At 39.8% G+C, this 144,179-nt stretch overlaps 2 protein-coding genes across 2 annotated transcripts in view; both read left to right on the forward strand.

Moving 5' to 3' along the window:
- Positions 1-26,242: 26,242 nt before the first annotated feature.
- On the forward strand, positions 26,243-110,831 carry LOC310944308 (transcription factor 4-like; the record flags this gene model as incomplete). Its single annotated transcript, XM_083910049.1, has 7 exons — positions 26,243-26,344; positions 29,536-29,608; positions 62,111-62,166; positions 62,270-62,345; positions 90,980-91,038; positions 109,463-109,589; positions 110,749-110,831. The coding sequence occupies exons 1-7, from the start codon at positions 26,270-26,272 to the stop codon at positions 110,829-110,831; spliced, it is 549 nt and encodes a 182-aa protein (XP_083766175.1). The 5' UTR covers positions 26,243-26,269.
- A 16,032-nt stretch (positions 110,832-126,863) lies between these two features.
- LOC310944315 (transcription factor 4-like) overlaps positions 126,864-144,179 on the forward strand; it is a 73,080-nt gene continuing 55,764 nt past the window's right edge. The window contains exon 1 of the mRNA XM_083910062.1: positions 126,864-126,990. Coding sequence (XP_083766188.1) covers positions 126,922-126,990 — 69 coding nt within the window. The 5' untranslated portion in view covers positions 126,864-126,921. The remainder of the gene's footprint in view (positions 126,991-144,179) is intronic.

Here is a 144,179-nt window from a genome sequence, read left to right on the forward strand (position 1 = left end):
TTCATTCATTCACCTGTCCTCATCATTCATTCACCTCTCCTCTTCATTCATTCACCTGTCCTCATCATTCATTCACCTGTCCTCTTCATTCATTCACCTTTTCTCTTCATTCGTTCACCTCTTCATTCATTCATTCACCTGTCCTCCTGATTCATCTGTCCTCATCGTTCACCTGTCCTCATTTACCTGTCCTCATTCATTAATTCATTCACTCACTTGTCCTCATCGTTCACCTGTCCTCATTGTTCACTTGTCCTCCTCATTCACCTGTCTTCATCATTCACCTGTCCTTATCGTTCACGTGTCCTCCTCATTCATTAATCTGTCCTCATCGTTCACCTGTCCTCATTGTTCACCTGTCCTCATCGTTCACCTGTCCTCCTCATTCGTTCACCTGTCTTCATCGTTCACCTGTCCTCCTCATTCGTTCACCTGTCCTCATTGTTCACCTGTCCTCATCGTTCACCTGTCCTCCTCATTCGTTCACCTGTCCTCATCATTCACCTGTCCTCCTCATTCGTTTACCTGTCCTCATCGTTCACCTGTCCTCATCGGTCACCTGTCCTCCTCATTTATTCACCTGTCCTTCTTATTCATCTGTCCTCATCGTTCACCTGTCCTCATCATTCATTCACCTGTCCTCCTCATTCATTCACCTTTTCTCTTCATTCATTCACCTCTCCTCTTCATTCACCTGTCCTCATCATTCATTCACCTGTCCTCCTGATTCATTCACCTGTCCTCATCATTCATTCACCTCTCCTCTTCATTCATTCACCTGTCCTCATCATTCATTCACCTCTCCTCTTCATTCATTCACCTGTCCTCATCATTCATTCACCTCTCCTCTTCATTCATTCACCTGTCCTCATCATTCATTCACCTGTCCTCTTCATTCATTCACCTTTTCTCTTCATTCGTTCACCTCTTCATTCATTCATTCACCTGTCCTCCTGATTCATTCACCTGTCCTCATCATTCATTCACCTGTCCTCATCATTAATTCACCTGTCCTCCTGATGGTAAGTTAATTCATTATTTTCCACCTCTGAATAATAATAATGCACATTAAGGATTTACTCAAAACGACGGATGTTCCATTGTGTTCATCATCACACTGAGAACAGATGTACACACACACACACACACACGCACACACACACACACACACACGATACCTTTCATTATCACTAATTTCATGTGTTAAAAACATAAAACACACTCTGTCGTTGCCAAGAGCAAATCAATAGGTGGTGAAACGTGGATTTTTCTTCATGCGACTAAAATATGGTTTTACGTTCAGCTGTGAGGAAAGAAACTGTGTGTGTGTGTGTGTGTGTGTGATAATGACTGGGTCTGTGTGATATGTCATAGAAATATCTGTATATTTGTTTAATCTATATATCCTCCGATATATCGGAGATAAATCTGCACACAGGTTTGTTTCTCTTGATTAAAAATCTCTCAAATAAAATGTAATCCACTGTTTATCATCCATATCACGTGATCTTATTAATACACTTTAATTTCCCGCTGTATTTCTTTAAATGAAGGATATTTACGTACGTTCGAAACATTAATGGCTTAAAATGACGGATGTTTTTATTAAGTTTACATATCATTTTGTCGATTCCATGTATTTTTGTACTACAGGACTTAAATAAGAATGAAGAAGAAAAGGCGAGAGTTGAGTGAAAGTTGTGTTGTTGTGTTTTCTTGTGTTTGTGGATCAGACTTTGCTCCAGTTTCTCTGGTGTTGTTTGGTTTGCGTTGAATAATTACAGAGTGAGGTAATGGCTGGTGATTACGACAGACTGCTTACGGCTGCAGCACTAATTAACCTTTCAACTATTAGTCCTGTGTAAACACACAGAGCTACGCTAATGTAGCACACGCTCTGTGGTCACTGTGTGTTTGTGTGTGTGACCTAAAATTGTTGATGTTATGAGTTTTACTGGATTATTTTATTGATGTTTCAAAAAAAAATGTCAAAGCTCGGCAGCCATCTTGGAATCGTCTTTTGTCCAAGATGTAACTTTGCTTGTAAATGGTGGACAGGACATTTGTTTTCTGTGTCTGTATTCAAGTTACGCATGCTAGCGGTGACCTAGCAATGGCATTTTTGCGTTTTTATTTATTTATTAAAGAAATGTAGTAAAAATGCACAATTTATTTAAGCAATGGAGTAAAAGTACACAATTTATTTAAGAATTGTAGTTTAAGTACACAATTTATTTAAGAAATCTAGTAAAAGTACACAATTTATTTAAGAAATTTAGTAGAAGTATACAATTTAGTTCAGAAATAGAGTAAAAGTATACAATTTAGTTCAGAAATTGAGTAAAAGTACACAATTTATTTAAGAAATGGAGTAAAAGTACACCATTTAGTTAAGAAATCTAGTAAAAGTACACAATTGATTTAAGAAATGGAGTAAAAGTATTCAATTTAGTTAAGAAATTTAGTAGAAGTACACAACTTAGTTCAGAAATCGAGTAAAAGTACAATTTTTTTTAAAGAAATGTAGTTAATGTACACAATGTATTTAAGAAATCTAGTAAAAGTACACAATTTAGTTCAGAAATAGAGTAAAAGTACACCAGAACCAGACTCAAAGGCGCGCATCAAAATCTGCCTAGACAGGTTGTGGTGAAAGGAAAAAACTTTTTATAAAAATCGGATTGAATTTGTTGAATTTTGGAAATCGGTCAGAGTTCAACGTTCACTCGGCTCGTTTAAAAAAAAAAAAAAAAATGTAAGAAAAATGGTCGATTTTGTGGCTTTTGCACGATTAGTGGGCGTGTTCCGTTTGCTCCGCCTCCTCGTCCTCGTCCCGTGAATCGTCCACAAACATGTCGTCGTACGTGTGGTGGTGTTTCTTTCCTCCAGGTTGCTGTTCACAGCATTTCGTCGGTGTGGATGCTTTTGTGCGAGTGTTAATTGGCACAAAGCTATTAATAAATGACTGGGAGATGAGAGAAAGGTGCATTTCTCTTCTTTTATGATGGAAGACGCTCGTTCACACGTTTACACGGAGCTGTAATAACCTGCAGGTGATTACGTTTTCACTTAGCACTTCCTACATGTTTGTTTCCTGTCATTCTGCTCTCATATCACCACTAAGATATATATATATATTATATATAAATGTATAGTCGTGTATAAAATACCTCGTGAAGATGCTTGAATAAAAGTACAAGTATGTCCCAGATTTAAGTATTTCCCAGAAAGTTACTTTGGCAAAGACACTTAATGAATGAATGGGCGAAATCTGTTGTTTAAACCAGCTTCATACAGACCATAATACCAACTCTTCTTCTTCTTCTGATTTTATTTAGTAGTAACAAGTACATATTTATTCCAGAAATGTTGTAAAGGTAAACAATTTATTTCAGAAATGGAGTAAAAGTACACAATTTCTTTAAGAAATGTAGTAAAAATACACCATTTCTTTAAGAAATGTAGTAAAAATACACCATTTCTTTAAGAAATGTAGTAAAAGTACACAATTTAGTTAAGAAATGGAGTAAAAGTACACATTTCATTTAAAAAAATGCAGTTAAAATACGCAATTTATTCAAGAAATGGAGTAAAGGTACACCATTTATGTAAGAAATGTACTAAAAGTACACCATTTATCAAGGAAATGTAGTAAAAGTACACAATTTATTAAGGAATGGAGTAAAAGTACACAATTTATTCAAGAAATGGAGTAAAAGTACACAGTTTATTCCAGAAATGGAGTAAACGTACACAATTTATCCCAGAAATGGAGTAAACGTACACAATTTAGTTAAGAAATGGAGTAAATGTACACAATTCATTCAAGAAATTAAGTAAAAGTACACAATTTATTTAAGAAATGTCCTGATATGAGCAGCTGTGTGTGAACCTGCGTGTGTAACCTGTGTGTGTGTGTGTGTGAGTTGTTAGCGGTGTGGCGTGTGTTTTTAGTGTGTGTGTGTGTGTGAGTTGTTAGATGTGTGGCGTGTGTTTTTAGTGTGTGTGTGTGTGAGTTGTTAGCTGCGTGGCGTGTGCGTCTGTGTTTAATTTGTGTGTGACAGCAGGTCTGAGGCCGTAAAGCACCAATAAACCCAAACCTGAGATCATGAAAACGAGGACCACACTGGGACAGACGGACAGAGACAGACACTGAGACACTGAGACACTGAGAGACGACAGCAGGACCAGACTCTGTTTTTTTACCTCGTCATTAAAACAGTCACAGTCACCATCGTGTCCCCACGTCCCCGAGGACGACACATGGCCGGGCAGTGACGCCACCAACTACAGCTATATATAGCTGCTACAAACTTCAGAAGACGGTATATTAAAAAAAGTATAATTTTCAGATTATTATCAGTCATTATTAGTGTTTACCTCTTATTCCTGCCGTCTGAAAGCCTTGTCCAACCAGAAAACCAAAGTTTTTCTTTCTCCGTAAAACTCCCTGCACCAAACCCCATTGAGAAAATCATCGATTTTTCCAATCACGGCTCACAGGAGTTGTTGATCCACTTCAGCCTCCATCGGTGAGTTCACGTGTTATTCTGTCACTTCGGGGTTAGATATAGTTTGTTTGGATTTAAATAAATGAAAATAAACTTAAAATCTTCCATCAAATGAGGCTGCAGTGGACCAGCAGCTACTGTGTTCCTGTGGGCTAAAATCGCTGATTTTCTCTATGGGATTTGGTGCAGGAGAGTCAGCGGAGTTTGTGTGCAGAAAAGACTGATTTTTGACTGAATTTGAACATTCAGAGCCCGCAAACCACCTGCTGGTTAAAGTGTGAACTGCACGTTTGACGCGGTCAAAATACGATATCATCACGATACTTAAGACATGATGCGATATCACTATATTTAAGTCACAATCCGATATTATCACGATATTTAAGTCACGCCATTTTTCACCGTACAATATTATCACAGTATTTAAGTCACAATGTGACATTATCATGATGTTTAAGTCACGATATTTCGATAACAGTACGATATCGTCACGATATTTAAGTCATTATGCGATTTTTATCATATTTAAGTCGCATATTACGGTCACAGTACGATATCACAATATTTAAGTCATGATGCGATTTTATCATGATATTTAAGTCACGATATTTAGGTCACAGTACGATATCACGTTTAAGTCATGATGCGATATCACGATTTAAGTCACGATTCCTTTTTATCACGATATTTAAGTTGCAGTACGATATTGTCACGATATTAAAGTCACAATATTTAAGTCCCTTTATGATATTATCACACTATTTAAGTCGCAATATTTGTCACAGTACGATATTATCACAGTATTTAAGTCACAATATGACATTATCGCGATATTCAAGTTACAAACCGTATTACGATATTAAAGTCGCAATACAATATTATCATGATATTTAAGTCACGATATTTCTGTCACAGTACGATATTATCACAACGTTTAAGTCATGATGCGATTCTGTCGTGATATTTAAGTCACAATATTTAGGTCACAGTACGATATCATCACGATATTTAAGTCATGATGCGATTTTATCATGATATTTAAGTCACGAAATTTCGGTCACAGTACGATATCACAATGTTTAAGTCATGATGCGATATCACGATTTAAGTCACGATTCCTTTTTATCACGATATTTAAGTCACAGTACGATATTGTCACGATATTAAAGTCACAATATTTAAGTCCCTTTATGACATTATCGCGATATTTAAGTCACGATATTCCTGTCACAGTACGATATCATCACAACGTTTAAGTCATGATGCAATTTTGTCACAATATTTCGGTCAAAGTATGAAATTATCACAGTATTTAAGTCACAATATGACATTATCGCGATATTCAAGTTACAAAACATATTATCACGATATTTAAGTCACAATATTATCGCAGTATTTAAGTCATGATAAGCTATTATCAGGATATTGAAAAATACTACGCCATCTAGTGGACTGAAACATGACTTTTTTTCATATCCAGATAGAAATCTTTGTGAATAACGTTCTTGACTGAGTTTGAACATTCAGATCCCCAAACCACCTGCTGGTTAGAGTGTGAACTGCACCTTTGACGCAGCACGAGCTACATTAGAGCCTCTTTCATCATAAAACAGCGGTAATTTAACGTCGTGTGGTTTCACCTTTTGTAAACAAAAAGCCCTGCTGTGAAGTTTTAAAAACCTGTCTTTTTTTTTTCCTTTGAACGAACGCGTGGACTTTCAGCCTCGCTTTAATTAGAGATTTCCTCGGAGAAGAGCGTCGGTGAATCATTAAGTCGGAAATCCATTTGCGTTGCCAGTTCTTCACCCAGGAGGTGCGGCAGCCCTCGCGTTACCTGTGCCTTCATTTAATTCTACTTTTCTCTCGTCTTTTTTTCCCTCCTCTCAGAACACAAATCCCCAGACTGAGTGGGAGTAAAGACGGCTCCTAATTGGTGGAATATTAGAAACTATTATTCCTAATTAAACATCACAGAGACGCGGCGTCAGAGTTGGAGCAGCGGAGTGATTTAAGACGCGCTGAACCGCTGGCATCGTAACAAAGTCTATTAGCGGAGACAGACGAGGAAGTCTTCAAACTGGCAAGCACACGATAACGGAACTCTGCCAGGGTTTGACGAGCAGGTGTGATTCTCCGTGTGTGTGTGTGTGTGTGTGTGTGTGTGCGCGCAGTATAAGCAGACATGCAGTGATTTAGTATCAAATATCAACACTGGGACAAAATATCAGAATGAAAAGGATACATTTATCAGCGTTCTGGTGCCAAATCTCAGTGATTAATGTTGAAAATATTACACTGTCACTGTTTCATGAGTAATCGTGGTTTTGATCATCGTCATCATCATCTAGTAACAGTACGATACTATCCCTATATCACAATACGATATTGTTACGATATTTAAATCAAGATATATTATCACGATATTTAAGTCATGATGCACTATTATTATGATATTTTAATCAAAAATGATATTATCACAATATTTAAGTAAAGGTACAATATTATCCCAATGTCACAATATGATATTATCACGATATTTAAGTCACAGTATAATATTATTCTGATATTTAAGTCACAGTATAATATCATGATACGATATTATCATATTTAAGTCACGATTCGATATTATTCGATATTTAAATCAACAGATAATATCATCACGATATTTAAGTAAGGGTACGATATTATCCTAATGTCATAATATGATATTATCACGATATTTAAGTCATGATACGATATTATCACGGTATTTCATTAACAGTATAATATTATCACGATATTTAAGCCATGATACGATATCATGATATTTAAGTCACTATATATTTAAGTCATGATGCGATATCACACTATTTAAGACACAATCCAATATTATCACGATATTTAAGTTAAGGTACAATATTATCCCAATGTCGCAATATGATATTATAATCACGATATTTAAGTCACGGTATAATATCACAATATTTAAGTCATGATACGATATCATCATGATATTTAAGTCACGATGCGATATCGCAATATTTAAGTCACGATGCGATATTGCAAAATACTCATGAGAGTGAGCACTTGGCGCCATCTTGTGGACTAAAACATCACCTTTTTTCATATTGATATAGAAATCTGTGAGAGTATAGTTTGGGAAAAACGGTTTTCACGCTGTTTCCGTTTGTTGGTGTAAACAGGGTGTGGAGATAAAAGCAGCAATACACAATATAACGCTCTGATTTCTCTTCCCCTTATTGGGTCAGTGAAGGCTTTTATCCTGTAAATAGGACCGAGTGCACACACACACACACACACACACACACACACACACACAGACACACACACACTGTTGTCTAAACAGAGCAACAAACAGGAATAATAAAAAAAAAAGAATCACCCCCGAACGGATTTATCAACCACAGCGAGAGAAAGAGGATGTTGTGTTTTAGGATGTCCATTAAAGTAGGTCACACAACAGTGACCAACACACACACACACACACAGGATGTGTACATGTAGGTTATTTTTGAGTGTATTTGCAACAAAAGTACTTCTGGAAAACTTTAAAGCCATAGTTTGTGTGTGTGTGTGTGTGGTTGTTCCAGGCGCAGACGCATAGTCAGCGCTGACTGTGCTGACGATATTTAAGTCACAGTATGATATTATCCTGATATTTAAGGCACAGTATGATCTTATACTGATATTTAAGTCACAGTACGATATTATCTTGACATTTAAGTCACAGTACGATATTATCCTGATATTTAAGTCACAGTACGATATTATCTTGATATTTAAGTCACAGTATGATATTATCCCGATATTTATGTCACAGTATGATTTTATCCCGAAAATCACTGTACAATATTATCCCAAATTTTACATCACAGTATGATATTGTCACGATATTTAAGTCACAGTACGATATTATCACGATATTTAAGTCAAAGTACGATATTGTCACGATATTTAAGTCACAGTTATAATATTATCACGATATTTAGGTCACAGTATATTATCCTGATAATTAAGTCACAGTATGATATTATCATGATATTTAAGTCACAGTACGATATTAACCCAATTTTTAAGTCACAGTATGATATCACAATATTTAAGTCACAGTACGATATTGTCACGATATTTAAGTCACGGTACGATATTGTCACGATATTTAAGTCACGGTACGATATTGTCACGATATTTAAGTCACAGTATGATATCATCGCACACACAGGATGTGTAAGTAAAGCGGACCCGTGACCCAAATTTAACAGGAAGGCACAGGAAGGCGGCCATTTTGGATCAAACTGCCATTTTGTGGCGAATTTCAATTCTTTTTTTTATCGGTTTTGTGTTTTCATGGACGTCCGTCGCAAAATCACTGGATTGTAAAATGTTTTTTTTTAAGCGTTATCACGTGATCTCCTCCTATAATAATAATAAGAACAAACAAACAAACAAACAAACAAAGAAAGGCAGTGAAAAAACTGCACAGCAACAGAACAGCAGCCGTTTCCAGGACGCGCTTGATTAATGTTTTTATTTTTCTTTAGCAGCGTCTTGTAAAAGGTTCTCAAACCATCTGTTCCTCTTTCCCCCGATGCCTCGCCCCGAGCCTCCATCCATCCATCCATCCATCCATCCATCCATCCATCCATCCTCTGTCCCCGTCTTTTCCCCTCCCTCCTCGTAGCCTCTCCGTCCTTCCTTTCCTTCTCCCCTTCCTCTACTCTCATTTCCTATTTCCTCCTTTCAACCCTTTCTTCTCCTTCTCAACCTTTTAACCTTCCTCACCTCACTCCCATCCTCTCTTCTTCATCCATCCATCCTCTGTCCTCCCGTCTTTCCCCTCCCTCCTCGTAGCCTCTACTTCCTTCCTCTCCTTTCCCTCTTCCGTCTCCTCACCTCTTCCCTTCTTCCTCTTTCCTTCTTTCAACCCTTTCTTCTCAACCTTTTAACCTTCCTCACCTCATTCCCATCCTCTCTCTCCTCTCATTTTATCTTCCCTTCTCCTCCCAGTTTTCCACGTTCCCTCCGTCCTCTTTTGTCATTCCTTCCTCCCTCCCTCCCTCTTTCCTTCCTTTTCTCTCTCCTCCTCCTCTTTCTCCCCTTATCTCGTATCTCTCTCTCTCTTTTTTTTTCCTCCTCCCTTCATTTAAATCTCGCTGGCCGTGTTATGCATATTCATAAACCTGCACGAATTCCCATCCAGTATTTAATCCCTCCCTGTATTAGGGTGTGCAAGTCTTTTTTTTTTCTTTCACTTTAACCCTTCTCTCTCACACACACACACACACACACACACACACACACACACACACACACACACACACACACACACACACTCTCCTAAACATCTAGCAGCTGGCCGACAGATGGGGCCTGCAGCCAAAAAAGCAGCAGCGGCAGCGCCACAAAAATAAAAATTTACAAGACGCCAGTGGAATTTATTTAAGGGCATGAGCAGTGAGGGGGGGGGGGGCCCACACTCCCTCTTGCACCTCCTCTTTCCGGTCTTCATCACCTCTCCTCCCGTCATACGTCGCTCTCTGTCTCTGTTGTTTCCTAAAATTCCTTTAAAACAAACTGACGACACCAGTGGTTCCCTCACTGGGTTTGTGGGATTCTTGTAAACCCAGTAAAGTAGGAAAAAATATACTCTAAACTCTAAATCTAAACTTAAATTTGAATTTCTGCCCAGAAAATGACTTAAAAAACGTCAACAAAAACTGTTTGTTTTCACCAGGTGTGTCTGTACGCAGATGATATTCAGATTTTTCTATAAGAACCCATAAAAAAACACACGTTAGTAACGTTCATGTTTTAATTTACGCCAAAGATGAGTGGTTAAAAACACTTATAATAATAATAATGCAATTTTGTGTGTGTTTAAGAAAACATGTTGCCCTTAAAATATTATATATAAGTAGATATTTCTGTGCATGTCGTTTATGGAAGGAACAAATTATGAGGCGTTTTATAGTCGTTCAGGATCTTTTATAAACCAGTTGTTAAACTTTTGACAGACTCAAATATATACAAATATACGCAAAAATACAAATATTCACAGAGGATAACACATGTAGTATACGAGACAAATAGCCGACGACAACAAAGACAAATAAAATACCGCTAAAGTATGAAAAACGACACGAGCAGAGTCGCGCAATTCTGGCAATTAAGGGGGAATAATAAACCGTACATTTTCACTAAAACTTAAATAAAGTTGCTAAATAATATAATGTATTGTGTAATATTTGGCTAAAACGATCAAATGCAGTTGAATATCGATATTGTCCCTCACACTTGTCATAATTTCAGTCTCTTTGTAACAACACACGTGAACAGCGCAGCCTCGTGGAGGTTAGTGCTCTCTGAGTGCTTTCTCTAGTTTTTTAAAAGCCGATAAACGGTGAACAATATCTCACGTTTCATCTTCATTTTTCAGACAAATGTGTCAACAAAAGGGAACCAGAGAAAACAGGTTGTCCTCACTTCCTACTATTACCACACACACACACACACACACACACACACACACACACACACACACTAGCTGAGAAGGTCAGAGGTCAAAGGTGAAGGAAACGAGTTGGAAAATTCAAGTTTATTTGGGGAAAAAAAGGAGCGATAACCAAAAAATAACTCTCTCCTCGTCCTAGCAATGACATGAAGGAAAGGAGAAAGGGGTGAATGAGTGAGGGGGAAAAGAAAGAGAGAAAGAAAGATAGAAGGAAAAACAAAAATTAGGAGAGGAGACGAGGAGGAGACTCATCCCCAGGGGGCACTGTTTGTCCTTGTAGGAAAACCACACACACACACACACACACAACATTCTGACTGGCAGATGAGGATGAAGATGTCCATACATGGTCTGACACTGGAATAAGTTTAAGTTTATTATCATTATACTATTCTTATCTATTAATGTAAGATGACATCTATTGATAATTAATTATCTGCTTAAAAATACACCTTTAAAATAATTTATTCATACATAAATACACATTTACATGTACATTCCTTCTCTTTTTTTTACACTTTTACATTAACGCTCACTTGTATAACTTATATGAAGTATAATAAGTAAACAAATATATTGATTATAAGTTATTTATTTCATGCTTCATACACACTGAAAAAAAAAAATTAGATCTCCATCTTGTATGGGAGCCGTTTTTAGGTCCTTCAAGCCTGTAGGGGGCGCTAACAGCACTTTACAATGTCACAGTGAAGCTAAAAAAAAAAACAAAAAAAAAAGGATTTGACAGTTTTCTGTGTGTGTTTTTATTTCTGTGTGAATAAACAAAAAAAAATTCCACGCCGCGACCGCAGTCGTCCGTACGTTTCTGCCGAGTCCAGCGAGATCAGGTGCGTTTGTTTTCTCAGACCTTTTTCATCCGCGGCTGCCTTCAAACCCACCTGTGCTGCACCTGACACACACACACACACACCCCCACGCACACACACACAGACACACACACACACACACACCAGGACTAACAAGCAGGCGTTTAAGTACGATGTCAAAACACCGCAGAGCTCGTGCGTCACGGCCGCGTCGTCGGCATCATCATCATTTCTGTCCTCCATTTGAATTCTTTTCAAAGCGATTTTTGTCTTCAAAACACACACACACACACACACACACACACACACACACTCGTCTGTCCCCATCTGGTCACCATGCAGCCGTGTGTGTTCCCTCTCTCTGTAGCCGTTTGTCGAAGCGAACGCTCGTCAGCCTCGTTCACGTCCTTTAAAGGTTCACACGTTGACCTTTGGTGACCTCTGTTGTGTGTATGTGTGTTTGTGTGTGACACACAATTTTACATTTACACTCATTAGACCTCTTATTTAATATGGTGTAAACGGTATTAACAGTATAAGCTGAAAATACGGTGTCGCCTTGGAATCGACTCGCTCGCTTTAACATCACAGCACAGCAGGAGTTGTCATTCATTGACCTCTGACCTCCGTCGGTGAATTCAGACACACAGAGGTGTTATTTTGTCAATTCGGCTTTTGAAAATCTTTGCTCGGATTCATCTAAGTGACAGAAAGTGACCACACGAGGCAGCAGCGCACCAGCAGCGCCTGTGTCCACGTGAGCTAAAAGAAACGCTGATTTTCTCAATGGGGTTTGGTGCAGGCAGAAAACTTCAGTTTCCTGGTGGAAAACAGTGTCTAACAGCAAGATAAGATTGCAAACATATTCTGGAGATGTTGCAGACTTATGCCGCAATATGTTTTAGTCCTTGAGTCGTTTGAAAAGTTGCTATAATTTAGATTTTCACTTGTCCATATGAGCACACTTTTAGAAAAGTGAACTGTACCTTTAATTGCTCATGTTTAATGTTCGAGGTGAGGTTTTTGGTTCGAGAGTTGAACCCGAAAATCTCCAAATTATAAAATAAATGTTCCATTAATTTAGGCCCCTTTAAACGCCTGCTCTATGTGATGTGGATCTATGAGTTAATGGTGTGTATTTCTATGTGTCAGTGTGTGGTCACATGATGATGAAGTACAGTATATTAATAATATTTTTATAATTTAAAAAAAAAAAAAAAAAATAGCATCATCCACCACACAGATCAGTGCACCGCTGAGTCAGAGTGTGTCGTACAAAACTTTATTAAACCACAGACAGATTACAGGCTACGGACTCCACCATGTGTGTGTGTGTGTGTGTGTGAGGCTCTAATAGAGTAGAGTGAGGGATCAAAGGGCTTCACAGCTGCCGTGGTCGACTTCACCATCTATACTGAGGGGGGGGGGGGGGTCAAGACAGGTGACAAACATCTGGTCACTTTAATAAAAACGTACATAATCAGCGAGTAGTATCCCATAATGTCTGCGCGTTTGTTGACGTACAAAGAATTTAAATGTAATTTAATGCGAATAAAACGCGTTCGTCTTCTAAGAAATGCCTTCATTAACCACCACAAAAAAAAGTCAAATAATACTGTCGTGTGTATGTCAGGCCTGTAGGTGGCGCTCTAGCTCTGCTACATAAATGCACTGGAAACAGAAGAAGATGTGGATTGGAGCATGTGTTAGAGATTAGAGATTAACTGGTTATGGTTAGCGTAAGGGCTTTGTTTAAATGAATGGAAGTCGATGCAGGGTCCTCAGAAGGATAGCTGTGTGAACGTGTGTGTGTGTGTGTGTGTGTGTTTAGCAGGTTGAGGAAATCTGTATTTCATTAACTGGTTTAAGCTTCAGACTCCGCCCTCGTTTCACCCTGTTTTTGGTTTGCTGATGCTTACAACCTGCCGCACTGCCACATCTGGATGTTCAAAGGCCCTGGTGTGTGTGTGTGTGTGTGTGTGCACGTGCACGTGCATGTGCACGGAGGTATTTTCCCAACAGCTGCCTGCAATCTCTGCAAAGTGCTTTGGTCTCTCTCTCTCACTAAACACACACACACACCAGTTCATTCAAACAGACATTATTGAAACCATTACTTGACGTAAAACATGAACCACAGCAGTGTGTGTGTGTGTGTGTGTGTGTGTGTGTGTGTGTGTGTGTGTGTGTGTGTGTGTGTGTGTGTGTGTTTGGACAAGAATGCAGCACATGCTAACTTATAAAAGCTAACGGTGACAGAGAAGCAGACACTGTTTTTGTTTTTTTTATTCAAAACGCACACATTTATTAAAAAAATTTTTAAATACTAATGCTAATTATAAAGTTCCATTTCTGTCACCTCTGTGCTGCTAATGAAGAGTTAGCATAGCTAAGCAGCCACTCCCAGTGCGTATTCCAGCAGGAAGTCAGTGTATTGTCTAGGAAAGTCTTTCAGACATGAATGTTAGCTTCAGCACGTATTTATTTACTTCTTTGGAGATAAACATCTGAGAGAAACTCACATTTTGTTCATTTATTTACACTAAAAGGTGAAGGAAAAACCCCAGTGTTCCAACAGGAAGTCGCTGTAGCTTCTAGAAAAGTCTTGTCACTCCGAAGTTATTTTGAGCAGGTTTCAGACATAAATGTTAGGATTAGCCACCATGTTGTTTACCACTTTTGGGGGAAAAAACATGTAGATAAAATCAAAATGTGTTCCTTTATTTATACTAAAAGTTGAATCCATTAGTGGAAAGCAACATTCGCAAAGAAATCCTTTTTTAAATTTAAATGATTTCACCCACTGTGTTCCTACTGAAGAGTTAGCGTGCTAAAGCTAGGCCCAGTGTATCTATCTGTCTTGTCATGTTCTTAAAGTAGCTTCCTAGCAACTCTTGTCACTTGGATGTGAGCAGGTTTCAGGACATAAATGTTAGCATTAGTCATTAGCTTACCAACTGTGTGAGGTAAACGTCAAATGTTGTCCGTCTGTTTACAATAAGTGGGGAATCTAGTCGTAGAAACGAACGTTAGCATAGAAGATTTTTCTTCAATATAAGTTATTTCACCTCATTGGTTCATAAATGAAGAGATTAGCCGTTAGCTTACCAACTTTGAAGAACAACTTTTGAGGTTTACATACTTTATTATTATTAAATAGTGTATCCTGTGTTTTAAAACATCATTATTTAAATGATTTCTCCTCTTTGCTTCTACTGAACCGTTAGCTCGCTAAGCAGCTAGCCCCAGTGCTGCCCCCGTCTTAACATCCGGAAGCTATTTTGAGGAGATTTCAGTACATTAATTTCAGATAATCTCCTTCTTAAAGTGGCGTCTTATAGCAGTTTAGGTTAATTTTGGGCTAATGAGACGCGGCTATCTAAATGACAATGTAGCAAGCTACGTTTTGTCAGTCAAATCTGATTTAAACACTTAAAAAGTCTTAAAAATTATGTTTTTTGTCGTCTTCTGCACATGTAAGGTTACTGTGTGTCTGACTGGACAGACAGAACCTTCTGGAAGATGATGGATGTGTTTTTAATCCCACAAATCTGTGTATGTGTGTTGCCATGTGCCTCGTGTCCTTGTGAGGACCGTTTACTGTTCCCTACCTTGAAAGTGAGGGACATTTTAAGCCGAGCAGAACGTCTTTAAAGCGATGAACCCTCGCTTCTTCAATAGAAGTTGTTCCAGCACCATGAACCGTTAGATTTGACCAGATTAAATATTCTTTCAGCGATACACGTGAGTCGCACTCGGTTCATGGAAACTTGTAATCCAGACGTAATGTTATGAGGACACGAATATTCAGGAGTAAAATGCCAGTGTGAATGTTTTCAACGTGATGAAAAAACGGATTATAATTAATGTAATTAATGAGGAATTATTATTATTAACGGTCAGAGGGGGGAAAAAAAGGATCAACAGGAGATTAAACTGCAATCTGCCGGACATTTACACACACACTGGAATTCAGGGCCTAGACTTTCCAACAATAAACGACCTTTTGTTTAAATACCAGCACACAGAAGGTGTTCAGGCGCGTTGCCAAAAAAAAAATCTGAATGCTCTCTCATTAGGATGTGTGTTCATTATTTCATCATTACAGAGATGAGCCTTTAATAGATTTCCCCCTCCAAACTCAACACAATATGGCACTTTGTAAACCAGGGTTGCCTAAACTGGGGCCTGGGGGTCAAATCTGGCCCACAGAAGGGTTTAATTTGGGCCCTCAGACTAGACAAGAAAACAATGTATAAATAAATGTGCATTTTACACAAAATATCGTTTAATATTTCTGCCCTTTTGGTCCCTCGAAACCAGAAATGACCATAATATTGTAATTTTAAGACTTCCGTAAAGATCAGTATTTTTCCTTCATAGCATCACATCATCTGCATAAAGACACACCACAGACTCTCAGTGTCTTCCTTTACTGTTTATTGCATTTCTGTCTCATTTGTTTCACAGTTAATCCGTCGTACAACTAAAGTACTGTTCCGTTTCTTTTATTCGTGGACACGTTGCTACGCTATTTATGTGCAAAATACTGTATAGAGTGTTTTTATGAACCATTGTTGCTAACAGTGGCTAAAAAGGGTGGAATATATAAAAGTGCAACAATAGGAAATTAAAATGACTTTCAAGCTAGCATCTAGCATTTCAAGCTAAATATTTGGGTGGAAAGGGATCTTTAGCGGCATAGCTACAAAGATATCAAGCTAGCTGTAATTAGATAACTAGATAGTTTGTGTGTAGTGTGTGGAGGGAATGTTAAGCTAGCTAGCTTCATAACTAGCTGCGATAGATAGATATGAAGCTAGCGATAGATAGATAGATAGATAGATAGATAGATAGATAGATAGATAGATAGATAGATAGATAGATAGATAGATGGGAAGTCTACATTAAAATTTTTAGCTACCTAGCATCATAGCTACCTGCCGTAGGTAGAGAAATATAGAGATAGATGGATGGAGATTGATTTATAGTTGTTGCTAACAGTGGCTAACCCGATATGTTTACATCTGTGTTTTTCCAGATTTCTCATCTTTTCTTTACTGAATGACGTGATGTGCAAAAATACTTTGCTTTAAAAGTGATATGAAAGTGTAACAATAGGAGTTATTTTTGTGGTAACTTCCCCTGTTGGCGATTTTTAAAGGTTGGTTGCGAACATCACATTCGTGACATCAAAACTCCTTTTCTGGCAACGACAGAGGTTTGAATCCCTATTTTTTTTTTTTTTTTTTCTTAAAGCAGGTTCATGGGGGATTTAAAATAAACTGCATATACTTGCTAATTTGTGTGGAAAAAGACACCTGAGTGACAGTCTGACTCGTGTCGGATCAGTTTAGGAAATGCTACATCCCCAAAATCCTCCAGGTCGAGACGGTGCGCCACCGCTCCGAGTTCACCGAAGTTCAGGAAAGATTAGTGCGGATTTTATTTGAGGACGACGACGACGACAACGTCGCCCACACACACACACACACTTGCACACACACACACACAGTCCAATAAATACTCATATTTACATCACTGCTGACAGCTGTGTTTTCACAGGATGGAGTGAACATCATCAGAAAGGTTGGAGTTCAAAGCAGCGAGTGCACTCAGAAGGGAGTTCTGTGTGTGTGTGTGTGTGTGCATGTGTGTGTGTGTGCATGTGCGCTTGCGTGTCTAACAAACACACTCCTTGCATCAACTGAAGAGGCTGGGGGCACAAGCTTTGCGACTGAAGTGGTTCTGTTATGTTTTTTTATAGCATCTGAGCTCTCACACACACACACACACATACACACACACACCGACCACAAAGAGCAGACCTCAGCGGCAGCCGTGGCCAGGTTGCATGTGGTGGCAAAATGGAACAGCCTCTCTTTCAAGTATATGTGTGTGTGTATATAAGTGTGTGTATTTTTGCATGCTTTGACTTGAATTTGGTAGAAACCAACAAATCCCTGGTTTACCCCCCCCACCCCCCCTCCTCCTCCTCCTCCCCCTTTTCCATCCTCTCTCTCTCTTTTCCCAGAATATCTTTCAACTTTCTCTCTGTTTGCTGACTCTGCCTTCCCTAAAAAACCTTTCAACACACACTCTCAAACACTCCTCGTACACCTCTATCTCTGCGGGGGCCGCTGATTGACACGAGACACACTCCGTCATAACTGAATCCCCCACCGAAAAACCACAGCCCAGCCTCTTCAAAGTCGCCCGGTTCCCCCCCGCAAAACTCGTCAGACCCCACAAAGGAAACCAATAGTCGGTCCTCACTGATGCAGCAAAACGAGAACACACACACACACACACACACACACTGCACTTAAGCACAATAGTTATATCCGTATGTGCTCGCGCTGCGAGGCGTCCACGTCCAGTCAGCAGAAGTCGCAGTCGAACACAGCAACCTACATACCGGGTTAATAAATCACACGCAGGTAAAAATAATCAGCTGCTGTTTCATTTTCGTTTTATTTTATTTCATTTTATTTCATTTATTTATTTATTTCATTAAAGATCGAGCTGAGAGACGGGACCACGACGACGACGCTGCTGCTGATGATGATGACGGTGATGAACGCGAGGTCGTCACGACGAAGATGCCGTTGTTTCAGGTACCCACACCAACACCAGTTTAAAAGACTGTGACACAAAGTGCAATGAGCCAAATGTGCCACTAGGAGTCGCATGTGAGCACCAGCATGTCCGCTCAAAACAAGATATTATTCTTATAATATTACATATGAAAGTAACGGTGCGTTAACGTTTTTTACAGGTCTATCGTAGAAATGCGAGACTAAATCTCTCGCTCTTACTCGTCTGAAGCCGTGTTAGCCAAAACGCAAACTTTACTTTCGACTAAATCCAGAGATTCACCTTTCTGCTACTGTTTTCCTGTTTGTTGCTAACTCTGTTAACTAAACTGAAATGACTTTCAAGCTAGCCTTGCTACTAGCAAGAGAGATGGATAAATATTTGCGTGGCAAGGGAACTTTAGCTGCCAAGCTATGAAGATATCAAGCTAGCTGTCGATAGATCGCTAGATGGTTGTGTGTGGAGGGAATGTTTAGCTAGCTAACTTCATAACTAGCTTAGATAGATAGATAGATAGATAGATAGATAGATAGATAGATAGATAGATAGATAGATAGATAGATATGAAGCTAACGATAGATAGATAGATATGAAGCTAACGATAGATAGATAGATATGAAGCTAACGATAGATAGATAGATATGAAGCTAACGATAGATAGATAGATAGATAGATAGATAGATAGATAGATAGATAGATAGATAGATAGATAGATAGATAGATAGATAGATATGAAGCTAACGATAGATAGATAGATAGATAGATAGATAGATAGATAGATAGATAGATAGATAGATAGATAGATATGAAGCTAACTATAGATAGATAGATAGATAGATAGATAGATAGATAGATAGATAGATAGATAGATAGATAGATAGATAGATAGATAGATAGATATGAAGCTAACTATAGATAGATAGATATGAAGCTAGCCATAGATGGATAGATATGAAGCTAACACACGACAGATAGAATTTTAGCTATAGTGCAGCTATCAAGGCAGTTCTAAATAGTTGTGTGTGAAGGATATACACCGGTATATAAAGTAAAATAATACATAATAAACTGTATATAAAAGCACTATGTGTGCATATTTCTTCGGATACTTTAAAGCAAACGAAGTCTGGGAGAAAATCAAGCGCGTGAACACGGGTTAGTTTAGTGTGGAAGTGCAGTTTTTGTGATGTCGTGGTTGTTTCATATTCACACAGTAAACTTTGCAGTGTTTACATCCAACGCATCGTTGTCAACATTGGCAGAGCGACGCTCATTTAGAGAAGAGGCTTTTACTTTACAAACGGAAGAAAGTGACCTGAACTTGACCCCAGCTGTTTCATTCTGGCCCCGCCCCCTTCTCCCACTCTGTCACACACACACACACACACACACACATATACTGGAGGCACCTGTGTAAACCACTGCTACCATCTGCTTGGCACCCGCTTCCTTATCCAGGCTGGCCAGGACACACACACACACACACACACACACACACACACACACACACACACACACACACACACACACACACACACACACACACAGACCTGGAATTCTGAAGCACATGACACGTGACACCTGCCCAGTTTTCTCTTTAACAATCATCACTTTTACCTGAGCGAGCAGGTGGAGACGCTCACTGGCATTCCTCTCCAGGTCATATGTGTGTGTGAGTGTGTGTGTGTGTGTGTGTGTGCGTGCGTGTGAACCCCAAATCTTTACTTATACAACATATGGAAGAACTATTGCTCATTTTCTCTGCTCATTCTTTCCAGCACCAAAGCCCATGGAGAAAATCAGCGATTTTTTTACCTCTCGGGGATTCAGGAGCTTCTGGTCTTCTGCTTCCTCATTAGATAAGTCTGCAGCACTTGGTTTAATCCGAACAAAGAACATTTAAACACTGAAGTCAGAAAATAACACATTTGAACTTAAAAAAGAAGGCAGAAGTGGATCAACAACTATGGTTTTGTCATGATGCAAAATTGACGATTTTCTCTATGGACTTTGGTATGGGAGAGTGAGACTAACAAACTACAAACTAACACAAATTGATGAAAAAGGGGGTGTGTAGTGTTTAGATTAAGTACAACTATTAATAAAATAGTTTCTTCTAGTTTTCAGGAAGACGTTTTCTCCAAAAACGAGATCCTGACGTTGATAACTTCGTATATAAATCTGACATTTGGAATATAGTAGTTTCTGTAAAACAACAACAACAACAATAACAATAACGGCTTCTTCTTCTGTGTTTGCAAACGCCTGAGTGTTGTTGTTTTTTTGTTTTTTTTTTAAGGAAGAGGGCGCTTGATGAGTTCAGCTGGAGGAGGAGGAAGAAGAGGACGGATGGAGGAATGTTCCAGAATGCTGATACTGGGGGGACAGATCACACACACACACACACACGCACACACACACACACACACACACACACACACACACGGAGTCAGTCAGTGATCCGGGTGGAATCAAAGGGTATTAGCTGTGCAGTGTTCAGTTCCCCCGCTCTTTTCCCAGCATTCTCCACAGCTGTACGATTACACAGGTGTTTGGCAAAAACACACTGTTAGAGACCGCGGAGGGGCTGAGCCCAGTGTGTGTGTGTGTGTGTCACTCAGTGTGTGTGTGTGTGAGAGATGAATATGTATGTGTGGTTGCATGCATTTACTGTGTGTGTGTGTGTATACCACGTCCCTTCAGGAATGTGTGTGTGTTTATACTATTAATTCCTCTCAGTGACTCAGCCCTGCTATTTCCTTGACCCACCACCACCATCATCATATTTTAAATTTGCTCATGTCGTCTTCTTCATTCACATCTGCTCTCTCTCTCTCTCTCTCTCTCTCTTAATCATCTCATATAGTTTGTTCCAGTTGTTGCCTCGGACGTCTGAAGTCTGAAGTCAGACGTGGAAATGACGTCACGTTCGCTGCTTCAGTTTCCTGCAGCGGCGGCTAAATAATTAGGCTATTCTGTGGTTAGCGGGGTTTGCTAACTAGCGAAATCTAGTCCATTTAATGAGAACCTGCACGTCACATGGTGTTTCCAACACAACTGTGAGACATAAATGTTGAAACGTTAAAACAAACAAAAAAAGACTAAAGTAAGTAAATAACAGTTTAAAACGTCTGCTTTTACACTGTTGATGTCAGAGGCCATCTTAATTTGTGAACTTTGTGAGTTTGGGTTTTTCGGAGTTTGAATAAGTTCAAAAGTGAAACTTTCTACTTTCAACAACTGGAAGGATCTTTTAAGTTGCCACCTCGAGGCTAGTTTAGCGCACATGTGCTATAGGGAGCTATTAGCATGTTCCAGTCGCCTTAGAAGTTGGATATCACAGCTGAGATTAGCCTTCCCGTTTCCACAGAACTTCAAAAAAGTCAAATAACGGGGTTAATGGTATGCTCTGTAGCTAGGGTTGCTAACTAGCAAGCTAATCCAGTCCTTTTGATGAACACGTGGACAGGACTACATGGCGTTTCCTTCACGTAATCACTGTCTCAACATGTCCACAGACATAACTGTGTATAAAACATAAAAAAGACACTGTTGAAGTCCTTAGTTTAGCTAGTAGGGAGCTACTAGCATGTTCCTGTCTTCCCAGTGACTTGTCTCAGTGTCGGCGATGTTTGTCGTTCCACTAACACCCACCCACCCACGCCGCGTCCTCCCTCCACCTCCACCTCCACCTTCACCTCCACTCAGGATGTAATAACTTATATCTTTCAAGGATGAGGTTTTGATTCCAGTGTCAGAGCGTAACTTTGTGTTCCTGCTCCGTTTCAAGGTGAACGCTCTCAGACTAAACCAGGATGTGTTTGCTCGTGCGTTATGTAACGGGTTTTTGTTTTTTTCCCTTTCCCTGAGTTCACAGAGTGATAATGAGGAGGAGGAGGAGGAGGAGAAGAACGAGGAGGAGGAGGAGGAGGATGACAGGTACGGACACTCTGGACACATCACCTTCTTTAGGTCAAATGGACTAATTATGACTGTTTTTTCTGCCCGTTATGACACGTGTGAGAGTATCAGCAGCAGTTAAATATGTAGGAAATCAATCAATAGGAAATTTAGATGATTTTTCAATATAATAAAAGGGATTATGTGTTTTTTTTTTTAGGCGTGGTTGTTTTAGGCACTAAAAAGTACACATAATACACAAATAAAACAGATTTTAGCCACTTGACATAATGAAGTATGTCTGTGATATCTTAAAAATATGTTTATCTCACTATTTGACAGTGTTTTCCCAACAGAAAACTGAAGTTTGTGTCACTTTGTGTCCCCGCTCACTCTCCCACACCAAGGTCCGTAGAGAAATTCAACGATTTTTAGCTAATTTTAGCTCACAGTGACGCAGGAGTCGTCGATCCGCTGCCGCCTCCGTCACCGACTTCGCAGGTATAATTCTGTCAATTCTGTGTTTGAAATCCTTTGTTCGGATTTACTTCAGTGACACAAAGTGACCACACGAGGCAGCAAAGTAGAGCAGCAGCTGCTGTGTCCGGGTGGGCTTAAATCGCTGATTTTCTCAATGGGGTTTGGTGTGGTGAGAGTGAGTGGTTTGTTTATTTATAAGTTTAATGGCTGAAATGTCACTTTAAAGTTTAGTCTAACCTCATTTGGGTATGGTTCTTAGGTAGAGTTAATTTCTTAGTAGGCTCAGTTTTTGTGTCAGAGTGACTCATCACACTTTATGATGTCACGCATGTTGTATTTCCTGCTCTGCTGTCTTTATGTCTTAAAATCACTCAGGTTATACATGAAAACAAGACCTTTACGTGTGTGTGTGTGTGTTTCTGTTAAAACAATGAGTGGATTTTGTGTCTCTGGATGTTTTTATTTATGTTTATTTACTTTTCTACGAGCTGCTGCTGCTCTTTTTTTTTTTTCACTGAGTTTCAGAGTAAAGGTCTGTGGAGAGGACGACTGCACCGCTTCATACAGCAACAAATAAGCCTTTATGTCGTGCCTGCACCTGTGTGTGTGAGTGCATGTGTGTGTGTGTGTGCATGTGTCTGCGTGTGTGTGTGTTTTGCAAGCTTTTTTTTTTTTTCTCCTTGTGAAAAAAACCCGCACATGCAGGGTGTAATTTGCAGAAATAGGCCAGTCATTTCATACCTGCAGGCTGTGGGGCTACACACACACACACACACACACATGCACGCACGCACACACACACACACACACAGGCAGCAAAGTATTGCAAAGTATTTCCAGAGAGGAGGGTTTTTTGGTGCTGTTGTGGTTTAAGTGGTGACCTGTGTGTGTGTGTGTGTGTTTCAGGTATTCCTCATGTTGTGGGGACCTTCATCATCTGTTTGCACAGTCTCATTATGGGGACGTGTCTTCCTTAAAAAGTCCCCTTAACACAAATTATTATTATTTTAAGGCAAAGACATGTTGAATGTATTAGGTTAGAGTTAGGGTTAAAGTTAGACCAGAACTAGTTAGGGTTAAGTTTAGAGTAAGTCCAAACCTGGTCCCTAATGAGCCAGAACCTCATTTCTTAGTGAAACAGAGCAGAGTTTTGATGAGATATTAGCTAATGATGGTTAAGGTTATTAATAACAGTTTGTTTAGTCTGTCCAAATGAATGGAAGTCAATGAGAGTCCTCATAAGGACACATTATGATGACCGTATGTTTCAGGTGTCACTCATGTTATGGGGACCATTAATTTTTGTCCTCCTTATAGAGGGCAGTATATTTTATAATGTAAAAATATAACATTATAAGGTGAAGACAATGTTGTATGATCAGGTTAAAGTTAGGTTAGTACTAGTTCTGGTTAATGTTATTAATAACAGGACTGTGTGTTTCAGGTATTTATCATGTTGTGGGGACCTTAATCTGTCTCATTATGGGTTAAGGTTAAACCGGTACTAGTTGGAGTTGAGGTTCGACATTTACTAGTTATAGTTAAGGTTAGACCAGTAGTTAGAGTTAAAGTTAGACCAGTGCTAGTTAGAGATAAGGTTAGACCAGTACTAGTTAGAGTTAAAGTTAGACCAGTACTAGTTAGAGTTAAAGTTAGACCAGTACTAGTCAGAGTTAAAGTTAGACCAGTAGTTAGAGTTAAGGTTAGACCATTAGTTAGAGTTAAGGTTCAACCAGTACTAGTTAGAGTTAAGTTTAGAGTGAAGGTCTCCAGGAAATGAATGTTAAAGTCAATGTGATGTCCTGTGAAGTGAGGGAAACCAGACTGTGTGTGTATAGTCCTCATTAGAGACCAAAACCTGGTCCCTGATGAGTCAGAACCCCCTTTTTTTGTGTGAAAGTGGTTAAGTTTAGATTATAGTTAGTTAGTCATGAACTAATTATGGTTAATGTTATTAACCACAGTTTTGTTTAGTCTGTGCAAAGGAATGGAAGTCGATGACAGTCCTCATGAGGACGCCTGCACAAACGTGTGTGTGTGTGCACTTAGCAAAACAAAGTCAAACAAACCTGAATAATCACAGGATTTAGTCACTGAAGTTGGGTTTTATCTTTTTTAATGTAGTTTTATTGCATGACTTGTTCATTTGTGTAGTTTTTATACTTTCTACACTATTTTGTTTCAGCTGCTGTTGCTTTATAAATAAAGTTGTATTGAATCGGACACGTAAAAAAAAAAAGTTGTATTTGTCTCCAAAAACAGTTTTGTTTTTCCTCCCCAGGAAAGAAAAAAAAAAAGTCACCTTCCTTTTCCAATTAGGCTAATTAAGTCAAATCAGAGCAGCCAATCAGCGCCGCAATCAGCCAATCAATCACAGCAACAGCAGCTTTCACGTTCTAGCTTATGACGGCTCTGTGTGTGTGTTTGTGTGTGTGTGTGTGTGGCTCGTGCAGCTCGTGCAGGAGCAGCAGCAGGGTGAAGAAGCTAGGTGGCCGCAGCAGCACATGAATGTGAGCGCAGACGCACGCGCTCTGATCCTGGTTCCTGCGTAAAAAAAGAAAGGAAAAAAGCACGCGCGGGGAGAGAAGAACCGGAGAGCTGCAGCCGAGAGGAGAGCACCGAGAGCCGGGTGAGGAGCAGCAGCAGCTCAGCCTCTTCCTCACACACACACACACACACACACACACACTGGAGAGCAGCTGACACACATTTCTGACGCTCTCTCTCTGTCGGAGACGCGCGCGCTGTGCTCTCTCTCTCTCTCTCTCTCTCTGTGTGTGTGTGCGCGCGTGTGCGTGTTCTTACGCGGTGTGTGCGTCTTAGCGCGCACGGCTCGGGACTTGTTTGGCCCGGACTTTCGGGGGAAGCACGCGCCAGGAGGAAAAAGAAGAAGAAGAAGAAAAGAAAGCAGGAAAGAATAAGGGAGGAAAAGAAGGAGTGTGGTCCCGTCCTTCACTCCTCACCACCTTCCGTCTCCTCTTTTTTTTATTTCCTGTCATATTTTTTTTTTCTTCTTTTCTCTTTTTTTTTTTTTTTTTTTTTTTTTTTTCTGTGTTGTTGCGCGAGTCAGGAACCAGGAACCCAGGGAGGGAGCGCGAGGCAGCAGCAGCGGCAGCAACGGCAGCGCGCGCGCGCCAGAGGCTCCGAGGATGAACGCGAACTAGATGTGACTGAGCTCGGAGAGATTCTTAATCTGGATTAATTTCGCTTTGGAGGGGAAAAAAAAGAAAAAGAAGAAGAAGAAGCAGGAGAAGGAGAGAGATCCGGGAGCGGCGCGTAAAAGAGCCGAGGTGTTCCTCCTCTCCTCTTTCCTCCTCTCCTCTCCTCCTCTCCTTCCCTCTCTCTCTCTCTCTCTTTGCCTCTGCCTCTCTTTCCTCCTCTTGTCTCCATGTTTTAGGTGCGTGTGTTTGTTTCTTTTCTTGGATTTTTCTGTTGTTGCTAAAATGCATCATCACCAGCAGCGGATGGCAGCTCTGGGAACGGACAAGGAGCTCAGTGACTTACTGGATTTCAGCGCGGTAAGAAGCAGTGTGTGTGTGTGCGTGTGCGTGTGTGTGTGTTTGTGATGATGATGATGATGATGATGATGACAGCAGCACTGTTTACATGCTTTAACATAAACCTAATGATTGTGATAAGACGAGAAGAAGCTGCTGCAGTTTCCTGCTGCTCATTATCAGCCACTTTGCGCACAAGTTTGCGCGTTAAAAACGTGGAGTAAGCGACGAAGAAAAGTCAGTCAGTGCAATAATGTTGTTGTTTTTGTTGTTTTATTTTATTTTCTCTCTGCGTGTGTGTGTGTGTGTGTGGAGAATTGTGATGCTGCATTAGTAATTTTGTTGTCTTATAGATGCGAAACAGCGATTTGAAAATGTTCCCAACATCCATGGTAGTATATCCTTCTTTGTTTTGATTTAAAAAGTCTGATTTTCATGTTGACAAATAATGTTTATATATCAATGAAGACATGTTTCTGTTTATATGAGTGTGTGTGTGTGTGTGTGTGTGTGTGGCTGCTGCTGCTCCGCGTCTCTCACACACTCGCTGTTTGAATCGTGAACCTGTCTGTCTGTCTGTCTACATGTCTGTGTGTCAGACAGACATGCGGCCGAAAACACCGTCATGTGTCCCTCTCTCTCCCCACACTCTCACTCTTCCTGCATCGGCACCTTAAATCCCCCGAACACGTGGTTTCAATGTAAAGTGAGTGTTTTTTTAAAGGGGATTCTGTGAGAGCTGAACTTGAACTGGACAGGAAGTGGTGTGTGTGTGTCTGTGTGTCTATGTGTGTGTGTGTGTGTCCCCTCCCTCATATGTTCTCTCCTCCTCCTCTCTGGGAGCAACTTTGGCCTCAAGAGGAGAATAAATAGATAAATAAATATATATATATATATATATATATATATATATTTTAAAAATAGAAACAATCCTTTATCTCCTGATACTTTTATTTTATATAATAGTAGTACAGACAATTCAAATCTTATTAAATGAACGTTAAACGAGGACTGTTGTGATTCATTGATGACAAATAAATAACCAGAATAATTCAATTATAACAGCATTTTATTAAAAAACTGCCAATACAGTGACTTTCAATATTATAGCACAGGTTATTATTGTTATTGTTATTATTAGACACAAGTGTTTAATTTGACAAATTTGCCTAAAGATAAATGTGTGAGTCCCACTCACATATCGTTTATATTATATGTGAATTAAATCGATTATTCAATGGGGGAAAAAAACGTGTGATTAAAATACACACAGGATTTTCCAATAATGCGACTCAAACACCTGTAGATAAAAAAATAATAATTATTCGCCATTTAAAACAATAGTTTATTGGAAAATATACACGTATAGATGCATATGCTCACTTTATATATCACGTTTTTGAAGATTTTATTTTGAAAGGTACCAAAACACACACAATAAAAGCACAAAGTGTGTGTATAATATGCTTATAACGCTTAGTGCAGCAGCAGGAACGCGATTTAATGTCACAGGAAATGTTATAAATCAACATTGTTAATCAAAAACCTTGTGCACCAACTCACTTTTATTATTGACACAATAATCAGGAACATCAGTGTATTATTGACAAATAACACGCAGTAAACAAAACCACTGCTGATCTTAAATTTAGTGACACACGTTTACTTTAAAGTCACTTTAACACAGTTTAAGGGACATTTATGCTAAAGAAACATGCAAATGTACAGAAGTTATGCTACACAAAGCGCTGTAGTCATACTTAAGGTCCATTTTATGAGTTTAAAGCCTAAAATAGTCACAATTTATTCAAATAATTAGCGACGGAATCCTATTAAAAGGCCTGTGTGTGTGTGAATGACACCATAGATGACGTTATTTCAGTATAAAATCACATTTTCTGCCGCTAGGAACAAATTAGTCAGTTTTTTTTTTTTAGGAAATGAACTCTTAAGGGTTGAACACACAATAACAACAATAATGTGGATTAATCGTTAAAACCCTCTTAAAAACTGGAGGGTGAGCACATCAATCTCTGACATATATCGTTCACTTTTCCTTTTAAAGTGGATTTTAAGCGAGTGTTTGTCGGCGACGCGAACGCGTGAGCGTGTGAACGTGCGAGATGACGATCACAGACGCGGTGTTTGCTTATGAATCGGGGTCAGACAGACGTGTCACTTTGATACTGACGCCGTACAGCAGGAGGCCTCGCTCTCCTCACTCTCTCTGTGTGTGTGTGTGTGTGTGTGTCTCTGACTTTATTTATTTATATATTTATGTGTTTATCTCCTCTTCCTGTAGATGTTGTAGAGCAGATGGCAACTGTAGAGACCTGATGACTCTCCTCCTCCTCCTGTGTTATATAGATTATATATAGATGTGATGAAGTAGATAGGAAGTGTTCTCCCTCCACAATAAAACCAACGTTTGGCCACAGGGTTTTGACCCTTCAGAATAAAACAACACACATACACATATAAAAAAAAATTCTCTACGCTTTTTCTGTCGTGTTATAGAAAACAAACTGTCAAAAAAAAAAAAAATCTCACTGTAAAACGGGTCATTTTTTCAAAGAAAACTAAAGTTTGTGTCACCGCACCAAACTCCATAGAGAAAACCGTCGTTTTTTTGCAAACTGCGACACAGGAGTTGGGTTAGGGGTTAGATCCACAGCTGCCTCCATTACTCAGTTCAGATGTTTCGTTCTGCATCATTCGGCATCGTTGGGATTATTGGGATTAAGCGCAGTGACAAAAAACGAGGCGGCAGTTACTGTGTCGATGTGAGCTAAAATCGACGATTTTCTCCATAGGGTTTGGCTTTTCTGTTGGGAAAAGTCTGTCAAACGGTGAAATAAAGTGACAAACGTGTGTTTTTAACACGTCGTAGACTTAAGCAAGAGTTTGTTTTATGAGATGAGCCTTTGTTTTTATTGTTTTGGTCCCCATTGGCAGCCATGTTTTCACTCACTGAGCCTTACATCCTCACTTTACAATTCAATTTAGTCACAAATCTCAGTAACTTAACTATTTCTTGTAAAACACGGCGTTTACGTTTGTAAAAACACACGCATTTCTTCACACAAACGTCGCGGTGGTATTTTGGAGTGAAGCTCTTCTGTGTGTAGCTGCAGTGATGATGACAATGATGATGATGATGGTTGTGTGTCTGTCTGCTCTCAGAGGTAATGTGTGCTCTGTTTGTCTCGTAGATGTTTTCCCCTCCCGTTAGCAGTGGAAAGAACGGACCGACCTCCCTGGGGAGCGGACATTTCTCCGGCTCAAGTACGTCAGCCTTCCTCCTCTTCCTCCTCCTCCTCCTCCTCTCACACCTGCTCGCTGCTGTGTGTTTTTTTTTTTTTTTTTTAATGCTTGCGGTTTGAATTTTCTTCATGTGGACACACACACACACACACAGATGCAGCTCTGTGGTTTTTTTTTTAAAGCTGTGTTGATCTTATTCATTTGCAGGACTTTGTGGTCGTTATTTCACTTTATTTGAAATGCGTGACTGCAAAAAAAAAAAAAAAACAAGGTTCACGTGATAAACATCACACCTTCTTAACTCTACAGTACGATTAAGGCTGTGTTTATAGTTTTATTTTCACCGTCGGACAAGGTTTTTGTCCGTTTCTGCCACTCTCTAAACCCGCTCGAGCTCCCACACCAAACCCCATGGAGAAAACCGGCGATTTTTAACCTCACGGCTCACAGCAGCTGTTGATCCGCTGCTGCAAAGTGACCACACGAGGCAGCAGCGGACCAGCAGCAGACCAGCAGCTCCTGTGTAACCGCGAGCTAAAAACGACGGTTTTCTCAATGGGGTTTGGCGCGGTGGCGTTTCCACTGTTTGTTGTTGGGACTGTTTTCTTTGGTGGAGTGAGACGCACTTTGTTGTTTTTTAAAGAAGACGACGACGTGTTTGTTTTTTCTGCTCCTGCGACGACTCGTTCCTGAAGGAGACGTCCTGTTTTTGTGATGGAGCTGCTTATTCTTTTCCTGTGTGTGTGTTGTCGTCTAACATGCAACATTTTGCCTTCACGTGTCGTCGGAGTCAGAATTTCTGTTATTTTTTGTGCGTCTTCATTGATTCAGTCATTCTGCTGACTCATCAGTCTGTGTCTCATTCATTCCTTCAGGTCATCAAAACATGACTCAGCCGGTTTTGTTGTTGTCGGTTGTTGTTGTTGTTGAGTGATGATCTGATCACATGGCGTTCAATCTCAACAAACATTTCGGAGTTTAAAAATAATCTCAATAATCTGCTTCCTGTGGGGCTTTTTACATGTTTAAATATAGCAGTATAGTGTGTGACGCCTCTGAGGGCAGTGAAACTCAGCCGGGCTTTTATTTTGAATGTAAAAGGAAGTGAATCAGTGAAGGTTTCAGGTTTCATTTTCACTGGGTTTTTCTTTTTAGTTATTTTTAACTTTTAAATAGAAAGTGATTTGCATGTTGCACATTGAAGATGGTTTCAATAATAGTTATTTCTTTAAAACCTGTCCATCTATAATCTCTATAATAATCTCTATATCTATAATACAATCTCTTTTATTATTTAACTTCTGTGCAATTAAAACAAACTTCTCCTCCTTCCTAATTTGGTTTCCTCTCCTTCCTCCCTTCCCTTCACCAGTTTCCCACTTCCTCCTTCCCTTTATTTCCTCCTTCAGTTCCTCCCTTGTTCTTTCCTCACCTTATTTCCTCCATCTTCCCTTTATTTCCTTTCCATCTTTGCTTCCTTCTTTTGTTTCCTCTCCTTCTTCCCTTTCTTACCGTACCTTTCCTTCTTTCTTCCCTCATCTCCTTTCTTTCCTTTCACCCCTATCCCACACTTCTTTCTTCCCTTCATTTCCTCTCTCCTCCTTTGGTTTCCCCTCTTTCCTCACCTCATTTCCTCCGTCTTTCCTTTCCCTTTCATCTTTGCTTCCTTCTTGTGTTTCCTCTCCTTCTTCCCGTACCTTTCCTTCTTTTTCCCCTCATCTCCTTCTTTCCTTCCTTTCAACCCATCCCACACTTCCTTCTTCCCTTCATTTCCTCTATCCTACTTCGGTTTTCCTTCTTTCCTCACCTTATTTCCGGTATCGTCATTCCTTTGTTCTTTCCATCTTTGCTTCCTTCTTTTGTTTCCTTTCCTTCTTCCCTTTCTTACCCATAATGTACCATTTGTTTCCTACTTTTTTCCCCTTATCTCATTTCCTTGCTTTCACCACTATCCCACACTTCCTCCTTCAGTTTCCCGTCTTTCCTCACCTCATTTCCTCCATCTTTCCTTCCTTTCCCTTCTATCTTTGCTTCCTTCTTTTGTTTCCTTGTCTCCTTTACTGAGGACACACACATACACACACAGTTTCTTCTTCGTTTCTTCCTCTAAACGACGTTTGGACGCCATTTTGTTCGTTGGCCGGGAAACAGAGAAGATGCAGAGTCATCGTCTTCTGTTTCATTGGTTTTTTGTTGTTGTTGTTGTTGTTGTTGTTTTTTGTTGTTTTTTGTTGTTGTTTTTTGGCGATGATGATGATGCCATGAATTTAAACCTTGAGACTGGCGAAGCTGGTGTTGAGCCTGTGACGGTCGTTTGCTACTCTGAACTCTGAGAATCTGCATTTTTGGAATTGTTTTGTCTTTTGACAGCGACGCACACACACACACACACTCTCACACACACACACACACACCCCGCTGTGGCGCTCTGCAGACCTCTGTGTTCTGATGAGCTCGGCGCTCGTTTGTGTGAATGCAGCTCATTAGAAAAGAAGCAGAGGAGCAGCAGGTTTCTAAAGAGAGGGGCGAGGACTCAGGAGTGTACGGTCGTGAGGTCATGTGGCTTTAAAAGCAATCGTGGAGACTTTTATTTTGAAGCAAGTGTCCGCGTGCCTCAAAATGTGTTTTTTATTTTGCTTATTTTAACCATAAAAGCACCAGAAAATGTAATTTTCCCAGAATAACTTTCGATATCTGGCAGTTATTTACAATTTACTGCACGTTAAAACAGTGTATTAACCATTTCAAGTGAAGGAAAACACGGTAGCTGCACATAAACACCAGATTTTGTGTGTTAAATTTGTAATTCCAACAGTATAATATTGTCTCTCTGCTGACAAAGTCGCAGATTCTCCGACTTCTTCCTGCAAAAGCGCGAGTGAAATTACCGTTACAACCACAACACGTTGACTTTGACGTGCAGAAACTGTTAGGATTTGTCCGATAGCGCAAATCGTTGCGTATTTACGACGATGCTAACGTGTCGTCTGGGCAAAGGGTTAAAACTATGCTATTAACGCGGAGCTTTTTGCGTCATTTCAATAGAAAACGACGGCTAGCTGCGTCGTCCCACATCGGCCGTGTACGGTCTTGCCTTCAAAATAAAAGCCTAGACATTTACACGTCGCGCCGCTGCCTTTTTTTTTACGTAACTGAAGCGTGAAAAGGTAAACTCGATGTTAGCGACGTCGGTCAAATTAACCGATCGAGAGATTATCGATCGTACGTCGTACAGTGGGTGAAGTTGTCGTACAAATACGACAGTTATCGTACGTCTGGTAGCACCGATTTGAACGTTGTCATCCTACGTTCTATCGTTTGTCCTTTAAAATTTGCAGTTTCACTGTCTTTTACTGTAAATTGACGCCGTTTACGACGTTTTTTGAGTTTCATCTTGACCTTTTTAACCGCGCATCACGTTAAAGAACGACTTCACGCTGATGTTAAAGTGCGTATGTGTTTGCTTTTTTAAAGATTTCTACTAAATTCAAGCTAACAGCGTCGCAAAAAAGCGTGAGAATCTTTAAATGACTCGCGATTGGTGTAGCAACCATTAATCCCCAGGGAAAGGTTAATTCCTCACCGTTATCCTGCGCCACCACCAGGATTTGTGTGGTAGTGACGCTGGAGGGTAAAATAGGTGGAAACCTCTTTATTTTTGCTTTAATTTAAAGTGAATATTAACAGTTTGTGGGTAGGAAGCAGGATTTAAGGAGGGGAAAAGAAAGGAGACCAATGAAGGGAGCAAGAAGGAGGGAAGAAGATGAGGAAACAAAAGAAGGAAGCGAGACAGAAGGGGAAGGAAGGGAAATGAGGAGGAAGGAGGGAGAGAAAGGAAGGAGAAAGTAATGGAGGGAAACAGGGAAAGCAAAATAAGTTTTTCCCTGAAACTTTTTTGAGAGATTTAAAGTTTTTAATGTTTAATGGATGTCTTCTCCTCCTTCTTCTCTTTCTTTAACATCTAAAGAGGAGGAGAAACGGTGAAGAGAGAGAGACAGAGAGAGAGAGAGAGAGAGAGAGAGACGGGGAGGTAAAACAGCAATAAAGACAGATTTCGGTGAAAAATGTGTTCCATTTACTCAAATACGTGTAAAAGCAGGATTTACATCAAAACACTGAGGTGTAAAAATAACGCGTTTATTCACGACGCTAAACCTGCTCCACGTTTGTCGTATTTTTGGCCATAAATTCACCTTTTTTTTTTTCTTTTTCTTTAATTTAAACGTACACACAAAAACACACCACATGATCCCTGACACGCTCCGCCCACACTCTGCCCACGCTCGTCACCAACCAGGAAGTGGATTATCTGTGTTTTTTAATTATTGGGAGACGGTGATTTTTGTTTTGTTTTGTTTGTTTTTATTTCGGGATCATCCCTGAAGAGATCACACACACACACACACACGTGTCAAACTGTGTGTGTGTGTGTGTGTGTGTGTGTGTCTAATCTCCTCCTGGATGAAGCCGGTGTCAAAAAAAAACCTTCACTGTCGTCGTCGTTCGTCTATTTCAGGTTTTTTTTGGCTGATTTTAGTGTTTTTTTGTCTCTTACAAACTCTGAGATCTGTGTGTGTGTGTGTGTGTGTGTGTGTGTGTGTGTCAGTCAAGGAGATGAGGAAACAAAGGAAGGAAGCTAAGATAGAAAGGACAGGAAGGAAAGACGATGTAGGAAATTAGGTGAGGAAATAAAGAACGAGAGAGGAAATGAAGATCGTGAAGAGAAGAAGGAAGTGTGGGTTAGTGGCGAAAGGAAGGAAAGGAGATGAGGAAACAAACGGCACATAATGGGTAAGAAAGGAAAGAAGGAGAGGAAACAAAAGAACAAGGGAAGGAAATCAGTGAAGGAGAAGAGGAAATCCAATCAAAACAACAGAAAACATTTTTTGAAGTTTTTCCCGAAACTTTTTTTGAGGTGAGGAAACAAAGGAGGAAAGTGGAGGAGAAGGGGAAGGATGAAAAACAATGGGAGGAGGGAAGGAAGGAAGAAGTGGTGAGGAAAGAGTGGAAACAAAAGGAGAGAGGGATTAAGAAGTGAAGGAGGGAACGAGGGGAAGGAAGAAGAGGGGGAAACAAAAGGAGGAAGCAGGAAATGAGGGGAAGGTGATGGAGGAAGTAAGGCGAGGAAAGGGAGTAGTTGAGAAGGAGGAAGGAAACGAAGGTAGGAGGAGACAATAGGACAGAAGGAAGGAGGAAAAGTTTGGGAAGAAGAAGATAGAGAACATGGGAAGAGGAAACAAGGAAACAAAAGGAGGAGAGGAATCAAGGAAGGGGAGAAAGGAAGAAGTCAAACTTTTAGTAACTTAAACTAACATTTTAAGGTGTCATAAAGGTTAAATAGTGTTTATATGTCCTCATCCCTCCTTCCTCCTCCTCCTCTTTCTTTAAAGTCTAAACAACACGTCGCGGAGCGTCACGCTAACGCTAACGTTAGCGCTGAGCTCTGAGCGATGTCGCGTCTGATTCTTCTTCCTCCGACTGCCAGAGATTATTAAGTCACAGAGAGAAGAGAGGGAGGGGAATAAGAAAGAAAGAAAGAGAGAAAAGAGAAGGGGAGGGGAAGCTTTCTTTAATAAACCCCCCCGCCCTCTCTCTCCCGTTTGATTTGATCCACTTGTACCGAGACAGATAACGCGCTCCAGCGACGCCCTCCCCCCCTCCACCTCCACCACCTCCACCCTCTTGTCTCTATTCAGTCAAATCTGCCTCCGTTCCGCCCGTCACTCAAAATAAAAAAAAAAAAACCTCCGACGTCTTTGAGGAGGTTTAAATCCTGGCCCTCCGCCTCCTCCGAGCAGCTTAAATTGTCTCGTTTCCCGTCAAAGCGGAGAAAAAAAAAACAACACACCGCCGTGCTCTTAATTGTGGCGGCGGATTAGGGATTAATAGGCGTTTTTTAAGCAAATAATGGCAAATATTATTAGCCCCATTTACTTTTCTAATGCTAATAATGACGCCGCTAATAATGGCAGTGATTTCAAGGTTAAAGTCTCTGAGAACTCGGTGTGTGTGTGTGTGTGTGTGTTTTTTTTTAACTAAAGCTCAGGAGATTAACGCGCCGCTTGCTCCATCGCGCCGACTCGCTACCGAGTCGCGGCTCCATATGTTTTCCCCAAAGATGACGACGCTGACACGAGCCAAGCCGCTCGGTTAAGATCACCGGGTTTGAGATCTGGAGAGAAAATTTAGTTTGTGGGACGATCGTCGTGCAGAATTTTGGTAGAATTTTGGTGTTTAACGGCGCTAACGCACGTTATCGCACGGTTTCCATGACGATTGACCGGAAAAAGACGCCCGTGACGTCACGCTGGTTATTTGTGAGCGCACAGACCGCTCCAGTTCGACTGTAAGCTAACGCTGACTGCGCTAATGCAGCTAACGGAGCTAACTGGCAAAGATTCTGGTGTGTCGCGGCACGTTAAAACATGACATCACACATGACGTCTTTTCAGTCAGTCATCATGGAAACCTGTCACGCGGTAACGTTGATTCGTTTCCACGACGACTGACCGTGAAAAAGACGCCCGTGACGTCATGTTTACGTGATTCCTGATTGTTGAGTGTCTAACGCTAAACTTTAAAAACAGAGGTACACATGCGCAGTACACGGGTACACTGGTTATTTGTTCGCGCTGCTGCTGATAAAGTGAGACAAACTTCCTGTTTTCGTTCGCTAAAGGCTTTTTAACAGTGACGTAAAGTCACAAACGTTGTTTTTAAGATGTCGTAGACTTGAATTATTGTGGATTTTATCAGTCAAGTCTTTCGTAAAGCGGCTAAAATCTGTTTTTCCTCGTGTTAGCGGCCAGAGCTAGCTTCCATGTTTTCAGGCTGGAACAAACACACTTAATACAACAACGACAACAAAAGATAACGTGTTGGTTTAAAAACTAACGAGATTAGCTAACATTTACTAACTATAATTATGTTAGCCTACGCTGTACGGTGTGGTTAGCGCTAATCAACATGTGTTAGCATGCTACACACTGAATTAGAGAAGAAGTCAAAGTTGATTTCTCTTTCTGATCGTGTGATTTACATTGTGATAAAAGGTCATGATGGTATTATTGATCAATAACGTAGTTCACATTACACCTGTTTACAATTATCATGCTATTATTGTCATTGTAAGCGCGCTAACGCAAGCTTGTTATGACATTATTTACTCTGTATTTTGATGAAACGACAGACTTCAAATGAGTTTTCCGATGAAAATGAGTGACATCTTTGCCTTTATGCGAAACCAAATTGCGTCTGGGGTTTATTTTGAAATCATCGAGCTATTACTGTCATTTCAAACATGCTAACACGCTGATATTATACTGTCATGTTTTCTTGATGAAACTCGACAAACAAACGGTGTTTAAATCAGTTTTCTGTTGAAAATGAGCGACACCTTTTGCCTTTTTATTTGCATTTTTACGTCAGCGTACCTACTAATGTGGCTAACGTAACGCTCTGAAGTTGGTATTTAGCCTTATTAGTCGCATTCACAGCGGCAACAATCTACTCGTTAGCATCGCTCCAATCAGGTGAAGGTGACTGAATACCCGGCCCCTCCCCCCCCCCCCGCGCCCTCCGTCTCCGCCCCCCCGTGGCGAACGCGACTCAGTTTTTTTGTCGTTGTTAAAACAGCGGTCCGTGTGTGACGTGGAGGAGGTGTCGTGCGGTGTGTGTTTTTTTTTTCTTCTTCTTCTCTCACACACCTGTTCGCTTGTACGCGGCCGGCGTCACCGAGACTAATTATCCGATCCTTTAAAGAAAAAAACACAAAAAAATAAAGAGACAGAAAACGTCAAACTAGCGCTGCCTTGCAATTACAGCCGCGCTCAAACACCTCTCAGCAACACACCGCACTCCAATTACACACACACACACACAACTTATTCTGGGAGGCGGCTGCGGCGTGTGTGTGTGTGTGTGTGTGTTAATGCTAGTATGTGCAAGGGTGTGACGAGCTAAATTGTTTTGGGGATTTTAACATTGAAAGGTGTGTGTTAATTGAATAGTTGAAGGTTTGGGAATCAAACTGCCTTGTTTTGTGTGTGTGTGTGTGTGTGTGTGTTTTCACCACTTGTCCACCTGCTCTTCCTCCTCGGCTTCCTTCCTTGTTTTTGTCTCCTTCCCTCGCCGCCTTGCGTTCCTCGTTCACTCGCACTTTCGCATGAAAACATCCTCCGCTTACGTCACGTCGCTCGTCGGTTTGTTTGTTTGTTGTTAGCTTCCCACGTTCCCTTGTTTTTGTTCCTGCTCTTATTCAACGTTTCCTGTCCTGCTTCCTTATTTACTGACCTCGTGCTCTCGTCTGACCTCGGTCCTAAGAAAACTCAAAATGTGTCATAAAAGTGAAAGTTTGAGTCGAACTTAATCCAGACTTGAGTTGGACTTGGTTTGTACTTGATTTAGACTTGATCTGGACTTGAGTTGGACTTAATTTGGACTTGATTTAGACTTGATCTGGACTTGAGTTGGACTTAATTTGGACTTGATTTAGACTTGATCTGGACTTGAGTTGGACTTAATTTGGACTTGATTTAGACTTGATCTGGACTAGAGTTGGACTTGGTTTGAACTTGATCTGGACTAGAATTGGATTTGATTTAGACTTGATCTGGACTTGAGTTTGACTTAATTTGGACTTAAATTTAGACTTGGTTTGTACTTGAGTTGGACTTAATTTGGACTTGATTTAGACTTGATCTGGACTAGAATTGGACTTGATTTAGACTTAATTTGGACTTGATCTGGCCTTGATTTGGACTTGATCTGGATTTAATTTGAACTTGATCTGGACTAGAGTTGGACTTGGTTTGAACTTGATCTGGACTAGAATTGGACTTGATTTAGACTTGATCTGGACTAGAGTTGGACTTAATTTGGACTTGATCTGGACTAGAATTGGACTTGATTTGGATTTGATCTGGAATAGAATTGGACTTGAGTTGGATTTGATTTGGACCTGATCTGGACTAAAGTTGGACTTAATTTGGATTTGAGTTGGACTTGAGTTGGACTTAATTAGGACTTGATCTGGACTTGAGTTGGACTTAATTTGGAGAAAAAAATGAAATATGTGCATTTAGCACGGTTTATTTTGAAAATCCTGGCCCTTACATAGTGCATATATCAGTGTTTCATGTCTGTTTTTGTTCGTCCTCAAAATCCTCCATCTTAAAGTTGAATGTGTGCGTGTAGTGTTTAGATTTGTCTTGTATTTCAGTGCATTTATACATAATATATATATATATATATATATAGATATATATCTATCTATATGATATGTGTGTGTGTTGAGTGTGTTTTTGTCGTACGTGATCAGCGAACTAATGTGACGCGAGGCGACTAACTTGTCAGAGACACAGTGAACCTTCACACCGCAGAGATCAGCAGGTTAAACCATCTGTGTCAGAGCGAGGGGGGGGCAGCGGAGGGGAGGCAGAGCAATGGTTCGACCCAGCTTTTGTTTTAGTCTGAGTCGTTGGCAGCGCTGCCACACACGCAGTGGCACTGCCAAGTCCCTCTGTGTGTGTGTGTGTGTGTGTGTGGGGGGGGGGGTAATTTTTTTCCACATACCCCCCCTTCCTTTTCCACACACACACACACACACACACACACACAGAAACTGTAAATTGTCTGGAACACCCCAGTGCCATCTGGTCTTGTGACAGGCCAGACACTGTGTGTGTGTGTGTGTGTGTGTGTGTGTGTGTGTGTGTGTGTGTGTGTGTGTGTGTGTGTGTGTGTGTGTGTGTGTGTGTGTGTGTGTGTGTGTGTGTGTGTGTGTGTGTGTGTGTGTGTGTGTGTGTGTGTGTGTGTGTGTGTGTGTGTTTCTTTACTCATCTATGAACTCGTACATTTATCTTTATATATTTTTTTCTTCACTGATGATGTTTCATGAGCCTCGTCCCTGCAGCAGGTCCTGACCTCTGACCTCCGTGACCTCTGTGACCTCTGATTTGTCTCCAGAGGTTTTGTTTTGATTGAGTCCAGTAGTTACAAATATAGTGTGTGTGTGTGTGTGACAGAGAGAGAGACATGTGGGTTGACCTGAAGAGACCACACCACTTCTTCCTCATTGGCTAAAGAACATCTGGCTGTGTGTGTGTGTGTGTGTGTGTGTGTGTGTGTGTGTGCTCACATTCCACACTGTCAGGCCTCTGAATAGTTAGAACTCTTCTCTCCAAACATCTCTCTCTCTCTCTCTCTTCCTGTCTCTGTTCTTTTCTTTCTTGACATTCATTCATTGCATCATATCAAACGGACTTGTTTAGACTTGATCTGGGCTTGATTTTCACTAGTTCTGGACTTGACTTGGACTGACTTGAACTTAATTTAGACTTTATCTGGACTTGAGTTGACTGTAATTGGACTTGACTTAGACTTGATCTATACTTGACTTGATCAAGTCCAGATAAGTCTATATCATAGTCTATATAGATTAAAGACTTGATTTGGACTTGACTCAGAATTGATATGGCTTTGATCTGGACTTGTGTTGGACTCCACTTGGACTTGAGCTTGATCTAGACTTGATCTAGACTTGATTTAGACTAATCTGGACTTGAGTTGGACTTAATCTTGATTTGATTTTTAATTTACCTGGACTTGAGTTGACTGCACTTGGACTTGACCTAGACTTGATCTGGACTTGACTTAGGCTTGATCTAGACTTATCTGGACTTGATTAAAGACTTGATCTGGACTTGACTCGGCATTGATATGAATTTGATCTGGATTTGTGTTGGACTCTACTTGGACTTGAACTTGATCTAGACTTGATTTCGACTAATCTGGACCTAATCTGGACTTGAGTTGGACTTAATCTGGACTAGATTTTTAATTTATCTGGCCTTGAGTTGACTCTACTTGGACTTGATTTAGGCTTGATGTGGATTTGACTTAGGCTTGATCTGGACTTGAGTTGGACTCTACTTGGACTTGAACCTGATTTAGACTTGATCTGGGCTTAGTATGAACTAGATTTGGACTTCACTTAGACTTGATCTGGGCTTAATCTGAACTCGACTTGGACCAGAATGAGTAGAAGTCGACTAAATTATTGTTCCCACCAGATTCCCCTCATGTTGTGGATTGGATTCTGCATCAGGATGAGGTTAAGATGAAGCCCATGAAATTAGCATCGCGATTCAGACGTTTAGATTGAGGTTTTATAGAAACCAGAGCCACATAAGAACCAGGTTTTGAGGTTTTTTTGTAAGTGTGTTTCCAGTGAAGCTTGTATTGAAACATCATCTCCTGAAGAATCTTTGTAAACATTGGTGTTTGGACTTGGATCCGTCTCGTGTTTTTTTTTGTAAACTGGCTGCGGATGCGAGCGCCATCAGTGAATGTTAATTGAAAAAGTTGCTGTTGTGTATTCAAGGTTGTTTGTCTTCTTTGACAGCTTAGTGTTTCGCAGTAACTCCAGGCTCAAACCTTCACTTTCTCCGCCTGTGGTTAAGAGGATGCTAAAAAGGACATTTGTTGTTTTCCTCCCCCTCGACTTTTCCTCTTTTCTCTCATTTTCCGGCCTGCTGCCTGTTGGATGGCCATCCTTTGACAGCTTGAAGCCATTTGAAGGACCAATTATCCAATAAATGTGGCTTTATGAAGTTGTTTCCCTGCTGCTGTGTTCTTGGAAGGCAGAGGTATATATCAACAAGATTTACTGCGCTGCAGCTTTAAACCAAATAACTGCCATTTGGGAGGATGCGACACCTTCTCCTGCACAACAAACATTTGCATTAATGTGCTTTATTACCTCGGCTGACTACGTTAGCAAAAAAAAAAAAAAAAAAAAAACCCCAGAGTAAGTGATTGTCGAGGCGGGGAGAGAAGATGTGATCCTCAAACGGAGAGAGATTTCACGCTCTGTTAGTCGACGGTGTTCTGGAGAATCAGGGTGATTCAGATCTCTTGTGAGTGAGGGAGATCTGGATCACTGATCACAAAGGTTTAAGATGGTGCTGAGATCAGGACTCTACGTGGTTTTGGACCTTGTTTACCAGCAGATACAGCTGGGTATTATCGATGTGTTTGGGCTTCAGTGCTAATTCGTGCTTTTTAAATGCAGTTCTTTAGCTGTAGCTGTTGGCTCTCGGTCAAACAGTTATTGGCTCACTGAAGCTAACTGGACTTGATTTGGACTCTAACTGGACTTGATAAATACTTGATTGGTTGTCTTGATTGATGGTCTGGACTTCACTTGATTTTGGCCTGATCTGGACTTGATTTGGACTCTAATAGGACTTGACAAAGACTTGATCAGGGCTTAGTTTGGATGCTGCATGTGTTTTTGCTTCCAGTTTTTACGCACCATAAATTTCCCAGTTCCTAGTTGGACATTTCAAATGGAACGCGCCTCCCTCAACTCGGAAAGTCAGCGCAACTTCTTAAAACCCCTGACATAGTATTTCCAAAAATGGCTGCCACTCAGTAGTCAATAGGGCCTTGCTAACAATTGCTAACATTGGCTAGCCAGAAATACGTTTGCCTCCATGTTTTTTTTTCACCTGACTTCCCTGAACTGAAACGCGATCAACTTTGGAGTTGGACTTAATTTGGACTTGATTTAGACTTTATTTGGACTTGAGTTGGACATGATTTGGACTTGGTTTGGACTTGATCTGGACTAGAGTTGGACTTGATTTAGACTTTATTTGGACTTGAGTTGGACATGATTTGGACTTGGTTTGGACTTGATCTGGACATGATTTAGAATGTTGGACTTAATTTGGACTTGAGTTGGACTTAATTTGGACTTGATTTAAACTTGATCTGGACTTGAGTTGTGCTTAATTTGGACTTGATCTGGAGTTAGTTTGGAATTATCTGGACTTTAGTTGGACTTGATATGTAGTTTAAAGAAAAAAAAAGAAATATATTTCATATTAGAGTTAACGCCAATCCCGGGTTTCCGACTTCCGACTTCCACTGTATATGGAACATAAATACCGATATTTCACATCGAGTGACAACACATTGATCTGCATGAAGTTTGATACCTAGCCGCAATAGTATCGTAAATCGTAGTACTGTCTCTGGAGATGCGATCTTCACGTCCGTTCTTTACCTTATTGTGTTGTTCTGTATTAAGGGTTGTTTGTGAATAGTCTTCACAGTCATCGCCGAGGGGTTTTAGAGTAGAAATCTTGGGTTTCTGAAGGAACCATTAGACAAATATTGTGATGTATCTCTATGTGATTATCATATAGTTAATTAATTATTGTGTTATAACATCTACGCCAACCCTCTGGACATGTATCGTTAAGTTAATCTGTGGTTTTTCTACTACGATTATTTACATAACCTCCCTCAGAAATGTCCCCGCAGAGTCTGACGGTAAAAAACAAACACATCTTCCACGTTCCTTCAGCTCCTTCACCTGTGAGCTTTCGCCTGTTGTTTACTGCGTTTGTTTTTTTTCCCCCTCAAACACTTCACCAGCTGCTCGTTGAGTCCGTCCATCCCATTACTTTCCTCCTGAGCTCAACACAGAACAGCTGATTAAATATATGTACGTTCAGGATGTTCACACACAGTATATAATAAGGCTCTATTGTCTCTGGGCGCGGCCACAGGGTTTTTACGTACTTTGGGCCGGACCGAGGAAGCAGAACTAATTACTTCAGTGACTGTGGAGGTGAGATCAGGACTCTGTCAGTGTGTGTGTGTGTGTGTTCAGTGGAACTTTGATTGAGACCACCTTGTTGACCTAAATTAATCACTCTTAGCGCCTCTCCGGTTTGAAGGTATCGCCCGGCGTTTTCGGGAGGCGGCGGGGAATCTGGAACAAATCTCGGTAAATTATTTGCGACGAGTTACGGCCATGTTTTCAGGAAAGCGGCCGCCGCTCGATCCACTTTCCCCCCCGCTTTCCCTCGTTTCCTCAATAAACGAGTTTCCTTCTGTGAGGATGCAGTTTGAGCAGACTCTTAAAGTCACAGTGAGGAGTGAAAACATGTGTTCACAAGAGCGCTAATGCACAAAATAGTGTCAAGATTAGCTCACAGCTCAATAAATTGGACAATTTATTGACATATTGTTCTACATGTTCTTAGTTTGCATAATTATTGCCAATATAGTGCATTTAAGTTGCACTTAAAAGTGTTAATAATGTTCCAGTTAAGAGTCACAAGTTTATTGACTCAAGTAGCTCACTAGCTTAGCTATATTTCTAACATGAAAAATGTAGTGTAAGTGTACTTCTTCAAGTGTAATGCTATTAGCCATTAGCGTGTTTGTTTTACTATCACTGTTTTAATCACATCCTCTGGTTTTGCTTCTGTGGTTCAGCCACACTGACTGTTTACATTAGCTTACTCGTCTACAAACCTAGCTATAATGCTAACGCTAAAAGCAGAATAGCTGGGTAAACGTTATTTTACCTTTTAGATACATCATGTTGTACACACAGTACTGTCCTATGGACATGTTGCTCCAGTGTTTTTATGTATGAAATGCAGCGTAATGTGTATGAAGTGGACTAGATTAGCTCGTTAGTTGGCAAGCTAGCTAACATAGTACTATGTTAGTGCTGCGCGGTATGACCAAAAATGGACATGATGCGCCAGTGTTTTTATATATGAAATACTGCGTAATATGTGTATTCAGTAGACTAGATTAGCTCGCTAGTTGGCAGGCTAGCTATCATGCTAACATTAACCACCAAATATCCTGTGGAAACTGGAATGTAGTGACTAGTGCTGGGTTTTGTGTATGTTGACGTCACTGTATACATTCTTTTTGCGTGTTTTCTAATTCCTTAAATTACTACCACAGTTATTTCTTCAGCTAAGCTATTAGCATGTGTGGTACAGCAGTGAAACGGGTCCCCTCCTCGTTTTTACGTATACAGGTCTTGCAAGATAGTATTTTAACGTTGTTGCTAATGGTGCTACTGAAAGAGATCAATATTTTCTCAGGTGGTACTTGCTATAAAAACTTCGAGAGCCGCTGATCAAAGCTAATCTCACAACAAACACACCGTCTTCTTCCCTGTGTGTGTGTGGAAAACAGCCAAACTGAACAGGCGCCCGCTATGGTCTGTTGGATCATTATAATCCGACAACTCTTCTAAATATTCCCGAATCCGTTCCCGTCTTTTAAAGGCTTTGTACGCGCGTTGTACGACGACGACGACGTCTGCAGGTGCAGAGAGTTCTCCACGTACGTTCACGTGTTCCCTCGCGGTGGATTCAGTCGCCCGGAGCTAAAGCAAACGTACGTATACGCAGACGACGTGTGCGTGTCATCGTCGGTGTCTTTTGGCAGCTTTTCTGAAAGAATGTAACCTGACACTCACTCACAGGCATTCCCACACTGCCTCGCTCTCTCTCTCTCAGATGTGAGCCTTTTGTCTGCCCTCAACCCCCTTTTTCTTTTTTTTTTTTTCCTTCCTCCGTCGTTGCAGGTGTTCATCATGAGGCAATAAAACAAGTAGTGACTGTTCTCAAACCTGAACGCGGCCCACGCTCCTGCGGCAGCAGACCCTCCATACCCTCACTGCTGCTCCACATTTACTCAGCTCTTTCTAATTTGTAGCTCTGCATGTGTGTGTGTGTGTGTGTGTGTGTGTGTTAGAATGTGTGTGTGTGTGTGTGAGAAGTGGCAGCCATGTTGCATAAATCCTACGTTATGGCCTTCAACACAAGCCTCCTTTGTCCCGTCTGTAAAGCTTCTCATCAAGTTTTTTTATCTTTATTCATTTGGTTTAAAATATACTAACACGTGAATTTTTTGCTCATATTGAGAGAATGAAGAAAAAACACGAGCAAAAAAAATTGCGTAAATTTGGTTTATCACACAAATTACGTAAGTTAACACGGGCCCGGGATACTTCCTTGAGGTACGCACATACAGCAAATTTGGCAGAATGTCAACACTAACAAACGTTTTGTGGCTCCACGTTATTTGAATTTTTGACTGTTTAAAAACATTTTTTACTTGCGTGAATACAGCAAAAAAGCTAATCCTACGTCATGGCCTTCAACGCAAGCCTCTTTTGTCCCGTCTGTAAAGGTTCTCGTAAAGATTTATCTGCCTTAATTTGGTTTAAAAAGTGCAGTCATGCAATATTGATACAGTGAAGAAAACAAACAAACAAACAAAAACGTCACATTTTCGCGTACGTTTGGTTTATCGCACAAGTAAAGCGTCCCGTCTGTAAAGCTTCTCATCAAGTTTTTTTCTTTCTTTATTTGGTTTAAAATATACAGGCACATGCATGCATTTTTTTGCTCATATTGAGAGTGAAGAAAAAACGCAAACAAAAAAATTGCGTAAATTTGGTTTATCGCACAAATTACGTGAGTAAACACGGGCCCAAGATACTTCCTTGAGGTACGCACATACAGCAAATTTGGCAGAATGTCAACACTAACTTTTTGTGGCTCCACGTTATTCGAATTTTTGACTGTAAATAAATGAATAAAATGCGTGAATACAGCAAAAAAGCTAATTGTACGTCATGGCCTTCAGGCCTTCAACACAAGCCTCTTTTGTCCCGTCTGTAAAGCTTCTCTGCCTTTATTTGGTTCAAAAAATGCAGTCATGCAATATTTTTCGCGTACGTTTGGTTTATCGTACAAGTAACGTAAGTAAACTTGGGCCCGGGATACTTCCTTGAGGTACTCGCATACATCAAATTGGGGAGAATATCAACACTAGCTAACGTTTCAGGTTATGTGAATTTTTGACCGTTTAAAAAAAATTCAACTTGCGCGATTACAGCAGAAATGCTAGTTTTAGGTCGTCAATATTGTATTTGCTGTGCAGCCGGTAAGATAGTGTTCTGGACAGGATGTTTGCTTGAAATGGAGTAATAGCGGCAAAAAATATGTAAAATTGTATATATTATTAATTCTTAATGTGATTTTAAATGCATAATTCAGGATAAATGTCATGTAACGCTGTTCCTCTTCAGTGTTGCGGACATTTGTAATGTTTCTGAAGAACATGAATTTAAGAAACGATAATCTATAAAACTCTACAAATATAGATTAAAACTGAGAACAGAAGCATTTCCTCAGAAACCTACAGTGATTATTTGTCATTTGTGATCATTTGTCAAGAGTCAGAATTGAACTGTTTTCACTGTGACTCTGTTTTTATGTCTTAGCTCGTGAGTGTATGTGTGTGTGTGTGTGTGTGTGTGTGTTAGCGAGCTAAATGAATGCAGCTTTTGTTCAGCGCGCTCATTTGTATTTTTCCTGTGTGTGTGTGTGTGTGTGTGTGTGTGTGTGTGTGTGTGTGTGTGTGTGGACCAGGCCGTGGTTCTCTTAACAGTAATAATGTGAAATGTGAAGCAGCAGGTTCTGTTCTCTGTTAACATAATGACCACATTTATGGACTCCGACAGCCACACACACACAAACGCACAAAACACTGACACACACTCAATCTTAGACCCTGTTTTGTCATCACACACACACACAACTGTGAAATGGACTAGTTTAGCTTTCTGGGTAGTGAGCTGAGCTAACTAAATTAGCTTACTTGTGAGCGAATATAGGTGTCTTCTTTATATAAAATCAACAAGATTAGCTTGCATGGTGGTGAAGTTAGCTAAATTCTGTTTATAAACATTGATGAGATCAGCTTGCTTTTTAGCAAACCTAGCTAATTTAACTTCTAATTTCTGTCTACTGTACATTAGCTTGCTTGTAACTAACTGCTTTCTATGAAATGAAGATTAGCTTGTTTATAACTTCTGTCTATAAAAGGGATGAGATTGGCTCAGTAGTTTGCTCTATCAAATGCACAAGCATGCAAAGATTAGCTTGCTAGTCAGTAAACGTATAACTTCTGTCTAAAATTGGGTAGATTAGCTTCTGAGTAAGTATAGGTCACTTATTTATTTAGTATGAACAAGATTAGCTTGCATATGGTGGTGAACTTGGCTAACTTCTGTCGATAAAAGGGACGAGATTAGCTCGGTAGTTAGCAAACCTTTGCTGACTTTACTATATCACATGGACTAGATTAGCTTGCTAGGTAGTGAACCCAACTTACTTCTGTCTAAACGGATGCAACTGCTTTATACACAATGAAAAGGTTAGCTTGTTATCGGTGAATTATTAGCTACTATCTGTCTACAAAAGGGACAACATTAGCTTGTTAAAGAACCTAGCAAACTTTTTGCAAACCTCTTTGAAATAAACTAGATTAGTTTAGCTTGCTTGTGAGTGAATAAAGGAAACATATTTGTTTAATATGACCAATACTATCTTGCTATTTTAAATATTATAAGCTACTTTCTGTCTATAATATGGATTAGATTAGCTTGCCGGGTAGCTAGTTGTGTGGAAACTGTTTTGACTGGAGCGAACCAGTCGGTGCAAAACAGATGTTTTCTAATTAAAAGATTCTCCAGGTGTTTGTGTAACATTTTCACAGTCAGTATCTTGTCGTCCTTGGATCGTGTCTGATACGATAAGGTCGAAAATGAATGAGTGAGTTTGTTTTGTTTGTTTTTTTACATCAGGAAGCTGAATCGCACAGCGCTGATATGATATGAACGAGTGTTTGAATGAAAGGATGATTGTCTGAACCTGAGGGAGAACCGTGGTCTTCCTGTCGTCCAGAACATGTTCTCCAGCCTCTGTGATGGCTTCATCTGTGCTGATCTCTGATCTCCGAGCTCTGAGCGTGTCGAGCGCTGACGTCCGTGACAGCTTAAGTGTTATGAAGGAGCGACTGTTTCGTTTAATCTACGCTAGACCAAATAGTTTTGGAATTAACCTTTTTTGAAGAAGAAGAAGAACTTGACAGGACAAAGAAAGTGTCAGGGAAAACTGGCAGGTGAACTGTGATGAGATGTTGGTACTTCACACACACACACACACACACACACACACACACACACACACACACACACACACACACGGACATGCTTTAATGTGTTTAGAGGGAGCAGTGGAGCTTTCCTCTGCGTGCCCAGACATGTATTATGTGGTTTTCAAAGGGGAAGCCTTCACTTTAGTGTGTGTTCGTGTGTGTGCGTGTGTGTGTGTGTGTGTGTTTGCGTGCAAGTGGGTGTTTTCTTGACATCAATGCAGTTATGGAGTGTCGTGACTTTTGACTCCACACACACACACTCACACACACACTCTGAGGTCTGTGAGGCCTGTTCTTAGTCAAGTGTCACACTCTGCCCGTCTGACATCTGGTCCCTGAAACCTCTGGAGTCCCTGGTGGGTGTGTGTGTGTGTGTCTGCCTGTGTGTGTGTGTGTTGTGTGTGATTAACTAACCCCCCGTCCCCCGTTTGTGTGACAGTTCTTCGCCAATACACTTGTACTTATCGTAAACCGACCCCCCCCCCCCCCCCCTCCTGCACGCGACGCATCGTCGTCGTCGTCTGCATGATCGCGAGAAAACCTCGCCGCAGCGTTTTGGATTTGAAGTGTTTAGACACAAAAAGTGTCCGTCGTCTCATGGTCGCTAAGACAAATCTGAAAGTCCAGCGTGTTTGTGCTGCAAGGTGTTCTCTGTGTAAAGTAGCCCTTGCTTCTGTTTCTAATTTTTGCTTAGTTCACACTTCAAAATCTGTATTTTTTTAAGCACGTTTTGGTCCAATTTTATAAATAATACACACAGTATTGTCCTCCTGGTGTCTGTGGACACGTTGCTATCATGTTTTTATTCTGTGAAACAGTGTTTGACTTGGATACGGTTGCTAAAGATCAATCCTAGCACTTTAAGGCTAATGCTAATGCTAACGTTAGCGACCGTTATCTGATTTTAGAAGTTCTTCACTGAACTTAGGTGTGATGCCATTGCCGAGTTCCAAGCTCCGAACGCTGAGGCAACTGGAATAACACCATATTTCTAATTAAAATTTAATTTTTACGATACCACCGTCGGTAGCATAATTATCGTGTTTGGGCTTTATGCTAAAGTACATTTATACGCTACTATGCTGATATGTGTTCTCAAAATCCAGAAATTGTGATTTAATTGCGTACAAGTTTTGGCGACCTTTGTTTCTAAAGCTTGAGGTTTTAGTTGTTTAGCGTTATCTGCGTCTCGGAAAAATATTGAATTCCTACACAACCTGAGCTATTTCTCACCTTCATTTCATAAGAAACGCATATTCACCGAACGAAAACAATGTTACCTATGAAGTTGTCAGCTGTTGGTGATGCTGTTAGCATAAATTAAGAAAAATTAGCTCGATCGTCGATTTTAGCCGGTGGAGACACAGGAGCTGCTGTTCTACCTCTGCAGCGTTTGGTAATTCTGTGTCTTTTAGGTGAATCTGAAAGAAGAATTTAAAACTTTAAAGTCACAAAATAAGACATGAGAAGTCCCTGGTGGAGGCGAAAGTGGATCAACAACAACAAGTGTTTGCTGTGAGCTTAAATCAGTGTTTTTGTCAACGGACTCCGGTTGTGGGGTAAACCGTCGTATATATACCACTATTGAATAAAAAACACAGTGTAGAGTTGTTAGGAAAAAAAAGCTGCAAAACATTGTTTTCCCTTAATTAGCATCAACACCAACAATAATGTAACTTTCACTGTTTTTTCCACCAACACACGCGTGGAATAAAACCCGACTCCAGTGGTTACACCCACACACACACACACACACACACTCGACTCTGCAGAGAATTGCTCGTCGGTGAGAATGCAGCTTGTTAAGGAAACAGGTAAACATTTTCAGCGCTAATTTGCTGCCGGTTTGTTTTGCCATCAGGCCAATTTGTATTGTCGCAAACACACGACGCCGCATCCTGCCGCAGATGAGATTCATAAAGTGTGGCTGAAAACAGCAGCCGTCCAATTAATTCACACTTAACATGCGACACGTGTGTGTGTGTGTGTGTGTGTGTGCGTGAGAGGGTTTTTCATCCTCCATCCGAGAGCCTGCTGTTGTTTCACCGGGCTGCAAAAGTTGTGTAGAAATAATCCCCCGGATGGCGTTTTTTTGTTGTGATTGGTGGAAAAAAACAGTTGTGTGGACGGTACGAGGCAAACCGAGAACTCCGTCAAAGTCCCAGTTCTCCCGTTAACCCCAGCTAGCATCCGCTAACACGTCTGCTACTATAGCTCCATGATCGGCGGCCATTTTGGACAGGAAACCGACGTTTTTGTCGCCTTGTCGATCGATCCTGCACCAAACCCCATTGAAAATATCACCGATTTAACGTCACAGCAGAGCAGGAGTTGTCCGTCCACTGCTGAACTCCATCGGTGAGTCCGAATGAATTATTTTGTGAATTCGGCTTTTGAAAATCTTCACTTTGATTTACTCGAGGGACGCAAAATCATGAAAGGAGTCAACCGGAGAGCACTGGCTTGTGTCAATGTGAGCGGAAAAAAAACGCCGGTTTTCTCAATGGAGTTTGGTGCAGAAGCTGATTACCATGAATAATTCCTACAGGTCGCCATTTTGGACTGGAAACTGACGTTTCTGTCACTTTGTCAAACACTTACTCTCCTGCACCAAATCCCATTGGAAAATATCACAGATTTAACGTCACAGCACAGCAGGAGTTGTCCGTCCACTGCTGAACTCCATCAGTGAGTCCAAATGTCTTAATTTGTGAATTTCGGCTTTTGAAAATCATCACTTGGATTTACTCGAGGGACACAAACTAAAGAAAAGAGTCAGCACTAGAACAGCAGCTCTTGTCTCCCTGTGAGCTAAAAACGCTGATTTTCTCTATGGAGTTTGGCGCAGAAGCGCAAAAAACATCGTAGACTTTCACCTGATCTATATTTGAGAGCGTGAAACCCGACTCGTTCTTCGACTCTCGGGGAGTTAATTGTCGCAGCTTTTATTAACGTTAGACAACAGATGCATTATGTGCCACAACAACAACAACAACAACAACAACAACAACAACAATAGGACACAAGTTATTTCTGTTGCCGAGTAAGCTTTTATTTTGAAACGGCAGATTTTTATGGTAATGGTGTGAAGAATAACATCTGTGTGTTTCTTTATTTGTGTGTGTGTGTGTGTGTGTGTGTGTGTGTGAACAGTTAAATCACGCTCTGTTTTTGCCTTATTAAGACTTTAACGCAGGAACAGCTCTGGTTTGAATCAGAGGCTGAGACTGAAATCAATAAATAAAAAACCAGCCTCATCTCCCCCCCGCCCCCCCCACCCCTCACTTGTTGTACCCAGTGTCTGTCACTAACTACATTAGAGAGCAATTACAGCTTTAATGGCTGTCGAGATCCATTATCAACATTCATCTAACCTTTAAATATTTCAGGATGAAACCACTTTAATTTGTGAGATTTAATGAGGGAGAAAACGAGGGCGGTCCTTCGCTCCATGTCAGTCCCTCCCTCACATTTTACTATCTTCTTCTTCTCTATTATCTTTTATTTCCTCCTCCTCATCATTGTTTTCCACTTTTATTCATTTATTTATTCATTAATTGTATCATCATAATAGTCGGCATCACCCTGAACAAGGATCAGTTGAAAATATTTGCAAACCTCTTAAGGAATAATTTTAATGAATTTTTTGAAAATCATGAAATGATCCATTTGCTCTGATGCACTTTGACAGTGAGCTGACTTTCATCTCAAAAATAAAAAGTATCTCGGAATGACTTGAAATTGACCATCATAATAGTCGGCATCGCCCTGAACAAGGATCAGTTGAAAATATTTGCAAATCTCTTAAGGAGGAATTTTAATGAATTTTTGAAAATCAGGAAATGAGCCATTTGCTCTGATGCACTTTGACAGTGAGCTGACTTTAATCTAAAAAAAAAAGTATCTCGGAATGACTTGAAATTTACCATCATAATAGTCGGCATCGCCCTGAACAAGGATCTGTTGAAAATATTTGCAAACTTCTTAAGGAATAATTTTAATGAATTTTTGAAAATCAGGAAATGATCCATTTGGTCTGATGCACTTTGACAGTGAGCTGACTTTCTTCTCAAAAAAAAAAAGTATCTCGGAATGACTTGAAATTGACCATCATAATAGTCGGCATCACCCTGAACAAGGATCTGTTGAAAATATTTGCAAACCTTTTAAGAAGGAATTTTAATGAATTTTTGAAAATCAGGAAATGAGCCATATGCACTCATGCACTTTGACAGTGAGCTGACTTTCTTCTCAAAAATAAAAAGTATCTCGGAATTACTTGAAATTTACCATCATAATAGTCGGCATCGTCCTCAATAAGGATCTGTTGAAAATATTTGCAAACCTTTTAAGAAGGAATTTTAATGAATTTTTGAAAATCATGAAATGAGCCATTTGCCCTGATGCACTTTGACAGTGAGCTGACTTTAATCTAAAAAAAAAAAGTATCTCAGAATGACTTGAAATTTACCATCATAATAGTCGGCATCACCCTGAACAAGGATCTGTTGAAAATATTTGCAAACTTCTTAAGGAATAATTTTATTGAATTTTTGAAAATCAGGAAATGATCCATTTGGTCTGATGCACTTTGACAGTGAGCTGACTTTCTTCTCAAAAATAAAAAGTATCTTGGAATGACTTGAAATTTACCATCATAATAGTCGGCATCGCCCTGAACAAGGATCAGTTGAAAATATTTGCAAATCTCTTAAGGAGGAATTTTAATGAATTTTTGAAAATCAGGAAATGAGCCATTTGCTCTGATGCACTTTGACAGTGAGCTGACTTTAATCTAAAAAAAAAAGTATCTCGGAATGACTTGAAATTGACCATCAAAATAGTCGGCATCACCCTGAACAAGGTTCTGTTGAAAATATTTGCAAACCTTTTAAGAAGGAATTTTAATGAATTTTTGAAAATCAGGAAATTATCCATTAGCCCTGATGCACTTTGACAAAAAAAGTATCACTTAAGTTTGATATAAGTTCTGCTTTCACTCTTGTCAGCAGTGATGACGCTGAAACATCTGCATCTCACTTTCCAATTCCTCTTTTTTGCTTCTAAGTCCCTTAGAAAACCCCTTAAAGACCCCGGAGACGTCCTGGAAACCGTGTGTGTGTTTGTGTGTGTGAGAGAGATAGAAGTGTCTTCTGAAATGTCCCTGAATGCAGCATGAGTAGTTAAAGTGACGCAGGTGAGAGAAGAATTCTTCTGCAGGAAAATCAATCAACAAGTGTAAAGAATTACTGCAGGGTGAAACACGTGTGTGTGAGAGTGTGTGTGTGCACGTCTGCACACATGCAGACACCCTAACTCGTTAGCAGCTTCTCACTCCTCGTCTCCAGAAAAGGAGGTGCCATCCAGGTGGCAATCCCACGATGCACCTCTCCCAAGTCGGTGTTATAACGGTCGCCGTTGGTAACGGTAACGATGTCTGGGGAGGAAAACACGGTTGCTTTAGAGCGACATATCCTCCCCCCCCCCAACACAACCTATAGATAATCTGACATTTTCACTCACTATATAAACACCACCAAAAAAAGCACTAATTTGGAAAACGTCAAAGTTCACTTTGGCTCATTTTTATGGACAAAAATAAAATAAATAATTAAAAACATTTTGTGACTTTTTGGACAATTATTGTGATTATATATAGCTCGACTCGACTCGACTTCCTGTCACTCCAAAACTCAGTAGCCAATCAGCAGGCAGCTTCCGAAGGCCCCGCCCACAAATGAAAAACCACGGCACTAAGAACATATTTTGAAACAATAAAATACAATATTTTTGCTCCATGAAAAGTCAAATCTGATTCCATACGAGTTTCTGGCGAACGCCGCGTGCTAACATCGCGTTTATCTCGCTTTTTCCGACGGTCTGTAAAGTGACTTTGTATCTAAGCAACCACAGGACGTCCATATAAGGTGTTGCGTATTATTCCCACAGCAGTTTGATCTGTGCGGCGTGAGCGCTCAGGGTTCAACAGAAAACAGTGGTGGTTTCAGTATTTAGTCACGTGATGTCAGTGTAAGCTCCGCCTCCTCCTGTCACAGGAGGTCACAGATGAGTGTGCGTTGGACTCCATTTCTCTGTAAATTACCTGTGAACTGGTCGTCTTTGTTTCACATGGTCGTCTATTATTATAGTGAGCTGATCTGATGGAATTCACCTGAGCCTTCGCTCTCACTTCCCCATCATCATCATCACCATCATCATCATCACCACCACAAAACCAACTGCTACACAACTAATGCACAGGCCACTTCCTGTACAGGTGCATGTTTGTGTGTGTGTGTGTGTGTGTGTGCGCGCAGCTATTTATAATCCCATCCCAACCGCAAAGATTCACAACACCTAAATTCATCTTTTTTGTCAGACTGTGTCAGCAGCAGTGTTAGCAGCAGCGTTAGCACCAGTGTTAGCAGCAGCGTTAGCAGCAGTGTTAGCAGCAGCGTTAGCAGCAGTGAGCTGTTTCTGTGTTAAATAGCTCTATGATCTGACACGTTACTCACTACAGTATTGGTATTGTGAAGTTATTGATATTGTGATGTTATTGATATTATTGGTAACGGGAAGTTTTTGGTATAGTATCGTTATGTTATTGGTACGACGGTGTTATTGGTATCGTGATGTTATTGGTATCGTGATATTAGTCATATTATTGGTATCGTATCGTGATGTTATTGGTATCGTGATATTAGTATCGTATTGTGATACTATTGGTATTGTGATATTATTGATATTGTGATGTTATTGGTATCTTGATATTATTGGTATCTTAATACTATTGGTATCGTGTCGTGGTATTATTGATATCGTGATGTTATTGGTATTAAGATGTTATTGGTATCGTGATGTTATTGGTATCGTGATACTTTTGGTATCATGATGTTATTGATATTGTGATGTTATTGGTATCGTATTGTGATACTATTGGTATCGTGATATTATTGATATTGCGATGTTATTGGTATCTTGATATTATTGGTATCTTAATACTATTGGTATCGTATCGTGGTATTATTGATATCGTGATGTTATTGATATCCTGATGTTATTGGTATCGTGATGCTATTGGTATCGTATCGTGATATTATTGATATTGTGATGTTATTGATATAGTGATGTTATTGGTATCGTATCGTGATATTATTGATATTGTGATGTTAGTGATATAGTCATGTTATTGGTCAGCTTTAACATTTTCTCAAGCGACAGTTTCAGCTCTTCTTCAGTGGAACTCGGCAAATATGAGTGAAAATCAGTGTGATTGACAGCTGGTGTCGTCCAATAGGAGCCCAGTCGCAGTCTTTGAGCTTTGAAACTTTAAGAAAACTGTTTTGAAACCTGCTTTAAAGGAGTTTTTGGTGACTTTGTTCAACTCAATCAGACACTTGTCCTCTCTCCTGTTATGATTTAACCTATAGGTCGTTTAAAGAGATGTGGAACCAAAATAAGGAGGTGAAAGAAGATAAAAGCGTTCAGCCTCTTAAATTAAACGTCTGAAAACAACACTTTCAGTTTTGCAGCAGCTTTAAAAAAAAAAAAAAAGCTCCACATCCTCTTCACATCATTATTAATATTTATTATTTTGTTTATATGTTTCATAAAAGGGAGTTTTTGTCACATTTTCCCAGCGTCTGATTTTTTTTGTTGTTATTTTTGGAAAAACCTCGGCGGTGTCAGCGGGGAGGGGCGTGACTGGAGGACGAGAGCAGAGGAAGAGCTGATACCAGTCGAACCCCCTCCGGCTGCGGCGCTCGACTCGTGTTTACACTTGACAACGGGACGCCGCGAAGGAGCGAGGGTGAGGCGGGAGATGAAAGGCAAGAAGAAAGAAAGAGGAGAGAGAGGGAGGAAGGAGGGGAGGAGGAGGAGGAGGAGGTGGAATAAAGGGAGGAAAGGTTGTTTTGAGTGTTAATGAAAGCAGAAGGTGTAATTCAGCCTGAACGTGTCACCGTGACACGGTGCAAATTTAACCTTAAACATTCATTAGTGGCCTCACTTATACATTTATTCTAATTACTGCTGCGGCACAGAGTCCACGCCGAGCGCTGTACTTTTAATATTTCATCACAATAAACAAGTGAAAGTCAGAGGAGGGAAGAGGGGGGGTGGGGGGGGGTGGGGGAACAGTGTTATCTGTTTTTTAGCTTTAATTAAAATTATCACACTCACAGTGGAGGGTTGTTTCCTTGAACTATCCCTTTAAGCTTTGTTTAAAGGCGACGGAATGTCTGAATGTGTTCGTTTCACTCTCCCTGCACCAAACCCCATAGAGAAAACCAACGATTTTACATCGAAACGCACACAGATTTTTTTAACGGAGTTGTTAACTCACTGCTGCCTCCTTCAGGTAGTTTAAATGTCTTATTTTTCTGACTTCGGCATTTATAAAATGTTCTTTAAATGTACCCGAGTGGCACAAACTGACCACACGAGGCAGCAGTGGACCAGCAACATCCATTAACGCTGCTTTTCTCTATGGATTGCGGTGAATCTTTAGCTTAGTGGCTAACGTCATGCCCTCAGCCGTGTTTCCATGGTGTAATCACACTAATGTCTCAGTTACTTGTGTAGAAGTTCACTGTAGCGCCCCCTGAAGTTGTAATTCCAAGTTACCAGCTCGCTCAAACAATCCAAGATGGCTGCTCCTAGCATAAACGATGTAAAAGCTCTACTTTTGAACAGTTTTTACTGTTGTTAGCTTGCGCCGTACACAAAACACTGCCCTAATGCTGTCTGTGGATGTTAAATCTAGCGTATCTAGCGTCTATATGTTTATTGAATTGAATAAATTAGTTTGGTAGTTAGCAGAACTAGTAATAACGCTAACATTAGCCACTGTAGAACGTTAGCATGTCATACAGTCACGCAATTTTTGACAATTCGACAGCAAAATAAATCTGGCCTGATTGATCATGATGTCCATAAGAAGTACTTGAATTTGACGTCAACAAAGGTGTGTGAACTCGGTTTGAGAACCGCGGCGTTAAAGCAGCAGACAGAATCCACCTGCGTCTGTCGGACGATGAATGGACGCAGTGGTTCGGTCTCTGCTGACGGAAGAAAAACCGCGAGACGTGGAGCTGTTTTTGATTTATCTGCCTAATTAACAGCAGATGTCGAGCTACGCTCGTCTGAGCGCCGCCGTTTCCTCGCTCTCTCTCTCTCTCTCCGTCTCTGCCGACGTCGTCCTCCTCCAGCGTCTCCACGGTCCTCTGCATTAGCATTAGCTCTGCGCTAGCAGGTGTCTGTGAGACAGCTAACTATGACGCTAACAAACGGATGCTTTGGTTGACTTGTGATGCGTACCCTTTTTGTCAGTTATGATCACATAGACGATGCAATACCGATCTTATTGTTTATTCCTAATTTGCCGACTTCTCGCGTGATTTGGAGGACTTGAAGCCCCGCCCCCCTGCTTATAGCCCCACCCTCTTTTGGTCAAGTTATGTCGTCTCATTACTCTTATGATGTTTTTCCGTCTGCGTTGGCGTAACAGTAACAGGAAGCTAAATAAATCCTCTTATAGGCCACGTGGTGGATTAGTGGCTAGCACGGTTGCCTCGCGGCACGTGAAGGTTGTGAGTTCAAATCCCGCTTCGACCGTAGTTTTTTATTTATTTTTTTTCTATCTTTTTATGAGTTTGCACGTGTGAATGATTGTTTGTTTTTTTTGGTCTCCATGTTTGACCTTTTGATGGACGGGTGACCTGACTCCGCCCTCTAACCCCACGTCACCTGGGATTGGCTCCACCCCCTCATGTGATAGATAGACAGATATAAATAACAGGAGAGTGGGTGTAATTTTTCTGATTCTCGTCACGTGTGTTCGTTGTGACCGTGCACATCAGTGGTTTGAAGTCATTCATTCATTCATTCAATCATTCATTCATTCATTCACTCGTTCATTGATGACTCCACAGTGTCACTGTTTAAACCACATCAATGAAGCCGAGTTTCCTCTCGGAGTTTCCCGATTGTTCTCGCACTTTAGAAAAGTTCCGCTAACGCTGCTGCTTTTTCAGCTTCCGACCAGTTTGCCCACTGTTGTGTGTGTGTGTGTGTGTGTGTGTGTGTCTAACAGTGTGTGTGTGTGTCACTGTGTGTGTGTGTGTCGTTTCCTTTTGTTCCTCTGGTTGTGACGGTGTGTGTAGATCTAAGCCACACTTGGCTCGGCTTCACATGAGCCGGGCGCTCGGAGACCAGAGAGGCTTCGTCAAAGGAATATCGGCCGCCGCCGCCGCACACACACACACACACACACACACTGTCAGACACACACACACACACACAAAACAAAAGCAAACAAAAAGGACCAGCCTTCTTATTATCAATATTAATCTCTCTTCTTGGAAAGGCATCTGTAAACTCGCTTTAACACACACACACACACACACACACACACACACACACACACACACACACACACACACACACACACACACACACACACACACACACACACACACACACACACACACACGCACACAAACGTGGCTGATTCAAGAAAACCATGTTTGAACTTGCTAATGTTTTTTTATTTTTTTGTCCTCTCTCTCTCTCTCTACACGACTCACTCTCTCGCTCTTCATTTAGCGTGCCATTAGCTCTCCAAGCTGTTGTTTGTTTTCTTTCTTTAATGTGATTTTTTTTTTTGTTTTTTAATAAAAAAAAAAAGAAAAGAAAAAGTAGTGATTGAAATATTAAACGTCTGTGAGGACACGGTTTGATTCAGACGTTTTCTAAAGGACTGTTTGAGGATGAAGACGAGGGCAAAAAAAACCCAATATAAACATAGTTTTTTGTTTGCGGGGTTAACGATAATTAATCAATATCCTTCATGGATTTATCTTATTTCCTTTAATCTTTAGCGTTTAGCGTAAAAATGCATACAATACAGTGAAATATCGCGATATTCTTTGCGTGTCGATATTATATCGCTGTTGAGATGCCCAAATTTTGAGTATGATTTTTTTTTGCATATAGTGTTTTTTTTACTTTTTGTGGATTAGCATAAAAAAATGTCTGTCCACAAGATGGCGCCAAGTGCTCACTCTCACTCCAGCTTATGTGCGAGTATCGCGAATATCCTATTGTTCACGTAAAAGTCGTTTTTGTCTGCATTATGTCTGAATGGCAATCGCTGCTGCTGCTGCTGCTGCTGCTGCTGTTTCCTTCACAACGCAGCTCCAATTGTGTTTGGACGAGTAACAGTACTTTAAAAGTACATAAATTACCATAAAAACACACAATTGCGTGTGTTCTTGTATGTGTATCCTCTTCAGGACCTATTTTTCTATCATAAACACGGACCAGTAAGTCCTCATGGAGACCAAAACCTGGTCCTAATGAGGCAGAACCCCTAATTTATTGATGAGGCTTTGTTTGTTATGTTTGTGGAAGTCAGTGAAGAAGAGCTGAATATGTATCTTTGTGAGGTCCAAAAAGGGTAAAAACCTGTCTTTGTGGGGACATTTTGTCTCGTCCTCACAACTTTAAAGGGCTTTTTTGACTGGTTAAAGACCTGGTTTTAGTGGTTAGAGTTAGGATTGGGTTAAGTGTTAAAGTTAAGGGTAAAGTGCTATTGAGTCTATGATGTGTCCTCACTATGATGTAAAAACAAGTTTGTGTGTGTGTGTGTGAGGGCACTGGTTCTAAACTTACTTGGGTCCAGATGTTCTAATTATAGTCGGCTCTGCTGCCTAATGACAGGAAATACTGGTGTGTGTGTGTGTGTGTAGTAATATTTCATTGACACACACACATAGTGAATGAGTGTGTGTGTGTGAGACACAGAAACATGAATGAAATTCTCCTCATTAACCTCCTGAACTCACATTTCCTCTTTAAAACTTTTTTTTTCCCTCCAGAAACAAAAATACTATACATTTTTATAACTTCTTAAAAATGTTAATATTCTTTACATGAGTTTATTTTGACTTTATTTAGTTTAAAAAGTCAACACTTTATTCGCTATAATGAACAGTTTTTAAAGTTTTAAAGTACTTTTAGTGACTTTCCTCATGCTTGTCTGTCCACATACAGTTTGATCATCATTGTGCTGGTCTTTTATTTTGAAAAATACAAAAAAAAGCAAGAAAAGAGGAGAGAGAGAAGGAATCAAGTGAGAAAACAGGACATGGTCGACTTCCTTTATGTGACCATGACCTCACGTCCTCTGCTACACACACACACACACACACACACACACACAGAATGTCCTACAGAGGTAGCAAATACAGGAACACACACACACACACACAGAGGGATTAAGTGTGTTCGACAGTTTAAGCGGCTTTAAAGGAGAAGATACAGAGATGTAATCTGACTCTTAATTCTCACTCTGTGTGTGCGTGTGTGTGTTTCCTGATGTCTTTACATTGGTGGTGGTTTAGTGCCTTGCTCAGGGGCACCACACTAGCTCTTGACCTGTAATTGGATTTGAACTGGCAACCCTGTGGCTACATACCCACTTTCCTTCCACTGATCCCTGTTCGGCATGAGCATAAAACTCTCGCTACATTGTCGCAAATATTTTACATTTTATGAAGAATCTCAGATTATGTCATTCATTCATTCATATGAATGCATGTTTTGTCTTTCACAACTATGTCCTCACCGATTATTGGATTATTGTTGTTATTTAAGAATATAACTGGGAATATTGTTGTTTTTTAAGTATACAACTGGGATTATTGTGATTATTTAAGAATATAACTGGGATTATTGTTGTTTTTTAAGTATACGACTGGGATTATTGTTGTTATTTAAGTATACAACTGGGATTATTGTGGTTATTTAAGAATATAACTGGGATTATTGTTGTTTTTTAAGAATATAACTGGGATTATTGTTGTTTTTTAAGTATATAACTGGGATTAGTGTTGTTTTTTTAACTATATAACTGGGATTATTGTTGTTTTTTAAGAATATAACTGGGATTATTGTTGTTCTTTTAAATTATTCAGGTTATTCAAAAAAAAAAAATAGTGTTTATAATAATAAACAAAAGGATTGTGGAGATTTTTTTGGATTGTATTTTTTTGAAACAGATGAGTGCAGCTGGTTTACACACACGCACGCACACACACACACACACACAGAGGCTAACTGTATTAATAGGAGTCTGTTTTGTGTCAGTCGGTCTTTAATAGGATCAGTGTGAGAGACATGGAGCTGTGTGTGTGTGTCTGTGTGCGTTTGTCTGTGTGTGTGTGTGTGTGTGTGTGTTTGTCTATGTGTCTGTCTGTGTCTGTCTGTCACTGTAAGTTCATTAACTGATGATAGATAACTGCACTGTGTGTGTGTGTGTGTAATTTATAGCCCTCAATCACAGTCTTATCAGGTGCAGGACACATGGACACCTCCTTGTGTCCTCCTCTCCTCTCCTCTTTCCTCCTCTTTAAAACTCTCACACACAGACTTGTATTTTCCTCTCCTTCTCCTCCTTCTCCTTCTCTCTCTCTTCGCTCAATGCTAAAGGATTCTTTCTTTAATTCTCCTCCTCCTCCTCCACTTCACCTGTTAATGGACTGACCCTCCATCCATCTCTCCTCTCCTCGTCTCCTCTCCTCATTTTAAAGACACTATATCCTCTGAAAATGACCATTACTGCTGTGTTATATGTCTATAATCTAGATTATAATCCCTCTCTCTCTCTGTGTCTCTCTCTCTCAGATATGGAGGAGAGGTCGAGTGCAGGCTCGTGGCCCAGTGGAAGTCGTTCGTCTAAGGTAAATCCAGAGTGTAGTGATGTAGCCTCAGGTTAACCTGACCTCTGACCTCTGACCTCTGACCTTTGACCTTTGACCTTTGACCTCTGACCTCTATCTCCAGAGTTACGCAGACGGGTCTCAGTACATGGCGTCACATGACAGCATCTCACCGCCATACACCAACTCCAGGCTAACAGGTACACCATGTGTGTGTGTGTGTGTGTGAGTGTGTTCTTGTATGCGTGACCTCATCAGGACCGGCGAGTCCTCATGGAGACTGAAAACCTGGTCCTAATGAGGCAGAAGCTCATTTGTGAAGGAACATGGTTTAAGATTTGACTCGTGGTGATAGTTGAAGTTGTAGTTTTGTCTTTAAAAATTAAAGTGATTTATGTTTTCATGTCCTCGTGGGGACCGACAAACATACAAACCTACCTTTGTGGGGACATTTTGAGCTTTTCCCTGTGAATTTAAAGGCCTTTTTCAGGATTAAGACCTCAGTTAAGATTAAGGTAAGGATTTAGGGGATGCTCTGTGTCTATGAGGTGTCCTCACTAAGACAGAAAGACAAGTTTGTGTGTGTGTGGAGAATTAGTGAAACACTCAGGCACACACTTTCTCTCTCTGTGTGTGTGTGTGTGTGTGTGTGTGTGTGCTCATTTACCCATGATGCTCTCTGCCTCTGGCTCTCGCTCCGATGTGGCGCCAGTTGTGAGCAAATGGCTACTGACACAGATAATCTCTGTCTCTCTCTGACACACACACACACACACACACACACTCACTCAAGCTCTACCTGCTCTCTCTCTCTCTCTCTGAATTGTTGTTTTTTAAAAACATCAGGTGATGAAGTCCAGTGAGTCCCTCACTCTCCCTGCACCAAACCCCATAGAGAAAACCATGGATTCTTACGTCACAGCTCACAGGACCTCACCGGCGTCGTTAATCCTCCGCCGCCTTCGTCACCGAGTTCAGACGTGGTATTTTGCGACTTGGGCTTTTTTAAATCCTTTTTTCACATTCACCTAAATGACACAAATGAACCACATGTGGCAGCAACACAGCACCAGCTCCTGTTTACCCTGTGAGCTAAAAACGCCGGTTTTCTCTGTGAGGTTTGGTGTGGGAGAGGAAAAAGGGACACAATCGTCTGTTTTTTAGTTGGAAAACGGCGTTTAAAGATGACATAAAGCAGTGAAATATCCCTTTAAGATTTGTATTGTTCATGCAAATGAAGTTTATATAAAGTATATTAATATATAGAGTAAATGTTGAGTTATACGCAGATGTGTAAAAACTGTGTAGAAGTGTCCAAAACTGAGGTTTGTGGGTCGGGGATGATCCAGCGTGTGTGTGATGTGTTGTGACAGTGTTGTGATGACGGTGTGTGTGTGTGTGTGTGTGTGTGTGTGTGTGTGTGTGTGTGTGTGTGTGTGTGTGGCTGCAGAGGCGACACACACACACAGTCAGAGATGGAAATACTGTATTTTTCATCTGGCTCACCGGCGCCGCAATTTACTTTGATAATGATAACGCTAAGAGACAGAGACAGGCGGGGATACGGCACACACACACACACACACACACACACACACACACACACACACACACACACACACACACACACACACACACACATTGTGTCGTACCTGTGACTGCTTCAGTTAAACAGAACAGAATTATGTTTTTCTCTCTCTCAGTTGTTTTTTTTCGTCTCCACAAACACAAACAGATAAAGAGGAAATCGTCTTTAAACCGGTCGCTGTCGTTATCTCTGTAAAACTCTATACTCTTAAAGGCAAAGTTAAGGATTTTACAGTTGATTGTGACCCATATGTGACCTGTGCTGAGATGCAGTTGGAAAAAATATATATATTTTGGCTACTTTTCCCAGTTTTTCGCAGTAAAATTGAAGTTTCTGTTCCTGCACCAAACCCCATAGAGAAAATCAGTGATTTTAGCTCACACGGACACATGGGCTGCTGGTCTGCTGCTGCCTCGTGTGGTCACTTTGTGCCACTGAGGTGAATCCGAACAAAGGATTTTGAACTCCGAATTCACAAAATAACACATTTAAACTTAAAGTGATGTGATGGAGTGATGGAGGCAGCAGTGGATCAACTGCTCCTGTGTGCTGTGATGTTAAATCGCTGATTTTCTCTATGGGGTTTGGTGTGTGAGATAATCAAACAGTGAACATATTTTTTAAGATATCACAGATCTAATAATTAAGGGTGATATTTTCAGGATTATACAACAAGGTGATATAATCAGATTATTCACATAATCTGGTCTAAATCAATTGTTTACCTTCAGAGATAACGACACGTATTGAGACTGTCGGAATTTGAGCGGCCTTGTTGAAGGGGTTTGATCTGTCGAGGTGAAGCGTCGCCCGTCTACCCACAATCCTTTGTGTTCTGCGCCTGTTCTGTGTCGTTGTTGTTGTGAGTAACTGTAGATGTTCCAGATTATCCCGGGGTTCTTCTCACCTGAGATGAACTGAAGGTGAAAGATGAACGCGAACGGCGGAGTTTAATGAACACGTCCTCTCTCTCGCTAGCTCTAACCTCACGCACGCACACACACACACACACACACACACACGCACACACACGCACACACACACACACTGTAACCGCCCTCCACATCGGATTAGAGTTGATGTTATGCTCTAGATAATCAGCGAAAGGGATTAGTGTCATCTCGCCGACCTCACTAGATTAATCTGCTGCCACACACACACACACACACACACACACACACACACACACACACACACTGCACTCTAGATCACTATGGTTTTTCTGTGTGTGTGTGTGTTTCAATCAGACAGAAACACTGACACTCAGACACACAGTGTGATTGTATCTTTCATGTGTGGTTATGCAGTGTGTGTGTGTGTGTGTGTGTGTGTGTGTGTGTGTGTAGCTGCAGGTGCGCGGCCATGTAACCCCCCCCCCCCCCATCACCCCTCTTCACCCCCCCCCCCCCCCCCGCTCTAACTGTCACCTACATAGTAAATGAGCTCCTCACTGTTTGAGCCTGTAAGCACATTTCTCTCTCCTGTTATAAATAAACGATCTGATGGCGCTTCACTCTTCTCATGCACAGCGCCGTCGCGCCCGGTTGAAATCAGGATTTTTAAAAAATTATTATTTAATACAATCTACAATGTCCTACCGATGTGTTTGACACATTTTTCTCACTGTTTGACACTCTTTTCTAACAGGAAAACGTAACTTTATCCTTGCTTTGTCGACCGCTCGCTCTCCCACACCAAACCCCGTAGAGAAAAGCGGCGATTTTTCGCTCACGGGCAACACAGGAGCTGCTCATCCACTGTTAGAAATTCCTCATTCAGACTTACTACAGTGACACAAAGTGACCACACGAGGCAGCAGCAGAGCAGCAGCTCCCCGTGTCCCCTCCGTGAGCTAAAATCGATGATTTTCTCCATGGGCTTTGGTGCGGGAGAGTGAAGTGGGTGAACTTGTTGAAAACCGTGTGGTAAATAATCTTCCTCTTCTTCTTCCTCTTCTTCTTCCACTCGGCGTTGAAATGTAGTGAGTCAGCCGTCTGTCTCACCTCTGTTCGACCTTATTAATGAGTGTTGAGCCACGAGGCTGAACCCCCTCTGTGCAGGTCACATCTGGACACTTTATATAGAAATATCTCCCTCTTCTTCTTCTTCTTCTTCTTCTTCTTCTTCATCCTATTCTCCTGTGATTTCTCTGAATTTCACTCCCTTTTTCTGGACACGTCGTCATCCCGTCATTTTTAATCCTTTTATTCCCATTGTTTTCTTTCCTTTTCTCATCCATGTCAGACCCCCCATCCCTCCACCCCCTCCCCGTGTCCCTCTGTACCCCAGCAGCCCCTCACCTCAGCTGGGTGTGGTGCCAAGGTCGTCCCCCTGTCTCTGCGCGCTGACTCTGGATCTCTGTGATCGGAATGTTAAAACGAAAAACGAGCCATTTACATTCTCTTCTCTCTCCTTCTCTTTCAAATCTGCTGTGAAAGTCAAACGTTTGTTTTTAAAAATAAAAGTAATGACGTCGGGATTATTTAGAGTCAAACATTTTAAAACCATCAAGATCTGGATTGAAAATCTGAGTTCAGGCTGCAACAATTGATCAATTAATCGATCGGTAAATGACTAAACAGCAATTTAATAAGCAATTATCCCGTTTTTCCAATATATTTGTGTAATTAGAGCAAGATCTCTGGGGTTTTCAGCTTAAAATCGACAGAATAATTAAATCTTTTTAATGTAATTTATTGAGTCCTTCCTTGAATTATTATTTTTTTTATGCTAAGATTAATTTTTGCTTCAAAAATACATATTTTATTGTGAATTATATCGTTACCTAGCTACACACATGCTTTTATTTTGAAATTCTGTGAAATATCATCACAAATATTGCAATATAATGATGGAAATAGCTACAGAACAGGTGATTTTAATTATTTTTCATCACCTGAGCGGCCCCCTCCTCACTAGACTTGGTATAGTCCATAAAGTCAATGTCCAATTTCTGGTATGCCCTTTATGTTTTTTTATCCAGACATGACTAAACGATCAGCTGTGAATTGGTTAAAAAAAAAACCCCTGTTAATATCAGCCCAATGAATCTGAGCGGTCATGTGACTTACACAGTGTGCGTGTGTGTGTGTGTGTGTGTGTGTGTGTGTTTACAGGTGTGTGTGTGTGAGTACAGACGCTCCGGTCGCACACTTTTCACCCGTTCACTCACGTTCACTCACACACATTCATCTGCAACTCGGCCATTGTCGCCCACTGATTGTCGTCTGTATGTTGTGAGTGTTTAGTGAAGAGTGTGTGTGTGTGTGTGTGTGTGTGTGTGTGTGTGTGTGTGTGTGTGTGTGTGTGTCTCCATGTTTTGTCATCCGTCCAGATGAGGTCTCTGGAGACTGAGCTTGGGTCATTCATGTTACACTGAGTGTGTGTGTGTGTGTCCTTTATCTTTCTATCTCTGCATGTCTCTGCTGCTGTGTGTGTGTGTATGTATGTGTGTGTGTGTGTGTGTACAACTTCCCTCCCTCTCTCTGTTTATGTGTGTGTGTGTGTGTGTGTGTGTGTGTGTGTGACAGACTGTGAAATGGTGCGTAGTAGCACCTGGGCCCTTCAGTGTTGATTGATCGGCTTGGTCATGTGGAAGAGTCCCATCTGGCCAGCCACGCTACACTGTGTGTGTGTGTGTGTGTGTGTGTGTGTGTGTATGTGTGTGTGTGTGTGTGTGGCAGAGATAGAGAGTGCTTGTTTGTGTGTAAGAGGTGAGCGAGTGTGTGTGTGTATGTGTGTGAGAGATAGAGATGTGCGGCATAAAACAGTATGTTTATTGTGTGCGTGTCAGTAAAACTCAACTGTTTTTATTCAAACTCTTCTTTTCTCCTCATGTATGTTAAAGGTGCGTTCCACTTGTAGTCGGAAGTCGGAATTTCCGAGTTCGGGGAGGGGAGAGGGGGGATGGTGGGCGTTCCTTCAACTCGCAATCCTCACAATCCTTGACACTGGATTCCAAAATGGCCGTCACACACAGCTACGTCACATGCTAACGAGTTCCGTCTGAATCAGAACCAGGTTTCCTCTTATCCAGTGTGTTTTCTCGGCTCGGAACAATGTTTTAGGGGCGGGGCTTAACCATAACTAATTAATATCTCACTGACTACCTTTAAAAGCGGCTAATTTTTCAGTTATTTGACTCAGGGTTTTTTTTGCTTCTCCGTTAGTGACAGTACTGACTCAGTGACACGTCTCTGTTCTCCACTGTTAGCTAGCTTTTTTTGTCTCCTCGTAACGTCTGGGTGAATTAGCTAACAGTGAAGTATGAAAACCATAACAACTAACGTTGAAGTGAAAGTCTGGAGGCTAGTTTGGCCATTAGCATTGGTTAAAAAAAAAAAACATCTGCTAGCAACAGAAGTTAGCTCGCCTTCAGTTCTTTTTGAGGCTACTTCGGGCATTAATATTGCTGAAATTAGCTATGATGTTACCAAAATTGGAAGTAGCTAGCTTCTTCTTACTAATTGGATAAATTTCATATTTAACGTCACGCGCTGGCGCCTGTTCATGTACGAAGTGTGACTACTTCCTGTCGTAACATGTACTGAAAATAATGTTATATTATGTTTTTGACTAGTTAATTCTTGTCACTTCCTGTCACTTCCTTTCAAAATAAGAGCCACTCGCTTAGCTTATAGTTGTTCATCTTTTAAAATAATTTTTTAAAATATTTTTTGTTGTTGTTGATTTAGTAAAACATTTCACAACTGTCGTAATACATTAGCCGTAACGGGAAGTAGTGTTTACGGTTCTGCCTTGCTAGCATCGTTGCTAACCGCTTGTGATTTTTCAGTCAGTAAGCGTCAGTATCCAGGACGGCCTGCGGGGGGCGACGGGCTGTATCGTGTGAACACGCGTCGTGTCGTGGTTTTAGACGAACGGTGTTATTAACGCGCTAAGCTAACATCCACGTCTTTCGTCGCCTGAACGTCCTGACCCGTCCTGACCCGTCCTCACGTCTCCGTCTGTCCAACCGTCACCCGCAAAGAGAAACAATAAAGAATTTAACAAAATCCTCCTCCAAAAAAAGGAAGACGCCACTAACGAACCCCCCCCCCCCTCACTTGGCTTAATGAATGCCAGACTTAATTAGAGCACCATGATGTCAGAGGCATTAATTATCAGTTGGCTTCGTTTCAGAAAACACACACTGTCTGTCTTTCTGTCTCTCTCTCTCTCTCCATTCTACTTTTTATTCAGCATCTGCTTTTTTTTGTCGTTGTCGTCGTTGTCTTTGTCTGACTGAGTTAAATATTTCTTCCAAAGAGACGCAACTATTGCCCTAAAAATGTCCTCGATGGACACGTTTGATCACGTACATTTTTAAACGGTGCATTCGTGGCGTTTTTAACCACTAGGGGGCAGCAGAACAGAGTGAAAACAGGATATAAGGCTCCAGACTGTGAATAAACAAAAATATCTTGACTGCCCCCGGTGGCGATAGAGCATAAACCCCACCCCCGTTCTATGCTAGTTAAAAAAACTAAGTTAGAAAACCTCATCGGCACAAGATGACAGCTTTTATAACACGACAGCGGGAGGAAGTGGCGACGCGTCATCAATCTTTATCAACGGGTTTAAAGGTCAACCTCACAGTAAACATGCTAAAAAAAAAAAAAAAAAATCTAATTGGCAGAGACTACAGGACTGAACAAATATAGTGTTGAAATGGAAGAACTTCAACATGGATTATTTATGAGATTATTTCAGCCTTTTTTTCTACTGGAAACTGAGATTCCACACCAAACCCCATAGAGAAAACCAGCGGTTTTAACTCGGAGTTGTCGATCCACTGCTGACTCCATCAGTAACTTTTAAAAGTGTTATTTTGTGAATTCGGCGTATAAAATCGTTCATTTTAATATTTGTATTTATCTCGGTGACACAAAGTGACCACAGGAGGCAGCAGTCCACCACTCGCTCCTGTGTTAAACCGTGAGCTTAAATCGACGGTTTTCTCTATGGGGTTTGGTGCGAGTGAGAAAAGTCACAAAAAACTTCCGTTTCCAGCTAGAAAAGGTGAAATAAAGTAGTAAAAGTACTGATATGTTAAATTATAGTTTTATTATGTATGAGCGAGAGAGAGGGAGAGAGAGAGAAGTGTACGTTGTGTAAATTGAAAAGTAAAGTTTTGGGATCCCTGTCCATTTTTTTTGATCGGAGTATTTTCTGATAGCTAATTAGGCATGGAGCGCCCGCCATCGACAGCTGCATTCATCATCATAAAACGTAATAATTAATGACATTCCAACAAAGAAAAATATGCAAATGAGCTCCCCCTCATTAGCATTTTCATATTCAGCTCCCCATAATGCTTTTGCTGACAAGGTTGTAATTAATGAAAATTCATGTCTCTTAGCCCGAGCTCTAGATTGGATCGCATTCATTCCCCGAGAGAGAGAGAGAGAGAGAGAGAGAGAAAACATGACGGGGATCACTGCCAAGTTTTTAGGGAGACGAGAAGGAGGGGCGAGAGACGGAGAAAGTGAAACAAGAGTTAGAGAGAGAGAGAGAGAGAGAGAGAGAGAGAGAGAGGGATGGAGGGAAGGCAGATGGCGACAGAGATAAAAGGAGGACGGGTAGAATTTGGGTGATAAAGTGAGAGAAAGTCCTGATGCAAAGAGAGAGAGAGAGAGGTGAAGAAGACAAAGGATTTAAGGCTCTAAGACGACGGCAAACTCAACTTTGTGCCACTTTCTTCAAGTGCTGGACGCTAGGTTAGCGTCGTACGCGTTTCCATGGCGTCGGACCGAAAAAAAAGACGCGTGTCGTCACGCGACACCAGAGTCCAGGCACCGTTTACCTGTTAGCTGCATTAGCTGCTTTAGCGAGTTAGCGTTAGCCTACAGTCGAACTGGAGCGGTCTGTTTTATTAAAAGAAAAGAGCAGCGCTAACAAATAAACGCAGCGTACCTGTGTCCTGCGTATGTGTGCCTCTGTTTTTAAAAGTTAGCGTTACTTTAGAGACTCGTTTTAACAATCGGGAGTCACGTAAACATGAAGTCATGCGCGTCTTTTTCCTGGTCAGTCGTCATGGAAACGCCTCAACGCTAACACACACGTTAATGCATGACACGTTTCCATGACGACGGACCGGAGAAAAGACGCCTGTGACGTCATGTTTACGTGCCGCGACACCAGAGTCCAGGCACCCTTTACCAGTCAGCTCCGTTAGCTGCATTAGCTCCTTTAGCGCCGTTAGCGTTAGCCTACAGTCGAACTGTAGCGGTCTGTTTTATTAAAAGAAAAGAGCAGCGCTAACAAATAAACACAGCGTACCTGTGTACTGCGTATGTGTGCCTCTGTTTTTAAACGTTAGCGTTACTTTAGAGACTAATTTTAACAATCGGGAGTCACGTAAACATGGCGTCACGCGCGTTGTTTTTCCCCTCAGTCGTCATGGGAACGCGCCAACGCTAACACACGATGCATTTCCATAACGCCTGACCGGAAAAATACTTGTGTGACGTCATGTTTATGTGACGCGATGCCAGAGTCCAGGCACCGTTAGCTCCTTTTGCGCCGGTTAGCGCTAGCCTACACACACTGAAGCGGTCTGTTTATTAAAGGAAACAAATAACCAGCGTACCTGTGTACTGCGTATGTGTGCCTCGGTTAGCGTTACTTTAGAGACTCATTTTAACAATTGGGAGTCACGCGTGTCTTTTTCCGGTCAGTCGTCATGGAAACATTGACGCCGCTGTTAACCGCCGTTATCGCGTTAACGCGCCCAGCACTAGTTTCTGTGTTTATCAGGTGATATAGGGAGGAGGAAGCTAACGACAGGAAGTTAGCTTAAAGTTAGCTAAAAGACGAGGTTACTGACAGCAGCTTTAATTTTTTCTGTGTGGACAAAGTTGTCTTTGTGAGGACATTTTTGTGTGGTCCACACAACTTTTGAGTCTGACAGCAGTATCTGTTGTTTATTTGCTTGTTCATGTCGGACAATATTAAACCACGGAAAAGAACATGTTTGAAATAAACGTGTATTAAATGAACGTGTATTAAAGAACACGTCTGTAAAGTGAACAGTGAACAGTTTGTCGTCGAACACAAACACAGAGTTGAAACAAGAATCTACACAAAGCAAATCCACTGTGCAACGATGCTGGAATACTGATATACTGTGTGTGTGTGTGTGTGTGTGTGTGTGTGTGTGTGAGTGTGTGTGAGTGTGTGTGAAGTGTTGGCACGAGATAGCAGTTGCCCCCTGGGCTTTGCCAACGTGGCACTGCCCCCTCAGTGGCACAGTCTCTGCCTTTGTTGTCAACGTGTGTGTGTGTGTGTGTGTGTGTGTGTGTGTGTGTGTGTGTGTGTGTGTGTGTGTGTGTGTGTGTGTGTGTGTGTGTGTGTGTGTGTGTGTGTGTGTGTGTGTGTGTGTGTGTGTGTGTGTGTGTGTGTGTGTGTGTGTGTGTGTGTGTGTGTGTGTGTGTGTGTGTGTGTGTGTGTGTGTGTGTGTATTGTTTTTGGACACATCGACTGGTCACGTCATGTATCGATGTCGAATTTTTACTCCTCAAATATTCACATTTAAGAGTCTAAGAGTCATTTTGTCACATGACTGAAGTGTTTTTGTCGTCACAGTGTGTGTGTGTGTGTGTGTGTGTGTTGTATTTGTCATAAACACTGATCTTGTCAGGACCAGTGAGTCCTCATGGAGACCAAAAACCTGGTCCTATTGAGGCACAAGCTCATGTTTGAAAGAACATGTTTAAAGTTTAGTTTAGACTTTAAGATTTGACTTTAAGTGGGTTATAGTTAAAGTTAGTGTGTGTGTGTGCGTGTGTGTGTGTGCGCTCTCTCTCTCTCTCTCTCTGTGGTTTAGTCTAAACTGAACGAGTCTGTTTTGTCTGAACAGATGTTTCCTGTGGAGGATTTGAGGTAACAGCCATGTGTGTGTGTGAGCGTGCGTGAGTACACGTGCGTGCGTGTGTGTGTGTGTGTGTGTGTGTGTGTGTGTGTGTGTGTGTGTACAGTTATTACAGCATTTTTTATCACATATGAATAAACTCAGAAAATATAAAATCACATCCTTGCAACAGCTTATATCCTGAACTCAGACCTTTATTTTGAAAAAAAAACTATAATTGTATTATACATATATATATATATAACATAAACACAGCATATTCACATTACAGGGCTCAGAGATTCTGTCTAACAATATTTACATATTTGTGTTTGTTTATAACATGATTGTTTCCGATGTCGGACGTTTTCTTAGAAGCTGGAATTGAAACACAGTCAGTCATTTAATTATTTATTTTTTTAAATAACTCCTCCTCTTTTCCCTCCTTTAAAAATAATAATAAATAAATAAATATATATATATATATTTATTAAATTCTGTCTTGCAGCTTCACTCTGTTCATTCTAACTCTGCTGATCCTTCTCATTCATTCTCTCTCTCTCTCTCTGTACCATATGGTGCACCATGGTACATTTAGCTTGTCAGTGATAATGGATGGCCATGGAAGCCCAGTTTTGCTTTAAGCGCTAGCTTGCTGCTTACTGTGTGTGTGTGTGTGTGTGTGTGTGTGTGTGTGTGTGTGTGTGTGTGTGTGTGTGTGTGTGTGTGTGTGTGTGTGTGTGTGTGTGTGTGTGTGTGTGTGTGTGTGTGTGTGTGTGTGTGTGTGTGTGTGTGTGTGTGTAGGATGAGGGATCATGAAGCAGATTCAGCCCTAACATGCACTCGTCGCACACACACACACACATCTCCTGGGTGATCATGTGATCTCATCTGTCTTTTTTTTTTTTTTTTTTTAAGACTTTCACAAACCTAAAAACTTAAATGACAAAGACAGTATAAATGTACAAATGTTTAAAGATGTGTAACGTTTAAAAAGTCGGAATTATGAGTGGAAAACATTCTAAGAAAAGGTTGGAATTCTAAGAAAAAAGTTGGAACGCTAAGAAAAAAGTCGGAATTCTAAAAAAAAAGTCGGTATTCTAAGAAAAAAGTCGGACTTCAAAAAAAAATCGGAATTCTAAAAAAAAAGTTGGAATTAGAAAAAAGTCGGAATTCTCAGAGAAAGTTGGAATTCTTAGAAAAAAGTTGGAATTCTAAGAAAAAAGTTGGAATTCTAAGAAAAAATCAGAATAAAAAAAAGTCGGACTTCAAAAAAAAATCGGAATTCTAATAAAAAAGTTTGAATTAGAAAAAAGTCGGAATTCTCCGAAAAAGTTGGAATTCTTAGAAAAAAGTCGGAATGCTCAGAAAAAGTTGGAATGCTAAGAAAAAGTTGGAATTCTAAAAAATAATAGGAATTCTAAGAAAAAAGTTGGAATTTGAAAAAGTCGGAATTCTCAGAAAAAGTTGGAATTCTTAGAAAAAAGTCAGAATTCTCAGAGAAAAGTTGGAATGCTAAGAAAAAGTTGGAATTCTAAAAAAAAAAGTCTCAAAAGGTTTTTTTCTAAAAAAAAATTCTGCTGTTTGGTGAAAGTGATAATTTCGCTTTAAATCCAACATCACTATCATAAAATAATAATATACATTATATATTAGTTATATATTTTTAAGTTTTTACTTTGTGTCCATGTCTTTTTTTGTGATCATATCTGAGTGTAGATTATTTAATCTTTCTGATAAAAACACTTTGACCGTCCACCACTGTCCGTTGGTCGTTGCTACGGCAGCAGACGAGGAGAAAGTAGTAGTTTTTTTTTTTTTTCCCATGCTTCCATGTCGGTGGCGCGTTGAACAGAGTGGGCGGAGCCTCTGCTGGCACACACTGAATGAAAAGTGATTGGACAAAGAAGTGGGAAAAACCTCACTGTTTGTGTTGAACTGCCCCCAAATCTGTTCACACACAAGCTCCGCCCCCTGAGCCGGGTCAGCTGACACTGAAGCGATAGCAAAAATAATATCGTATCTACGACATCTTACGTCATTCGTTTATCACATAGTGGTCCTTCAATGACTTTGCGATTTAGTTGCGTGAAAAAAGCTACTTCTACTCATTCTAAGATGTTTTTTATTTTACACATTGCGACTTTTCCACCAAAATTTTCCGACAGAAATTCCCCCAGAAATCTACCCTAAAATTCTGCACTCATTTTTTTTTTTCTGAATATTTGTTCACTTTGATTCTTAAAGTTCCAGTGTGTGATAATTTGTGACATCTACTGGTGAGACTGCAGATTGCAAACTCCTCCCGTGAAATTTCTATCTTTATCGGGAAACTACGGTGGTCGTCGCAGACCAGAAAGGTGTTTGTTCTCCTTTGTTATTTAGTAGTGCCGTGCAATAGGTTTACGCACGTTAATGCACGATAACGCACGACACCGGAGTCCAGGCACCGTTTACCAGTTAGCTCCGTTAGCTGCATTAGCTCCTTTTAGCGCCGTTAGCGCGCATACAGTGGAACTGGAGCAGTCTGTTTATTAAACGAAAAGAGCAGCGCTAACAAATAACCAGTGTACCTGTGTACTGCGTATGTGTGCTTCTGTTTTTAACGTTTAGCGTTACTTTAGAAACTCATTTTAACAATCCGGAGTCACGTAAACATGACGTCACGTGCATTTTTTTCCGGTCAGTCGTCATGGAAACGCACCGAACGTTAACCTCAACGCCGTTAAACGCCATTTTGACGCTTTTGACAGCACTATTATTTAGCATAATTAGCTTAATCAAAGTAGCTAAACGTGGCGGCACAAAATGGCGGCCATATAAAAGAAAATTATTTTAATTTTAAAGCGTTTATTCGCTTATACGAACATCGTATATTCAATTTTAAGCAGTTTTTCGTGGCCATTGATGCTTTTTAGGATAAAAACAGGTGACATGTCCTCCCCTCCTCCGTCCCTTTTGTCCTGCTGTCCGTCTTACCGTCCCCATCACAGTGTGATGTCAGGTGTGTGTGTGTGTGTGTGTGTGTGTGTGTGTCGTCCCGCTGCGATGCGGTCGCGGCGTTCGCCGTCTATGTAGCAGCGTGTGGGAGCAGATATGTCATTATTCCTGAGCCAGGTGGCCGCGCTGACATCACACAGAGCCGATCAGCGAACGTGAATCCTCCTCCTCCTCCTCCTCGAACATATTATCGTTCCGTCCAGGTGTTTGAACGCTGTATTTTTGTCTAAATACAGGGATTAAGTTGAGAGGACGAGGGTTGTCACCGACGGGGAGGAGGACGTGGGCGCCAAATGTTGGACTCCATCTTCCGAAGCGACAGTTGAGGTGTTTAAAATGGCCGATTTCAGATTAGCTTCCGTCTGTGATGACTTTAGATTAAGTTTTACTGCTTTTTCCTCGCTGTTACACACTTTTCCAGCAAAAAAGTGAAGTTCATGTCACTTTTTATTCCTTTGAACATCCATCAGGGGGCGACACCGCTAGTTTTTATGAGAAAATTTGCCATTTTTTTCCCTCATTTGAGTTGTTTCTCCAATAAAAATGTAAATGAAGGTAATAATTCTGGTTGTAAACAAAGAAAAAAATGTACCAGCCAGGTTTTGAGGAGTTAGTGAGGTTATGGTAATGTTTACGCTAGTAAGTTAGACGTTACGCAAGTTAGCTAGCAAGTTGATATCTAAAGGTGTCATGTTCTGAGTTGTTTCTCCAATAAAAATGTAAATAAAGGTAATAATTCTGGTTGTGAACAAAGATAAGAAGGAAAAAATAAGTAGTGCCCATGTTTTGAGGAGTTAGTGAGGTTAGCGTTATGTTTACGCTTGTAAGTTAGGAGTTAGAGGCAAGTTAGCTAGCAAGTTGATCTCTTAAGATGTCATGTCATGTTCTGACTGAGTTGATTATCAAATTAAAATGTAAATAAAGGCAATAATTCTGGTTGTAAACAAAGATTAGAAGGAAAAAAATAAGTAGTGGCCAGGTTTTGAGTAGTTACTGAGGTTAGAGTAATGTTTATGCTAGTAAGTTAGAGAGTAAAGTTAGAGGCAAGTTAGCTAGCAAGTCCATCTCTTAAGATGTCTTGTCATGTTCTGACTGAGCTGTTACTCAAATTAAAATGGAAATAACAGGTCATTCTGGTTGTAAACAGAGATTCAGTGAGTTAACGCTAGCTAGTTTGAAGTTAGCTACCAGCTAGCAAACAAGTTGATGTCTAACGATGACATTTCATGCTCTAGCTAAATTCTTTTATAAAAAGTAAAAGACCAACATTAAAGTAGTTGTTATCTTAAGACCACGTTAGCAGCAGTAAAATTAACTTTGTGTCACCGCTCACTCTCCCACACCAAACCCCATAGAGAAAATCATCGATTTTAACGTCACAGCTCACAGGAGTTGTTAAACTCACTGCTGCCTTCATCAGTGAGTTTAAATGTGTTATTTATGCGACTTCTGCATTCAGAATGCTTCATTCTGATTTAGCTAAAATGAGTCAAATTTAGTAAACGAGGCAGCAGTAGAGCAGCCGTAGAGCAGCAGCTCCCATGTTCCCGTGAGCTAAAAACGCTGATTTTCTCTATGGGGTTTGGTGCAGGAAAAGAAACTCGAGTTTCCTGCTGGAAAACGCTGCCTAACTTCAAAATAAAGTATTGGGTCAGGGTTCCCATGAGGTTATTGCGATGTTTCGATTACCGACAGATTTTATGTTTTTCATTTTCTGTCTTAATTTACGGAACATAATCGACAGGAAACGTCTTCTGTTTTAAAAAAAAACAAAAACAAACCTTTTGAAGTTGGATCGTCTGTCGCTTTGGGCCAAAACAATCGCCGCTTATCTCTTTCTTCTCCAGTCGCAGACTCTCGCTGACACAAGACAGAAGCCAGAATTATACCTAATATATCACAATAAAAGCTTTTATATGCAATTAAATAAAAGGGAGATAAAATAGAAGGAAAAAAGGGGAGAATTATTTATCTTTTAAAAGAGGAAGAGGAAGAGGAGGAGAAACAGTGACCGTGACAGTGACGGGAGAAAATCAAGAGTGTGATGCTGAACTCCAGGATCCTCTGACCTTTGACCTCTGCAGTCTGACAGCACCTGACCCGTCATCTTCCTCCTCTTCCTCCTCCTCCTCTTCCTCCCACAGGAGACAGAGAAACAGAGACAGAAAGAAACACTGTTTTTACCTGTAAAGTCTGTTATTGTTTACAAAAAACAACTAAAATTAGTTATTTAAAGCATCATAACTGCATAAAAATAATTAAAATATATATATATTTAAGCTGCATTATCTTAGTTAGCTGTTGCTCTGTTAGCTTCCTTAAAAAAACGCGTCCAAGTATAAAAAATAATACATTTAAAGCGTCGTCGATGTGCTTTTCACGACACTATGACATGTAATCTCTTGACTGTCCACTAGGGGGAGCGACTCTACTGCATTCTACATAACCGTATGAGAAAATTACACGACTTCTTACTCGATTTATGACACCACACAGACTTTTCCATCAGGAATCCGAACTTTTTCGTCACGAAATAGTTTATTTTGATTTAAATAAGTAAGTAAATAAGTCACAAACTGACCAAATGAGGTGTCAGTAAGACCAGCAGCTCCTGTGTCCACGTGAGTTAAAAACGCTGGTTTTCTCTATGGTGTTTGGTGAGAGTGAGCTGTTTGGAAAATGTACTTTTTTCTCATATGTTAATGATTAATTAACTCAAAATAACATTTTTAAATGTCGTTTCTTTTGTCGAAAAACATTTTTTTGTGGCTCATGTTGACATTTGCCTAAAAATAGCATCATATAAGGCCTTTAAAAAGTGTAAAAAAACGCCTGACATTGACGTGTTTTAAGTGATAAAATCGAGACGGTGCCGCAAGGTGTGAAACGCTCGCGTTCGCCGCCGCGGCCTCCTTTTCCCGCGCGACACGCGGAAAACCTCGCTAACGTGGAAACGAGCGCGTCCATATTGTGGCGCTAATTCGCATTTTCACACCTTTGTCTTCGTCTTAAATAGAACGTGTTAAATGCTTTGTGTTTTTTTGAAGTTTTTAACGTTAATCCCGAGCGTTTTACGACAGATTCCCGCCCGTGTCTTTCATTGTCTCCGCGGTATAATCGGAGCTACGTCTTACGTTGTTTTGTTTTGTTTTGTTTTGTTTGTTTGTTTTTGGGCTCGCCGCCGACGCTCCAGATGCTTTTGTGTCCGAGGTATTTGTGAGTAGAAAAAAACGCTGCCCGACAATCCTCAAGACAAAGACGGAAGGAGACGGAGAGAGAGAACATAAAACCCTGGAAAGGAATCGAATCCCGATCCAAAATCTCATTCAGCAACATTTATGAAAGGAGGGGATGACGCAGGGAGGTTAAACGGGAGGCAAAGCGGCGTCCAAACGCCGCTCAGGTGCCACGTGTTTTTACATTTCTGTCGTCAGATCAGGAAATATTAAGCCGCCGCCGCCGCCGCCGCCGCCATGGAGCGAGAGAAGAGGAAGAGGAGAAAGAGAAAGAGGAGGGAGAGGGGGAAGATTTGGGGCTGTAATGCCAGCCTTATGCGTCTTTTAGTCGTTTTCCGCCGTCGGGGTTTGGCAGCGTCTCGCTCGCTGTCAGCCAGCCAACAAAAGTCTGCAGTGCCTGCCGCATTTTCAGCTTTGTCTCAGACACACACACACACACACACACAGATGCATGGGAACACACACACACACAACATAAGCACACGCCGCCGCGCGCGCGCTCGCTCGCTAACGGGCAGTTGGCGACAATTCTTGTTCTCGACGAAAAAACGGAGCGACGAGAAAGAAAATTCAAATGAAAAATAAAGAGAAGGACTTTTATTTTGAAAAATAGAAACAAAATAGACAAAAAAAATCCGGATTTTTAAAAAATGATATTTGCAGATTTTTTTGGCGCAGTTTTAGCGTTTTGAAGCGGTGACGTCGCGAGGGTTCAGCGGTGGCGTTTGCGTTGTTTGTCCATTGATTGTGTGTGTGTGTGTGTGTGTGGGTATGTGTGTGATAGTCTGTTCTTTGGGTCTCATTCACATGAACCAGGCACCAAGTGTCATGGCTGCCAACACACACACACACACACACACACACACACACACACAAACAGAATAATTTAGGCCTCACTTTGTTTTCTTGCGTCATGGTCACATGACCTCACCTTTTGGGTATTTTAGCTATTTATAGTTTAATGTGTCTTGTTTATATGTTTTGTTTTTGTGTATATTTGCTCTTATTTTGTTTAATTTTGCTGTTTTTGTGTACTTTTGTTGCATTTTTCTTTATTTTTGTTGTTATTTTGCATACTTTTGCTGCTTTTTTCATTATTTTTGCTACATTTTTACAATTTTTTTGTGCATTTGTTTACTTTTGTTCAGTTTTTGTGTATTTATGAATGGTAATTCTCATTATTACACCACATAAAATTCCGTTTTCCCACATACATTTTATTTTTTTCAGTCCCGAAACACAGACCCGGAGAGTTGCCAGTTTGAATCTCGGCAGGTCACAGGGTTGGGGAACCTCTGAGCAAAGGGGATCTAATCCCCATTGATTGGGTTAATTGGACACTCTAATCTGTGTGTGTGTGTGTGTGTGTGTGTGTGTGTGAGAATATTTGGACTGGAGCCTGGATTAATGATAGATGATAAATGTGAGGTCAGGAAATAAAAATCTCTGCCAAAAAAACAAAGATATGCAGATCACAGAAAGAGCAGGTGATTGGCTGCAGCGCCCCCTAGAGAGAGAGAGGAGAACACAAAGAGACACTGGTGACCTCAGTGAGTCACACGACCAGTCAATCTTTACAGATTAACAGATTAACGGACGCTCCTCACATTTCAAGATAATCAATACATTTTATTCTATTGTTCTACTGAGTCTGTCAACTCAGATTAACACTTAATCTGATCTAATCCACACCAGATTAAGTCTGGGATCATGCTAAGATCATGCTTATTATTATTATTATTATTATTTATTTATTTTTCGAAAATCTTAATATTTAGAAACACAAATAATACCTTTTTATTTAAAATGATTGATATTGATAATGAAACTCGATTATTTAAACTCAGATTACAAGAGAATTATGAGGACAGTCTTATATTATCTTATCTTAAATGATCTCTTGTCGTACATCTTTTATTTTATATGATCTTATCTCAAATTGTCTTGTTTTATTCTTATATCTAATCTTAAATTATCTTAACTTGTCTTATATTAGCTTATGTTATATTAACTTATCTTAAATGTTCTTATCATGTCGTCTAATTATATATTATATTATCTGAGATTGTCTTGTTTTATCTTATATCTTAGATTAACTTATCTTAAATCAACTTATATCTTAGATGATCTTATATCTTATATTAACTTATCTCAACTTATATCTTAGATTGTCTTATATCTTATCTTAACTTATATCTTAGATTTATCATATATTAACTTATCTTAACTTATATCTTAGATTATCTTGTATCTTATATTAACTCCTTTGTTGACATAATGTGTCGCGTGACCTAAAGACAACACTTTCACACACACATAAATAAGGTTATTACTCACTTAAAACAGATTTATAAACTAAAAACATTATTATTATTATTATTATTATTATTGTCATTATTATGAGCTGTCAGATGATGATGATGATGATGATGATGCTCTGTCTCTGTCTCTGTCGTCGCTCCTTTACGTTCGTTCATTCTTCATCTGGTGTTTGATGTATTCACTCGCTTCACTGCCAAGAAACCAATGCCTGCTGGGAGTTTTTGGGATGGGGGGGGGGAGGAGGGGGGGGGGCGGTTACTCATGGACTGTCGTCTGTTAAATTAACAGACGGCGACAGAGAGGGTTACGCTTTACACGTGAAGACAACGCCGTCAATGAAGATATAGATTATTTCTGATTCTCTGTGTGTGTGTGTGTGTGTGTGTGTTGTAATCTGTGTGTGTGTTAGTGTGTCTGTGTGTGTGTGTGTGTGTGTGTGTCTGTCGTCGCACCTTTAAGACTTTGTAGAAACTTCTGGACCGGTGCCCAGTGGTGTCATGGAAACGCTCGAATCACTCAGAATGATTCATGTCTGCACGCTCCAACCCTCCCCCATCACACACACGCACACACACACACACACGCACACACACACGCACGCACACACAGCATGCAGGAAGAGGCAGAGGGAGTTGAACCCGTCTTCTATCCATCTTTCTCCCCCCCCCCCCCCCCCTCTCTCCTCCTCTCATGGTCTCACCCTCCTCGTCAAATCGCACTATTAGTCACATAGTTGATGAAAATGGAGTCATTATATGGATGTCAGAGGAGATCTCGTCTTTGCACACTTTCCTTTTCACACACACGCACACACACACACACACACATTTGACGTTTCCCTGAAAGCAACGTCAACACTTGTCAAACATCTTCATCTCCTATTTCTTTCTTTCTCTTTCTTCTTTCTCTCTTTTCTTTTAATTCCTTCCTGACGTCAAAATAAAACACCGACGCCGAACGTTATTTAATCCCATTGTTTTCCCGACGTGTGGATTAATATTTGGTCCATAACTGCAAATAAAGTGGAGTTTATCCACATTTAAAGACGCTTAAATCACCGCAAACACCGTCCTGAATTGTTTAATTTATTAGATTAAGAAAACATGAATGGTTAATGGAGCAAATATGAGGATTTTAGCATGTTGATTGTTTCTAAAATGTATTATATTATACTAAATATATATATTACATGAAATAAAACAAACATAAAAACAGTACTTTTATTTCTTTACATGTTATCACAGGCTGAAATGTTGAAATTTAGCGACTCATTTCACAATAAAAGCCTCTCAGAGTCAATGAGCATCAACACAATATGCCAAGGCTGCTTTAAAGGTCCAGTACGTCAAATTTATCCACATTTAAAGACGCTTAAATCACCGCAAACGCCGTCCTGAATCATTTCATTTATTAGATTAAGGAAACATGAATGTTTTATGGTGCAAATATGAGGATTTTAGCATGTTAATTGTTTCTAAAATGAATTATTTTATATAAAATATATATATATTACATTTAATAATTTTGTTGTATTAAATAAAGCAAACATAAAAACAGTTCTTTTATTTTTTTTACATGTTATCAGTGGCTGAAAAGGTGCAATTTAGCGACTCATTTCACAATAAAAGCCTCTCAGAGTCAATGAGCATCAATACAATATGCCAAGGCTGCTTTAAAGGTTCAGTACGTCAAATTTATCCACATTTAAAGACGATTAAATCACCACAAACACCGTCCTGAATTGTTTAATTTATTAGATTAAGAAAACATGAATGGTTAATGGTGCAAATATGAGGATTTTAGCATGTTAATTTTTTCTAAAATGTATTATATTATACTAAATATATATATTACATGAAATAAAACAAACATAAAAACAGTACTTTTATTTCTTTACATGCTATCACAGGCTGAAATGTTGAAATTTAGCGACTCATTTCACAATAAAAGCCTCTCAGAGTCAATGAGCATCAACACAATATGCCAAGGCTGCTTTAAAGGTCCAGTACGTCAAATTTATCCACATTTAAAGACGCTTAAATCACAGCAAACACCGTCCTGAATCATTTCATTTATTAGATTAAGGAAACATGAATGTTTTATGGTGCAAATATGAGGATTTTAGCATGTTAATTGTTTCTAAAATGTATTATTTTATATAAAATATATATATATTACATTTAATAATTTTGTTGTATTAAATAAAGCAAACATAAAAACAGTTCTTTTATTTTTTTACATGTTATCAGTGGCTGAAAAGGTGCAATTTAGCGACTCATTTCACAATAAAAGCCTCTCAGAGTCAATGAGCATCAATACAATATGCCAAGGCTGCTTTAAAGGTTCAGTACGTCAAATTTATCCACATTTAAAGACGATTTAATCACCGCAAACACCGTCCTGAATAGTTTCATTTATTAGATTAAGAAAACATGAATGTTTTATGGTGCAAATATGAGGATTTTAGCGTGTTGTTTCTAAAATGTATTATATTATACTAAATATATATATTACATGAAATAAAACAAACATAAAAAGAGTACTTTTATTTTTTTACATGCTATCACAGGCTGAAATGTTGAATTTTAGCGACGCATTTCACAATAAAAGCCTCTCAGAGTCAATGAGCGTCAACACAATATGCAAACGGCTGCTTTAAAGGTTCAGTACGTCAAATTTATCCACATTTAAAGACGATTTAATCACCGAAAACGCCGTCCTGAATCGTTTAATCTATTACATTAAGAAAACATGAATGTTTTATGGATCAAACATGAGGATTTTAACATGTTAATTATTTCTAAAATGTATTATACTATATAATTTTTTAAAATATGTTCAGTTTGTTAGTTAATTTACTGATTACTGATAACTCATTTTCTGACCTCGTCTCTATTTCTATTTAAGATGAACCTAAATAGACCCCCCCCCCCCCCCCCCCCCCCAGATGATACGGCCCTGTTAGAGCGAGTGTGTGTCCCAGTACAAAAGGTGGAGGAGGGGGAGGTCAGTCCACATCGCTGTGTCAGGTCCATAGAGAAGTAAACCAGCTCGCGTGGATGATATTTTAACATTTATCTCACTTTCATTCATTCTGCACCAAAGCCCATAGAGAAGATCAGTGATTTTATCTCTCAGCGACACATGAGCTGCTGCTCTGCTGTCGCCTCATTTGATCAATTTGAGCCACTTATCTCAATCTGAACAAAGACTTTCAAACACAGAATTTACAAAATCAAGACATTTAAAGTCACTATTGGAGGCAGCAGTGGTGTTAAAATCCATGATTTTCTCTATGGGGTTTGGTGTGAGAGAGTGAGCGGCGACGCAAAGTTAATTTTACTGTCTTAAGATAACGCGTTAGACTTTGATGTTGGTCTTTTGCTTTCTATAAAAGAAGAAACATCCCAGCGAGAGCATGACACGCCTTCTTCAGACATCAACTTGTTTGCTAGCTTCTCGCTAACTTGTAATTAACTTGTTTTTTTTTTATTCCTCAAAACATGGCCAGTGCGTTTCCCGCTCTATAATCTTTGTTTACAACCAGAATTATCTGTCATTTCCATTTTAATGTGAGAAAACAACTCAGTCAGAAACACGACATGACATTTAAGATATCAACTTGCTAGCTAACTTGCCTCTAACGTCTAACTTACTATCTTAAACATTACGCTAACCTCACTAACTCCTTAAAACCTGTCCAGTACTTCTTTTTTACTTTGTTTACAACCAAAATTATTGCCTTTATTTACATTTTTATCCGAGAAACGACTCGGAACATGACATCTTTAGATATCAACTTGCTAGCTAACTTGCTGCTAACTTCTAACTAACTGGAGTAAGCGTTAAAATAACTTTGCTAACTCCTCAAAACACAATCTTTCTTTTGATAATTGTTGATATTGAATTATCATCTATCATCTAAGTTTTTTTTTTTTTGAAACACCAAAGTCTGAACATGACATGACATCTTTTGATGTCAACTTGCTAGCTAGCTTGCCTCTAACTCCTAACTAACTAGAGTTAACGTTAGCATGACCTCACTAACTCTTTTTCCTTTCGTTCTTCATTTACGTCCAGAATTATCTCATTTGTTAAACGTTTATGATTTAATTTGAGAAACAACTCGGTCAGAACACAAGCTGACATCTTTAGATATCAACTTGCTAGCTAGCTAACTAGTTCTACTAGAGTTAACGTTATGATAACTTATCTAACTCCTCAAAACCTGGTCTGGTTGATTTGTTTTTTACGTTTTTTTGGGTGAAATTAATGTAAAAATGTTGTGTAGTGATTGTATTATTCAACAATTAGTGTTTTTTCCACACAGTCGGTGCATAAAACTAAATATTTTAAACCGTATATTAAAAAAAAATTGGTTTTAAGTCACATTTTTCAACGCAAACTCAAAGAATTGATCATCCTGCTGCAACATTAGGAACAATTCCCAGTTTAAATGTCACGTCTAATCATTACAGATGATTTCCTGTTCCCTAAATTACCCCAAAAATCAGAACGAGGCAAATTATTAACGTTTTCCACGACAGAAAATGTCCATATTTTCTCCGTTTTGAACATTTCCTCTCATATTTCCTGGTTTATTGACGACTCACATAGATCAACTGCTCTCTCTCTCTCATTCGCTGCACAAAAGGAAATTGAATCATGTTTGATAATCGAGAGCAAAACGAGAGCGTTCAAATGTCTCTGTTAAAGGAATAATCCACTTAAAACATGATTCACGTTTATTTGTTTGTTATTTTTAAAGTAGGACGTAAAACTGGATCTTTTTAAAAATCAGTATTGACCAAGTTGTGTGAGTGTGTGTTTTTACATTTATTGATTTTATGTACAAATACTCTGCTGATACACAAGTGAGTTTATTTTGTATTGATACGTCATAATATTACAGTTTAACAATATACGGTAAAGATAATAAACCTATACTACATATTTATTTTTTTAACATATTTTCCAAACTTATTATAAGATGCACAAAATCAATCGATTAATAAATAAATTTAAAAAGAAAAAGACAAATTTACAAATGTAGATTGTGAAAAATGACACTAAAACATGGAATTTAACTATACATTTTAAATTTAACTATGTACTGTATGTAATGGACATTTTTTAGATGTGGGCATTATTTCATTAATTTTTTATTTTTTTTAATAATAATTAAATTAAAATTAAGGATAAAAGAAAATAACATTTAAAAACAAGTATATATGATATATGCATATATGCACTTTTATTATAAATAGAATATTATAAAACAGTAAAATCTGATTGAAGGCCTTTAATTCCTAGTGTGTGTGTGTGTGAGTGATTTGTCCCTTGTTTTTCTCCTTCCTGAGGAGACAGAACTCCTGTAAACGTTGGCGTTTGTCCATTTTTTGGGGGGATTCGTCCACAGATGGACGGAGTCATGTGGAGAGAGAGAGAGAGAGAGAGAGAGAGGGAGTGCAGCGGCCATCGACGGCGTCCGTGTATGTGGACGCCGTCGCGGCGAAGTCGTGTTTGTGTTTGTGTTCAAAAACAGAAGCTTCACCTCGTCACGTTTGTCTTTCCGTCGTCGCTTTTTATGAAAAGATTCTTCAAACAAAGGACGTCTGTGAACGAATGAATGAATGAATGAATGAGTGAAATCTCCTTTTTTAAGTCGACTTCAGATGAACAAATGCTGTAAATCGGGGCTGAAACTAACAATTATTGTTCATAATTTATTCATGTTTTGTCCATAAAATCAAAAAAAGATAAACTTTTTAGGCAAAAATACTGAAAATATTCATTTTAACTGATTCATTGATGGTGAAAAATTATTTAATTATTGATTAATAATAAAAAAAATAATTGAACTGGACACAGTGACTGAATCGATCATTCAAATTCAATTCAAAATTGTAATATTTAAAATGATATTTTCCAGGTTTGTGAGACTAAGACATGAAAAACCAGTTCATCTTAAATAAACATGTAAACAATTTGTTAAATTCTAACATAGCAAATAAAAGTAATTAATAAAATACACGTTAATAAATACATTTATTGTATTATAAATTACAAAAATTATGTTTTAATTTATTTTCCAGGAAGCTTATGAATAAAAACAAAATAAAGGAAGAGCACGGATAACAGGCTCCGCCCTTTTCCAAAATAAAAGCATATATGTACTGTATTTATTTATTTAAAGATTTTAATACATTTATATCGTGAATGTGTGTGTGTGTGTGTGTGTGTGTGTGTGTTCTTGTATTTGTCGCCTCTTTAGGACCTGTCTCTCTTGTTTACTGGCCTTGTCAGGACCAGTGAGACCTCATGGAGAGTAAAACCTGGTCCTAATGAGGCAGAACCTCATCTCTGAGTAACACGGAATACTTTTTTTTGTATAAGACGAGGTTTTATAGCAGGCAAATGCATGTAATATTTACGTTTTAGAAACAATAAACTCATAAAATAATTTTAAAAAGACATAATAATAGTGAATATTTTGACGTATCCTGGGGTAAATCTTTGTTTTTTAATCCGTGACACAATAAATATTGAAATATAGTCCTTTTTTTAACATAATTTACAAATGCATTTATTGGACAATATTAATTTATACCAATTAAATGTAATAAATGTACATTTTAGAAACAAAATTCTCATATTAGCGTCGTAAGTAAGACGATATTTTGTCGTATTCTGACGCAATAAATATTGGACTTTAACTTTAAAGTTAGTTCTGGTTAAAGTTACAAAGTGAATGAATGAGTGAATGAATGAATGAGTGAATGAGTGAATGTGAGTGGATGCGGCGTCCTGAGAAGAACAGCAGCACAAACACGCAATGTGTGTGTGTCTGTTTTTGTGTTCGTGCCAAACCAGTCCAGCTGGCATCAGCCGAGGCCTCACACACACACACGCGCGCACACACACACGGCTGTAATTATCAGCCTCTTCTGCATCGGCGGCCATGTTGGCTGGTATTCAGCGAGCGTCTATAGTCGCCTGATTCAGACCCTTCACCGCCGCGTACTCGCGCGCCGCGCTTTGGTTTTTTCGCTCTCGCTCGCTGTGAAGCTCCTCCAGGTTTCGGCCGCTCGTCGTCGTAATTACACACTCGCTCGCTGCGGTTTGATATTTAGACTGGAGGAAGGTTTAAGGGCTTTCATCACCCCCCCCCCCCCCCAAAAAAAAAAAAAACGAGGTCCATGTGGATAAAAATAGGCCTCGAAGCAGCAGCAGCAGCAGAAGCCGGAGAGGAAATCAGCTTTGTTGTCGGGTCGACTGTCGCCGCCACCACTGCTGCTGCTGCTGCTGCAGAAATCTCACTTTACTTCACTCTAAAGCATTAGTTCTCAAAGTGCAGCCCGGGGGGCCAATGGCGGCCCGCAGAAACATTTCTGGCGGCCCCGCAATGAATTACAGTTGATAGTTTTAATCCAGGAGCTACTAAGATTGTTAAATGTTTATTGGACATTACTGGATACAGACCAATGAGTGTAAACTGTACAACTGTATTTACTATGTCATCAAATTTTGGATGACATAGTGAAACAGTATAGTATGACTTTTTTGTCAAATTTTGGCCTTTAAATTTTTTCCCAAAAAACTGTAAAAAAAAAAAAATAGACAAATTTTTCAAATTTGGGATGACGTTGTACAACGTTTTTGTCAAATTTTGGACCAAAAACTTTTTCCCCCAAAAATTGTCAAATTTTGAAAAATTGTGGACCAATTTTTTGGGGGGGAAAATGGTCAAATTTGGGACGACATAGTATTGTACAACGTTTTTTGTCAAATTTTGGACCAAATTTGGGACGGCATATGTATTTTTTTGTCAAATTTTGGACCAATTTTTTTTTTATTTTATTTTTTTCAAATTTGGGACGACGTAGTATTGTACAACGTTTTTGTCAAATTTTGGACCAAAAACTATTTTCCACAAAAATTGTAAAAAAATTTAACGACATAGTATAGTATGAGGTTTTTGTCAAATTTTGGACCAAAATTTGTTTTTCAAAAAAATTGTCACATTTTGGACAACGTAGTATAGTATGTTGGTTTTGTCAAATTTTGGACGCCATAGTTATTACAAATGGGATTTCTTTCAGTTTTTTCCCTTTGGCGGCCCTCAGTCCAATGTTGGGTTCCTAAATTGGCCCTCAGGTATCACAACTTTGAGAACCCCTGCTCTAAACCATAGAAAACGTCACATTCAAACTCTCTGTATGGGATTAAGTCTTAAATTATCATCTCTACAGCGCCAACTAGCCCGTATTTTCATAATTGATTCATTTTCTCGATTAATCGAGTCGTTTTGTTTTCACCACGAACTAAAATAGTTAAGTTTCAACGATTTGTTTGTTGTATTTTTGCGCAAAGAAAACCAGAAAATGTTCGCATTTAAGAAGCGCGCGATAAAACTGTCGGTATATCGTAACTTTACGTTGACGTATTTGCCACGAAATGAAGACATTTTAGACAAAACTTGTGAAGATTTGTCGTGGATTGTTTTATGAGGATATTCTGGTGTGTTTTTACGCGGATGATGTTGCGATGTTATGAGAATATTTAGATGTTTTTATGCAGATGATGTCGTGATGTTATCAGAATATTCTGGTGTGTTTTTACGCAGATTATGTTGCGATTTAATGAGAATATTTATGTGTTTTTACGCAGATTATGTTGGGATGTCATGAAGATATTCTAGTCTGTTTTTACGCAGATGATGTTGCGATATTCTGAAGATATTTATGTGTTTTTACGCTGATGTTGTGATGTTCTGAGGATATTTAGATGTGTTTTTACACAGATAATGTTGTGATGTTCTAAGGATATTTAGATGTGTTTTTACGCAGATGATGTTATGATGATCTAAGGATATTTAGGTGTGTTTTTACGCAGATGATGTTATGATGTTCTGAGGATATTTAGGTGTGTTTTTACGCAGATGGTGTTGTGATGTTATGAGGATATTTAGATGTGTTTTTACGCAGATGATGTTATGATGATCTAAGGATATTTAGGTGTGTTTTTTCACGCAGATGTTGCGTTGTTATGAGGATATTTATGCGTTTTTACGCAGATGATGTTATGATGATCTAAGGATATTTAGGTGTGTTTTTACGCAGATGATATCGCGATGTTTTGAGGCAAAATTGCAATGTTTTTTGTTTTACCCTATCGAGAGTATTTTTGCACCTAAACCTAACCGTAGTTTACATTAACTTAAAAATAAGTATTTTGTAATTTACCAACACCCACGATCACCTCAAGATCACCCGCAGGAAGTTTTGGATTTAATTATCGGGGTTCTTTGACGGCTCCGCGTACCTCGTCGTCTCACTTTGCGTTTGTCTCGTCTTACTCGGGACGCGACTGAATCTGCGCCTAAAGGAAACGCGGCGAATGAAAGCCGCCGTTTTTGTGATCCCGTAGCATAAAGAGTTGGTGGATCTGTGAGTCGCCGATGTAGCATATGTCGCCTCTGTTGTGCAGCAAGAGAAAACCATGCGGGGAGAACAAACGGAGCAGACAGACGATATGTAAATGTATGATTCTATACGCGAACGCAGGATTAAAAACATAAATACTGGGCGCACGGATCACTTAAAAGTGATAGTGTTGTGTTATTTCTCAGGAAAGCTACACAAAGTGTTGGATTTAATTAAAAATGCAATGTAATATTCATACTTATGGTCTTTATGTGTATCACATGCTTTATGATGTTGTCGTGTTCTGGTTTTTGCTGCCATCTCGGTAAACAACGTGTAAAGATTAGCAGCTAACGATGACTAACGCCGGCTTATTCGCTAACTGTGTCTGTTTTTCTTTTGTCTGCTGCAGGTAAATCAGACAGGAGTTCGTATTCGTACGGCAGAGAGTCCAACCCACACTGTCACCAGGTCAGTCCAAGCTCTAATGTTGTCTTGTGTGTTGTTTGTGTTTGTGTTGTTGTTGTTGTTGTGTGTGTGGTTAATGGTGTAAGATCAGATCAGCAGATGAAGGATTTAAGCGTCTGACGTCTTCTCAGACCGGACTTTACGTCAGTAACTATGAAAAGTGACGCTGGTCATTCATAAATCACATCATTTTCATTTTAAAACATTAACACGGTCCGTCCTCACGATCCTGGAGAACTTTAAGCTGCTTTATTTGTTGTTTCTTAGCAGTAGAACTCTCTGAAGCTAACTGCTAACTGTGTTAGTGTGAACATAAGCAGTACGGAGCCTAAACACTGTCTGGATGAGGGTTATTTAGCATTTAGCTACTTTCCTCCGTTATGCTCATTTTATTTTAATTAGCACGTAGCTTGTTCACTTGACCGTTTGCAGTTGTTGTCGTACAAACAGCAAAGCAGCTGCTACAGTGGCTGCTACTTTAGCAGCAACAGTAGTTGTTTGACACTAGCAGCTACAAGTAGCTGTTTTCTCTTTAGCTGCTAATGTTTGACTTTAGCAGCTATGTAGTTATTTGACAGGAGCATTTAAAGTTGCTGTGTTTTTAAATTTATGTTTGACTTTAGCAGCTAAAGTACTTCTTTAACTTTAGCAGCTATGGTAGTTGTTTTACTTGAGCAATTAAGGTAGTTCTTTGACGTTAGCTGCTAAAGTAGTTCTTTAACTTAAGCAGCTATGATAGTTATTTCACTTTAGCAGTTAAGGTAGTTCTTTAACTTGAGCCGCTAAAGTAGCTCTTTGACTTTAGCAGCTAAAGTAGCTCTTTAAATTAAGCAGCTATGATAGTTATGTCACTTTAGCAGTTAAGGTAGTTCTTTGACTTTAGCGGCTAAAGTAGCTCTTTGACTTTAGCGGCTATAGTTGCTCTTTGACTTTAGCGGCTAAAGTAGCTCTTTGACTTTAGCGGCGAAAGTAGTTCTTTGACTTTAGCTGCTAAGGTAGCTCTTTTAGCAGTTTTAAGTTGACTTTTGACTTTAGTAGCAAACTAGTTTGCAGAATTAGCAGCGATGTTGACGAGAAAAAAGTGAATTAGTTTTTTGTTAATCAAATATAGTGAATATAATGTTTGACTTTTATGCTAAAAAAACAAAAACCAGATGTTCTCTTTATTTCTAACTTGTTTTAAACTTTGTTGGTTAATTGTTTATTGAATTAATTATTATGAAAGTGTGTGTGTGTGTGTGTGTGTGTGTGTGTGCGTGTGTGTGTGTGTGCATGGACGGATGCTAAGATGCACAACCGTGATTAAAACAGAAATATACAGATGTTGGCGTTTGATACTTGTGGTTGAATATTAAAGAGCGAGATGTTCTCGCCGTAATTTGATGATTTATTCTAACGTTGCAGTGCAGGTTGTTGAAGTTTTGCAGAGTCTGATGTTTGAGGATTGATTTTTCTTCTTCTCAGTCTGAAACGTCTGTTCATCAAAGTCTTATCAAACCGATGCGAGAATATGAGAATCAAAGAGAAAGATGTGAGACGTTATGATGCGTGTGTTGGGTTGTGATTGGATGAACGCTGATTCTCGATCATTGAGGAGAATTCAAACAGATCGTCGTATAATTCAGATACTGTGTAATTCTACGGGCACGACATCTTTAATATGTCGACCGATATTTACTCCTGTATCTGATAAAAATGTACTTTTAAATGATAACAAATAATGCAGCATTGGCCACTTATTACCTCTAATAATAATATTACGTTATCATAGTTATCATATCTTATTGAGGTGATTATTACATGGACCACAAGGGGGCGCCTGCATCCCTCCAGTCACTCCCAGGACCTTGTGATTTATTATAATCTTATTTTTAAGATTGTTGTTTTACACACATAAATATTAAGTAAAATTATTTATAATGTATTCTAGAGATGTTTCTAGATTCCAGAGATGTTATTCTAGAAATTCGATTTTTACGAACTTTTTTTTTACGAAAATGCTAAAAAAAATGTAGTCGGGAAAATCTTGATATAAAAATGTTCTTATCGTTAAATATCCGACAAATATGTCATTGTCCTGAATTGTAAGATATAAATATCAAAGGTAAAATAATTTCTTGTTAATGTGGCTCTACTTCATGTCTCCTGAAGGTGGCGCTTATCTCTGGATTCAGTGTAACATGAGGGAAATTTCACGTTTTGAGAGGTGTTTAAAACCATTTTAATTCAAAATATCATTAATGCGTTTACAAATGTGTCATTTTTACCACACATTATGATTTGTTTGTTTTCAAAATCGGAAAAATATGAATATATATGTTAATTTTAATGTATTTTAGACACTTTCTTTTTAGATTTTAAAGCCTGATTTTTAATTGGGTCGGAACAATCGTGTTATTGAATGTTCTTATCATTAAATTAGGTCCATTATGTCATGGCAAGATCCAAATATGAATATTTACATTTTAGAATATGACTCGACTTCATGTTTGGATAATCCCAGAATCACTGTGTCATGATATGATCAGCGTTTTTTTTACATGATTTATCAGGAGTCACTCGTTCACATAATGAATGGGTGAAATGATGCGTTTGTGGAGGAGCGGCTGCCGACACAGGGTCTCACCCGTGTGTGTGTGTGTGTGTGTGTGTGTGTGTGTGTGTGTGTGTGTGTGTGTGTGTGTGTGTGTGTGTGTGTGTGTGTGGACCACAAAAACACCAGTGTGGCTCCTGAGCGTCTGAAGGACAGAATTCTGCTTCTTCAAAAAGCAAAAAAAGACCTTCCTCACTTTGAGCTTTGTGATGAGTTTGCTTTTGTCATGAGGACACGGTTTGTCCCTGACGACACACACACACACACACACACACACTGTATTTTGTCTGCTGTCAGTCGTCAGTGTCAGTTGTTACACAGAATTCTTCCACTGTTGAATTCAGTTTAAATTTAGCCGCTGTTTGACTTTGATTTGTGCTTCAGTCACTCATTCACCCTCTCATCACTTCATCAAACCTCACTCATGTTTTTACTTCTAATAATTCCCCCCACATTTACATTGTTTTCACGTATCTGCTCATTTATTTCATTCATTCATTCATTCGTTCATCCATTCTTTTATTGTCCAGTGAGGATGCATAGTTAGTTCTTTTACACTTTAGATCAGCCTTCCACTTTTAACCCATTCATCCATTCACTAATTTATGAGGTTGTAGTATAACTTTCCATTTGTTCATTCATACATTTTTCATCAAATTATTTGAATTTTCATTTAAACTTTAGGTTCATTCATTCATTCATAAGTCAGTTTGTTGTCCATATTGTATCACTGACAATTCATCCACCCATCTATCATGCACCCACCGCTCATCATCCATCCACCATCCATCCACAATCATCCGCTCATCATCCATCCACCCATCTATCATGCACCCACCGCTAATCATCCATCCACCATTTATTCATCCATTCATTCACAATCATCCACTCATCATCCATCCATCCACCATTTATTCATCCATCCATCCACAATCATCATTCATCCACCAATCATTCATCCATCCATCCACAATCATCCACTTACCATCGATCCACCAATCATCCATTCATTCATCCACCTACAATCATCCATCCACTCTGTAGCTGTACATTTGTACATTTGTACATTTGTACATTTGTTGTCATTGGAGATTTGATCTCATTCAGGTTCAGTTTCCACACTTTGGCTCCGGCTTTAATGTCAGAGTGGAGAAGTTTTTACATTTAAAACACATAATTAGCTCTGAGTGCAGCAGCAGCAGGGACCACACACACACACACACACACACACACACACACACACACACACACACACACACACACACACACACACACACACATCTGAAAACTGTCCGCTTATTTCACTCCAAACCGTTGAAAAGTGGACGAGTGTTAGTTTTTGTCGCCGCTGAATTAGCGCTTTGTGTCAGTTTAATGGTTGTGTTTCCACGTTGCATTACTCGCACGAGTAAACACAACCTGGTCGAAGCTGTTTCTCTTGTTGTGGACGAAGCCAAGGGCTCTTATTTTGAAGGCCAATTGCCGGCAATTCCTCTTTAACTTCCTGCACAAACCTCTTGACAACAATAGCTTACACTGCTAAGACTCACCTGTGGCTAATGCTAACTCTAACTCTGTTTATAATAGAAAAAGTGGAACCAAATTAGCATGTAGACATGTAGATTAAACAAATTTGCAGGATAAAGCGGTGAAAGGTGACTGAGTGAGGCTAATAAAGCTAAGTTGTGATTAGCATCGCCTGATTTTTGCTTGTTTTGGTCAGTGTTTGTTAAAAAAAAATTAATTTTCCTCTCAGTTGTGTCAATTTAATGGAAAATGTTCACATGTTAATCACCCAGGAGAGTAAATTTAACCGGCAAATACTTTAAATACTACAAATGTTTGAGTCAAGAAGTTTTCAGAAGTTAGCATGTCAATTTTTGCCAATTTTCTTGCTAACTCTCCAGCATTCTTGTCTGAAGCAGATACCGGTCGAATATTATGAGTTTTTATTATTAAATGAAGCAAATTAAGCAAGATTTTCCCCCGATTTTTGGGCTAAATCTGGGTATTTTACGACTTGACATAGCATCTAATCCCATCGTTTTAGTTTGAGAACTAGCTGTGATATTAAATGATAATCTTATGTATCGTAATTGCTCTAATTGCATTTAAAAAAAACTGCTGTAAACCTCATAAATGGTTTTAAAACGCACAGAAATCACTTTATTTGACATTTTGGTAAGAATAGAAATATATATTTTTTGTCATTTTTATTTGTTAAGTAGCACGACTTCGGGAAGTAGCTTGAAGCTAATTATTCATGCGCTACCGCACTTTAGATAGCTTTTATCAACACTGTTATTCAAAAGGTTTATTTTTTTTAAATTTAACAGTAGTCATTTTTAAAGGGTAATATGATAAAAATAGATACACCCTCGTGTACAAATGTGTGTTATTAGTTAAAAATGGACGCGCACACACACACACACACAGTCTGTGTGACCGTCTGACTCGACAGTGACGCCACTGAACTCGTCTATTGTGTCTTTAGCTGTGGTGTTTGTGTCGGAGCTGAACTGGGAACCTGTCGTGTTGGCACTGAACCTCCTCTGGCCCTGATTGAGGCTTGGTTTTCGGGGGGGGGGGGGGGACGTGGCCTCCTGCCAACGCTTACGAGCCCCAACCCCCCTACAGGCAGCTCTGCAGCCTCTAAAAACAACCAACGCCTCCCCAAAAACAGCCATTGTCTGCTGGCAGAAGGTGACATGAATGCACTCTGAGCTCCAGCAAGGATGGAGAATGTGACGTTTGAGTCCATGAGACTTTTAAACCAGGTTATATTTACATTTACAGGCCATTTTACTGCTGTATAAAGTGTGTGAATGTCTCAAAATATACTTTTTATTTTTAAATCATTTCTGAAAACATGTGGAAAGACCATAAAATACTGTCGGTATTACTGACTAGTGACTTTAATGTCACTTTTGTGTTTTGGTTCTAAGCTCGTTGGCTGTGTAGTCGCCGCTACGTTAGCTGCTAGCAGCAGAATTTGGTTGTAAATCACAAAATATGCTCACAAACAGCCAAGTTAATGTTGAATTCACCTCCGTTTCAGTGTCAGTTGTGTGTAAAGAAGACAAATACACACATACTGTATTTGTTAGCGAGGTGATTTAGCATTAGCATGTTTCAGCTGCTCTGTGTTGTGTTCAGTGACCGTTTTAGCCGAGTTTCTTGAACTAACGCTAAAGAAGGAAGAAGAGTTCTTGTTGTTAGTGGTAATAAAGGCACATTCTGGCTAGCGTTACGAGGCGACAGCACTGAAGCAACTATAAGCTAATATTAGCTAACTGGCATTGTTAGATAATCTTAAGTGCGGAAAAAGGAAGTAGAGTTCTTGTTGTTAGTGCTAATAAAGGCACATTCTGTACATTTGTTGTAGTTGTAAATAATCTGAATTAGAACCGGTGTGTTATTGTACGAGCAACTGAGCTAGCGTTACCAGCCGACAGCACTGAAGCGGTTATTAGCTAATATAAGCTAACTGGCATTGTTACATAAACTTAAGTGCGTAAAAAGAAGAAAAGTTATTGTTGTTGTTAGTGGTAATAAAGGGACATTCTGTACGTTATTTTGTTGTAAATAATCTGAATTGAAAGTGGGTCACCTGCAATTCAGTGTGTCACTGTGAGAGCAACTGAGCTAACCCGAGAGCACTGAAGCAGCAATAAGCTAATACCAGCTAACTAGCATTTTTGCATAATCTTAAGTGCTTAAAATGCAAATAAAGTAATTAAAGAGAGCCAAACTTCTTCAAGGTTAGCATGCTTAACTCTAAGTTCTCTTTCTTCCTCACTCACCTGTTTCGGAGAACTGGGGTAAATTCCTTAACCTAAAGCTGGCGTCTCATACGTTATGCTAAGTTATATATACTTTTGTAGTTCTATTTTTTATAATCTTTATAGTCAATATCTTCTATATTGTACATTTGTAGACGTAAACATTCACGTTTATCAGTGTATTTTACACATTTGTTTATATTTTAAAGTTACATACTACAGCTTTAAGTAGCTTGTTTGACTCTAAGCTTCTCTCTTTTGTGTGTAATTGTCAATTTGAGCTGAAGATTCATTCTTAACCGACGTAAACGCCGTGAACTGAAGGATCGCTCGCAGATGCGATCGTACGTTGCGTACTCGATGATCTCCGCTCCTCAGTTGTCGTCGTCCTTCTCGCCCACCTGTGTTTTTGTTGACACGTCGCGGCCGACTTTCGCGCCGCAATCGACTCGACAGTCGCTTCAAAGCTCGGCGATCGCACGTCAGCGGCGCGTTTACACCTGTCACACAAACTCACGAGGACAGACTGTCGACGTTGAGGACAAAGCTATTCACACATAAGCTGCAACATAGATTTATATATATTTATATTTATATTTAAGCGATAGTGAGAATAACAAACATACATGAGCTGAATCATCATTAAATCCTGGTGTTTTTTTGTTACTGTGGGGATTTCTGTGGCTGCACAGCTGCTGTGAGGATCACCTGAACCTCTGTAACCACAGGAGAACCAGCCTCATGGGTCGTATAATATACAGCTGCACACACACACACACACACACACACACACACACACACACACACACACACACACACACACGTGATGATATCTAAAGCCGTCTAAAGGGACATTCTGTCTACATCAGCAGAAAATACCACATCTATAGGATGAAGGGTCGGAAGATGATGCTCTCGCTCTCTCATTAGCACTTTATATGTTACTGTCGCACGCCCCCTCTCTTACCCACAATATACACTGTACGGCTTTATACCTGACATTTTTTAATTGTTTTTCAGCTTAACTTTATATATATATATGTATATATACATGTATATGTATATATACATGTATATGTATATATATGTATGTATGTATATATATATATATGTATATGTATATATATGTATGTATGTGTATATATATATGTATATATATGTGTGCATATGTATACATATATATGTATATATGTGTATATGTATACATATATGTGTATATGTATACATTTATATGTGTATATGTATATGTATATACATATGTATACGTATACATATGTGTATATGTATACATATATGAGTATATGTATACATATGTATATGTATACATATATATGTATATATATATGCATATATGTATATGTATATATATGTGTATATGTATAAATATATGTATAGATATGTGTATATCTATACATATATATGTATATGTGCATATATGTGCATATATATGTATATATATATATATATATGTATATCTGTGTATATATATTTATATATATATATAAATGTGTATATATATATATATATATGCGTATATTTATGTATATATATGTGTATCAGCAGGTCGACACAGTGATGAATGCGAGGTTCAGTGAGTGATGGAAAAATTGCTGAATATCACATTTTCACTCGCGCTCAGAAGATTTAACAGGTGTTTTTAGATACATATATATATATATATATATTTTATTTTTTTTAAACCGAGCTTCAAACAAACGTGTGACTGACAAACATTCACGTTTGAGTCGTTTATCATTTAAAGCTGCAGCGCGTCGAGCTTCCGCCAGAGCAGGTTCATCATCATCTCCCACTGCGCTCTTCATCCAGCCTTAATAAGCTGAACTGCACCTTTAAACCTGTCTAAGGGCTCCTCACACACGCACACACATACACACACACACACAGATCATCCATTGGGGTCACAGGAGTTCATTTTAGCATTTTCCTTGTGGGGACCAGGCTTAATGTCCCCACAAGGAAAAATGTCCCCACAAAAAAGGTGGTTTTCCAGGCCGTGGTCCTCCTCTTCGCCTCTTTTGATCCAAACGCGATTGTGCAACCCGACAGGCCAGGAAAGTGTCCGACATAGTCTGGAAACTGACGTTATTAAACTGCTCGGTCCCCCATGCACCAAATCCCATTGAGAAAACCAGCGTTATTTGCTCACGCGGACACACGTGCCGTTGTTCTGCTGCTACCCCGTGTGGTCACGTTGTGTCACTGCGGCGAATCCGAATGACGGATGTCTAGCAGCCGAAGTCGCAAAAATAACGAGTTTAAATTTATAGACGGAGGCAGCAGTGGATCAACGACTCCATGTGTGCTGTGATGTTAAATCCTTGATTTTCTCTATGGGATTTGGTGTGAGGAGGAGGAGGAGGAGGAGGAGGAGGAGGAGGAGGGGGCGGAGCCTATCGTCAATCAATAAGCTCGTCTGAAACGGACAGCAGTGAAATTATGAACGGGATTAAATTTGTTTAGAGAAGAAAAGAGTTGAGATAATGTTGGGTTTGAAAATAAACATTGATTTTTATAAAAGTCATTTTAAATCATTATAATAACGTGTGTGTGTGTGTGGAGATATTTCACTCACAGCTGTTATCCAGCAGCTCTGAACACACACACACACACACATATTCTTGTACTTGCTGCATACTGAGGACCAGCATTTCCACTTTATAAATCAACACAATTACAAATATCTACTTCATGAATGACATCTACAAAGAACTACTGGTTGTAGTACCATAACATGTCTGCAGGTGGAGCCCCAGAGCAAAAACCGCTGGAAAACTTTTTTTTTTTAATTTTATTTTTTTTTAATTTTGGGTCCAAACTTTTATAAAAACGTCGTACTATACTATGTCAACCAAAATTAAAAAAAAAAAATTTCACCACAAATTTTTGGTCTAAAATTTTACAAAAACGTCATACTATACTGTCGTCCAAAATTCGAAAAAAAAATGGACCCAAAAATGTTCGTACAAAATATTACAAAAACGTCATACTATACTATGTCGTCCAAAATAAAAAAATAAAAAATTTGACTCAACATTTTTGGTCCAAAATTACCAAAAAATTGAGTATAGCATGTTATAGCAACCTAAGGAAGTGATTTCAATGAAAACAAAGTGAGGACCGGCCAAAATGTCCTCACTCTGTAAAAATGACCTCACTTTGTTGGTTAAAAACCCTCACTGGTCCTCAGTATGCCGCAAGTACAAGAACACACACACACACACACACACACACAACTGCCGGTGGCTCTCAGGAGACTCTCAGCCGTCGTTCAGTCTCATCTGTCGGCCGCACAGATCCACTCTTTATTTTTGTTTTAACTATCGATCGCGAACACACACACACACACACACACACACACACACACACACACACACACACACACACACACACACACACACACACACACACACACCCCTGTGCTGTATGTGTGTGTGTGTGTGTGTGTGTACGTACAGGACCACCCAGTATGTTCTGATGGAGCTCATTTAAATCCTCACAGTTGTGGTGAGTTATCTGACGTGTTTCAAAGTCTCGGTAAATTAATCTTTTTTTATTAAGTTTTATTTAAATTAAAAACAGCATCATAATAACAATGACCTCATATAGGCTTTAATATGCGCTGATGTCAGTCAGTCTGTTACCACTTAATATCAAGTTATGTGTGTTTTTGTTTATTTATAAACTCATTTTGCATCATAAATATGTTTATTATTGTGAAGTACGCAGCGTTTCACATCATAAAAAAACAATTTTATGTGGAATTTTCTGGGAAAATATTGTGTTTTTTTGTGAAGTTGACCTTTTTATCACATGCTCCGCCCCCTCCTGACCAGACGAGATGACTTTATTATTATAATTATTTATTATTACATTTTTATTCATCTGTAGTGAGTTTTCAGTGACTATTTTCACTTATATACTATAGCCGTCATAGGTCTATTTAATCTTTTTTGCATTTATGTGCACAAAATAAAGTAAAAACACACAACAGAAACATTATGCTTTTAAGTTTAATTATTTTTATTATTATTACACACACACACACACACATTCTTGTACTTGCTGCATACTGAGGACCGGGTAAATATGCTGGCAAAGTGAGGACCAGCATTTCATCTTTATAAATCAGCACAATATATCTATATCTATGTAGAACGACTGGGTGCAGTACCATCACCTGTCTGCAGGTGGAGCCCCAGAGCAAAAGGTGTGTGAAACTTGTTTTTGTACCAAATTGAGGAGCTCTGTTAAAAACAGAGTGTATCATGTTTACAACCTTAGGAAGTGATTTCTATGAAAACAACAAAGTGAGGACGGACCAAAATGTCCTCACTTTGTTGGTTAAAAACAAAAAAGAACACACACACACACAAGAATCACAGCCTTCAGTGCAGTACCTCAAACAGCCACACGGAAAACCTGAACTGTTCCTTTAACTGGCAGAAAAATGTTTAAAACATGTTAATTATCGCTGAGTCATGATGTTGTTTAGTGTGTGTGTGTGTGTGTGTTGTTTTTCACCTGTGTGTGTGTGTGTGTGTCACATGACTCTAAAGTGATGCATGATGGGATAGATCAGTTCCAGATGACTCTGCAGGAGAACTCTATTCTTCATTCTTTCTTTCATCTCCTCGTATAAATCTGTCTCTCTGTCCATCACTCACTCATTTCCTGTCTCCTCCTCCTCTCTTCTCTCTCCTTCATCCCTCTCTCCTTCATTCCTCTCCTTCATCCCTCTTTCCTTCATCCCTCTTTCCTTCATTCCTCTCTCCTTCATTCCTCTTTCCTTCATCCCTCTCTCCTTCATCCCTCTTTCCTTCATTCCTCTCCTTCATCCTTATTTCCTTCATCCCTCTTTCCTTCATTCCTCTCTCCTTCATTCCTCTTTCCTTCATCCCTCTCTCCTTCATCCCTCTTTCCTTCATTCCTCTCCTTCATCCTTATTTCCTTCGTCCCTCTTTCCTTCATTCCTCTCCTTCATCCCTCTTTCCTTCATCCCTCTTTCCTTCATTCCTCTCTCCTTCATTCCTCTTTCCTTCATCCCTCTCTCCTTCATCCCTCTTTCCTTCATCCCTCTCCTTCATCCTTATTTCCTTCATCCCTCTTTCCTTCATCCCTCTTTCCTTCATCCCTCTCTCCCTAATTCCTCTTTCCTTCATCCCTCTTTCCTTCATTCCTCTCCTTCATCCTTATTTCCTTCATCCCTCTTTCCTTCATTCCTCTCCTTCATTCCTCTCTCCTCAGTCTCATCCTTTCTTTCTACCCTATTTCTTATTTCCTTTTATTCTTCCTTCCTCCTTCTTTCCTTTCCTTGCTCCTTCCATCACTTAATTCTGGCTTCCTTTTTTCCTCCTTCCTTCCCTCCCTTCCACCACTTCCCCTTCCTTCCTTCCTCCCTTCCTCTGTCCTTCCATCCTTCACTCCCTCCCTTCCTCCACTATTTCCCATTGTTTTCCCTTCCTTCCGTCCTTCCTTCCGTCCTTCCTTGTGTCCTTCCCTCACTGCTTCTGCCCAATCTTTCTTCTTGTCCTCCCTCCCTTCCATCATTCTTCCTTCCTTCCTACTCACTTTCCTCCATCCTTTCCTCCTTTCCTGCCTCCTCTCTCTCTCTCTTCCTCACTGTTCTTTTCTTTCATTCCCTTCATCCAACAACTTTTCCTCTCCTCCTCCCACCTGGACTTTTTATTCCCTCCCTTCCTTCCTCCCTCCTCTCCCTGAGCACTGTCCCTCGCTCCCTTGTCTCCTCACTCCTCACGTTGAGTTCCATCATCCATCCTTCATTCCTTCCCTGCCTTTTTCTCTCATTTCCTCCATCAGAGGCAGAGTTTATCGTGTGTGTGTGCGTGTGTGTGTGTGTGTGTGTGTGAGAGAGAGAGAGTGTGTGTGTGTGTGTGTGTGTGTGTGTGTGTGTGTGTGTGTGTGTGTGTGTGTGTGTAGCTGGCAGATACAGTGAGGTGTAATGTGCTGTCTGATTCCTCTCTAAGTGTTCTTAAATGATCGCTATTTATTTGTCAAGCCAAGCGTTGAACGCTAATTAAGGAAAAATGCTTTGAACTGCTCTGTGTGTGTGTGTGTGTGTGTGTGTGTGTACACGTGTGTGTGTGTGTGTGTGTGTGTGTGTGTGTAGCTGTTAGAAGATGGAGGAAGTGTCATTTGGTTAGTCGATCCCTGGCTGCTCGGAGTGTGTGTGTGTGTGTGTGTGTGTGTGTGTTCATTTTTGTGTGTCCCTGTGGTTTTTCATGCACTGACATCATTTTAAACACACACACACACACACACACACACACACACACACACACACAGAGAGAGAGAGAGAGAGAGCAGGTGTTTCACAGGCTCGTGCGCTCGCGTCAATGCCGTCTTTGTTTGTGTGTTTGTGTTCTCACGGCCGGTGCTGGATGCCGATTGGCCGCCTCGCTCTCAGGCTCTCGATAGTGTGCTGCGTTCGAGTGTAACCTCTTATCACGACCTGCAAGAGGATGTTTGTGCACACTCTCGGTGAGCAGTCGGGGAATCGAACCCCTGACCCTGAAGAGGGTGCGGCGGCCCCCACGTTGTGTCCACTATCAATTAATATATCAATTAATTTCTCCATTAATTAGTCATTTAGTTCATGAAATATCAATTAATTGTGACTGATTTAACCCTCAAACACACCACAACATAGAATATTTAAGTGTGGTTGTGTTCTAAATCACACACCAAACTCCATAGAGAAAATCATCGTTTTTACCTCACAGTCATACAGGCCCTGCCTCTGTGCTGCTGCTTCATATCGTACGTTTACGTTAAAGACGTAAACCCGATCAAAGTTTAACGAACGCCGAACTGGCGCAATAACACGTGTGAAGTTACTGACCGAGGCTTTAGTGAATCGACCTCTCCTGTGCGGAGCCTCGGTGATGTGAACGTAGAATCGACGCTTTTCTCTATGGGGTTTGGTGCGGGGAGAGTAACCGCTCGGTTTCCTGTTGTTTCAACCGTGAAATAAAGCAGGAAAACGTGTTTTTATAGTTTAATTTCAGGAATATAATATTAATATTAATAATAGAAACATAATAATACGTGTATAAATGCGTCACTAATAAAGGATATGATGAGTGTGATGACGTATCGCACATGATTAGTCATGTCTTTGTGGTTTGAATCAGCGGGTAAAGCAATGTGTGTGTGCAAGCATGCATGTGTGTGTGTGCACGTGTGTGTGTGTGTGCACGCTTGTGTGTGTTTCAGGTTGTGCGATTTCAATTCAGTGTCTCTGCTGGTTTCACTGTTTCAGGTAGCAACAGCCTCAGGGCCTCACTCCTCAGGGTGTGCGTGAGTGTGTGTGTGTGTGCGTGTGCGTGAGTGTGTGTGTGCGCCGCGCGTTTGTGTGTACAATTGTGTACAAATATGTGTGTGTGCGCACATGCGTGTGTGTCAGCTGGAGTGAAGCTGGCATACAGGTGCGCCGCTGCCTCGCCAGCACTTCCTGGTAATTAATGACTTCTTCCTGCCTCTCTCTCTCTCTCCCCCTCCCCCTCCCTCCCCCCCCCCCTCATATTTGCGATGGTGTAAATTAATGACACGTGAGCGTTTCAGCGTTTCACTCACACGACGACAGAAGGTTCAGGATAAACTTTATTCACTTTGACGTTAAACTCTCGATGTAATTGTTCCAACGTTTTGTTTTGTTCTGCCTTTTTTTTCTTTCTTTCTTTCTCGACGGTGACAAGAACAGATTGATGGACCACCTCGCTCACAAATATTATGACAGGATGTGGTTAGCATCCTGTGGTTAGCTTAGCCTAGCAGAATTTATTTTCAAAAAGGAAGCAGAGGTAAACAATTAGCTGAGCTAATCATTAAGAGCAGAAATAAGGGGGTAAGCAGTTAGCTCAGCTTAGCAAAAAACCTGACAATAGGAGGGAGCAGCTAACTTATTACTGATAGCTAATAACGTCACAAAATTTGGTATTCTTAAACAAAAACCAACAACAACAACGGGGGAAATAGCATATATTAAGGTTCAAGGGGGAATAGCCTGCTTAGCTTTGCAGAATTTTTCAAAAAGGAAACAGGTAAACAATTAGCTGAGCTAATTATTAAGACCAGAAATAAGGGGGTAAGCAGTTAGCTTAGCTTAGTAAAAAGCTTGACAATAGGAGGGAGCAGCTAACTTATAACTGATAGCTTAAAACGTCACAAAATTTATTTTTCTTATTTTAAAAAACAACAGCAGCAACAACAGGAAAATAGCTAATATTAAGGTTCAAGGGGGAATGGTCTGGTTAGCTTAGCAAAAAAAGAGCGGGGGAAATAGTTAGCTTATCTTAAAGATTGAAAATGTGTTTTTTTTAAAGAAAATAAACTGGGAACAGGAACAGTTATCTCAGCATGTCAAAACACCAGAAATAAAGGGAAACGTTTAGGTTAGCTTAGCACAAAAAAAAGCTTAGTGTAGCTAAAACACTAGAAACAGGAGGAACTGTTAGCTTAGCTTAACATGAAGAATGGAAATGGGGGAAACAATTAGCTTAGCTTATGTTAAGACCAGAAATAAAGGGGAAACATTTAGCTTAGCTTAGCATGAAGACCAAAAACAAAAGTGAAAACACTGGGACAAACGCTAACGTGGCTCTGCTCTACCAACAATTCTATCAACACAGCTCAGTAATTAACGTTTTTATCACAGAATTATAAAATCAACATCGACGTTCGTTACCATGACGATGACAGAGTTACAGCCTGATAAAATACAACGTTATGAACAGAATTCAAATTTGTTTTTTTCACTTTCGCTCTCCTTTTTACATCAGTCTGAGTCAAACTCTCTCTGTGGTAATCTATCTTAGTTAATACAGTCTCTGTGAGCAGCTGGGTACCGAGGCAGAGTCAGCTGTGTGTGTGTGTGTGTGTGTGTGTGTGTGTGTGTGTGTGTGTGTGTGTGTGTGTGTGTGTGTGTGTGTGTGTGTGTGTGTGTGTGTGTGTGTGTGTGTGTGTGTGTGTGTGTGTGTGTGTGTGTGTGAGAGAGACTATCACGGAGGCTGGAGTTTCACTTCTGTGATGATGAAAACAAAATGTTCCCCTGGATCAGTGCAGAGCAGGGCATTGTGGGTAAATGTAGGTCACAGTGGACGCGTGTCTGTTCCCACTCTGAACAATAGGTCGCGCTCTGGACACAGAAATCCTGTTGATCTGATCACAACAAGACAGTTTTTGTCTTAGTCCCCGAGTTAAATCACTCGCTAATCTAATCCAATCCAGGGTTATTTATATATCCCAGTATTACAATATTATACAAAAAAGACGTATTTAATAAATGTAAGTGACTATAATTTGCCACTGACTGTTGCTTGTGTCTTAAAAACATATTTTTTCAGAATAAAAGCTCCCGGGCCATGTACTGATTGCTGGGCGGTCCAGTTTTGGCCCACGAGCCACCAGTTGCTGACCAATGATAAACCAGTTTACGACACGGCTGTACACAGAATTAAAATACTTTAAAAATAAATAAATAACAATAATAAAACAGTTAGAATTAGCGTTAGAGTTGGCGTTAGGGTTAGAGTTGGCGTTAGGGTTAGAGTTAGCATTAGGGTTAGAGTTAGCATTAGAGTTAGAGTTAGCATTAGGTTAGAGTAAGAGTAGGCGCTAGAGTTAGCGCTAGGGTTAGAGTTGGCGTTAGAGTTGGCGTTAGCATTAGGGTTAGAGTAAGCGTTAGGGTAAGAGTTAGATTTGGCGTTAGAGTTAGCATTAGGGTTAGAGTTAGCGTTAGGGTAAGAGTTAGATTTGGCGTTAGAGTTAGCATTAGGGTTAGAGTTAGAGTTAGCGTTAGGGTAAGAGTTGGCGTTAGAGTTAGCATTAGAGTTAGAGTTAGAATTAGGGTTAGAGTTGGTGTTAGCTTTAAGGTTAGAGTTAGCGTTAGCATTAGCATTAGGGTTGGAATCAGGGCTTGTGCGCTCGGACCCTGATAAGTAAAATACAACTAGATAGAAAAGCTCAAAGTATAAAAGTAAACAATAAAAAGACGAGTTTTAAAACCAGATAAATTCCTGTAAATCCTTCGTCGTCACCTTGAACTTAAAGTTAAAAATGCGGCGAGACAGACAGACAGACAGGACGCAGACATAAAGACGTAGCTGTGTTACGCCTCCAGCTTCTGGCTTCATCCAGTTGCCGGGGCGACCGCCCGGAGCTGGCTCGATGCTGGAGTGCTGGACGAGAGGAAAAAAAAGAGAAAGAGAAGAAGAAGAGAAAAGAAAAGAAAAAAAAGCTCCACAATCAATGAGAGCCTTTTTGTTTTAGTGGGAACCCCCCTTTACTCACACACACACACACACTGAGGACTCTGTGTGTGTGTGTGTGAGTGACTTTATTTAAGACAAGCTCTCTTTTGTCTTAAGCAGCAGCAGAAAGACTCACTCAGACTCGGCCTGGCCCTGTAATTGGCCTACTTAGGCCCTGATTAGCATGACAAAGGCCTTCCTTTGGCCTGGCACTGCCATGCTAACTCTTGTTTGGAGCCACAGAGACGATGATGTGAATTCAGATTAGACTCCGCCCCCCTCCCTGCTTTAAATACACTAATTACTTAACGAGAAACCTGTGTGTGTGTGTGTGTGTGTGTGTGTGTGTCTATTTAAAGGATGGGGGGTGAGAGTTTTTTTCACCTCTTCTCTAACTTTTTGTGCCACTTAAAAAAAAAAAAAAAAAAGCGACCTCCTCTTCCTCTCCTCCGTCTCCTCCTCCTCTTCTTCTTCTTCGTGTGTCCGATTGATCGCGGTCGCGTCACTTGTTGCTCGAGCGTCGTTTGAACTTTGACGGAACGCAGGACGACGCGAGAGCGACTTTAATCCACTTTAGAAGTTTAGATCAGGAAGTGAAGGAGCTGCTTCTCCTCACTGAGCAGCATGAGGTAAACACCTTCATCATCATCATCATCATCAGCTTCATCATCATCGTCACTGGGGTTTGCTGTAGTTAGAGGAAGTCACATAGATTCATTTTTTGTCCTTTATTTTGAAAAGTCGTTTTGTTGATTCAAAGTTGTGTTTTTAAATGTGGTTTTGAATTAACGTTATACTTCATACTTTACTTCATCCTCCACTTTATACTTATGTTATACATTTATTCATTTTATTTAAATTATATCCATCTGTCCATCTGAGACGATCTGATCATCGTTGATGTTCAGATTAACCTCTTTGTTCCTCAGTGTCAGATTAAAACGCTCGTTTTGTTTTCACCAAGATCAAACGGATCAAACGCGACTAAATTCACTTTATTCAACGTTAACCTTTTTTTTTTTTTTAAATAAAGTTGTTCATCTTTAGTTTGAATGAATGAAAACCCTAACAGTCACGGTCACATCATCAATAATCCATAATAAACCATAAAAATATATAATAATCCATTATAATCCATAACAATATAATATATAATGATCTATAATAAACGGTAATAATCTATAATAATCCATACTAATCTGTAATAATCCATAATAATCCATTATAATACATAATAATCCATAATAATCCATAATAATATAATATATAAGGATCTATAATAATCTGTAATAATCCATAATAATCTGTAATAATCCTTTATAATACATAATAATCTGTAATAATCCTGAACATTCTGATGTGTTTTTTTTTTTCAAATTTAAAAGAGCTTTCATTTTCAGAAACAAAAGTCAATGTTGTGTTATAAAACACGCTCATTTTATTTTATTGATCGTTATCAATATATTGATAACAATTAAGATGAATTGAGTCGTTAATATGAAACGTCAATTAAAAGGTCTTACACCTGTGTGTGTGTGTGTGTTTGTGTGTGTGTGTGTGTGCGTGCGTGCGTGCGTGCGTGCGTCGTGTCGTGTTGTGTCGTTATTTTGCCGTTTTATTTCCGTGTCGATGTTTTTCTTTCGTTTGAAGTCACATGATCACGTGATCACATGTCAGATCAATACTCTCCCTCTCTCTCTCTCTCTCTCTCTCTCTCTCTCTCTCTCTCCCTCCCTCTGTGTGTGTCGGTGTCTCTCGTCCAGTCTGGACTGGGCTCTGATCTGGGTCTGGGGAGTCCGGGCGCTGCGTCGCCCACAAAGTCCAGCGCTCAGTTTTATCAACACTACGGCTCTAATCCACGCAGGAGAACGCTGCCTATGGACAACATGGGTGAGACACACACACACACACACACACACACACACACACTGTCGTTTTTATTCATTTAATTATACGAAAAAACACCCAGATTAATTCAATATGAGTAAATATAATAATAATAACAGTACTCATTTTAAATAAAAACATCAAATTATTAAGCATTTAATGTTATTTAATACAACGTATGTATTATAATGCAACTGAGACAAATTAAATTCATAATAAATGAGTAAATTAGCTACGAAAAGTAACAAATAATCACTTTACAGTCATAATATTTATGATTTAAGAGGGAAAATGTGTTTTAATCTTGTACATTTTATACGTTTTGGACCCAAAAACTGCACAAACTCGTTATTCTATATTAAGACGCGGGAAATCGGATTATTTTGCTTAATAATTGAATAAAAAACAGCCTCCAAAAGGGTTTAAAGGCCTGAATGTAATTAATTATCTGCCTTATTAATATATTTAATCATTTAAATATCATAATATATGTCGACTAAAAACAGCTTAAACAAAGACGACGGTAACTTTTCGCAGCGACTGTGGAGAATTTTCTTTTTTAGGTTTCGAGACTCGGAAGGCCAAAGTGTGTGTGTGTGTGTGTGAGAGTGTGTGTGTGTGTGTGTGTTGTTTTCAAAGGGGGGGGGGGGGGCGTTACAAAAAGGACATACAGGGGAAAAAAGTCTTTAAAAAGCAGGACAATAGCGACTGCCATGTAGCCTTGGTAGCGTTAGCCTTGAGCGGACACACACACACACACACACACACACACACACACACACACACACACACACACACACACACACACACACACACGCACACACACACACACACAGTGGTCCAATCTTCCTCCTCCTTTCATGTTTCCATCAGAATCTCACCTTCCCTCTTTAATAGAACGCTCTGTCGCTCGCTGACTTCCCTTTGAGAGAAAACCCTGAGAAATAATATAAACATGTGAGAAGCTGCTGCTTCTTCTTCTTCTGCTGCTTCTTATTTTATCAAACAAACAAACAAACAACAACAACAGAAGAAGAAGGAAAAACAAATCCGTCTCCGTCCATCATGTCCTCTGTGTCCTTCATTCAAATCCAGACAAATAAAAAGCAGAATGTTCCTTTAAATCCTCTCATCTTTTCTCTTTCTCTCTCTTTCTTTTTAGAGATTCACACAAAAAAAGTTCGGAAGGTCCCTCCCGGCTTGCCGTCCTCGGTGAGTGATGACATGACACTTGTCTTTCTGTGATTATTATGGTCTGTGAGCGGGAAAATGGCTGCTGATGATGATGATGATGATGATGGTGTTGATGATGATGCTTTGATGGAAAACAAAACGTGTGGATTATTATCATCGTCTGTTCACTTCCTGTTGTTGTTGTTGTTTGTTTTTGAATCAGCCGTAAATCCAACGTTAACAACTTTATCTCGTATATCACACACACATATATGTGATATATAAATGTTGCTATTTAAACACATTTTAACGTTATATTTGTGATAGGAGTTGATTTAAGTTATATGTAATATTCCGTATTACAAGTTACAAGTTATTTCAACACAACTTGTATATGTATATGTGAATATATATATATATACATATATGTACTTTTGATAATGTGAGCACAATTTAATGTAATTTGTTAATGATCATGTTATTAGTGATATATAAAACATATTTAATAACTTTTTAATATTTATATACATATATATATATATAACTACAATATATATATATATAATTTAGTTATATGAGCACAATATCATAATATTGTTAATAGTATCATTTCAAATAAATGGCTTAATATTAGTTATATAAAGACACAATTTTAGGTTATATTTAATATTCCCGTATAGCTACATTATATTATAACTCAATTCTCTCAAAACTCAACCATTTCTTTAATGTTATTATTATTAACATATATTATTATTATTATTACATGAAAGTAACTTCACATAATGATTAATTAATGAGTTAATTTTGGTTATAAACTAACTTTAGTTGAGTTAAATCAACACAATCTAATGTAACTGGACGATTTTAGTTTATCTTATTTGCTATAATTTCAACTTAAATAGTAACGACACAGTTTCATATAATTTTTCGTATGAAAACTGTTTTATGTAACGTGTTAAGTTTAGTTAAACCCAATTATTTCAACACGACATTTCAGATTTCACTTTTTTTGCGGCTACAAATTTAAAATAATGACCTTAATTATGAAAAACGAGTGCTAATTTTCGTTGTAAAAACCCAGTTTCTAGTATTTTGTTCACTTAAATGTACAATTTAGTTTGGATTCAACTCCGTTTGTGTGTAATTTGTTGCTGTTTTTAAGTCGATCACAGTTATTGATTAATCATCTGGATTTTGTGTTTCTCTAATGACACAAAGACGGACTTTTGTTGTTGTTGTTGTTGTCGTGTGAAATGTGTGGTAGATAAATCGTAAAGCGTTCCCGACTCTTGTCGTTGTTGTTGTTGTTGTGACGCAGTTCGAAGGACATTTTATTAGTGAATTTCCGCTTTAAACAATAACACTTTGTCTCTTTGTGTCTTTTGTCGCTGAGCTTCTTTCATGTCTTTGAATATAATATAAACTCTTTAACTCATTTAATCCAGACTTTATTGACATGTACAGTTTATATTTAGATTTTCACTCTGACCTCATGAATGGACTTTTAAATGGCGGCTGAATGCGACGCCGCGTCGGCCGCGTCTTTGACTCTGCAGGAGTCCGTCTTTCTGCGGACGATTGTCCCCGTGTCCCCCCCTGTGTCCCCCCCACATCTCTGTGTCTCATTCAGTATGTGTGTGTGTGTGTGTGTTTCCACCTTTTGTGTGTGTGTGTGTTTCCACCTTTTGTGTGTGTGTGTGTGAAGTGGACGGATGGGGACGTTTCCCTGTGGGACAAAAGGAAGTGAGGCGTCGTTTTAAATATGTCATTGGCTGTGAAATGTGTATTTTTAATTCACTTTCACAGTATTAAATGTTGGCGGAAGTGAAAAAAAACCGACAGATCAATAACGCGTTTGTTCACGTTTAGCTTTAATTCGTCAAATAGACGTCACTTTTCTGTGTTTTTGCTGTGCTGAAATGAGGATTATGATTCAAAAACATCACTTTTTATGCTAGTTTCAAATTCAGGTCATTTATCTCCAAACTTGCTCCATCAGTTACTTAAAGCTGGTTATACGTTGTTGTTGTTGACCGTTAAATCCGTAATAACTTTTAGTTTTAGAGTAGAATTTTTGAATTCAACGTTGTTGACAGTTAATGTGTTAAAAACATGTTAGCTAGCTAGCACAACAGACACACAGTACAGCAGCTAAGTTTAAGTTAGCTAAAATACAACATCACTGACAGCCGCATAAGCTAACAATTAACAGCATTAGCTGTGTTTTTGTTTAGTATTTCTTTCTTCTATTGGACCAAAAATTGTTGTAGTTGTTGTTACAACCCAGCGCAGCGATGCTAATTGCACTAAAAAAAAAAAAAAAAGATCTTACAATGATTATTAAATGTTTGTGAAAACTCAGACAGGAAGTTAGCTAAAATACAACATCACTGACAGCAGTGTAAGCTAATTGTAAGCTATCTTTAACCCTTAATAAATAAAGATCACGTTGTTGTAAAGTGGTACATAATTCAAATTTAAAATAAGTGGATGTGAACAGTATCAACAAACGGGAAGTTAGCTAAAACGTAGCTAACTTCTGACCGCAGCATAAGCTACAGTATCTATAAGCTATTTTAAATCCTTAATGAAGGTCAATTTTAACTCGTATTAACAGTTAAACTTTTATTTAGGAGATGCATTTTGAGTTCCAGTGTCGTTTCGCCAAACAGGAAGTTAGCCAAACAGCTAATTACGGTCCATTTAAAGTCTGACGTAAAGGTCTTACGTTAATGCTAAGTTTTAGCATTAAGAATATGACATTGGTTACAATTTTATTTAAGGGATACATTTAGATTTCCCTTGTAAATTTCCTCCCCTTTGTTTTAGACGGTTATTTTTATTATAAAGTACGTACAATAATGCAGTTACACTTCAGATTTCCAGTTTTATTGTATTTTTCTTTTAGTTTCTTACGTTTGTTTTATTATAACGTACGTACAATTACACGAGCGTCTGCTAAATCAGTTATTCCTTTATTTTTGCGGTGCATAAATGTAGATTTCCGGCGTCGTTTCCTTTAGTTTTCCTTGTTTTTAACCCGCTCACCGTCCTCACGCTCCACCTTTAACATCCTCGTCTCTTTGCTTTCATCTGTGTTTCACATCCACCGCAGGCGTCTTTTTTCTTTTTCTAATTAATTCATTCCCCCCCTCTCTCTCTCTCTCTCTCTCCCCTCTCTCTCTCTCTCTCTCTCTCTCTCTCGTCTCCCTGCGCTGCAAGTTTGTTATTGCTATTTGTCAAATTTAGTTTGCTGAGTTGATGATTTACTTTGAGAAACAATTAAACGTCACTTGAGAGGAGAGCGTGGGACGTCTGTGTAATCAAAAGGAAATTAGGCATCAGTTGCTAACATTAGCAGGTTGCAGAGCGCCGTCTCGCTCCTCTTCTTCTTTGTTGGTGTTGGGAGGATAACAGCTTTTTTTTCCCTTTTTCTTTTTTTCTGGTGTGGGATTATATCACTGATTTAGTTCATTTGTTGTTGTTTGAGGCTGATGGAGCCTCTGTTCTGCTCCTGGGAGCTACGCTAATGCTAAGAGACGCACTCTGGATTTATCAAGATGATCTCGCCAATAAATGGTCACAAAGAAACCGGCGAAATGAAGCCATTAAATGAAACGTCAGGATGAGGAAGTTTAATGTTTTGTTTGTTTGTTTGTGCCTTTTGTTTTGTTTCTCTGTCTTTAACAACTTGAATTAACATGAATTAATGATGTGAAGAGAAACTTTGAATTTGTGTTTTTAATCAAGCGTCGCATACGTGTGCAGCATTGTGATGATTTAAGAATATCGTTACTACTTCATCTGACAAGAAACTGCAGTTGTCACTCTCCCCGCACCAAAGTCCAGAGAGAAAATTTAAATTATTTGTTCAGATTTACCGCAGTGACACAAAGTGGCCACACGAGGCAGCAGTGAGGCTTAGAAATAAAAGTGCTAAGTAGAACCATATATGGTTCTTCGGCCTGTCCTCAAAGGAGAACCCTTTTTGGCTCCAGGTAGAACCTTTTTTTTTTACAAAGGTTCCACCTGGAACCCTTTTAAAACCCTTTATTCAGGAAAGGGGTTCTAAAGGGTTCTCTGGATCAAAATGGTTCTTACCAAGAACCCTTGAAAAACCCTTTCTTTTGGAAGAAAGGGTTTTTCAGAAGCAAATGGTTCCAGGTAGAACCTCACCCCTTGCAGAAGAACCCTTTTGGAACCCTTATTTCTACTTATAGTTCCAAATTCTACAAATATTTCCATATTCTACTGATAGTTCCCAATTCTAGTTCCAAATTCTAGTTCCAAATTCTACTGATAGTTCCAAATTCTAGTTCCAAATTCTAGTTCCAAATTCTACTTTGACTCTAAATTCTACTAATAGTTACAAACTCTACCTATAGAGTTTATAAAGGTTTCACCTGGAACCCCTTTCCTGAATAAAGGGTTTTTAAAGGGTTCTCTGTATCAAAATGGTTCTTACTGGAACCATTAGTGTTACCAAGAACCCTTGAAAAACCCTTTCTTCGGGGTAAAGGGTTTTTCAGAAGCAAATGGTTCCAGGTAGAACCTCAGCCCTTGTAGAAGAACCCTTTTGGAAGCCTTATTTCTCCTGTGTCCAGCGGGGCTTAAATCGATGATTTTCTTCATGGACTTTGGTGTGAGGAGAGTGAGAAAAAAGCTGGTTATTTTCAGTATTCTTAAAGTAAAAACACAGGTTTTTGAAAATGCCGTCAAAAATCTAAAATTAGACGTTTATTAGCAGCTTGTTACGCGATAAAATCATGGAAATCTAACTACTTTTTTTTAACACTTAAACCATCACTTTATTTACGTTTTTAAGTTTAAATTGAGATAATCCAACAGTGTGGAGAGTCTATTTGTTTTGGTGTCAGTATTTGGAAGCGTTCTCTCTCCTCAGCTCAGACGTGGTTTAGTTTAAAGTCCACAGCGTTAGTTAAATTAAACCAGGTCTTGCAGAAGACACAGTAGACTGTGGGTGGAGGAGGAGCGGTGGTTTGGTGAGCCCTACTGCCCCCTGCAGGCAGGTCCATGTACCACACCAGGAGCCTCAGACCCCCTGTCATGCAACCACTGAAGGCTAACAACGGCAGATCCCAATAGTATCAATCGTTTTCAATATTAAAGCCAGAAATCATGAACATATACAGGTTTGAGTTATAATAAGGTTTTGCTTTTCAAAATAAAAGCTGTTTTAGCTTATTTTAAAGGAATCCGGGGGGTCCAGTCAAGTGAGAAAAAGCACTAAATTAGAATTATATCACTGTATTCCGTCATGATGTCACCAAAATGATATATGTGACTATATTTAGCATAACATCTCCTAAATAAAAATGTTTTGTTTTGATATGGAACTCTGTCCAATTTTAGTTCCTTTTCCTATAGAACATTATTTATGATTCCGAATATTTTTCAAAATAAATGCTTATTGAGCTCTTAAATGATTTAAAATAATGCTGTTTTGTTTCGAGTGACACACATTTGTGTGTAAGTGTGCGTGTGTGTGTGTGTGTGTGCATATTAACTATGTACTTGGCTCGCGCTGTCCCACACACACGGCTGCACCGCGGCCGCCATTTTGTGTCAGATGGGAAACTGCTAATTGAATCACAAGGCATCGTTTGTGTGTGTGTGTGCGTAAGTGTGTGTGTGTGTGTGTGCGCTCTCCCCCCCCCCCTCCTCGTGAATTTTCACACAGTATATAAGCGTATATACGGGAGCTGCTGCACATACATGGACCTGCGCTGCACGTTCAACACGTCTGTTGAAATGTGTTGATTTACTTGTGAACACTTTAAATTAGCATAAATGTTTATTTAGAAGTAAACAACTTGAGTATATGACGTTAATTTATTGATGCGGTTTGGCTCAAACTGTGCAGAGATGAGACATTTAAGCAGAAAACTTTTCATTTATCATGAAAAAGGATGAAGAACTAGACCTTGTTCTTTGTAGCATCAACGCTAATCACCCACTGTTTGACTGAGGTTTAGCTCTGCTATTATTGTTCGCCTTTGTGTCCTGTTTAAGTCAATGCTATGCTGTTGTTATGCTAGCCTTTGTTACCTGTTAGCTGATATAGGATTAATGCTAGCATATAGCAGCACAAAAGCTACTAGTGTTTTTGCTACTATTTTGTTTTGCTGAGAGTTTAGTGTTTTCTTTTGTATGTTTAACCTTTTTCGCTAATGTTGGTTTAAGATGCTTTATGAGAAACACGGTTTAGCATTAGCTTCTGCCATGTTAGCTGCTATTACATTAACAGTACCACAAATACTACTGCTGCTAGTACTACTACTGCTACTGCTACTGCTGTTAGCTGTTGGTTAGTTTAGTTGCTTCTGCCATGTTAGCTGTTATTGGATCAACAATACCATAATTGCTACAACTACTTACTACGACTACTGTTAGCTGTTGTTGGATGAGTGGGCTATGCTTACCTCATAGGTAGCTATTGCCCTGCTATCTTCTGTTGCGTTGCCGATATGCTATCTGCTATATGCTACTATATTGTGTTTCAGTTGTACTTTTGTGTGCTCGTACGAATAGTGCCACCCTCCTCGTGTCTGTTTACATGAAATTGTTATGGTGTTTTATGATACCGTGTTAGCTTGCTACTTGGGGCTGTAATGCTAACAGTAACTGTCAGATTATCTGGTGGGCAGTTTTATTTAAAAGGATGTACTTTGCACATGCGTAAAAACAAATAAGTTTTCTGGTACCGATCAGTTAGCGATGACCTACTAATGTGATGCTAGCCAGCGTTTTGTTAGCTCGTAACGGTTTGTGCCTGCGCGTACACACAAACAAACAAGTCCAGTCACGTCCTGGCCGCGGTGGTCGTCGATGCCCAGCGCGCAAACCTTTACGAAACCGAGGAGTCACATTTTCCCTCTTTAGCGCTCCTGCAACGTGGAATGACCTCAGCCTGAAGACGCCTGCGGCTGTTCTGTCCTTGTGAGGACATTTGGCTTCTACAAAGACCTCACACACACACACACACACACACACACACACACACACACACACACACACACACACACACACACACACACTGAATGCCTGCTGCAGATGTTAATGTTCCCCAGTGCATTCCTGAGCCCAAATATTTGGCTGCAGTAACAGGCAGCAGAGCGACACAGATTTTGCTCCAAGGCTACAATGAATATCACATGTTGTCTCTCTATATCACACACACACACACACACATATATATATATACACACACACATATATCATCTGTAGATCTACATGTGGGAACAGATCTGCTTCATATTGTGTTAAATATTTCTCACTTGCCTTTCTGTCAAACTCGCTCCTTACATTTGGTTTCTCTTCTTCTTCTTCTTCTTTTTTTGCGTATAAATGTGTTAAACTCAGTGTGAACATGACCGTGAAGGCGCTGATGTTCCTTCACAGGGAGATTTCAGCCGTTTAAGGACAGATAATGGGCATCTTCTTGACAGCGGTGCGTTCTGTTGTCAGTTTCTTTCAAATTTCCTGACGTGAAATCCTCTTTAAACGAAACACCGAGAGTGATTCATGCCGTACTTATTTAATCTATACCAGCGTAAGTGTACGATTGCTTTATTTTTTTAGCCTTTTCCAACAGGAAACTGACATTTGTGTCACTTTACTCTCCCTGCACCAAACCCCATAGAGAAAACCAGCGTTTTTAGCTCACACGGACACAGCAGCTGCTGTGTCCACTGCTGCCTCGTGTGGTCGTTTTGTGTCACTGAGGTAAATCTGATCAATGTTTTTTTTCAACCCTGAAATCACAAAAATAGCACATTCGGACTTACGGATAAAGGTAAAGTGGATGGACAGCTGCTGTGTGCTGTGACGTAGAATCGCTGATTTTCTCTGTGGGGTTTGGTGCGGGGAGAGTGAGCGGTTTATAAAGTGACACAAACGTGGAAAAGATCAAAAAAAATATTAATTGTAAAGACTTAAGAATTGACTACAATTATCCATTGAATCTACTTTATTTTTCTGCACTTTAATGAGTTTTTAAAGGCGCCATATGTAAGAATGTGGCCAAAAACGGTTACTACATTCAAATTCAAAATACAGAGGTCTTTTAGGTTTCGTTTTTTGACGTAACTGGCAACCTGTCGTTGCCCGGCAGCTGAGACTCTACTGACTGCAATGATTGGTAGACAGCGGTAGGTGGCGCCACATGCCAAAACATGATTTGCAGTCTGCAAAAAAATGTTTTTAATGCAAATATTTTGTCTGTACTGTTGTTGTTGGTGAGTTCAGTTTGTTATATGAACATTATTCCTGAGTCTCTGTGACATATTAGGAGGATTTTATGGCCAGTTGCTTTAGATTTATTACATAATGCACCTTTAAACATTAAGAGCTTGTCCAAGCTTTTCTCGGTCGTTCGTTTTGCTTTAAAACGAAGCAAAAATGAGCGGAGAATTCAATTCAGAAAGAAAGAAACGGCACTTAAATGAAACAACAGGCTGCTTTATTCTTTAAAAAAAAGAAAACCTTTTTATAATGAGATCACAGGCTTCAACAAAAGCCTGCGCCTTAGCGATCTAAGTATCAGCCTCATAAAACACACACACACACACACACGCTGGTGGTGCAGATTAGCCTCATCTTTAATCATGGTTTTCATTCTGAGCACGCTCTGTGTAAAATATACCTGCACGCCAAACACAAACCGCTGAGCGCCTCGTTCCTCCAGCAGCAGCAGCAGCAGCTTCTACGGTGGCCTTTTTGCACCAAATCAGGCCTAAAAGAAACTCGTAAACGTAAAACTGAAAAACGTGATTCTGCTTTGTGCGTTTTTTTCCGGAAAGCTTTCAGAACTTGGTTCTTGGTGGACGGGTAGAACAAAACCCTTTGTTCTGTACGTGCTAGTAAAAAAAAAAATAACAATTGAGTTGAAAACGGCTCCTGGCTCCTCCCACTTTCAGGAGATCGGACTGTGATGGATGCTAACCCCGACAGTTAACGCGCTAATGTTAGTTTGATGAGTTCTGGCCGGGGTTGAACTCTCCACGTTGTGTTTTCATCGGTGGGTACTGGTGGACTTCCTCATTTACAGCCTCTAGCCTCAAGTTTCCATGGTTACCGTCTTCTTTAGAACAGTAGCATGCTAACAACTCGGCCGAAAAGCGTTGTGCTAGGTGCAGGTGCAGTCTGTGGTACGGTCAAACTGGAAATCTGCCCTTCGTTTGCCGCTTAAGTTCCACCTTTCAAACTTGGTAGATGGTATGACCCGCCCCTCAGAAAAACAACTCATCACATCCAGCGAGTAGCATATTAGCTTCTCGTAGTTGCCCTTTGAAGAGAGGGATGATTCCCCCAACACAGGCGGGCCATCAAGGATTTTCTTTGGGTGCCCAAAACTAATTCTGCTGAATTTTCCCGCCCTTTTAGTCACGACTTCTGTTTTCCGTGTTTTGAATAACATAGCTAATGTACAAAACATCTCTTGGAATTGATTTGTTTATTAGATTTCACAGATTTATTGTCTCTTTTGACCAGAACAGTAGCATGCTAACAACTCGGACTCAAAAGTGTTGTAGCTAGGGGTGCAGGGGCAGTCCGTGGTACGGTCAAACTGGAAATCTGCCCTTCGTTTGCCGCTTAAGTTCCACCTTCCAAACTTGGTAGATGGTATGACCCGCCCCTCAGAAAAACAACTCATCACATCCAGCGAGTAGCATATTAGCTTCTCGTAGTTGCCCTTTTACCCAACACTGGGTCAGGGCCCAAAACTAATTCTGCTGAATTTTCCCGCCCTTTTAGTCACGACTTCTGTGTCCGTGTTTTGAATAACATAGCTAATGTACAAAACATCTCTTGGAATTGATTTGTTTATCAGATTTCACAGATATGGCTGTAAATTAGTCGCTGCATTTTGCACAAATTCGCTCTTGGCACGATTTTGGGTAAAAAGTTGGTCCTCATAAGGAGACACTGGTCTACCTGCCCGACAACAATACAGCGGAAGTATCGTACATGTACGACAATAGTGGGTTCCTTTCGGAGGAAGTTGTCTACGTCTAAAGAAGATGGCGTTAGCCTGAGTTGAGACATTTTAGCTGTCTTGACAGAGATTCTATGACTGTTTTTGACTGCTGACTCTGGAATATTCAACACTCGGATCAGAAAACGATCTTGGGCAGCCCATGGGCAAACAGATCTTGGCTTGCGACCAAAGGGTTGCCAGTTCAAGTCCCCGGGAGCTCAAGGGCTGCTCTAAATTGACCCCAGCCGCAGAGGGGCCACGTCCAGTGTACTCCTAAGTGTCGGTCCCGAGCTAATTGGATAATTGGTAGGGTTTGTGCCAGGAAGGGCATCCGATGATCCGCATATTTGATTTGGCAAACACGCGGATTATCTGCTGCGGCGCCCCCTAGAGACGGAGAAGCCGAAACTTTTCAAGTAACTTAGCAAAATTGTCTCTAAATCTTTAGTGTTCCAAACCGAACCAGACCATAATAGAAACACGACTTAAAAGTTAGCCCCTCCCCCACCTCCCCTATAACTCATTTATTCTACAACTGTACAGGAAGTTGAAGTAGGAACCTTGTTGTTGTTGTTGTTGTCGTCGTAGTTACCTGGTAACCCCTCCCTCCCTCCACCGTAACACTTCCCTCCAATTTGTTAAATTTCTCCAAATCTTCCGTTTGTTTCGGCTGAAAAGGGGAAGAAAAAAAAGAAAAAAAATCACAGAAAAATCACCATAAGGGCTGCTTTGCATTTTTAATTAAGAAACTAACATATGAATATATTTGCATATTATTGAGTTGCAGATTAAATCATGCATACATAATTAGTGTGCAACAGCGCTCGCTCGCGCGCACACACACACACACTCATACACACACACACCTCAGACAAACACACTTACACTCCCTCTCCCAACACTTTTGATACTCTCTCTCTCTCTCTCTCTCACACACACACACACACACACACACACACACACACACACACACACACAGATTGTGTTTTGGAGGAAAATTAGCGTCTGATTTTTCGATGTCAGAATTGAGGCCATGTCAGTTTCTTTCTCTTTTTTTATAAATCCTGATTACACACACACACACACACACACACACACACACACACACACACACACACACACACACACACACACACACACACACACACACACACACACACACACACACACACACACACACACAGAATGAAGAAGTCTCTTCGTTTTTCTTTCTTTTCGCTCTGATTCCGTCCGTCTCGCTGCAACGCCGTCGTCTTTTTAATCGTTCTTCTTCTTCTTCTTCTTCATCATGACTCGTGTAAAAACTCGCTCAATTACTCGGCGAGAAAAAGAACGCCGCTAATTTGTTTGTTATTACTCATCGTATTCTGTGCGTGGCCTTTTACGGTCACATGACCCGGCGTCTCCATACATTCCACTGTACGTATTAAAGCTGCAGTAAGTAAGATGTTGAGTCGTTAGCTTGTATAGCATTCTTTTTTTTTTTTAAAATTCAGTGTAATTTAATAGAACGTTAGAAGTTGTAGTTATTAAATTAGCATCATTTAACGATGCCCTGTTTCCAGTTAAACTTGTATTCATGTCTTTGTGGGGACATCTTCAGTCGTTAGCTTGTATAGCATTTTTTTTTTTTTAAGGATTTGAATTCAGTGTCATTTAATAGAACATTAGAAGTCGTAGTTATTAAATTAGCATGATTTAACGATGCCCTGTTTCCAGTTAAACCTGTATTCATGTCTTTGTGGGGACGTCTTCAGTCGTTAGCTTGTATAGCAGTTTTTTTTTTTTTAAGGATTTGAATTCAGTGTCATTTAATAGAACGTTAGAAGTCGTAGTTATTAAATTAGCAAGATTTAACGATGTTCTGTTTCCAGCTAAACTTGTATTCATGTCTTTGTGGGGACATCTTCAGTCGTTAGCTTGTGTAGCACTCCTTTTTTTTTCAAAAATTTGAATTCAGTGTAATTTAATAGAACGTTAGAAGTTGTAGTTATTAAATTAGCATGATTTAACGATGCCCTGTTTCCAGTTAAACCTGTATTCATGTCTTTGTGGGGACATCTTTAGTCGTTAGCTTGTGTAGCACTTTTTTTTTTTTTTTTAAGATTTGAATTCAATGTAATTTAATAGAACGTAAGGGGTCGTAGTTATTAAATTAGCATGATTTAACGACCAGTTAAACTTGTATTCATGTCTTTGTGGGGACATCTTTAGCTTGTTATCGGGACATTATTTCGTTTGTTCCGCTCAACTTTAAAAGACTGTTTGATCGTTAAGACCTGGTTTTAAGGGTTAGCTTAAGGGGCTAGGGATGAATGCATTGTGTCTATGAGGTGTCCCCACAAAGACATACAAACAAGTGTGTTTTTTTTCACATTTTGGTTCCTTGTGGGGACATTTTTGTCCTTTCCATAGAACTTTAAAGGACTGTTTGTGGGTTTAAGACCTGGTGATGGTTTTAGGGTAAGGAATAAAACGAGCATGTCTGTGACCTTTGACCTCTTTGACCAGGAACACGATTCAGCTTCTTTTTCTTTTTCTCCGTTCCACCTTAAACAGAAGAGAGGACACGGAATAATCCGTACCACCTTAAGGTCAAAGGTCATTCTCCTCCTCTTTTCTTCTTGTCACCTCTCCTTCCTTCCTTCCTCCTCTTCCTCCTCCTCCCTCCCTTCCTTCCCTTCATCCATTCCTCTCCGTCGCCTCCTGCAGGTTCGTGGACAAAATTAAAAAACGCTGTCTCTGCTTCTTTGCCTCAACCGGGTCACTCTTTTCTTTTTTGGGTTCTGTGTTGTTTCTCCTCCCTCTCTCTCCCTCTCTCTCTCTCTCTCCTCCTCCTCATCCCTCCATCCCATCATCCTTTCATTTCCCATGCAGTCTGCCTGGTACAATGCTGGGAGCCAGCCAGCGCTGCAGACAGATGGTCCACTTATTAGATGTGCATCAGTCCTCCCTCCTCTTCCTGCAGCTCGCTTTTTAATCAAATTAAAGCCCGAAAAAAGAGAGAGAGACAGAGACGGAGAGAGAGAGAGAGAGAGTTCGGGGAGGTCTGCGTTCTTGTTTTGAACTCTTTTATTTCTTTGAATGCGACGAATGACGACAACGTTAATGTGACTCAGACCCAGAGTCTCTCCGCTCAGGTCCGCGCTGTCTTTTATTTAAAAAAAGGGACGTTCCACTAATTCCACAAATCTGCGTCTCAAAAAAACGACAGCGGCGGCCATTTTGCCGACGCCTCAGAGGAAGCGAGAGCGAAGAAGCCGCAAATAAAAGCCTTTAAATACAAAAATAATCATTGAAACCGTCGTCATCTACATCATCACCAACCAAGTATTTACATTATAAAGTTAAAATGCTGTAAAAAAGAAAAAAATATGTTATTTCCTGTGACTATTTCAAAATAAAAGTCTTTAAATACAATAATAATCATTGAAACCAACGTTATATGTGAGATAGTTATAAGTATGTAGATTTTAAAGTCCAGGCACCGTTTACCAGTTAGCTCCGTTAGCTGCATTAGCTCCTTTTAGCGCCGTTAGCGTTGCTACAGTTGAACTTTGAGTGGTCTGTTTATTAAAGGAAAAGAGCCCAGTGACCTTATGTTGCCTATGTGTTCCCATGAGGCCAACCAGGAAGTAAGAATATACTGTTTAGCCACCGGAGGGCTAAAAAAAAAGAGCTCAGTTTGAATGAAAGTCAACAGTTCATATTTCCTGCTTCTTCTTCGTGTCATGAACATGAAATTTCAAAATAAAAGTCTTTGTTTTGATTCGGAATGCTGTATAATTCATATTTATGATAATAAAAAATACAAACGTATAATTTTTAAAGGTCCATTGTTTAGGACAGTGACATCTGGTGGTGAGAGTGCAGATTGTAAACGTGTGAGTCCTTGTTTGTGAGTTTCTGCTCATGTTGTCGTTTACGTTAAAATTAAAGTACAAATGTCATCCAAACTTTTGTTCTTTAGAAAACTTGGTTTAAACCTGGTTTAATTGGACTTTTGGTTCAGTATAAAGACGACGGTGAAGCGTCTGAGCTGCTCCGACGTTTGCTTTTCATTTCCTCGACAGCATCTGAACACAGTGACTGACGTTTCCTCTAAGTCACGTTCAAACAAACAGTTTTAACGTCAAACAATCGCAGTCGCTCGTGTCGGAATTGAGTCGCACTCGTTTGTGTTTTCACCACCGACGTGAGACTAAAACAAACTAAGTTACTGACTTTTAAAATACATGTAAACATGTCAGTCTGACTGAAGTTATAGGAAACTAAACTTGGGCTTTGTTTACGTTGGAGTTGGACTCAAAACTAGCCTTAATGCTAACATGCTAAATGAGGCCATTATCGCCACCTAGTGTAGCGGAGGCACACACTGAAGCTACAACTTTAGCTCAAGTTCACTGACGCGAGGAAACAAACTGACAGATGCTGATGGTTTGTTTGTTTGTGGCGCCACCTGTTGGACACTTTGTGCATTGCAGTTGTCTTTAAATTTATCAAGTCATTTTTTTTCCTGTTACCGAGTCTTCAGTCAGTAAGCGAGTCCATGGGGTTGTCCCTATGGTTACCATAGCAACCCAAACAAATAACAACAACCAAAAAAACACTATATTTCAATTTATCCCCCAATTTAGGAAACTTTTGTAGAGAATTTTTTTTTTATATATAAATAAAAACAAATATTGATTGATTGATTTCTGACGTTGTTAGTAAAGAGAAATAACAGGTGAAAAAAGATGAAAACAAAAATAAAATCATAAATAATCATTAAATAGTTATATTTAAAAAGAGGAAAAAACTTTTTTATTGAATTTTTATTGTTTACTGTTGATAGAACATAATATATTCGCTTTATATCACTGATTCCCTCAGTGTTGGCTGTGGCCCACTGGTGGACATTAGTGGTACTGCAGGTGGACTTTAAAGAAAGTATTCTTTGTTCTGAGGAGAAAAAATATATGTATTTGATTTTCAGATAATTAATTTATGATGGGAACCAATTTAAATTTAAATATGATTTAATTTGATTAATTTAATTTGCCTCTGTTTTTTTTAATAAAGTTAGAGGAAAAACATGTGAGATGAACTGATGATGTTTTAAAGTTTGATTTAAAGTTGTTTTAAAAACATTTTTAATGTAATTTTAGTAAAACAATTAAGTAAGTGAGGAAGGAAGGAAGAGAAAAGGTAGGTAAAGGAGGAGACGCCAGGTAAGGGAGGACATAAGGAGGGAGGAAACGAGGGGTGATGAACAGGTGATGAAGAATGGAGGGAGAAGGAGAGGAGGAGAGGAAGCAGGGGAGGAGGAAACGAGGAACAATGGAGGGAAGAGGAGGAAACGAGGAGGGAGGAAACATGAGGGGAAGGCGAGGAAGGGAAGGAGGTGATAAAACAGGTGATGAAATGTGGTGGCAAGATGGAGAGAGAGGAGGAGACGAGGAGAGGAGGCGAGGAAAGCAGGTAAAGGAAGGAGGAACCAAGTGAAGGAGGGAAGGAATGAGGAGAGGGAGGATGAGAGTGTGTGTATGTGTATGTGTGTGTGTGTGTGGAAAAAGTGAATATTCGGCTCAGTTCAAAGGCAGCACGTGCGCGCGCGCGCGTGACAGACAAGGATGGCTTCCAGATTTTTTTTTTTTTTTTTTTACTGTGGAAAGTTGAAAGACTGTCGGCGAGCGTGCACGAGACGAGTGTGCGCGCGCTTCAGGGTGCGTGTCACACACAGAGAGAGAGAGAGAGAGAGAGAGAGAGAGAGAGAGAGAGAGAGAGAGAGAGAGAGAATGGGAGGGGCTCCCTCTCTCTCTCTCTATCCTCTCTCTCCCTCGCGCTCACTCTCTCTCTCTCTACTTTGCATATTGCGCGTGCCTCGGCTCGGCCATATGGGAAAATGCAACTGAAGGAATTGTCGGCGGGGGAAAAAAAAAACAACAACCACGCGCAGGCAGGAGGAGCACGCGACACCGGAGGAGCGCGAGACAGGAGAGTTTGAGATCATAACATTAGGCGCGAGCGAGAGAAGTTTACAGCGCGAGGACAAACAAGAGGAGAGAGAGAGAGAGAGAGGAGCAGGGGAGGGGGGAGAGTAAACAACAACAAACAAACAAACAAACAAACAAACGAAGAAGAAGAAGAAGAGAGTTCCTGTGGATCAGTGGAAAGATGTATTGTGCGTACACGATCCCGGGGATGACAGGCAGCTCACTCATGTACTACTACAACGGCAAGGCGGTAAGAGTGTGTGTGTGTGTGTGTGTGTGTGTGCGCGTGTGTGTGTGTGTGCACGTGTGTGTGAAGGTGAAGAGTTGTCGCTTCTTCTTTTTTTTTGGTGTTACGCACTAAACTCAGGAGCGCGCGCCACGGTTCCGCCGCTTCTGCCGCTGACGCTGCTGCCGCGCGGCAAACAGCGCGAGCGGACTGTGTGTGTGTGTGTGTGTGTGTGTGTGTGCGCGTGTGAATGTGTTTATTTTTGGAAAAGAAAAAGGTGTGTGTTTGTGTGTGTGAGTGTGTTGGACAGACTCTCCTGAAATGTGATGAAACGTGCGTGTTTACAGCGTGTGTGTGTGTGTGTGTGCGCGCGCTCTCCTGTCTGTATATGTGTGTGTGTGTGTGAAACTCAGCTGTTTCCGTGCAAACCTTCCAATATAATTTTTTTTTAATATTCAATTTTTCTGCTGCGTGTTTTTCTCACGCGCCACTTTCATATTTTTAAAAAATACACACAATTTAACATCTTCATTTTTTTTGTACGCAGTCGTTAATTTGCTGTTAATTAATGTGTAAAAAAAAAAATCGAGTTTTTGTTGCGTTTGTTTTGTTCCTGGAACAAATTGTGTTAAATTGTCATTTATTTCGTTTTTAATTACACTTTAAATGATTGTCATTCACACACACAAACACACAAAAACACACACACACACAGAATCATTTAAATCACACATGAGACACATTAAAATAAAAACACACACACATCCTTTTTTTAAAAAAAGATTTAAAAATGTGTTAAATTCTTATTGTTTAAATTAATTTATCTCAATTTGTGCTTAAATTTAATCCCTAAAATGACGGGCGCTGCTGAGATTAACTGTCAACGTGTGTTTGTTTACGCCGTTATGATCTTATAAACAAATAGGAATAAACGTAAAGACGGTGTGTGTTTGTGTAAAGGTGGAGTACGTAAGATTCTTATTTATATGTTCTTTCAGAGGAAACACTGAAGAGAAACTGGGGAAAAAACATGTTGTGTTTTTTTGGTCCTTTGACCTTCTGTGAACCTGTGTCACACACACACACACACACACACACACACACACACACACACACACACACACACACACACCTGTAAAACACACACTTACGGTAAAGTAAAGAATTTCACGTAAAAAAAGGGAAAAAAAAAGCAGAAAATGGCTGCAGGTGCAGAAAGACTGGGATTATCCTCCACCTGTCAGTGTGTGTGTGTGTGTGTGTGTCTGTGTCTGTGTGTGTGTGTGTGTGTGTGTGTGTGTGTGTGTGTGTGTGTGTGTGTGTGACCTTTGACCCGTCATGGCTGCTGCTTTCTACAAGTTCAAACGACGGCCTGAGGACGAGGAAACATTTCAATTTGGAAATATCCTTTAAAAAAAGCATTGACACTGATTTTAAATTTTAAAAAATGTCATATAATCTTTAAAAACATACAAAATAATCTGAAAAAAGAAATTTTTTGCATTTAAACCTTTAATTTAAATCGGTTTTCCCGTCACGCAAATATTAATATGTTTATAAATGAGCTAAAAACACGCGCGACGCACGCGTTTAAAGCGTATTATTATTAAAATATACATTTTATAACGGTTGTTTCATATATTTTATATATGTAAAATAAGATAATCCTATGTTAATCCCACTTTGGGGTAAATTTACATGGTCAAACAAAGGTTATAAATCATAAAATGTGCACAATATGGGAATTTATGAAGAAATACGACACATTTTTGTGATTTAATTGCATATATTTATATTTTTATGTCGAGTTACGTGAGAAATATCAGCTTTTATTTGACATTTTACTGCACTTTGAGTCCGTGGAGAGAAATAATCTGTGTTTTAAATCTAATTATTTGTGGACACACAGTCGTCTTCTCCGTGCAGCGTCTGCCGTCGGCTTCTTCTTCTTCTCTACGTTTGTCCTCTCTGTGTTGCCGTAGCTCAGGGCCGTGTCTCTATCTTACGTTGTTTTGGGTTTTTCTTCTTCTTTTTTCCCGTGGATTAGAAGAAGCTTCAGGGCCTTCGCTGTGACACCGGCCGACGCTTTGTTTTAAAGCGGCTGCGGCTGCTGGATGATGCCGACGGTGTTGATCTGCTGCCAAACTGCTTCTCTGTCTTCACTTTAACACCCTCAACCCCCCCCCCCCCCCTCTGTTAATGTGTGTGTGTGTGTGTTTGTGCGTGTGTGTGTGTGTCGCAGCTCATTTGGTAAAGAGAGAAAAACACGTAGAAAAATCATCAAGAACTGTGGTTTAAAAATCCACGTATCGCGGTTCTCGCGCAGTGTTTGAGCTGATTTTTACTGTGGTGGACATACACTGTGTGTGTGTGTGTGTGTGTGTGGAAGTGTAAGTGTGTGTGTGTGTGTGTGTGTTGTTGTTTAGTAAAGCGACAGAAATTGAAAAACACTTGAAAAATCATAATTATTGTCCTTTAAAATCTATGTATTGGTGTTATTTTTTTCTATGTATCGCAGTTTTTATTATAGAGGCAGATCCAGGACTTACTCTTTGTGTGTGTGTGTGTGTAAATGTGTGTGTGTGTGTGTCACAGCTTGTTTAGTAAAGCGACAGAAATTGAAAATCACATAGAAAACAGTAAGAAGCGTCGTAAAAGTAGTCAAATCTACGTATCGCGGTTCCTTTTTTCTACGTACCGCGGTTTTTACTATAGAGGCAGAATCCAGGACTTACTCTGTGTGTGTGTGTGTGTTTGTGTAAATGTGTGTGTGTGTGTGTGTCACAGCTTGTTTGGTAAAGAGACAGAAATTGAAAAACACTTAGAAAATCATAATAATTGTCCTTTAAATTCTACACATTAAGGTTCTTTTTTCTACGTACCGCGGTTTTTATTATAGAGGCAGATCCAGGACTTACACTGTGTTTGTGTGTGTGTGTGTGTGTGTGTGTGTGTGTGTGTGTGTGTGTGTGTGTGTGTGTGTGTGCATGTGTGTCACAGCTTGTTTAGTAAAGTGACAGAAATTGAAAAACACTTAAATTATACGTATTGCGCTTCTTTTATTCTACGTATCGTGGTTTTTATTATAGAGGCAGATCTAGGACTTACACTCTGTGTGTGTGTGTGTGTGTGTGTGTGTGTGTGTGTGGGCGTGCACGTGTGTGTGCGTGTGTTTGTGTGTCAGCTTGTTTACTAAAGAGACAGAAATTGAAAATCCTAAACACCATCGTTTAAAATTTCCGTATCGCGGTTCTCGTGTGGTGTCGGAGCAGCTGCTTCACACTGTGTGTGTGTGTGTGTGTGTGTGTGTGGACCTAAATCTGTTCACACACACACACACACACACACGATGGAGGACGTTTTCTTCCTTATGGCGGACAAAAAAATTCAAAAAAAAAAGTCTCCATAAAGTAAGGTTAAGGTTAGAGGTTAGAGGTCAGGGTTTGGATCAGGTCAGTACTGATTATGGTTTAGTCTCCAGGAAATGAATGTAAGTCAATGTTAATGTCCTCTAAAGTCATGGAAACCAGTGTGTGTGTGTGTGTGTGTGTGTGTGTGTGTGTGTGGTAAAAAGTGGGTTGTTTTTAAAAAAAATCTCCGTATCGCGGTTCTTTTTTTTTAAGCGGCTGGTTTTTACTGTGGAGGCGAATCCAGGACATACACACTCTGTGTGTGTGTGTGTGTGTGTGTGTGTGTGTGTGTGTGTACAGTGAGTGGAAACTGGGGCAAAGTGTTTTAGCTGCAGCAGAATCAGAATCAGAATCAGAATCAGTAGCAGCGAGCGATCGAGCTCCGGCCCCTGGTGAGACCACACGGTGGTGAGGAGGCTGAAGCTAACGGGGGATGAAGAGGAGGAGGATGAAGAGGAGGAGGAGGATGAGGAGGAGGAGGTGCGAGGGCCGAGGCCTGAGCTCCGGTTAGCTGCTGTCGACTCGCTAACTTAAGCTGCGGCGGCGGCGGCAGCGGCTTAATGAGGCAGCGGGAAAGAGAAAAAAAAAAAAAGAGAAAAGCTGCGGCTAAAACAAAAGGCCTCATTTAAAGAGCGGCGCAGGCAGCGGGCTATTGTTATGCTAACGCTGCATTTGAATATTCAGTAAGTTTTAATTAGGAGAGTCCTGAAGACGGCTGCCAAAAACTACACACACACACACACACGCACACTCATGTCTGTTCATCTGCTGTTTATTTTATTTATTATTTATTTTTTTTGTCACCACCAGAATTAATGACTTGTTTTTGTTTTTTTCCCCTTCCTGACTTTGACTGATGCCTGAATTTAAAATCACGACCACATGTTCAAAAAATGCAAATATAAACACTTTTTATTTATTATTATTATAATTATCATTATTATTATTATTATTGTTATTATTTCACACGTTCAGCGAGGTCGAGCAGGTGCTGAGAGGTCAAAGGTCAAAAGTGCGTTGAAATTGCGCAAAAAAAACCAAACGTACGCAACAAAGTCCAGTTAATTTCAAAATAAAATACGGGGAAAAATAGCATTTTGTGGATAATTTAATGTTAATAATTATTGATTTAAAAAAAAAAAAAAATAAATGTTTTCACACCCTTAGCAGCAAATATGCAAATGTGTGTCTTTGTGCGTCGACGCTGGCGTTAAACAGGAAAGAATAGTGTGTGTGTGTGTGTGTGTGTGTGTGTGTGTGTGTGTGTGTGTGGACATCCTGCCTGCTCAGTGGGCTGGAATTAGAGCACAGCGTGTTATGCAATTATAACTTTATAAATAGATGCACACTGTGTGTGTGTGTGTGTGTGTGTAAGTGTGCGTGAACGCTTTACATTTGACTCTTCTTCATATATGACCCATTTACCTGTGTTAATGTGTGTGTGTGTGTGTGTGTGTGTGTGTGTGTTGTATTTTTCCTCTCATAATCACTACACTGACCTCGTCAGGACCACTAAGTCCTCACAGAGACGCAAAAACCTGGTCCTAATGAGGCATAAAATGAACTGAAATCAACATTAAAACAGCTGCATATTCAACATTCATGAAATCGAATGAAAATGCAGTCGATTTTCAAAATAAAACACGTTATCGTTCGGCCTGTACGGCCTTTAACGTCGTCAATAATGTCAGAATTAGACGATATGAAGTTCATATTTACCTTTTAGCAGATTTATGAACCAAGATACAGATTTTCATAATATTTCCTCGACTCGTACACTTTATATTTGTATTAAAGGTTATTTAGAAGCTTTAATAAGCCAGAAAACCGGTCATAATGTGTGTAAATGAACTGTATTTTAGACGCTGTGTGTTTTTATAAATCCTTGACCTTAATGTGTGAGGTGTCAGCTGCTGCACACACACACACACACACACACACACACACACACACACACACACACACTGAGTTGTGTGTGTGTGTGTGTAGCCGGGCCGCAGCCGAGCAGAACGGGTCGGCATTCTTTGGATAGTTGGGAATTTCCACCCTCACCCGTCAGTCCGTCCGTCCGTCCGTCCGTCCGCCTGAGTCTGAGCCGCAGGTTTGATTCCCGGCGTTATTTTGACTGAGCGTCTGCCAGCTGTGTGTGTGTGTGTGTGTGTGTGGACATCAGCTGGCACGCGGTGGCGTAGCAGGGGACGGTCGGTCGTCTGGCTGTTGGATCTTCTGCGCTGACCGTTTGTGAGCACAGAGGCGTCGGCAGCCATGTTAGCGTTGAAGGCGACGACTGTGACCTGCAGACTTTTGGCTCGCGTCGCACGTTCGCCAGGTCGTAAATCGTCGCGTTTCAAGTGTGGTTTTCAAATCCCAACTCGTTCAAAGTCACGATTTGTTCTCCGCGAGTGCGTAACGTGGCGACTTCCTGTCGAAACTTCAATTAAATAATGTTCTGTAACGTTTTTGAGTTGTTATTCTAAGCAAATAAATCATTTATGTTAGCTGAGACAAAATAGACGTAAAAAAAAGCACAGATTCCTTTCAAAATAAGAGTCACTAACACCTGCTTCCTGTGTAAACCTTTTACCATAATGCTTGGCAATAAAACTAGCTTACTCGTCTTTGTTTTTATAAGATAAAATACACTTTTTTCTAACGTTACGGTACGTGTAGTACAAGTTCTCATTCCAAGATGGCTGCTCCTAGCATCGACACTGTAAACACTGTCGTTTTACATCATTTATTAGCACTTATGTTGTTGTTTTGTGTATCGTACACACAAAGAACTGTCCTCCCGATGTCTACATGCGCAGCTAATATTTTTATTCATGTTTGAAACACGATTTATGTGTTTATCAAAAAGAAAAAGTAGATTAGCTCGTCGGTCAGTGAGCGTACAGTAGCTACAGCGCTAATTATTTGTGCGTTATTGTCGTTCGGACCTTAACGATGTTGTTTTTCTGGCAATACTTCTACTGATGTGCGTGGACATGTTGCTATGCTGTTAATTATGTGTAAAATACAATTAATTACGTTTATTAGGTGGACTAGATTAGCTGTGTAGTTGTTGGTAGCTTGCTAGCTAGCAAACTTGGCTATGACGCTAAAATTGATCACCTGATTTTGTGTCGTTCAGCACACACTTAACTCCAGCCTTTGTACGACGTCTTACGTAAACTGTGTGTTAGCATCTCCTTTGGTGTGGGGAGAGTGACTAGTTTTACGTATAAAGCAGCAGATGAGAAGCAAAAAAAACCCAGATTTGACTTTGATGTCGTATTTATTCAGTGTTTGAGTTTGAGATTCAGTCGTTCGTGGTGTGAAAGTGAACCTTCTTTGGTTCTTATACGTCTTCTTTGTGTCATGTGTGATCTTGGAGGATGTGGCTGCTACGCGGCTAATGCTGGGAACACTGGTGATTTTCAATGGTGTGTGTGTGTGTGTGTGTGTGTGTTTGTGTGTGTGTGTGTGTGTTTAAGCTTATTCTCATATGTACTAAGCGCAGGCTTCACAGCAGAAAGGCTCGCTTAAGGAAGTTAACATTTTTGGCAGGAGAATAAAGAAAAGCTCAGTGTGTGTGTGTTTAATGTTGAGCCCCTCTGCTTCCACACACACACACACACACACACACACACACACACACACACACACACACACGCACATAAAACCTACCCCAGTCTTCATTATCAAAGTGGAAAATGGGGCGGTTGTCATTTTGTTACGCATGTGTGTGTGTGTGTGTTTGTGTGTTTTTGTGGGTCATTCATGCTGCGGTGAGCTGTCGGGGAGGCTGCATGCATTCACCGATAAACACCGGACAGCTGTCGCACACTTTAAACAACAAGACAACAAAAAGTGTGACACACGAAGCTCTCACAGCGACTAACAAACGCGCTAACGGAGCTTTCGGCGTCAACGCGCGGTCAAATAATGTTAGCAAAAGTTGTGTTTTTCCACATGTGGACATCATTCTTGTTTACTTTTGATACAAAACAAAGAAACACGTTGGTGACGACGCACGTGAAGCTAATGCTAGAGCTAACTGTGGTGAAAATGGACCCTGTCTCGGTAAAATTGGCCGTTACGCAAAGTTCGGTTCCCACTTTTCGGCAATCATTTGCTTTTTAAACCAGGAAATACATCGACCGAGGCGTAGCTCTCACGGCGGCTAGCAAACAAGCTAACGGAGTTTCGATCGTCAACGCGCGGTCAACCAATATTAGCAAAAGTTGTTTTTCCCCATGTGGACATCATCCTTGTTTACTTTTGTTATAAAACAAAGAAACACGTCGGTGACGACGCACATGAAGCTATTGCTAGAGCTAACTGTGGTGAAAATGGACCTGTGACTCGGAAAAACTGCCGGTTACGCAAAATTAGGTTCCTACATTTCGCAACAATCATTTGCTTTTTAAACCAGGAAATAGATCGACCAATATATTCACAATATATACCACCAGAAGTAAGCGCATGTAGCACGCTAGCAAGCAGTTTGAGAAGGAGGAGCCAAACTTCAACAAAGTCTATGGATTTAAGCCAAGAAATGGTAAAGAATACCTCATTAAAAAGATGCTTTAAGGTACAGTGTGTAGGATCTAGCAACATCTACTGGTGGAGTTGCATATTATAGCAACATTATCTAATGTTTTGACCCAAAAGATGTTTGGTTTGTCCTTTAAAAAATGGATTAATCCAACGTCTCGGCTTCCATACTGGACTGGAGCTTAAAAATCTTATTTTGGGGCAATATCACCAAACTAAACTAAGTATTTTTTTGTCACATATGTTGTTGTTTTTAACCTTTAAAAGTCGTATTTCAGCTTTCCGCCCGTTCATTTAGGCGGGAAACTGTTCTCGTTTGTCTGAAATAGCTGCGTGGAAGCGCAAACAAGATGGCTGCCAAGTAGCAAAAACACACAGTGATGGATTTATTGATCAACAAGGACAAAAATATCGCCAGTTTTACGTCAGTTTTTTTTTCTCTTCCCTTCTAATCCCGCGTTAAAAACAAACCAACAGAAGTGAGAACATGGCGTCCGCGGCCAAAGACTTTAACTCTGGGACTAGAATTTACAACCGCTTTAAAAAAAAAAAGAAGGAAGGAAAACCACTTGATTTCACATTGTCTGACAGAAGTGAGATGGATTAATGGCAGAAAAACGGAGTGACCCTCTTGAAAAGTGGCCGCAGAGGAAGCGGCGTTCTCAGCGGCGAGCGGGCGTGCAGACGCAGCGCCGTAAGAGGCTCTAATGGCCAACATATGGACGCTCGTCGTCTGCCAGCAACACAATCAGGACTGCATTATTGGAGCCACGCTGGAATAATAAAGGAGGCAGATCAAAGAGCTGATTACTTCAGTGCTGCAGAGCTGTTTGTTCTCTCTTTATGTCGTCTTTTACTTCTCTTTGTTGTCTTTCGCTCTCTCACTCGCTTTCTCTCTTTGTACCACCAGGTACACACACACACACACACACACACACACACAATCCTTTCTTCTTTTAAATCAACACCGTATGGAAGCTGCACAGTATCTATCATCAAGGCTATAGATAGGTAGGGCGCTAGATAGCTAGCTAGCTAGGTAGGTAAGTAGATCAGTAGGTAGTTAGGTACATAGATAGCTAGGTACGTAAGTAGGCAGGAAGATGGGTAGTTAGCTTGGAAGATAGGCAGATAGGTAGGTAGATAGATAGATAGATAGATAGATAGATAGATAGATAGATAGATAGATAGATAGATAGATAGATAGATAGATAGATAGATAGATAGATAGTTAAGTATATAGATAGCTTGGTAGGTAAATAGATAGCTAGGTAGGTGAATAGATAGGTAGGTTGGTAACTAGGTAGATAGATATCTTGATAGGTAGGTAGTTGGGCAGATAGATAGATCGGTAGTAGTTAAGTAAATAGATAGCAAGGTAGGTAAATAGGTAGTTTGCTAGGTAGGTAGATAGCTTGGTAGGTAGGTAGTTGGGCAGATAGATAGATAGATAGATAGATAGATAGATAGATAGATAGATAGATAGATAGATAGATAGATCGATCAGTAGTAGTTAAGTACATAGATGGCAAGGTAGGTAAATAGATCAATCGGTAGGTAGCTAGATAGTTAGGTAGATAGCTAGCTAAGTAGGTAGGTGGATCAGTAGCTAGTTAGGTACAAAGATAGCAAGGTAGGTAGGTAACCAGGTAAATAGATAGCTTGGTAGGTAGGTAGACAACAGATGAATGTATAGAAGGATATGTAGGTAAGTGGGTGGTTCAGTAGGTAGTTAAGTACATAGATAGCAAGGTAGATAGATAGATAGATAGATAGATAGATAGATAGATAGATAGATAGATAGATAGATAGATAGATAGATAGATCATTATGTTTAAGAGCATCACATGTTTGTCGAGCATTAACACATTGACAGCTGGGGTTGGTGCTCCAAACTGTTCCCCTCATTTCTTACTGTGTGTGTGTGTGTGTGTGTGTGTGTGTGTGACCTATTTGCATACAGCCTGGCAGAACCAGCGTACATAAAAAAGAAAACGGGCATCGCACCAACAGCCCTCTCAGCATGGCACACCAACGATCACCACCCTGTGTGTGTGTGTGTGTGTGTGTGTGTGTGTGTGTTTGGCGTCCATCATAACAGCCTATTGTGACTGTCTTTGCATTTGCAGAAAAAAGGACATAATTTGACTCATTTTCTACAGAGTTTTCAGATTTAAACAGGGTTGGATCACTGTAACCATGGCGATGGTTGTTGTTGATCCTCCATCAGTGACTTCAGTCGTGTTATTTTGTGACTGCAGCGTTTGAAAAGGCAGCTTCTGTGTCCTTTAAGCTAAAAATGCACATTTTCTCTATGGACTTTGGTTTGGAGGAGTGATCGGTTGAAGTTATTGATGAGTGATCTCTTGTGTTTAGTAGCTGATAATCACTGCTGTGAGTTTTGTGTTTACAGTAAACAATGAGAGGCTTTTTATTTATTTATTTATTGCTCATTTTCTTCTGTTGCCACACGATTATTCCTGAAATATTCCAGAGTTTGAGCTGAATTATTCTGAAATGCTCGGCTGGTTTCACATAATCAGACGTTACTTCACCTCCAGTTTCTCCAATAACAATAAAACTGTGGTTAGTTTGTTTTAGTTTTAGTTCTTGGAAAATTAAGGTTCAGCACGACAATATAACAGGGGAAAAACTAAATATTATTTTATTTTGAAGGCCAGTGAAGCACAGCCATCATTAACTGGTGACTGGAGGAGCTAGCTGCTACTGTAGCTACAGTAGCTAACCGCGGGCACTGCTTAAAAACAACACAGAGACGGAATTAAAAGACAATCAAACAACTTTTATCGTTTAAAAAGGTTAGCAAGGAGCTAATATAACCAGAAGTTGTAGCACAGTGTTTACAGGTTAGCAGTTGCTGAAGTGAAACACCAATGCTATGGTTAGCAACTACAGTCGCTAAATGCCAATATTAGACATTAGCAACTACTGTTGCATCAGTGCTTCATGTTAGCAGGGCTTGTAAGTAGCTCACTGTAGCTAAATGCCATTGTTGTTACATGTAGACATGGCATTAATGTGTTGACATTAGCAGCTATTTAGCCAAAAGCTGTATTTTGCTGGTGTTTGATTGTAGAATTTCTCTCCCTAGTAGCTGCTAAAATGAAAACACCAATGCCATTGTTAGCAGCTACGGTCGCTAAATGCCAATGTTAGACGTTAGCAACTACTGTGGCTGGTAGCGGTGGCATCAGTGCTTCATGTTAGAAGGGCTAGTGTAGCCAGAAGCTGTGGTATTGCTGTGTAACATTAGCAGCTACTTGAACTACTTGCTATGTCATCAGTGCTTCGTGTTAGCAGGGCTAGTGTAGCCAGAAGATGTGGTATTGTAGTATAACATTAGCAGTCCACTGTAGCTAAATGCCATTGGTGTTACATGTTACATTGGCAGTTACGTTAGCAGCTACTGTAGCAGTGTGTAATGTTAGCAGAGCTAGAAACTGTATTTTGCTTGTAGAATTTCTTAGCTAGCAGCTGCTAAAGTTAAACACCAATGCCACGGTTAGCAGCTACTGTAGCTAGATTTGGTATTAGTCAGAAATAGCTAGCGGCTACTGGGGGAAAAAGGTGTGATATGAGCCGTTTTTTATCAGCTAAAGTCTGTTTGTTGAGCTAAATCTTGGTGTAGATTTCAGTCCCAGTGGAGACAGAACAGCAGAGTGATCCTTTAATCCGTGTTAGCATGCTAATGGATCACCAGACTGAACCAGGATCAGAATCAGATGTTCACAGGAAAACTCCTGCTCCGTTTCAAGCGCTTTTAAGGTGCGTTTGATTTACTCTGACGCCGCAAACGGGAACTAGAGAAGAAAAGAAAAGTGTTTTTCCTGGTTTTTATTCACTGATTCACTGATTTATGATTTCCTCGCTGAAGCTCCATCAGGTTATCTTCTGCATTAGCAACGTTTCTAATCTGTGTCGTACAGAGATGTGACGTCTGATGGCAGCTCAGCTTCTGTCAGCACACAGAGGTCAAAGGTTAAAATCCCTGTTTCCTGTTTACACTGTAACGTTATTATCAAAGGAACATGAAACGTCATCTCAGCTTCATATTGATAATCTGTAATCTTGTTTTCTGACAAAGTCTAATCTGATATAATTGACAAAATAAAGTCTGATTGTATTGATCTAGTTTTATTGATAGAAGTGAGTCAATTTTTATTGATTTCTTAGTTTTATTGATAGATCAGAGCCCATTTTTTATTGATTATCTGTTTTTTATATAAATTAGAGTCAATTTTTATTGATTAACTAGTTTTATTGATAATCAAGGGTCAATTTGTATTGATTAACTTGTTTTATTGATACATTAGAGTCAGTTTTTATTGAATAACACATTTTATTGATAAACTAGAGTCTATTTTAATTGATTACCTAGTTTTATTGATAAAAGAGGGACAATTTTTATTGATTACTTAGTTTTATTGATAGATTAGAGTCTATTTGTATCGATCAGCTAGATTAACTAATTACCTGGAGTTTTTTTTATTGATAATCCACTTTAATTTATGACCTACAGTCAGTTTTTTTAATAAATAAGCTAGTTAATTGGTAAATTAGAGTCTATTTACATTGATTAACTAGTTTTATTGATAAATTACTGTTATTGATAATCCACTTTAATTGATCACTTAGAGTCAGTTTTTTAATGAATAAACCGGTTTAATTGATAAACTAGACTCAGTAATTGTTGGTTAACCTAAGTTAAACCTGATAACCTGATAACCTGCTCACTGGTTGTGTTTCCATCATCGTCTCGCTCCCTCGCGGCGGCCATCTTAGCGTTTGGTTAGTTGAGGGTTTTTTTTTTTCTTGGCGTCTGCTCGTGCTCGGATGCTGCGATCGTCGTCGTTGCCACGTTAGCGTCGCCGCGGTGCCCGAGACTCCGGCGCGGTCGCTGCCAGCCTGCGTCACCGTGGCAACGGGATCACTGTGACCTGGCAGTCGAGCCCGTGACTCCTGACTCTCTCTCTGATTCTCTCTCTCTCTCTGTCTCTTCAATAATTCACATGCCACGGCAGCCATCTTAGCTTTTTTGGCTCGGTTCAGGGGTGCCTGCCGGCGCGGTTGCCGCGGCGACGGGGTCCCTGCGACCCAGCGCCTCTCCTCCGACTTTTTTTTTCCTGATTTCCATCTTTCGGCTGGAATCTTAGACGACACACACACACACACACACACACAAAAGTGTTAGCTTTTTTGTTTTTCACGGCGAGGCCGGACGTCCCGCGCGTACGCGAGGTGACGCGCGCGTGTCGGAAAGCGGCGACCTTCGCGCGACTGTTACGTGCCGCCCTTTTTTTTAATTTACGGACTTGCTCGTTATTCATTATTCGTGAAGCTTTTTTTTTTTTTTTTGCATGGACGGCGGCCAAAAAAACATCAAACGCACACACACACACACACACACACAGAGACACAGAGACGGAGAGGAAATTAAAGGCAGAATAAAATAAGAGACAGAGACGGTAAATAAACACAGGCCACTGTTAGACCAGCTCATGTAAGAAGACCGTAAATACTGAACGTCGTCGAATGAAACGCAGAAGAGACAAAAGGACAGAAAATGACTTTTGCTGGACTCAGTCATGTGTGTGTGTGTGTGTGTGTTCTTGTACTTGCGGCATACTGAGGACCAGTGAGGTCCTATTTACAAAGTGAGGACATTTTGGCCGGTCCTCACTTTGTTTTCATTGAAATCACTTCCATAGGTTGCTAAAACAAATTTTGGACGACAGTATAGTTTGACTTTTTTGTCAAATTTTTGACCAAAATTTTTTGGTAAATTTAAAAAAAAAAAAAAATTTGGTCGACATTGTATTGTATGACCTTTTTTGTCAAATTTTGGACCAAAAATGTAAAATGAAAACCGAAAAAGTTTTCCAGCCCTTTTTGCTCTGGGGCTCCACCTGCAGACATTTTATGGTACTGCAACCAGTAGTTCTACATAGAGGTCATTCGTGAAGTAGATATTTGTAATTGTGTTGATTTATAAAGTGGAAATGCTGGTCCTCACTTTGTCAGCAACTCGGTCCTCAGTATGCAGCAAGTACAAGAATGTGTGTGTGTGTGCGTGTGTGTGTGTGACAGCTTGGCCGCCGCACACAGCGAGCACAGGTCCCATTGGCCGGCGTTTCCTTTGCGACGGGTGTTTGGATCGGGCCGACTGCCATCGCACCAGCTGAGAGAACATGTTTGTGCACGTGCGTGCATGTGTGTGTGTGCACGTGCGTGCGTGTGTGTGTGCATGTGCGAGGTGACAGCGCAGCGATCACACGGATTCTCGTTCTTCTTCTTCTTCTTCGTCCATCGTCTCAAACGTCTCTCTTGGTCACAAACCCGTGCTGCGTTCAAGGACCTGCTATGACTCCACATACAATAAACACACTAATAATAATAATCTACCGTAATATACTAAATATACAGTATTTTCTATTGTTTTCTTACGTTCTTGAAAACAAGTGTAGAATACGTGCAGGAAATGCAACTTTTTCACTCCCAAACTCTTCGCCCACACCCGTTTAAAGTTGTGTTGATGGGAATCAGGTGTGTGTGTGAAACTTAAAGATTGTTGTTAATTACTCCAACAATTGATGAATTATTAAATCACTTAATTAGCTCTAAGAACGCTAACAGGCTCCTCACCGAGGTCTTTATTCTCTTCTTTCTTTCTTTCTTACCTGATTTTTTCTTTTTGCACTTGAACTCCACACGGGATCGCTGTCAGTCGCAGGTGTTTGACCTCTGACCCCTTGTGTCCTGAAGAATGTGTCGGGGAGATAACGCACACGCACGCACGCACACACACACACACACACACTCTCTCTCTTCACATGTGGCCACAAACAGGAACAGACATGTTGGATAACGAGATGATTTTCACTGTGTGTGTGTGTGTGTGAATGTTGGTCGAGGCGTGTGTGTGTGTGTGTTTTCTCGCTAACAATCTCTGGTGTTAGACGACATGTGGCTGTAATTAAATCAAAGGAAATGGGTGAAAAATAGTGTGTGTGTGTTTGTGTGTGTGTGTGTGTGTGTGTGAGAAAGGAAAATGAGAGGCGAATAAAACGAGCTTGGACGAGACTTGTAAAGAGACGTCACCTGTGGAGACACACACACACACACACACACACACAGTAAAACTAATGATATTTCTCAGCTGAAGTCCACGTTTTATTTATAATAATAATATTATTACTATTGTACAAACTTACACAAACATGATCACTATCACACGTTTACAGTGATTCAGTGATTATTGATGATTGAGTTGTTTTTAATGATTTCTTTGTTTATGGAGCAAAGAAAAGCAGAAAATGTTCATTTAAGAAGCCGAAAAATCACAGAAACTTCTTTTAATTGTTAAAAATAATTAAATTATAATTAAAAATATATAATAATAAAAGTGAGCAAGCCTTATGAAATGTGTACAAATCTCATTTTATTAAGTACGTCCAACCATCATTGTTATTATTAATATTATTATTACTATTATTATTAATATTATCATTTAAACATTTGTTGTTATTATTGAACATAATATCATTATTAAATTAATATAGTTTTTCTGGTCTTTGGAAAAAATAACCAAAGAATTTAGTTTCTTCTGTGTTTGTTTATATTTCTATACAAGTCACATACAGTGTGTGTGTGCGTGCGTGTGTGTGTGTGTGTGTGTGTGTGTGTGTGTGTGTCTCCCATGTGCATATTTATGAAGCTCTCGATGTTTTCTAAAGCCACATGATTCGTTATTTCCTTCCGCGGATGGGTATTACACACACACACACACATGCACATGTACACACACATGTACACACACATGCACACAAACACACACTAGCACACACACACAGTCCCAGACCTCTGGCTGTTTCCTGTATCAGGGGAAACATTATAAAGCCACATAATGTTCACACACACATACACACACACACACACACATACACTTACACTCACACACACATACACACACACACACACACACACTCACACACACACACAAGCTGCAGTTTCAATAACTTTATTGATCTGTTCCCGTTTCTCCTCTAATCCTCATTAATCTGTTATTACTCATTTATTAAATATTCCCTCAGACGTTCAGATTAAACGTCTGTTTAACGTGATGAAACTTGACTTATTTGCATATTGTTCATAATTATAAAGCTTTTATACTTTAATTTACTTTTTTATTCTCTACAGAACGTTTTAAACTTAGATTTAAACCTTGTTATATGATGATAATAATAATTATAATGTTTTTCATTATAAGGCAACTAATATCAGTGATGCTATAATAACATGTTAATATTACACACGACCTTAAACACTTAAAAGATAAACATAGTCTCATATAATTTGTTTTTTTAATCATTTAAAATCAGTTTCTTGATGAAAATCTTCATATTCTGATAAATTCACCGCTGTTTTGAGAGAGAAAAGTACTTTTTATGGCAGATATTAGTCAGTAAACGCTTCATTTTATGAATAAAAGTTAATTTTAAATACAGTTTATTACTTTAATGCGTTTTATTGTTAAATAAGGCAGTAAAAAAAACCCTGTAAACACAGATTATGTTTTACAGAGATGATGTCATGATGACATATAAAGAATATAAAGTGTAATAGTATCAGCTGTGATGATGATGATGATGATGATGATGATGATGATGGTGTCGTGTTCACACTGCAGCCTGTAAATGAATTCAAGATGGCGTCTGGTCTCACTATAGAAGCCACAACATCAAAGACGCAATTAAGTCTGTGTGTGTTAGTTTGTGTGTGTGTGTGTGTGTTAGTTTGTGTGTGTGTGTGTGTGTGTGTGTGTGTGTGTGTGTGTGTGTGTTAGTTTGTGTGTGTCTGTGTGTGTGTGTGTGTGTGTTAGTTTGTGTGTGTGTGTGTGAAGAAAATGTAAGGAAATAACTCCTCTTTTTGTCACTTCCTCTCCGTCTCATACAAAAGTCCATAGAGAAAATCGTCGATTTTAGCTCAAGGGAACACAAGAGGTCGCAGGTCGACCGATGCCTCGTTTGCTCGCTCGCTGTGTCGCTCGGGTGAATCGGAACGAGGGGATTTCAACGCCGAATTCACCAAAATGACGGATTTTAAACTTTTGACTTAGTTTGGCGGCGGCGGCAGACGATCGGCTCCTGTGAGACGTGCGACGCTTAAATCGACCGTTTTCTCTATGGGGTTTGGTGCAGGAGAGTGAGAGAGAGAGAGCGGTTTGACAAAGTGACAGAAAAGTGC

The sequence above is a fragment of the Microchirus variegatus genome (assembly GCF_963457635.1).
Source record: "Microchirus variegatus genome assembly, chromosome: 1".
Taxonomy (NCBI): domain Eukaryota; kingdom Metazoa; phylum Chordata; class Actinopteri; order Pleuronectiformes; family Soleidae; genus Microchirus; species Microchirus variegatus.